General features: G+C 34.5%; 1 protein-coding gene across 6 annotated transcripts; it reads right to left on the bottom strand.

Moving 5' to 3' along the window:
• Nucleotides 1-19,534: 19,534 nt before the first annotated feature.
• LOC146998595 (uncharacterized) lies at nucleotides 19,535-92,878 on the bottom strand. Of its 6 annotated transcripts, none has more exons than XR_015039573.1 (5): nucleotides 90,355-92,878; nucleotides 85,588-85,742; nucleotides 47,858-48,045; nucleotides 41,152-41,272; nucleotides 19,535-21,130 (listed from the first exon to the last, which is right to left on the bottom strand). XR_015039573.1 is itself a non-coding variant. In XM_085811193.1 (4 exons), exons 1-4 carry the CDS (start codon nucleotides 90,364-90,366, stop codon nucleotides 21,126-21,128), a joined length of 192 nt encoding a protein of 63 aa, XP_085667319.1. In that variant the 5' UTR covers nucleotides 90,367-92,878; the 3' UTR covers nucleotides 20,861-21,125. The 6 variants fall into 6 exon arrangements, 1 of the variants encoding a protein (XP_085667319.1); XR_015039574.1 differs by lacking the exon at nucleotides 85,588-85,742 and adding an exon at nucleotides 24,741-24,828; XR_015039572.1 differs by lacking the exon at nucleotides 85,588-85,742.
• Nucleotides 92,879-141,187: the final 48,309 nt, after the last annotated feature.

The raw sequence follows: 141,187 nt of genomic DNA, 5'->3' as shown, positions 1-141,187 counted from the left end.
TTAAATTATGTTCAGCATTATTTAGCATTTGCAGTTTTATAACTAAATTAGATTTCAGTAGGTCTATTACACTAAGCACTTACAGTTATTCACTATTATTTTCTTAACATTTCAACAAAATGAACTTCCTTTCTAAGAATGCATAAACAATGAGAATTCCAAATATTATATATGCTTTATCAGAACTATAATGTCAGTTAATAGTGATTTTTTTAAATTGAATTTGATTAATTCAAGCAATTCACTTGAAGGTATGTTTCCTGGAAATAAAAGTATACTTATTCAATTCAGCGTTACACCTTAGAACAGGTAATGATACCTCATTGTTAGGCATTTTCGATAGTCTTGAAATATCATTACTGGTAGTATATCTTACTAAATTTTGTTCAGCATCATTTAGCATTTGCAGTTTTATAGCTAAATTAGATTTCAGTAGGTCTATTACACTAAGCACTTACAGTTATTCAGTATTATTTTCTTTACATTTCAGAAAAACAATGAACTTCCTTTCTACGATTCCAAATATGATATATGCTTTACCAGAACCATAATTTGTCAGTTAATAGTGATTTAATCTTCATAGATAAGCATATCCAACAGTCTTGAAATATCAGAGCTGGTAGCATATCTTAAATATATTCAGTTCTGATTAAATAACATGTTCATCATTTAACTTCAGTAGTTTCACAGCTAAATTACATTCCAATATGTTCATTAGAGTGGACACACTTTTTCATCTTTTATACTCTCAACATTCTAATAATGAAATGAAGTTTATTTCTAAGAAAGCATATTGAATCCTGTAAAGCATATTGATTTCTTAATCAAAGCACAATTAATGTTGTAAATATTCAGATAGATATATGTGAAATGTATTTTAAGGATTTCTTGACACACACTATGTCAATTCATTGCAATAGTTACTGGTGGCATTTTGATTCAAAATATTTACTGCATTAATTACTGACACAAAATAGCACTTGGATTCACTAACTTAACATTAACTTCACTTGGTTTAATTCCCGCAAGTACATTTTATATAGTAGATGATTTAAGTCATTATCACTTAAAAGTTTCTGATTATCAATATGCAGAATAATTTGTAAACCACACTTTACATGCATCTTCCAGCCATCAGTAACTTCTATCTGACTAGACCTAATTTTGTATTGGAACAATAGAATAATCCTTAATATTCCGAAACAAACATTAAATCGGTTATATACAAATATATACGCATATATATACACTTTTATTCCGAAAAACTAAATGTACATTCAAAAAACGCACTTCGTAGAATGTAAACAAACGTCAGAAATATGACGTCACTCATGTGGGCGGAGTTAATGAAACCCTCATCTGGACTGTCATTGGCCAAATTCAAGCCGTTGTCCTAACAGTGTACATTTTGCTTATATGCTGCCGCGACAAAACGTTTGGAGCAACAGTTCTGAGAAACGGCCTTTGGCGAAATAGGGTTACCATCTTCACTTGGTAAACAGGCTGAAAGCCAAACAAGAATCAGTTATCGCTCAGATTGGCGAAAGTGACGTTTCCTTTCAAGTGACATTCGCTTCTTCGTGTTGTTTTGTACCGCTCACATGCTTTTCGTTTTAAACTTTATTGTTAGTAATGGAAGATAATAGAAAGGTGATTGCTATCAAGTTAATCACTTTGATCTCCACTCTGGCACTTCATTTAACAGATAAACACACTTCTGGTTATAGCAATCAATTACATCAGTAATAGCCGAATTCTGTATACACTAAGAATAGTTTAAAAATATGTGCTGGATAAGTCTATTTATCACACATCGCTTATGTGTATTTTCTGTTGTCTGCATTTCAATGAAAATTTGATGGCTCACTGGAAAATTTGTGACCTGGTTAAAGCATTTTCTGACTAACTTTATGGCTCATAATTACTGTTCTGTCCATTCAAACAAACAGACAAAAAAAAAAAAAAAAAAAAAAAGACCTTCTATGACAAAAATCTATATGGCTGATATTTACCTCCTCACAGCCAGCAGATACTATTCAGCAAAATGAAGATCAAATAAAGCATATGAATACATGAGCAATCAAACATGTGCGAGTTGTTTACTGTTCCATAGAACACTCGGTTATATACCTAAAACACATTAATTATACCAACTCTAGAAATTAGGTCTTCACATCATCAATTTGTTTTATGGTTTGGTTTATTGAGATTACAGCAAAGCACACTAGGGCTATCTGCCTAAGGAAAGGGATGCCTTCGTGGAGGACTTTCTAAGGGAAACTGGCTCGTATACACGTTACACATGGAGAAAACCACGAAAGCGCCCATGCAGCCAGCCCGTTCGCGGGATTCGAACCTCGGACCGAAATACCAGTGTTCAGCGACTTTACCGCTCGGCCGTTGGTGGACTCAGTTTGTTTTATGTAATTACCGCAAAGCACCGAGGGATAAAAACAGGAGGGATCCCTTTGTAGAAGATTTTTTAAAACCGGCTCGTATACCACTTACAAATGGGGCAAACCAAGGAAACGTCATGTAGCCAGCCCGTTCGCGGCATTCTAACCTGAGACAGAACTACCAGTGTTCAACGACGCTTCGGCCACTAGTAGGGCCGTGCACTTAATTGGAAAGTGCAATTCATTATGTAAACAGACATGAAGGTGATAATCAGATGTGCACTGTTTTAAGTAATCAAATGTTATAAATGCACAGCTGTTACATTTCTTATTATTTATTAGTCATGTTTTTATTACGTATGATATAATTATGAATTTACCCAATAACAAAATGTGTACACTCTTTAGTACTCAAATACTCATCAATTACTTTTCAACTGATTATTACATACCCATAATAATTTGCAAAGAACTGATAACTATAGTTGCTGCCTATTACATAATCGTTATCTGAATTAAAAGCAACTTCAAATAAACTTCTTGGCAATGTTCATTTTTGTATTCATACATACATATATATATATACACATCTAATAAGTCATATATTTACATATAGATAGAGATGCGATGGTTTAGAAGTTGTTAATATATATTTATTAGTATTAATGTAATGAATAAGATTTATATTAATGAATGTATATACAAATGTTTTTCATCATGCATAATAATAAATCCATAAATTTCCAATGTTTCAATATGTAGCATTTACAATAAAAGTATAGTTTCTAATGTATTTATAATCCAAAAAGTATTTCGTTAATAACATGAAAATAATATACAAATTTAATGAGTATTCTCATTATTACATAAGCTATGCTTTTCTTTTTTATACATCTTTTATGCTGTTTAAAATGTGTCACTGATTATGCAATTAACAATTTCAAAGATAAGTAATTAGGAGAAAAGCCGCGCATATACAAACGGATTTTAAAAAACTATTCAACTTAAATTTAAGAAATAAAATTCTATTATATAACAGTGATAATACACGATCAGCACGAAATACGACAAATGTGGCGAACGTTTGGTGACGAACAATTTGTAAACAAATCCGAATTGCAAGAACGTCGTAAAATACTGTCAACTCTGAAATTTCCACGATTATATATTTAATGAATATATAAACATTTAAAAAATGACTCAGGCAGTTGTATTACAACAAAACAGCAATAATTAAATCGGCCTCTATTTCCACCGCCCATCACTTCACAGTGAGAGCCATCGCCATATTGGAAGTTATACCCGTGATCCTTCAGAAGCAGAACTTTCGTCTGATTGGTTGAACGTTCGAGGAACACGTCTCCAGCCGGAACATTTTCGGAAAAGTTTTAAAATATTGCTCGTAGCCGGGACATGTTCCTCCTAGTTAGACGAAACATTTCTCGGAAGCCTGCCGCTTAAAGCCGTACTACTAGAATCTCGTTTCTCGGAATTGTCCCGGGTAAGCGCGCGCGTCTATAGAAGTGATAGGGCCCTAAGATCAAACAAAGTTACCTAACTTGCAAATTTACCGTGACCAGATAAAAACTGAGAAACTTTAAAATGAATAACACCTGTTTCGTTTTAATCTAATCTAAGATCAAACAAAGTTACCTAACTTGCAAATTTACCGTGACCAGATAAAAACTGAGAAACTTGAATAGAGAGGAAAGATACGGAATGCAGTCTCTGAACGTGTCTGGCAATCCTTTGTTCGTCGGTGTTTGCTTTGCAATAACCTTCGTAGGCGCAACTCCGAACAATTCCTATACAGCTATCTCGTCATCTCCTTTCTGATGATGAACTGCTAAACATTGTAATCCTGCTTTACGTCAAATAAGTGTATATAATACTTAATATTGAACCTTTTTTGTTCATTCAGCTCCACACCTATTTTTGCGATTCTTCCCACTAAACGTATATATAAATTGCGTTTAATGTCTATGACAATTTTTCATCTCTTGATACCTATTATCCCCCCCCACTGAATCTGTCGGTCGAATTTCGGAAACACCTTGTATATTCTGTTTTATTGATTCACGAGCTTCAGTTAACAACAAATTAGATATGATACCTGTAAGGAACTGCGGCGTTTCTTTCAACTGTGTCCTTGTGTTAGAATGACTACCACATCAATCCAGCAAGATGAGTGATTCCTGGAAAAGAACAGTCGATTTTCGATAGAAAGAAATCGACCAAAAGAAGAAAGAAATCGATCATCTGTATAGTATTTACTGTTGTGATCTGTATTTATTAAATGTTTTAAATTGCATTCTTAACCTTAATTAAAAAAATATTTTTAAATGATTACTTTCGAAAATTTTAGAAAACTGCTTTTAATGAAACTGATTAAAGAATGCTGTGATTTCAAGCAAAAAAGTAATATTTTCAATATTGGCAAATGAAATGCATAAATAAATAGAGACATTTAATTGAATTTCCACTTTTTGTTAACCTAACAACTGTTTTATTGTAATCTCGGAAAGAAAATAGTTTTCGAATTCGTTTGATGGTTTATTAAGAGTACGACAAGGCATGATAGGGTTATCTGCCTAAGGGGAGGGATGCCTTTCTGGAGGACTTTCTACTGTAAAATGACTCTTATACAGGTTACACATGGAGAAAACCATGAAAACTCTATTGCAGCTTGCCCGTTTTCCTGGAATCGAAACCCATTTGAATCCAGATACATGCATGATAATAATGACGAATACAATATTACCGCTTAAAGAGTATAGCATGATTTTTCAAACGATTATTTTAAACTCAGTTGCGTTTTTATAACGTATTTCAGGAAGTAAAACAATGAATAAAGCATAAATGAGAAGTACTAAAGTTTAACGTAATGATGTGCTTGGGTTCCTACGCATTATAGCAAATACTTCAGTAGAAATAGCAAAATTATCGGAATGTTTGAATTCTGGCAACCATACCCATAGCAATCTTTTATCAAGTAACGTCGCCATTTTTGAATGCGTTCTTTCTGCTATATTCCAAATTCTAAAGATTTGTATTGAAAAATCGGGGTATTTTGTGCCTTAAATTCAATGTTAAAATACTTATTTTAGGAGTTTGTAAACAATGAAAGAAATAGCGAGCAGGAATTACAGAATATTGCTGCGGAATTCCTAAAGGAAACAAGAAGGAGATGCATTTGATAAGTAGCCTGTTAGCAATGCCGAAGTTGTGCGCGATGCGGAGTTTGTGCAATTCTCAGATTTTTTTAAAGTGAAAACAGAACCCTTTGTACACGGGAAAAGGAACACAGCAAAATATTGCAGAACGATTTCACGAAGAACGTAAGTGTTTATTTGTTTACTATTTTTTGCATCAAATAATCCTTATGTAATAACTAAAATGTGTGTGTTTTCTTTTGATATGTCGATAAAATTTGCAGACAAATATAGAAATAGTTTGTAAAGTTTCATAAAAAATTCGCGAAAAGACTCAACTTGCATCGGATAAGTAACTTTTACCTTTTCATCTCTAAAAATCGCCAGATTGCTCCAAGTTAATTGCGTTAATACGTAAGTACATTTCTTTGCTGCAGAGTAGGGAGCATCAGGTGTATCGATAAAACTTGAGAATTATCAACGAACATTGCTTTCTAAATAATTAGCATTACATTTCGCAAATGCATTCAAATATCACATTAAATAACTTGTAGAGTCATTAGGTTATTTTGAAGCAGATGGCATGAAAAATTTGCAGTGTACTCGCCGGTACTCGAAACCTGGACCTCTCGAATACGCGCAGAGTGTGCTGCGGTTACATCGCAAAGGAATACCAAAAGGAACGATAAAATATGTTATATACTCTCCCTTTTAAAGGGCGACTGGGGATTAGGGAACCCAATTGTCAAAGAATTATTTTCCACCACTTTTACTTCGTACGAAAATCGTAGAACCTTTTTTTTTTTTTTTTTTTTTGAAGCAGGACACATGAAAAATGCCCAGTGCCCTCGCCGGGAGCGTAATAGCAAACCACACATTGAGTTGATCAATGTTAACGAATTTCACTTACTGCGCATGCTCAGTAGTGTACCGTTGGCGTGGGTGGAAATACTAGCGACTAAGGGGGGGCATAAACAACCCTACACAAACTCTGTTTGTCATGTCTTATCGATTGTTTACAATTGCAATACAACCGAAAATTGTTTGTGCTTAATGCATTTGCTTCTTTTCATTTCATTTTCTTTATATAGTTCATAAACGTTATATTTAATATCAGTTATTTATAACAATTTCCTTGCTTTTAATTCAGCAATTTAAACTGGATTTTATTCTTTAATTTGTTAAGGTATATTCGAATGGAACTTATAGTAAATACGCAATTGCTTTTATTCTTCACAAGTATAATCAATAAAGATTCAGCGAATGTATCTTGTAATGTTTCCTGTTTTGTAATCATTTTCAAACGAAAATTTCCGTAATTTACAATCGATATTTATACTCTAAGTAATGAAGCAACTTACAACTTAACAAGTTTTAAAACCTCGAACTGTTTACGCCAGATTGATATTCTGTTGAATAGCAACAGATTGATGTTCTGTTGAATAGCCGTATTTGTCTACTTTTAAGACTGTACCAAAGCCATAATTGTGCCAAATTCTCTTCTAAGCATGCGCAGTATGCGAAATTCGTTTAACATTGATCAACTGCATGTGCAGTTTGCCATTACGCTCGCCGGGACTCGATCCATGGACATCTCGAATGCGTGCCGAGTGTGCTACCGTTACACCACGAAGGCGTGCGGAAAGGTGGGTTAAAGTACCTTACAAATTATTTGATAATAATTGTAACTTCTTACTCGTAACAATACTTTTTTCTCTTATATAGACTGGCCTTTCACACGGATAATTGTTGATAATGCGTTTTGCGAGAAAGAGTATTAAGCACCCTTTTAATGGTACACGAGTTAAATAAATTCTCAAATAAATACTAGTATAAGAAATTTGGAATTTTGTTTGTACCGTATATGACTCTGGTGAAGATGAGTACCATATTTCAAATTATCAATTCATAGATACCAAACAAAGTTAAGAAGTAAATTTCCTGCATAGAAAGCTGATGCTGGAAAGTAAACGTGAGCTATGATGGGACATATTAATATATAGAAGGCGTTTCAGCAAGTCGGCTACAAACTTTCAGGAGTGATAGAATACACCAAGGGGGTGGAAAAACATATACAAATGCATGGTCGGAAACGTTTTCCTGACGTAGTAGTTACGACACAAATCCCAAGAAAGGAAGGACTAGAACAGGATGAGGAAATATACTTATTATTCTTAGTATAGCAGAAACCAAGAAATAAGAACAAAAACAGACAACGATCATCATCCCAAAATGTGTTCGAAATGACGACCTCGGACAGTGATGCAGAAACCGTGCTTCATGCATGGAAGATGTTTCTTGTTATGCTACTTGTTTCAATCTTCAGTATTCCAATGGCTGTGATATTGAGCCCACGTGGGTTGACTTCTGTATACCGAGAAGATGGTCCATCTCTAAATGCAGAATTAATAAAAGAAGATCTTAAGCTAGCCCAGAAATTAGGTAATTGTTTTGTAAAACATGGCCCTAATGAAAAGCGTACTGGGAAGTTTAATTGTGAACTGAAGTTGTAGTCAGCCTCTTACAGTGAGTTGTATAACATCCTAACAAAACATGAGCACAATGATTAATCCTTTGAGGGGAACATTGAACATTTTTCAGTTTTAATGAAATTAATGTAAAATTAATTAATCCTCCACGCGCCGGAGATGTGAGGCCTAGGTCGTAATTTCGAACACTTTCTTTAATGACGATCGTTGTCTGTTTATTTTCTTATTTGGTGGCGTCTGCTATCGTCCATAAGTACTCTATCGCTCCTGAAAGTTTGTAACCGATTTGCTGAAACACTCTATATATTCAAGCTTACAGGCTGCATGTATTTACAAAAGTGTTAAAAGGTAACGAGATTATAGCTTCTCTTTCCGAAATTGCAACGTTCACCATGTAGATAAGTTATTTTAAGCAGGAGGTATGAAAAATGTGCAGTGAGGACCAGGACCCCTCGAAAACGTGTCGAGTATACCGTTACACCACGAAGGCATGCAGAAAGAAGGGGAAAACACTCCCCCTTTAAAAAAGCGAGTGTAGATTAGGGGACCCAATCGCCAAATCATGGTGGCGACGAATTAGTGTTCGCCACTTTTTAGTTCGTGCGCTACTGTAGAATCATTAGGATTTTTGAAGTAGGAAAAGCGAAAAATGAGCAATGTGCTCGCCGAGACTTGAACTTGAGGTCTCGAAATACGGGCCGAGTGTGCTACCGTTATACCACGAAGGCGTGCAGAAAGGAGGGAAAAATAACCTTATGACCGTATTATCCTAGATAATGGCAGTAATTTGATTTGAAGGCAGGAAAATGCAGTAGATTTAAAAGCGTGCAGAAAGGAGGGAAAAATTACCTTATGACCGTATTATCCTAAATAATGGCAGTAATTTGATTTGAAGGCAGGAAAATGCAGTGGATTTAAAGGCGTGCAGGAAGGAGGGAAAAATTACCTTATGACCATATTATCCTGAATAATGGCAGTAATTTGATTTGATCGCAGGAAAATGCAGTGGATTTAATTCTTAAGAAAAAGTGAAAATATACTATACTTTTATGACATGTTAATGAACTGCTTCATAAGGTAGTAATGTACGGAGCTTCTAAAAGTTTCGAAGAAGTTCTCGAAGCCCTGACTTACTTTGCTTACTTTGAGACTCTTACTGCGATACTGGGTCCTTCGGTATCGCAGTCAGCATCGCTAACCATTATCTTGTTTGGGCGGTTTCTAAATGGTTGACCTCTTGACCAAGAACCAACTTGGCATGGAAAACATGGATCTTAGCATGGAAAACAAAGAAAAAGAAGTCCGTTTTCCGCTTCCACTCCAAATACCTCATTGATCATTGAGGATACCTTTTGTGACTTTTCGTGACATTTTGAATAAAAGTTGCAGTTCCATACTTAAGTACCCCATTCTGTATATGAACTCCTAGGATACATGTTGTATTTCTCGCCAGTGTGGTTGGTCAAACTTAGAAAGCCTTGAATTTCTCTCTAAGTATCATGAGACATATGTTAATGAAAAAAGAAATATGTCAATGTTCTATTGTCCAATACTGCTGATCAAAAATTCATACCTTCCATTTTTCTGCAACCCAAAGCATTCACAAAATATCTTCCGTTTGCAAATTAGTTTCTCTAGTGGCATTTCACATTTATAAAAACATTTTACTGTTTTAGATAATGATTTCAATTCTAATCTGTCTTTAAAATAAACTTTTAAGGAAATTATTTCATAATTGGTTTCACCTTTTTCAATAGATGTCGCCGATTGCTTTGTTTCTTTTCTTAATTGGGAACTTTTCGAATTTTCTAGTCTATTATTATCGCCTGAACACAGACTTCATCATTTTCCCTCCTTTCCTTCCTACAGCGGAAGAAGAAGGTTCTATTCAAAACTTTGAAACTGAACCTGCCAATTTATGCAAACAATGAGTCTTACTAATTCAGAAGTCAAACAACAAAAATCAGCGTTATATTTACATGACTTCTGAATTGGTATTTATTCGGCGTGTTATTGTGTCTTAATTAATGAGTCTTTGCTCTGTTATCTCAATTATTGTACTAAATGGTTCAATATAACAGTCCTTTTAAGAAAATTGTCAATGAATGCTTATCGTGCTTATAGTTCCATTCTAAAATATTAATAATTGTAGACGTCCAATAGTAATGTTAATTATAGCGAAAGTAAACAGTAACACTCATTTCGCTCACGAGATGTGGGTATCATATGCGATAACATTACCAGATATATCTTACACAATTTTGAATAAAAAATATTAAGAAACAACAAATACGTGCTTCGGGCAGAGATGTGCTTCTTTTTTTTTTTTTTTTGATAGCAGAGACTTTGTAACTTATCTTTTATTCTTGATGTTATGTTGTGAATTTTAATTATAATAATGTTTGTTTTAAGTTATCATTATTCTAGTACTTTTTTTGTTTGTACCCATGTGTATTCTAATCTGGTAAAAGAGCTTTCTAAAGTTGTTAGGGCTTTATTTGGCTTCTTATTCTTGAGACTGTAGTGTAAACAAAGACAAGAAACGGTTGCAAGAGCCACCTGGTTTATGGCCTTTTACTGACAGTGGAAGCAGTTAGGGAGTTGTGTTGTCACTTTCTTCGCTGGTGACCTTTTTACTAATGGCATTGAAACGAAAATCGTCTTGCTTTTGCTTTGTTATAGTTGCAATTTTGTTTACTTCGAGACAGTGGGGATTGCTGTAAGCTTAGGTAATTGGATTCTCGTATAGCTTAGTTTCCGCTTGTTAGCTGGGGGGCCCACTTTACATCCTACGTTGAAAGTACAGATGGTCAGGACTGCTTTGTCCAGATTGCCTTCTTTTTGATTCGTTGTGGGGGTGTAATTTCCTCAGTTCAGATAACGTAAAATTCTGGGATTGGTGTGATTTAATTTTATGATTTTTGTTAAGCCTATGAAATTTTCGGGGGCAGAGAGACGAGTTTACTTAGGTGCTCACACCTTGTTAGAATTCATATGGACTGATTTTTTGAGCTAAAAGGAAAAAGAGAAAAAGAGCGGGGGCTTCACCCCTTGTGGGTCTTGCTCTCGCGAGCGACATGAACCAGCGGTTTGCGATTATGGTTGTAGCGGAGTTTGATTTAAGTGAATTTTGAGCAGCCGCGATGTGAAAGAGAAAGAAAGATCGAGGGGCATTTTGCCCTGCTGTAGGCATCCTGAGCAAGAAGGCTTGAGTTGCGTTTTCCCTCCTTGCTCTAGTGGATGCATTCTTTTCTTCAAGATGTTTCAAAGTTTTGTGTGATAGATGCAAGGAACATTTTCGTGCGAGATGTCTAGAGAAATATGCACTAGCTGCAAAGAGCATTTTACTGAGAGCTGATTACTACTTTAGTGCAAGATGTATGAGCTCCAAAGAGGATTTTACTGAGAGCTGATTACTACTTTAGTGCGAGATATAGAGCAAATCTACCAAGAAAATTTAGCACAGATCTTCTCTCTTCACCCGAATCGCCGGTTTATCTCCAAGAGCCTTTTTCCGAAACATTCAGCATAAAATGTTGATTCGCCGCTTCAATGATGCAAGTGATCGTGCTAAAAACTGGTGTATGTTCAGCTACCTGTTATTGAATTGAAATAAAGATCCTTCTAAATTGGACTATTGGTTCCCACCTAAAGGACAGATAAAGCGATTCCTGGTTGTTTGAAGAATTATTAGACTGTAGTTTCCACTCATGATTCCTAATAATTTTAGACGCTTCCGAAAGGGTTGTGACAAAAGGAAAAATGGGCTTGGCTCATTTCCCTGTGGATTGGACACTAAAGATCCCACTACATAGAAAACTGTCTTCCATCTGTGAGTGAAATTTTTTTAAAGATTATTTTCTTTCTTTCCTTAGTTTTCCCAATGCCGTGGTGGAACAGTTAATAATGATTTATCTACCTGTATATATTGTCATTACTTATATAAATTAAATATAGCTAGTTAGTAATATTGAGAAGTGATTTATAATTTCAAGTTAAGGCCAGTTTTAGAAGGATAAAAATTTGTTTCATCTACTGAATTTATGAGTTAGAAAAATGTAAATTTCTAATTAATGAGAACCATTTATTTGAGGATTAAAAATATGTTATACCTTCTTAATTTATGAAAAAAAATGTTTTAATTATTGAACATTAAAAATGTTTTAATTATTTGTGTGACATTATATGTTACTTTTCATGGTAATACATGTGGCAGGATTATTGATCAGTTATCTAAATGTTCAAAAATTCTCACCAAATTTGTTACCTCAAGAACTTACTCGGAAATAACTATCTATATCTCTTTAGTTATTTATGACTCTACAATAATTAAATAATTCCTTTACTCATATTCTCAAATGATGAAAACAAAAGTTACACTAACTCTCTAAAAAGAACAACATCATAGTATGTTGCCATTCTATGAAACATAAACTGTTACAAAACATAGATAATAATAATATGAATAGATAATAAATAAAAAAAAACCTATAGAGTAAAGATAACGATTACATCTGCTTGAAGCTTGTGCAATATTACTCAGAAGCTGCAGTTAGAAAAATATAAACAAAAATATTAGAGTCAAAATATTGTTCATCCTCCCACCTTGCAATATGAAATTCGGGATTGAGTATTGCAAAATAATAAAAAATTAAACATTGTTCTCACAAGTCCAATCGATGAGGAACTCTAATTGTCCTTCCTGATTTGGTTATCGTGGGCGATTTTAAATGGGTATGGATTATTCTATTTGTTTCTACAGGTGCATCCTCAACTGGAGTTTACTCTACCGAAATATTTTCGCATGGTTGACTTCCGCTGAATTTCGATGGAAGTTCCTCGGCAGTCGATAATTCCAAAGGATAAAGATTTTGTACAGCTCTTACGACTTCTCCATTTTGCACTTCTTATAAGAGGATGATCACTTGGCAAAATAGCAGGAGTTCTGAACTCAGATGTATCTTCTCTTTGAAATATTGCTGTTTTAGTTCTGATGATCCCACAATCAATGAATGGATTAAGACTTAAAATCTGTTTATCTTCTGTTCCATTAAAGGACTTCTTTTGTATTAAACGGATCAAGATATTCTCTGCTTCATTTAACTCAGATACAGTAAGTTCATCCTTTTTCTTGTTTTGATGTTTACAGTTGTAAACAAAACGACACATCCACGCTACCAGTCTGATTGTCTTACGATAACTTGAGAATCTAGTAGCAACTATTTCACTATCATTAAGATTTATTAAGGATGAAATAATCCTTTTCTTTTTCTCAAGAGCTATTTCTTCTTCATCAGCACTAAAATCTTCTTTTGGCCATTTTTCAGGTGATAACTATAGCCATTTAGGTCCTTGCCACCATCTGTATTTAATTAAATAAGAAGCAGAGCATCCTCTACTGGGCAAATCAGCAGGATTCAGTGATCCTGGTACGTGCCTCCAGGAATCTATAGAAGTCAGTTGCTTTATTTCCTTAATTCTGTTGTGAACAAATACGTCCCATACTTCATTTCTCTGTATCCAAGCTAGCACAGTAGACGAATCTGTCCAAAAATAAATATCATCAGCTTGAAATTCAGGTATTATGCTGGATGCTAAACGTGCACATATTGTAGCTCCAAGAAGTTCCAATCGAGCTATTGTTGCCTTTTTCCTTCCGCTGGGTGCAACTCTGGCCTTAGCTTGCACCAAATGAACTTGAACCGAATCTCTTGTTTGTACTCGAACAAAAGCCACAGCTGAATATGCAAGTTTGCTCGCATCATTGAAGAAATGAAGTGAGATATTTTCAATCTCACGATCACAGTTTAACCATCTTGGTATTCTCATTCTTTCCAGACACTGCAAATCATTCAACCATTTACAAAATTGTGATTTTGAATTTGAATCAACTTCTTGGTCCCAAGATAACTTAACTTCCCATAGGTGCTGAAGTAAAAGTTTCGGCACAAGAGTTACGGGGCAAGCTATTCCTAAAGGGTCGAATATTTTGTGTGTAGTAGCTAAAATCTTTCTTTTAGACAAAATTTCTGGTAGACTGTAGGTGATGTTAGTAATATTAAGGCAAAGGTAATCTCCACATCGTTCCCAAATCATTCCTAATACATTTGTGGTACTAGAGGAATTATCTGTTGGGTCACTATATTCCCAACCACGTAATTATAGCTTTCTTGGAGCTAAAGTATCTGAAGCAACTTGTATGAATTGTTGCAATTCTAAATCATTTTTCACACTCGCTAAACAATTAGCTACATAAAAGCTCTTCTTCAATTGCTCAATAATATCCACTTTATACTTTGGGTTTCCATTTAGTTGTTTCAAATTGTATTCTACAATAGAAGATGGTGAATTACAGAAACTAGCAAGAAAGGGCTGCTTGTAACTCCAAATACTACCCTACAATGCCTGTAATACTTCAGTTTTCCATCAGTTTTATACCATAAGAATCTTAGATAGTCTTTATCCTTAGCGTTGAGACTTATTTGTAAGAATGCTTTTCGTATATCTGCAGAAACTCCTATTCTGTTCATTCGGAATCTATGAAGAATTGAAGGAATCAGTTCGATAAGGTTCTGACCTTTTTCTAGACAATCATTGAGACTAGGGGATCCTTTTTGTTTGGCCGAGGCATCAAACACTGGCCTGATTCGTGCAGTACTGTTTTCTTTTACTACGTGTCGATGTGGTAGATAATGGCATTTACATCAATTTCGCTTTTTGGTACTTCTTCTATGATGCCTTCTTGTTCCCATTCACTAAAAACGTCTCCATAAGCATCATAAAGTTTCTCAGCTTTTAGTCGTTTTACTTTAGAAGCTAATCTCTTTACAGCTAAGTCATAGTTATCTTTTAACGGTAGATGGTTATCAAGCCATGGCAAGCTGACTTGAAAACGGCCCTCTTCGTTCACCTTTACAGTAGACAAGAAATGATCTCTTGCTTCTTCTTGAAGTTCCAGTTTACTTTTCTTCTCTGATGGATCTAGAATTCCAAGTGAATCTAGAGACCATAGATCGGATATCAATATTTCCTTATTCAACATGGATGTGACGAGCAGTGCGGAATTGTCCGAGATCTCACACATACTATTTTTCCCGAAAAGAGTCCAACCAAGTTTTGTTTCTATAGTAGCAAAGCCTGAAGTAAGCAATTTAAATCCTCCGGTGATCAACTTGCCTGCAATGTCAGCGCCAATAAGTATTTCTATTGGTCCATTATTCTCGTCGCATACGGATATATTGTTCTCTTTAAGCTCTTGAATCCACTCGCCATTAGCAACTGGTAGTATCTTCCACAAATAATATCTTGGCCAAGAGCTTTGAAGTTACAATGATAAGTGCCATCCGTTTTAGACAAGAACACTGTAAAAACATCGTGGTTTATGACATCAGTACATGACCCGCCAAATAATGAATGGCTCAATATTTCTTTAGATGTACTCTCAAATTTCATTTTATCTGCAGTGCTTTTTAAAATATAAGATCTCTGTGAAGCTGAATCAATAATAGCACGGACCTGGTGCTTTCTATCTCGCCCTTTCAATGTAACCGTTAAAGTTTGCAAAAACGCATTTGTTGTTCTCGCCAAATTGGCGAGGGTTTCATCTCGTTCAGGTACTGCATCCGCATTTTCATCCTTATTCATGTTAACAGGAACTGGAGATTTTGATTCAGCTTGGATATTTCTACATAAAAGTATGTGGTGTTTCTTCCCACAAATCACACACGATGTTCGTTTTTTACATTTAGCTATTACATGTTTTCTGTCTAAACATAAAAAGCAGCTGCGACTATTTAGAACTGCTTTTTGCCTTTCCTCAGACGTCATCTTTCTTGCTTTAACGCAATCACCAGATGCATGATTTCCAGCACAAAAAATACATCCAGTTGAATTTGGTTCAGATGTTGCTATTAAAATAGAAGCAGAAGGTGTTTCTCCACGGTTTTTGAAACCAAAGTGTTTAGCATTCCCAGGCTTAGGTGTCTGATGTTTAGTAAAGCACTGAGTAGCTATAGATACTCTCTCTTCACCTTCAATTTCATCGAGCAAAAATGAAAGCAAACCATCTAAATCCATGCGATGTGTTGACGCATTTTTCTCTTTTTGCTCACTACTTTCAGATTCTCTCTGACTGCGATTAATAACTCGGAATCTTTGCCATGCTCTTAATGTATCATTCGGCAGTGATGATTCGACTAGAGGATATAACATCGCCGCATATTTATCTCTAGCAACACCCAGAACTTCTAACGCTCTTAGTTTCGATTCTAAGTTATCATAGAGTTTTCATAATGAAAATTTCTGTTGAGAGTTTTTTAATAATACTAACGAAAGTAGATCTCTAACATAGACTTCTATAAGAATGTCTTCTTTCCCAAAACGCGATTGCAGTTGTTCTAAAGCTTTACTATAACTTTCGCCACCGGACGGAAAGCTTTTGATTAACTCTTCAGCAGATGACTCTTTTTCCATAGACTGCAATAAATATGCAAATTTATCATGATCATCTAAATTGGGATCATTATCGATCTTTTTAAACTGGCTCCAAAATCCTAACCAGCTTTTAATATTCCCATCGAAAATCGGAAGTTTAAGCTTAGGATAACGAATAGTAGCATTTTGAGTTAAGCTTTCATTAACAACAGAACCGTTTTCCTTTTCAGCTAAAAGCGAAACTAATTTACTTTCTACCATTCTCCACTTATCAATATAGCATTCCGACTCATCAAACTCGTTATTTATCACAGTTTCATCTTTTTCAATTTTAATCAATTCTTCTCTATAAGTCTGTTCTATTTCAATCATAGGTTTTGCTTTGTCCTCAACTAATTTAAGTTTCGAAATTTTTCCCTCTAAAGATAAATCATTTTCATTCTTCTCAAAATCATTTAAAGCTTTTGTAAACACCGACTCATCAAACTCGTTATTTATCACAGTTTCATCTTTTTCAATTTTAATCAATTCTTCTCTATAAGTCTGTTCTATTTCAATCATAGGTTTTGCTTTGTCCTCAACTAATTTAAGTTTCGAAATTTTTCCGTCTAAAGATAAATCATTTTCATTCTTCTCAAAATCATTTAAAGCTTTTGTAAACAATCTCCTAAATTGAGATCGTTTGCACTTCAAAACATCCATTATAAATAAACGAAAGAATTCTACTTACAGATAACAGTCCAGTCAGCGGACGCCAAATGTTCAAAAATTCTCACCAAATTTGTTACCTCAAGAACTATTTATTACTCGGAAATAACTATCTATATCTCTTTAGTTATTTATGACTCTACAATAATTAAATAATTCCTTTACTCATATTCTCAAATGATGAAAACAAAAGTTACACTAACTCTCCAAAAAGAACAACATCATAATATGTTGCCATTCTATGAAACATAAACTGTTACAAAACATAGATAATAATAATATGAATAGATAATAAATAAAAAAAACCTATAGAGTAAAGATAACGATTACGTCTGCTTGAAGCTTGTCCAATATTACTCAGAAGCTGCAGTTAGAAAATATAAACAAAAATATTAGAGTCAAAATATCGTTCACTAATATTTAGTAATATAATATTATTCTAGAAATCAATAAATGTGTATGTTTAAAATTTAATTGCATTTTTTTTTATCTTGTGTGTATATTTTTTGAGTGGTCTGTCATGTCCTTACATTTGCTTGAGCCTGGAGGCTTTTATTCAATTTGGTGTTATTGATTTTCCTTTTACTTAGGTTTTCTCACAACGCTAACCTAAAATTTGATTTGTACTACCACTATGCAATTGATCTTATGATATATTATGAATTTGATTTGTTTTGATTATTTTTAGTTAGTTTTGTCTGGCACCATGTGTTAAATTGAGTCAAAGTTAAAACTCATAAAAGTTTAAAACCCCTAATTTTCAGCTATTTAACAGATGTGAAATTCAGTTTTTGTGTTTTTTTAACTTTAATGCAGATTGGAACAGTACATATACCTAGCGTAGCTGTTGGGGTGGCGTCTGATTGGTCAGTTTTTAAAAATTTCGAGTCAGATGGGGCCGGAATTAATGCAAGTTTATAACAAAATATTCAGAAAATCGCACTGATACATGGCGGATGGGATAGCAGGAAAATATTCCAATGATTTTTATTTCCATTTGCTTCTACCATCAGTACCAAGTTCTTTTTTAAAAATAATACGAAAAGCTTGTCTTGTTTGTCTAATGTCAGTTTTCCATCAAATATTGGAGGACATCTAAGTAGTTTCTAAGATGTATTTATTTTTGTAAAGATTATATGGAACATAATTCTTTGACATGTATTAAGTAAAATTGAAAGTTAGCTTGCCTGCTAGTTGGTTTATGGTGGACTATAATCTGATAAATGTCACCAGTTTTTAAAATCAGGAGATCAAGGAATTAAATGATATTAACTTCTCTGTTAATTGTAAACAGTAAGTTAGGGGAGTATTCTGAGATAAATGAAAGTAGTGCTTTGAGTTCTGAATTCTGTTGGATAAATATATCATCAATATACCTCTTGCAGAAAGATGGATGTGTTTGACATTGACACTGCCATAAAGAGACCTTCCTTTATTTAGCTCTAAACATTGTAAAATTTAAAATAAAATAAAATAAAATAAAAAAAACACTTCGCATATATTGGTAGTAAATCTATTGTTGGAGATAGCATCAACACCAACATACTGCATTTTGCAAATTATCTGCTTATCCTTGCATAAAATACTACCTTGGAAATATTAAACTTGATTCAGATTACAGGACACCAAAACTTTTCATATAGATCAAAACCCATAGAGATCATCTAGCCACACTTTTGGTAAATAGTAGAATTTCACAGTCCAGCAAATTTGAGAAACATACTGCCAACATATCAGGTGTGCATTCTACAAGAGAATTTCAAGCAGAGATTGCAAAACTAATGGGTCCTGACATTGCCATGTTTGCACTGGATGTTAAATCTTAGTTTTTGCATATCCATTCGCATCCAAATTTATTACCATTATGAAGCCTTCCATTTCATTCGAGCGAACTAGCAAACCTACAAGCAGAAAGGTCTCTTTGTGAGAGTGTCAATGCCACCCACTTTGGTTGAAATTTAAACGTAAAATTAAGAAAAATACTGTTTTCATGAAGTTCTCCCTAAATATCTCTTTAAGGGGAGGGAGGTGTGTGGGTATCCTTGTCCTGTGGAAACATTTAGAACACAAATTCAAACTTCTCTAACCATCAGTTTATGATTAGCAGAAAAAATAATAATAGTATTCACTTGTTTGATTTCCTGATTTTAAAAACTTGCAACAGATATAGTCTACCATAAACCAACTGGCAATTCAGTCAACTTTCGGTTTTACTTAAAATGGGTAAAAGATTTCTAATCTACTTCCAGAGTTTTACAACATGCCTTCACATTTTGTTGAAAAATTTATCAGTTTTGCAGTTATTTCTGAAAAAGTAAAGTTGCTATCGACAAAGAATGCAATCATCAAATGGAAAAATTATTTGGAACATTCCTTTTATTATCTCATCACCCCACATGTCAATTACATTTTCAAGACTTGGTTTTAAAATCACAGCTTTGGCATCATCTATTTGAAAATTTCTAAGAACAGATATATTACATGACACAAAAACAGATATTCAGGTGTGTATAACCCCAAAATATGTAATCATAGAATGTGGGAGGGGTTTTTACATTGCATGGTGACATCATTTAAGAGGAACTTCAACCTGACTTTAATTCAGTTTGCAATACAATTTTGATGTAAAATACATTTTTATTTAATTCAATATTCTAAATTTTTATGTTCTCTGTCTAATTTCATTAAGTTTTCTTGCACTTCTATATTGAGAAAAATCCTGAGTAGCTTTATTTATCAAAGTACTTTTAAGTATGATGAGAAAGTTAATAATTAAATATTTTTTGGATAAACTTAGTATTGCATCACATATTGAAGTAAATAAAATTCATACAATATTAAGTGATTAAACATTGCTTGAATCTTTACATAAAAATCTACAAATGCCTGTAGTGGATTAAGACAACTCTGATCAAGTAAAATTAAGTAAGATCAATAAAATGTAAATAGAATATACTATTCAGATGAAGTGCAATTTATTAAGAAAAATTATTCTGAAACTCATCAGAAGTGGCAGGAATGGAATTCAAAAAATTTCACTTAATGCTGGGAGGCATTTTTGTTAGTTAATTAAGGCTAAAAATTAAAAACTGGGAGATTGGGTGATCTGCGGTAGCTGGCAACTATGGTATACCATCAAGATCCACAGTAAAGACATAGAAAACATATTTGTCAGTCATTTATCTGGAAAATTATAACTGATATAATTATAAAGAAGACATCTGAAAATTCTTTGCCATCAACAAAAAAGAACATCTCTGGTTAAATACATGCCTTAGCATCCCACCACTAAACTTTATTGTAAAAGAGACATTCTTTTCAATTTACCTTACATCTGGACAATGAGAAATACAGGAACTCAACATAAAACAATAAAAGTGAGGAACTCTATCCAGGCGTTCATTCCAGCTCTGGCTGAACTTTCCTTCCACTCTTAATTTTTTTTCCATCACTTAATGGACATGGTCCAAAAATTTCATTGCTTTCTGAAGAATTCGCTAGAGAGCTGAAAACAGGTGAACTTTTGTTACAGACAAAAATGCTCATTTTAATAGATTATATTTTTAAAAACCTGTCTTTAAAAATATCTAACCTAATAAAACTCTTTTTCCTACAGCTTGCTTGCAGTTTGTTATGGAAGGATTGAAAGAATTGCTGAACTTTCTGAAAAAGACAATTTGCAGCAGTCCCCCTTTCTGCCTTCATAATCAAGTTCTTTTTTATATATGCATACTTTATGAGTTAGAATTCAACAGCACATAAAATACATTTAATATTTCAATTCCATTCATATAAAAATGTTTGCATGTTATACATAAAAAGATTGAATAAAAATGTTTGATTCGTATAAAAATCTGCATGCTGGTCTTACAACCAGCGCATTTCACATTCCATAAAAGTGCTTTTTGCAATGATGATGAATTTTCCCCACACAGGAACTGCAAATATCATCCTAAAATAAAAAGAAATGTATACAAAGAAATGTTCATAACAATAATACACTCAAAAAATTACAATCTTTCCAAATTCCCATTACACTAAAACAACATTTTGTGTAAAAAAAAATGAAAATCCTATGTGAAAACACACATTTATGGTATGATAACAAATAACACCTATATTCATCTTGAAAGACAACATCTCAAAATAAGTTGGATGCATGAGTAATTTAACTATTTTCCTCTCAGTCTAACACCTCAAACAGTCCCAGTGGCAGCATCGTGCCTATGCAAAGCTGCTTCAGAAAGATTAGTTAAGGTTATTTTTTATTATAGTAAAGCAGAAGAGGGCTATTTTCCTAAGGAAATGGATACCTCTGGATATGACTTTCTAATGGAAACTAGTTCATATTCAGATTACACACAGTTAAAACCAGATATTGCAATGACGCATTCACCTGGATCAAACTACCAGTATTCAATGGTCTTAATTACTCAGTTATTTGTGGAGCAGTAAAAAAAAACGTTAATTGATGTGGAGGGGGGAATTTCTGTGTTGTACAATGAAATTAAATTTATATCTGTTATAATTAAGAGGTGTTATTGCTTTAAAATTAATCTGTTTGTTAATCAGGAGCAGAATGATTAAATTTTAATTTATCATTACAGGTCTTACGTTTTGCACAGGAACAAAGTACTGCTTTTAAATAGCTTAATTCATTAAGGATCTCACTATCATTCAAATGGCAACATCAGCTGAAAAATAACATCCTTCTTACTGAAAACTCTGCAGCTCATAACATAAATGTTACTTTAAAATATACTGAAATTCATATTTGTTAGCAAATATCACAACCATGTGCTCAAAGGATTATTAGAAATTATTATTAGAACAATGAAAGAACATTATCACCTTGAAATGAATGAGGAATAAAAACTAGCGCATCATTTAATAAACTTTTTGAAGAAGATGATGAAATCCATGAATTTAATATAAATGATGAGATGAAGGATGCTGTATAAATATTAAGATCAGCAGTACAGTATCAATCAAATATAATATAAATATATTATAAACAGGAAATGTTCATTAATTAACTTTTCTATATCAATTGCAGACAAAAAACTAGTAATGAGGTTTCCCCTAACTAAAACGCAGTTAAAGTAAGCATTTATATGATTCTAATTATATTTATATTAAACTAGCTGCTACGCTTAAATGCACTAGAAAAATCCCTAAAGGGAACACCAAACATTAAATTTAAAAAACTGCACAGAATTTTACTTTGCAGAACAACTTTATACATATATATATATAGTGGGGGCCAAAATTGTGGACACTTTTGGAAATTTTTATGTTTTTGAACTTTGTATGCTTATAGAAAATGTTACGTTTCGCAAAATGCAAACTTGTATATATCATTTTAAAGAGAATTTATTACTGAATTCAATACAAAACACAAAATTCAATTATTTGCAATAAAAAAAAGTTCTATGTACTTTAATATAAATAAAAAAACACAGTTATGAAGTGGTTTGTAATGTATAACTTTCCTGGCCAATCACTGTTCTTGTTCTGAGAACCAATCAAACATTAGTAACTGCCAGTAGAAGCTGACATCATGTTTACACTTGAAACAATTCATTATTTTGCTTTGTTCTGTAGAAGGAGGACCTGTTTCTTATACACTGCAATTACAAGTAGGAATTTTTGTAAAAATTTTTAATATTTAGTCAAGAAGCAATGACATCAAATAAAAGAGTAGATTGGACACCTAGAAAGAGATGTAATATTATTGTGTTACGAGAAAGTGGTCTTTCCTATGCTGAAATTGCAAGACAGGTGGGTGGTTCAGTGACTACATCTGGAGTCCGAAAGTTTTGTTTATGATATCAGGAGACAAATTTAATAAAAAACAAAGAAGGAAAAAGCCGAAAAAGGTGCACCACATCTATTGATGACAGAAGAATAAAAAGACTATGTCTCCACGATAGAAAAATGTCATCAGCGGCCATCAGAAGTTATCTGAATGATGCTGGTGTTTCTGTCAGTTCAAGAACAACCAGAAGATTAACAGATGTTGGACTGAGAGGTAGAATTCCCCGAAAAAAACCTTATCTTAATTTTCAGCAACGAAAAAAAAGACTACAGTGGGCAAAGAAACACATTAATTGGACAGATGATCAGTGGTCACAAGTTATATGGAGTGATGAAATTAATATCGTTATTCGGTAGTGATGGTCGAAAATATGTAAGACGTAGAATAGGAGAAGAGCTACATCCTGACTGCATTAAACAACTGTGAAGAACCCAGTAAGTGTTATGATTTGGTCATGCATGTTAGCAGATGGTATTGGTCGCCTTCATGTCATCGATGAGACACTGAATGCCAGAAAATACATTGACACTATTCTAAAACCAAAACTTCTACCTTCCATCAGAGATCTCTTTCCCTACAATGCTTTGTTTATTTTCAGCAGGATTCTGCTCCTTGCCACACGGCCAAAATACCGAAAGAGTGGTTTCGTACAAAGAGCATTAAGTTGTTGTCATGGCCAGGAAACAGTCCTGACCTCAATCCTATCGAAAATTTGTGGCACTGTTTGAAAACTCTTGTCTGAATGAGGCGCCCATCAAATAAAAGGGAACTAATTGAGGCTATAATTGTTTTTTGGCATCATGTAATAACGAAAGAAGAGCTTAAAACTCTTGTCAGCTCAATGAAACGTCGATGTGAAGCTGTAATAAAAAATAAAGGGTGCCCTACTAAGTACTGATAACTCACTGCAATCATCACTATCTAATGTATATCGATAACTATTATCGTTTAACTTTTTTTGTATTGCAAATAACTGAATTTTTTGTTTTGTATTGAATTCAGTAATAAATTCTCTTTAAAATGATATATAAAAGTTTGCATTTTGTGAAACGTAACGTTTTCTATAAGCATACAAAGTTCAACCAAGATGTAGCAGTACAGGAGCAAAGTGCTTCTTTTTCTCTCTCCAGCACACTTCTACCTCCACGAGAGAAAATTTCTTTCAGGTTTCTACTCTGTCAGGCCCCACATGGGATCACATCAGGAACTGGCAAGAGCAGGACTTTAATTTCCTGCTGAAAGCCAGTATAACCGAAAAGTTCCAAAGTAAGCAATATCCCTTAATACAAATATTAATTATCCTAATAAATAAACTAAGCAACTTCCCGCCGCCTTCTCTCAACAAACGCCCAGTATCCAAGAGAAACATTACATTTAAAATCTGCACATAATTATCACCCTCATTTTCCCAAATGGCAACAACAATGGCTGCGTGCCATTATTGATGATATAATGAGAGAGAATTATCAATTTGATGCGATTCACAAAATAAAAAGTCTTTCGAATTTTGAAAAAAATCACTTCAAGGTGCACTGGCTTTTATATAGATGCACCCTATGTACACATTTTGTAGCCTGGGTCCATTAGCTTACGCGCAGCATGAACGAAAGATAGACAGACTCTTCCTCTTATTATGTAAAGATTAGTTAAATTCTATGGCTATTTTGAAGGATATATTTAATGCCATTATTTGATTAATATTATAAACATAGTCATGGACAAATGAAATCACATTAAGCAGTACCTATTGAATGCAGATACGCCTATGCATACCATGTGTAATCAGTAATTTTCCTAGCTCAGATTGGATGTAAAAGGATAAAACAGTTGATCTGAAAATACGAATAAAAATTAGCAAATGTAAAAAACATAAATGAAACTTGAGTAACAAAAAGAACACACTGAAGAACAACAAGTGACAAATAAACAATAAGAATCAGTGTAATTTTCAAGGCCAAACAGAACCTTCTCCAGCGGCTACAGGTACGACATGCTTAAGTGAAACAGGGTTCGTACACATTTCTGCACACGGAAATTAAGGACTTTTAAGGACCATTAATGAAAAGAATTAAGGACCTATGAGCAAATGAGAACTGAATACCATGGAGACATTTTTCATTTTGTCACATATTTCTCGAATCTTCTAGAATCGTGGGTCTATAAATCTTGCCTTCAAATCCTTCTAAACTTTCCATGCTGCAATGTGAAAAATACTAAAGAAAAATTATCCCAACCAATTCTGTAACAGCAAAAAGCCAGAAGTATTTTGAAAAAAAAAGGGAAGGAAAAAGTGTAAAATTAATTTTATAGAGAAAACTGATGCATATTCTGAGAATTTTGAATAATCTGAGACAATTACATGGGAAAAACGCTTACTATGAAAAAATTAAAAAAGACATTTTAATTAATTACACAGCTAATTTTGCTTTTACTAAGAGCTGTTTCGTAAATTATGCTTTATAGCTATATACCTTGTTTATTTTTCAGATTTAAAATATTGTATAAGTTGCCAAAATGAAACTTTATAATATGACAGCGAAAAATAAAAATGTTTTATTTTAATGTTATTTTTTAAATATAATTCTAATATATTACCATTATTTTAATGAAATTTATCAATGTAAAAATCGCCGAAAAATTCTCAGATCTCGGAATTAAAAATTTTCTATAGAAACTGATCTTAAAATCGCCAAAATGTTGACAAGTTGTCAAATTTAGAAACATTTAATAAAAGAATTCACAACCCCAAAAGTGATAAGTTGTTTAAGAGCTCTTTATTAGAAAGAATCTGATGTGTACACCACATGACTTCCTTGTACGGAATATTAAATTATACGCATTTTTTCTTGCATTTTGTTTAAACCTATTGGATTTAATTATATATACTTCGCCGACAGCGCATAAACCAAAATAGAATACGTGCATTCTTTAAAATTCACTCTATTTGTTTACCATAGCGACACTCTGGCGCTAGATTCACTTAACAGTATTATATTTCGTTCATATTATAACTCAGAATGCACAAAATTTGTATCATTTAAAGAATTATCTAATCGTTCCCACACGTTCTATTCAAGTACTATAATAAAGCTAGAACGATGTATAAAAGAAATTAAGCAAACAAAACAAAAAAGCAACAGTTTTTCACAGAGGATTGAGTATTTCTCATTCAATTAATTCAGTTCTCACTTCGCGACAAGGCAAAAATACATAAAAACTCAAATAAAAATTAAATTACTAATTATTAAAAATTAAGTAAATCTTAAACACTTATTTCCTCGAAAAAATTCCAGAAAGGATTAAGCATGATTTAAATCTCAATAATAAATGAAGGCCTTTATCTTTGTTGTTGCGAAGCTACGTTTCTCTACACTGGCAACAAATTCACTACTCAGCTGTTTCAAATGTAAACAAGCAATGGCCGCCATCAAAATAGGCTTAGCGGCACTTAAACAACTTTTAAATTGTTGATAATTTTAAAAATATTGCATACAGATTTACTAAAGGCATGAAACCCTTAACTGGAAGATTAAAAACAACATAAATCAATCATTTTTAAAGAAAAAAATGTACAATTTACAAACATATAAGAGTAAAGAAACTGAGATCACTGAGCCGGGTAACAGAGTGGATATATTTATAAATATATTTATATACATTTGGCGCGGCCGATTGAAACCAAAATACGAGGTGCACATCTACATGTTATAGTAGTCCTATATACAAAATTTCAACGTTCTGAGGCTACTCGTTTTTGAGTTATGCGAGATACGTATATACGTTCGTACAGACGCCACAAAAAATTCTCTTCAGAATTCATTTTAAAGCCGTTTTTTAGTTTTTTTGGAGGAAAAGAGTCTTTTATTCTGTCCTTACGTATAGATATCACGCAAAAACATCGTTAAATTGCATTCTAAAGCGGTCAAAGTGGATATTTTCGTTGAAATATGCTGCCTGAAGCTTTTCGCGAATACAATACTTCCTTTTTACTTCGTACAAGGAAGTAAAAAAATGAATTTCGAAATGCTTATCTTTCACTTCTTGCTTAGAAACTCGAGTATCCCATCATTTATATTAGAAAGAGAAACAAATTATAACCATATTATTATTATTATAGGAACCAATTCAAAAGATACATTATTATATATATAGGAACCAATTCAAAAGATAACCATACATGTCAGTGAATTGCCAAAAATATTCCTCCAAAATGCTAATTCACACTCAAAATGGCAGTCGTAAAAACACAGAGAAATTTCAAATGATTAAAATTAAGGACCTTCTACTGATTTTGGCCAAAATTAAGGACTTTTAAGGACCAAAAATCGATTTCAAAAAATTTAAGGACTTTGGAACGAACCCTGGTGAAAACATCAGAGAAATATTTGAGAATGTTTTAAATGATTTAAAAAAAAAAAAAAAAAAAAAAAAAAAGCCACTGGTGCCATCTGTTGACTGTAAAAGCAGCCAAAAAAGATTCTTGAAATGAAAGATAAAAGAGTAGAATTGCCATTGTTAACCAAATGATTTCTATAGAGATGTAAAACTTATTATTTTCCACGAAATATACTCCAATGGAAGACATTTTTTTAACAACTTTAGGTGAGAAGAAATGAGGGAAGAGAAGTTTTGGAATAGAAATTCATAAACGCTGATGTTTCACGAGTTCCGAAATTTTGAAGTTGATCACGGCAAAAGAATAAAGTTGTAAGGATCTTAAGTTTTACTAACGTTTATTTTATTTTAAATCTTTACTATCACTTCTTATTTTCTACTTCCGGCCAGAATTAAAAGCTTTAACTTATTTATGCAAATTTGTCTTGCGAACGCCAAGTACTTAAGTTGTGGCTTTTTGCCAAGCAAGAGAGAGGAAGGAGCTATTAGAAGCAGGCCGCTTGCCATAGTAGTTTTACTCGGTTGCTGGTTGCCTTCAAGGCCAGAGGTTTAATCCTCCCGATAATTATAAACGTATCGTAGTGTTAGCAGTTCTCTGTACTACATACGGCTATTTGCTAATATACGGCCAATCTTGGAGTAGGCACTTGTTTGATTAATCCAAAGTTAAGTTTAGTTAGAGTTTAGTTAATATTTTTATATTCTTACGTTCAGACCACAAGTGGTTGGTCTCTGTATTCCGAAGTCCGGAAATCATTGTAAAGAGAGAAAAATAAAGGGTTTCGTATACCCTTCCTGTGTGTATTGTCTACTTCCCAAATTTATTGAACATAGCTTTAGTAAGCTCCCTGTTCCGAGTCAGGACATTTAATGTTCCCAAAGCAAGTAAGGAGGAACACAGAAGAACCTGATAGTGGCGCCCGACGAAGAAGAATAACCATGGCCGAGTTTCAAGAAGAACCTGTGCTGCCTGCAGAAGCGGCTCAGAATCCAGGAATGCCAGATGCCGCCCTGGAAGGATTTGGTTACATCGTCCAGACCATGCGCGCATCGATGAAACCAGAAGCAACATTTAATGGAAACTGACCGGTAAACAGTTTTTTGGAAAAATTGGATGACCACTTTATGCTGTATCCAGTGCATGAGTTCCAGAAAGTCACCTTAGCTACCAGCGCTTTGAGGAGCCAAGCGCTTAATTGGTTCAAATGTATAGGCAGAAGCCTCTTGGGTTAAGCGGGAAGTCCCACCTATACTTACGAAAATTTTAAGACCGCCTTAGTAAAAGCCTTCCCTGTCGTAAGAGATCGTGCAAGATTAGAAGCGGAACTTTTCAGCATATACCAGAAACGAATTGAAAATCTCTCAAGCTTTATTTTAAGAAAAATTCACGTCTTCAAACTCTTGTATGGAAACCATCCGGATCCTGAGATAATTCAAGTGATTTTGCCGAGGTTACTTCCCCAAGTACAAGACTTTATTGAATTAAGGAATCCGACTACACTGGAAAAGTTATTTGAGCTAGCAATCCAGTTTGAAAGTAGAAGAACGGCGGACATTGAAAGAAGACGCCAGTATGAGCAACGAAGCCAATTTGGTGCGCCAAGACCACAGCAAAGTCAAGAACACGGCTACGGAAGCAAAGCGAATCAGTGGGCAAGGAAACCCGAGTATCCAAAAACAACCGGCGAACGTCGACAGTTCAATAGTAAGCCAGGAAAAAAGTCTGAAGGCCAGTGGAAAAAGAAGGAAGGCATGGAAAGGAAGAAACAAGATTTAAACTAAAACGGATTTCTGCTGACGGGAGGGTGCGGAAATCCGAAGGCCAAGAAAACCCCTCTTCCTTCAAGTTAAAAACAGTGATGGTGAAAAATTTGACTCTTCCAAAGATTGAAGTGTTGGTGAATAACATACCAGCCACCGCACTCCTGGATACAGGCGCGCAGTGTTCCTGTGTGGCAGAAGATTTTTTTAGGAAGTATTTCCGTAAATACCGCATATATAATTCGGATAATACGACAGTGTTAGCTGCGCAGGGAGAAAGATGCAAGTGCATAGGTAAATTACCGTTATACATTCGTATCAAGGACGAGCAAGTAAAGATTATGTTTTTTATCGTAAATAATTTGCAAGCACATGTCATCTTAGGGATAGACTTTCTTTCAGAGGCAGAAGCAACGCTGGATTTTAACGAAGCGTCCCTTAAGCAGAGGATGAAACCAGTTCGAGAAGAAAAAAACAGAACCACCAACGTTAAACCTCGACCACCTGCCTAAGGAAGAACAACAAAAAATTCGACAAGTGGTAAGTGAATTTGCTTCGTTATTTAGTGATAATCCAGGATTTACTCAAGTTACTAACCATAGTATCGACACCGGAGATTCACTGCCAGTTCGCCACAAACCATACCGATATGATAAGAATAAAGAAAAAATTATAGAGTGGCACATTAGAGATATGTTACGTAAAAAGATCATAACGCCCATCTCAAGTAGTTATGCTAGCCCGGTTGTGTTATGTAAGAAAAATAATGACTATCCGGTAACACATCCAAAAAGGTGGCGTTTTGCAATTGACTATCGTAAATTAAACTCCATGACTAAATATCCGGTATATCCGTTACCTATTATCGAAGAAATTCTAAGAAACATAACTTCTACCAAATACATGACTTCTTTAGACTTAACGACTGGTTATTTTCAAATAGGGATTAGACCGGAAGATGTGCCTAAGATTGCTTTTATAACCAAGTCTGGCACTTATGCTTTCCTGCGTATGCCGTTTGGCCTTTCAGGGGCACCGGCTGTGGTGATCCACGGTTTGAAAATGGTTTCTGAATCAGAAGAGATTCGTGCACTAACCTAGTGCTTCGCATTAGAGAGTAAAGAACATCTATGATATAAAAATATACTTTTATTTACACAGCGAAAACGCGCAGCAACATTGTTAACGAAAGCTCATTCTCCTAATAACATAGTTCTTTTTTCACTCCGCTTGCGCATGCGCATTGACAATTACCAAAGAAGCTTGGCAGATACTGCCATCTGTTGGATAAACTATTCGCTACATATTCCTCCCACCTGAATTTACTGGGAGGTAAATTCACATATCTGTTAAGTATAATATATGCATAATAGTACAGTATACAATATTGAAGTATAAAATTATGCCTACCAAGATGTTCTAATTAAATTGAAATACAAATTTACCTGGAGCTGCAGCATTCCATAATTTTCTAGACATATTAACAGATAATACTAAACCTAGAAAAATAAAAATAAATCAAATTATTACAAAGTATTCAAACAAGTACAAAACATTTCACAGACGTATCACTGGTTTCACAGTTCTACCACTGCTGGTAGTCATATGAATATTTTCAGTCATATCCTTTTGGACTGGGTTATCCAGCTCAAGTCTGTACAGTCTTTGCACTGGTCTCAGAAACTCAGAAGTCTCTGTTTTTATGAGAGCAAGTCTTATTTGTCCATCACGACCAGGTAGCAGCTTTATGACACGCGCCAGGTTCCAAAAAGCACGTTTTTGTTGTTAACTTCAAGTAGAACAATTTCACCCACCTGGAGAGGTTTAGCTATAGAGTTTTTAATGGACTGCTGACGTAACTGTCCTAGATATTCCACGCGGAATCTTGCTCTAAGTTGTTCTCTCACCTTTTGTAGATACTTAGCTCGTTTACTCAGTTTTTCCTTATCCACTGTATCGATATCAGGTACTCCTGATTTGGAAATCTCCCGCAGGAACATTTCTGGAGTTAATGGGGATGAATCTTCAACGTCTTCCGACACGTAGGTAAGTGGCCTAGTATTGATTACTCTCTCACAGTCGCATAGTACTGTAAGCAACTCCTCGTAATCCAGGGCAGCACGACCTAGAACTTTTCTCAGAATCTGTTTCACCATTTGAACTAAACGTTCCCACCAACCGCCCCACCAAGGTGCGGAAGGAGGAATAAATTTCCACTGAATTCTTTACTCAGCGGCCTTTGATCGCAGACTCTCCCAATCAATTGTATGCAGAAGGCTCTCCGCTCCTTTAAAATTACTGCCATTGTCTGAGTATATTATAGATGGTCTTCCGCGACGAGAAATGAAACGTCTCAATGACTGGAAAAAAGCTTCAGTTGTCAAGGATGTTACTGACTCCAGATGAATGGCCCTATAGACCGCACATGTGTAAAGAACAATATAAGCTTTTCGACCATCTTTAAGGTAGAGGGGTCCTGCCAGATCGACACCCACTATCTCAAAAACATTTGCATCACGTACTCTTATCTTTCGGCAAAATTCCTGGAGTTACATCACAACTTTTGGATTTAAATCTTTGACATTTAACACATTTTCTAATGCAGTTTCGTACTGTCTTACGAGTTTTGAGGATCCAATACTTTTCCCGCAAATGAGACATCACCACAGAAGTACCAGCATGCAGCAGCTCATTATGTGCATTCATTATTAGTAATTTTACTACTGCATGATCAGATGGCAAAATAACAATAAACTTAAAGTCATCAGTATCGTCGCGATAAGAAATATTGGTTTTAGCTCTGATCAAACCATCACGATCAACTATAGGTCTGAGGTCTTTAATTTTATCATCGTTCACACTCTTAAATGATTCTCTTTGAACCAATAACATAAGAGTTATCTCAGCTCTTTCAATTTCCGAAACTAACAAAATTTTGGAGGTTTCGTTTGTAATTCTTCGTAATTTAAAGTAAAACCTAAGAATCCAACCTAACATGCGTACAATTTTCTTTATGGATGAAAAGTACCTGTAATACCAATTGTCAGGTTTAGAATCTTTGTTAAGAGTTGTCAATACTGATTTACGCCTTTCTGAATTTATGATCTCTTCGTCCGGCAAATCGGTGCCTCTTGACCATGACGATTCTGGTTCTAACAGCCATGATGGGCCCTCCCACCATTTCGACAGCAAAAACTGTTTAACTGAACAGCCTCTAGAAGGGAGATCGGCGGCATTCAGCTCCAAAGGGATGTAATGCCAATCTTCTATTTTTGTAAGTGTTCTGATTTCTTGGACACGATTCCAAACGAAAGTTCCCCACCGTACGTCTCGCTGGATCCAGCACAAAGCGGTTGTTGAGTCAGTCCAGAAGAATGTTCTTAAATTTGGCATGTTCAAATCTGAAAAGACCATACGTCCCAAGCGTGCTCCGATTAAGCAGGATAATAATTCCAAACGAGGAATGGATATACTCTTTAAAGGCGCAACTCTAGTGCGTGCTTGCACAAAATTTAAATAAACCTTATTTTCGGTCTTCACTCTTAAGAAAATACAGGTAGCATAGGCATGCTTGCTGGCATCGCTGAAAACATGAAGACTTACATCTCCGTTAACCGATCTGTCAATATTAAGCCATCTAGGAATTTTGACATCAGACAGCAGTTTCATTTCCTTTACCCATTGTATGGACTTCTTTTCTAAATGTTCTGGCAAATTTTGATCCCAATTTAATCGTAATTTCCAACACTCTTGCAATATCACCTTTGGGAACAGGGTAACGGGAGAAAGGAAGCCTACTGGGTCAAATAACTTATGCACGCAAGAAAGGAGTGTTCGTTTACTCGCGACAATCTCCTCTTTCTTTAGTGACTCAATTTTACAGGAAAGAGTATCATCCTTCAAATCCCAGTTTAACCCTAAAACGCAAACGAATGTATCTAATTTAGAGTTGGGAATTATTTCGGTTTCACAATTCGACTGCTATCCTCTAAGATTAAACTTTCCCAGTGACAATAACATTCTCGATTCTAGTACAAATCTATTCAATTCTTCAACATTCTTAAAACTAGTCAGGCAATTATCAACATAGAAGGACTCCTTCAAAATGTTGGCTGTAACTGCAAACTGATCTGGGGCACGATTTAAATGATAGTTCAACGTAGCGGCTAACAAAAATGGACTACAGTTAAGCCCAAAAACCACGCGACAATGTCTGTAAATTTTAGTATTCTCTTCTTCTGCACCTTTCCAAAAGAAACGAAAATAATATCTATCCTTCTCTCTTATACCGATCTGCAAGAAGGCTTTCTCAATGTCTGAAATTACTGCAAGAGGATATTTCCGAAAACGATTCGACAATGTTGGAATTATTTCTATTAGGTTGGGACCTTTCTCAAGACAATCATTTAAGGAAAGTTCTCCTTTGGCGTGTGCCGAAGCATCAAAAACTGGCCTTACTCGCGTAGTTTCGCTAGATTCTTTAAAAACCGGCCTATGAGGCAAATAGTGCTCTCTATCTACTTCGCCTTCATTTACCTCTTCAATAATTCGTTCCTTCAACCAAGTATCAAATACTTCCTGATAAACTTTAATTTGATTCGAATCTAATAATTTCCTTCGCGTATTAGTCAGGCGTTTTTCTGCCAACGTTTTATTATTAGACAAGCGAGAGGGGTCCAGTACCCAAGGTAATGCAGTTTCATATCTCCCGTCTGAATCCAAATTCAAATTTTCCTCAAAATATTGCATGGTCTCCTCATGAATTTCAGCTTTCTTTTTAGACTCAACTGGGTCATTTATACCAATAACGTCTAACTTCCACAAGTTTTCTGCTGATCTTTCGTTTAGCAATAAAGAAACACATGCAAGAGAATCATTTATACCCGAAGATTCCTTCGCTGGAATTTTACCCATTAAAATCCATCCCAAACTTGTTTCCATCGCGACCGGACCACTTTGTAAACATTTAATATTTCCGGTGAATAATTTTCAAGCGATATCAGAACCTATCAATAATTTAATGTCACTTTCGTTTTCGGGAGCATTACCCTCTACATCTGACACTTGAATATTTGATTTACGAAGTTCTTTCAACCAAGGACCTTTAGGTATTTTCTTAACATCAGAAGAGATAACAGATTCACTTAAACAATGCACACCACATACATATTTATTATCAAGGCTACTCAAATTAACTATATATTTAGAATGCAATTTTTCTTTTGTTTCTACACCTCCGAATAATTTATTAACTAATTTCACTTCACCAACACTGTTACATTTCAAAGAATCTGTAATATCTTTCGTTAAATAACTTCTCTCGCAACTCGTATCTATAATCCCTCTGACTATCCTTTCCCTGTTGCCATTTTTTACCCTTACGATTAATGTTTGTAGCAACACATCGGAGCTCGCGGATCTGCTAGCCAAAACATTGACCTCATTTTTCGCCACAGGCTCTACTTGTTTAGTCTCTTTCAATTGAGAAGGAACTTGTTGACACATTACTGCCAAATGCCTTTTCTGGCAAATTAAACACTTAACCTTGGACTTTCAGTTACGAGAAATATGGTTTTTCTTCAAGCATAATAGACATAAACCCTTCTTAAATATTAAATCTTTTTTATCCTGATATGTAAGCGTACTAGCTTTAAAACATTTTTCTGTTAAATGTGGCTTATCACAAAATAAACACGATTCCTCAACTTTCTTAATAGGAGCATTTTCTTTAAATTTGTCTCCTGTATACAAATCATTACAAGTAGGAATATTAGACTCATCATTAATGTAATTCAAGATCGCTCTTACCTTGTTGTGACGAGCTCTCCCGTTCCCTCTCCCACACGCGTAAGAAGTCAGGGGGCAGGCAAGATTCAACTAACGGAAAAATAACACTAGCGTATTTATCTTCAGTCACACCGAGAGATTCCAGAGCACGCAGTTTTGTTTCTAAACTGTCGTACAACGATGATAGCGCAAAGTCCTTTTTGGTTGCATTATTATTTATCAACATAAGATTCAATAAATCCCGAACGTACACTTGTATAAGAATATCTTCACGTCCAAAACGATTCTTTAAATGTTCGATGACTTTCGGATAATTTTCTTTAGTTGTCGGGAAACTCTGCACTATTTCCCGTGCTTTCGATTTGGCAGCAGTAGCCTGGATCAGATATACGAATTTCAAATGATCATCTAGCACTGGATCTTCGTGTATCTTACTAAAGGTATTCCAGAAATTCAACCATTGTCGTGGATCACTTGTAAATTCAATCAAATTTATTTTCGGAAGCTTCAAATTCGTTGCCGCTGTTCTTGAATCAACAGTTCTGGTTTCATTTACCGATACATGAGTCAGCAAATTTTTCTCTAGTTTCACAGTGATTTGCTTCACTTTCATCCTGGCTGCTATTAATTTCTCCTTGTAAGTCTCACATGACTCAAATTCTTTATTATATTCTTCTTGCGAGACTTCTTTCGATTTTAATAGGAGATCCAATATTTCTTCATCCAACTGTTGTAGTCGAATTCCTTTATCTTCCAGAATTTCCAGGGACAATAATAGAACATCACTGTTCAATTCTGACTCATTCAAATGTCCATGTAGGCTATTATATGCTTTCGTGAAGGCTGCACGCAGTGGTATTCTTCTTACTTTCAAGTTGGGTAAAGTGTCCTTTACCCAACTAATGCGTCCTGTCGCGGACGCCACTTTTTATTGCGGTGATCCACGGTTTGAAAATGGTTTCTGAATCAGAAGAGATTCGTGCACTAACCTAGTGCTTCGCATTAGAGAGTAAAGAACATCTATGATATAAAAATATACTTTTATTTACACAGCGAAAACGCGCAGCAACATTGTTAACGAAAGCTCATTCTCCTAATAACATAGTTCTTTTTTCACTCCGCTTGCGCATGCGCATTGACAATTACCAAAGAAGCTTGGCAGATACTGCCATCTGTTGGATAAACTATTCGCTACACCGGCAACATTTCAGCGATGTATGGACACTGTGCTAAGGCCTGTTCTTGGAAAGTCCACATTTATCTATTTAGACGATATCATTATTACTAGTGATAATCTGGACCAACATGTACAGGATTTAAGACAGGTGTTTTCATTATTAAATGAGGCCGGTCTAAAAGTTAATGTCGAAAAGTGCAAATTTTCAGCCCCTGAATTAAAATACTTAGGTTACAAAATATCTCAGAAAGGAATCGAGACAGACGAATCAAAAATAATCGCAGTGTAAAAGTATCCGCCGCCAAATACGGCGAAGAAGCTCTCTTCTTTTCTAGGACTTTGTTCATATTATAGCTCCTTTATAAAAGATTTTGCAGCTATTGCTGAACCATTGTTAAAATTAAAAAGGAAAAAGGCAAGATTCTCGTGGACGGCCGAAGCCAATAGTGCTTTCGAAAAATTAAAACAAGCATTAACGCAAGCCCCTGTTTTGAAATTTCCTGAAAATGATGAGAATTTAGAAATTTCAGCGGATGCTTCGGATTATGCGGTAGGAGCGGTACTTTCGCAAAATCAGCAGCCCGTGGCATTTTTTAGTCGAACTTTAAATCAAACACAAAGAAATTATTCCGCGACTGAGAGAGAGGCACTTGCAGTTCTGTTAGCAGTGCAAAAGTTCCGAGTCTATTTTGGAAGGGCGCCAATAACAGTGTATTCTGATCATGTGGCGGTAACTAGATTGTACTCAGGGAAAAACTTATCCCCAAGGTTAATAAGATGGGCACTCAAGTTACAAGAGTATAATCTGGTAATCAAGCACACCCCCGGAAAGGAAAATATCGCAGCAGATGCCCTATCCAGAATAAAAATAGATGAAGAAGGTAATACTGTAAAGGTGGCAATGCTGACAGCATGTACGATAAATTCCCGAGAAACTGCAATAACCGAACTGGGTAAGGATCCAGAATTTAAAAACATTTATGAGTATTTAAAGGATCCTGAAAATTTTAGCCACCAAGATATTGTGGCGATAAGAAATAGGGCGGCCCATTACGAACTAATAGATGGTCTATTATTTTATACAAAAACTACAAATTCCAACAACGAATTTCGACCTGTTATCCCAGCTAGTCTTAGATTAAATATACTGCAGGAGTTACACGACTGCCCTTTAGCTTCTCATGCTGGTATTCGAAAAACCATCCAACGCGTACGCGAAGCAGTTTATTTTCCTGAACTGCAAAAGTTAACAAGGGCGTATGTCCAGTCCTGCCCAACATGTCAAGCAGTTAATTATATTAATTTCCGCCCGGCCGGGTTTCTAAATAGCATTAAATCCGAATTTCCAAATGAAATAATTGGCATCGATTTATTGGGCCCTTTCCCAAAAAGTCAGTTAAATAAAAGTCGGTATCTCCTTGTTATGGTTGATCATTTTAGTAAGTGGACCGAAATTGTTCCCTTAAAACGAGCCTCCGCGAAATTAGTTACTGATTCTATTTTAAATAAATATATTTTAAAATACGGGGCGCCCCTAAAAGTTATATCGGATAATGGTCCTCAATTTGTAAGTAATATATTTGAAGACATGTGCCAAAAACTGGGCATACGTCATTTAAAAATGGTCCCGTATCGACCGCAATAAAATATAGCGGAACGGGTCAATAGAAATATAGTGAAAATTATCCGTAGTTATGTTAAAAATTTTCATAAAAGCTGGGATAACTATGTCAATGAATTAGCTTTCCCCCTTACGACAGCAAAACATGATACAACGGGCAAAACTCCTGAGTTATATTTAGGCAGAAAGATTATAACGCCGTTAGATAAATTATTTTATGTTCAACAAAGAGCCCCAGAATTTAAAATGGGCGATATAGATAAATTAATTAAAGAAGCAAAAAAGGACACTGAAGTAGCACAGAGAAAACAGAAACTTTATTATGATATGAAGCGACGGGGAGTAACTTATAAAGTAGGAGATGAAGTGTTAAAAATTAAGCATTCACTTTCTTCAGCACCAGAAGATAAAACTGCCAAAATTTTCCACGATTTAAGGACCATATATAACGCCGTTAGATAAATTATTTTATGTTCAACAAAGAGCCCCAGAATTTAAAATGGGCGATATAGATAAATTAATTAAAGAAGCAAAAAAGGACACTGAAGTAGCACAGAGAAAACAGAAACTTTATTATGATATGAAGCGACGGGGAGTAACTTATAAAGTAGGAGATGAAGTGTTAAAAATTAAGCATTCACTTTCTTCAGCACCAGAAGATAAAACTGCCAAAATTTTCCACGATTTAAGGACCATATGTCATAGAAGGACCATATGTCATAGAAAAAATAACTCAGGCTGTAGTGGTGTTAAAAGCCAGGAATGGTGAAACATGCTCCGCAAACATTGACCAGATAAAACCATTCTATAATCGTAATAAAATGCAAATATTTAAAGATCTTTTGCTGGATCCGGCACGGCAGGCACTGCAGGCACAAGCTCCAGAGGTGGAACAACGACAATCACAAGGGCAAGCTATTAGGAGGCAGGAGCAATTGAAAAGAAAGTTTCCCCGTTGGAAAATTGAAGGTAACAAGAAAAAGAAGCCGTTCCACCGACCAGAAAAGAGAGATCACGACCACCCCCAGAATGAAGAAGGGAGAAGTACGACGAATGCAAAGAGAGCCAGGAGAAATGACGGCAACTATAATCCGGCTCCAAAACGGAAGATCTACCCATCGGACAGGAGTCTACGCAGCAAATGTCGACGAATTGATGAAGGAACGCCAGCTGCGGAGGCAAAGAAACAAGGCAAATTTGAACAGCCAGCAACGAGATCCAAGCAGGAACGAGAGAGAGTTGTCCCGGTTCCGCCAAGACCAGCTGCCATCAAACGGCCGAGACCACAGGCAGAGGCTAAAAAGAAGGTCTTCAAGGGTGACCAAACTGAAAGGAAAAGAAAGCTCATGGAGGAAGGAACTGAAGGGCGAACCCGCACAAGAAGGAAGATAAACCAACCCGTAATCTTCGCTACCTTCCAGGACTGGGCAGAGAAAAGAATGTTCGAATATCACAAAGATAAGTAAAACTTTATGTTACTTTGAAACCTTAAGTTAATCTTTCATTCTTACTGCAAGTGGCAGAATTCAAGCCGTTTTACCTCATGTGAGGTCTACCTTTGTCGCCAAAAAGGCGAGAAATGAGTTGTTACCTATTTTGGTATTATGTTTTTCAATTACTCGCGAGTAAAACTAAAATTAATGTATAATAGGAATGTGTTAATACTTGAATATTGTAAAAGTTATTGTATAAAATTTTATTTAAAAGATTCTGGCAAGAAAGAAGTTTTAGTCTGAAAGACTTTTGAAATGTAGTATTTCAATGTAGAAGAATTGGCACTTGCTTGGAAAAGAATAGAAGTTAACAATGTACTACTAATGTATGTTTTAAAATGCGTAAAATTAACGGCATGTTAATATGTCCTTATATACAATGTGAACTGTTATTTTAAACGTTAAGAAATACTGTGATATGTTAAAAGTGAAAGTAATGCCAAAAATTTTAACTTATTCGTGTGACTGTAAAAAGAGCAAATTATTGTGAATATGTGTTAAAGGTTGAATGAATGTAGTTAGGCTCTCTGACGCTACACTTCAGAGTTAGCCACTTTCAGAATAGTACCTCAGGGTTTAGAGATGAATATAAGGTGTGTTATGAGGTCTTGTTATGTTGAATTTTAACACGTTAGTGTTTTGATTGCAGGCGGTAGTGTTGAACACTTGTACATAAACACGTTCGTGTTTGGTGTTTTCCTTTACAACACATGTCAGAGAGCACGGGGAGATAATTAAATAACGTCATGAATGAAATAAGAATGTTAAGAGAAATATAAGCATTCATGTTACTTGCCATTTAATTGTGTAACATTTCATTAAACTAGTTTTCCTTCCAGATCTCTGGGAGGAACCAGATTTCAACTAAGAACTCCTGTTTAGATGCAGTACATATAAAAATGTAATTGTCCATGGAGTTGATAATGTAAAAAGGACTTTTTTTTTAAAAATTTCTAGTTTCTAGTGAGAAATGTTTGTAAAAGATTGGCCTCGCGTTAGATTCTAGAGCTAAACGTTTTCAACAAGATCGTTTTAGACCTCAGTTTCAAACTAATTAACTCTGGCGGGAAGTATGTAAGGATCTTAAATTTTACTAACGTTTATTTTATTTTAAATCTTTACTATCACTTCTTATTTTCTACTTCCGGCCAGAATTAAAAGCTTTAACTTATTTATGCAAATTTGTCTTGCGAACGCCAAGTACTTAAGTTGTGGCTTTTTGCCAAGCAAGAGAGAGGAAGGAGCTATTAGAGCAGGCCGCTTGCCATAGTAGTTTTACTCGGTTGCTGGTTGCCTTCAAGGCCAGAGGTTTAATCCTCTTGATAATTTTAAACGTATCGTAGCGTTAGCAGTTCTCTGTACTACATACGGCTTTTTGCTAATATACGGCCAATCTTGGAGTAGGCACTTGTTTGATTAATAAGTTAAGTTAAGTTTAGTTAGAGTTTAGTTAATATTTTTATATTCTTACGTTCAGACCATAAGTGGTTGGTCTCTGTATTCCGAAGTCCGGAAATCATTGTAAAGAGAGAAAAATAAAGGGTTTCGTATACCCTTCCTGTGTGTATTGTCTACTTCCCAAATTTATTGAACATAGCTTTAGTAAGCTTCCTGTTCCGAGTCAGGACATTTAATGTTCCCAAAGCAAGTAAGGAGAAACACAGAAGAACCTGATAAAGTTACAGCATTTATTATCATTTTTCATTATGTTTTTATTTATTTTAATTCTGAAAGCATAAGTTCCGTTATATTTACCTTCCTCATAAAGAGAATAGCACAGTACAATACAGTACAGTATACCAGAGCGAACACCTTCCAGACCCGGGCAAAAGTAGCCCCTACATAGTTAAAACAGTCAGAGAATAGCACAGTAACTTTTTAAATATTAGTTACAAATTTCTTCATAAAATAAAATACATACTTGGAATACTATGTTTGGCATAAGCTGCATACTGTAATATCATCTTTGAGATTTCTTTCTTACGAATTGTTGGTTGCAGTTCCATGATGGCTCTGGTACCGAAGATAATACAACCTTCATCCTATAATCAAAGATTCATATTAATTCATGAATACACATAATAATTTTAACAACTTATCAGGTTATAAATGTCTAATTATGTAATTTATTTCAAATTATACTAATTTTTATCCAATGAGGTTAAATAATTTGTTTACCAAATAAATAACAAGAATTAAAACACTACATCTTGAAGAAGAATAAAATGAAACAATAACTAGCAAACAAAACAGAGATCAGTCTTATTGGCAAAATTCAAGATGCAGGATTTTTATCAGAAGAAAGGCAATTCTTATATAAAAGATGCAGCTAAATTAAAAGAAACAAGCTTATTTTAAAATGATTCTTAATTGCATTAGTACCGTCATTTAAAAAAAAATGGAATTTGTTTTCAAGTATTAAAAATTTAACTAGTATGCTGCTTTGCTATCACATTATTTAATCATCATTGATAGTTTTCTTGGGGTGATTTAATCTTCTTAGAAAATACGAAATTTGTTTTAAAACATTTCTTATTTCCAATTCTGTTTTTGTTTGAATTTGGTTTGGGACTTCGATTCATTCAAAATTTTTAATATGTTTCCAGTCATTCAATAGTAATTGTAAAGTTTTTCATCTCCATGTAAACTTTTAAGGTGCAAAATATTTTCAAGAATATTTCAAACTTGCTGTATAAACATCAAACTATTCTGAAAATCTCTTTTACTTTAATAAAATAAGTCTCTGTGGTGCGGTATTCAATGACTGGTACATTTGAAATCTGCATCGCTGGTTTAATATATATTAAATAATAAATATGAATAATTAGGGGTATTTCAGTTGGAATTAACTACTAGGAGTGCAGCTGGAATTAAATATTAGGAGGAATATTAGGACTGGAATGAAATGTTAGGATTTAGGAATATTAGGAGGGAATATCAGTTGGATTAAATATTAGGCGCATTTCAGTTAGAAAGATGCAAAAATGATCATTTCTAATATCACTTTCCATAACTATTTAAATTATTTTCAAATATAAAGTCTATAAAAAATTTTGATAATGTTTGCAATTTGTCTAAGCACCATAATAAATTGACTTTCACACTAATTGGTCATTATTATTTTACACATAATAATATTAACAAAAAGAGTGCAAATAATTTTAGATAAAGCTTTTTCATTTGTCAATTTGTTTTTAATCTGATATTTGTTTTAAGGAAAAGAATACATATAGCATGGAATGATCTAAAATTATTTTCAACATACAGGGTGTTTATAAAGTCCTGGACCCGTTCTGATGTTTAATAACTCATAAAATAATGTAGATTTAAACAAATTTATGGCATTTATTGATGGAATAACTTATATATTTTCCTTTTCAGGTTTGAATATCTTTACTTTTGTAAATATCGTGTGCGTGTGTGGTTAATTTCACAGAATTTCATTTTCCAGTCTAAATATCTATACTTTTCTAAATATCGTCTATTATTATAAATATTAATTGCATTTTTCTCTCTTTTGTTTTTGGCAACTATTGCAATGTTATGTTTACTTTTGATGCGCATATGGAGATCTGAAAACCCCCATGAATACTGTGACGCACAAAGGGATTCCCCAAAGGTTAATGTGTGGTGTGGACTAATGCACGACCGAGTCATTGGGCCTTTCTTTTTTACAGAAAAGACGGTCTTATCAGTCGTATACTTAGACATGTTAGAAAACTTCGTATTTCCACAACTAGAAGAGCTTCAGCCACATGTCTTTTTGCAACAAGATGTGGTGCACCACCTCATTGGGGTACCATCGTTCGTAGTTCTTTGAATGACCATTTTACAGGAAGATGGATTGTGCGAGGAGGTCCAATTCCTTGGCCACACAAATCACCTGATATAATACTGCTGGACTTTTTCCTTTGAGGATTTGTAAAGGACAACGTTTACAGGAGGAGAGTGTCGAACATTCATGACCTAAAAGTCAGAATTGCAACTGCAATAACCTCTGTGGGTGCCGACATGCTTGCCGGTACCTGGCGTGAAAATGAATATGGACGAATTCTCGTACACGAATTCTCGTAGATTCTCGGACGTAGAATAACCAAAGAATATGTATTGTTAAGAAGGAAAGCTTCGCTGCAGCAGGAGTGGCTCCATCCGAACGAAAAGGGTCACAACTGCGCATGCGTGAAATATCTGTCGCCAAAAAGCGCCAAAGCTCGAAGCTGATGTCGAAGTTCGAACAGGTTCGACGGTCACGTTTATCAAGAGTTTAAAGCTGTGTGACTCCATGTTTTTTTTCCTACATATTGACAGATATAAAATCAGACATCAAACTGCAATATGGATAATACAAATTCAACTAGTAAAGCAAAAAAGCACGAAAATTCGAGTTTAAATTATCGCGAAAAGTCAAAGAGCGACTCATCTTAACCCGTCTTCCTCAATTTCCTGTACACGTGGCGGAGGTAGAAAATCTCGGCCTGGTACATCTCAAAAGGGAAATTCTCGCCAACAGGTTCCGTCGCCAAATCCCTTGGCGAATTGTCCCTCTCCTTTCCGTCGCCAAATCCCTTGGCGTAGAAGACAAACTGGTTTACATTACGTCTATGACGCCTTTCATTCTTTACATAGACTTTCTTTGGAATAACCATCTAGCTGGCGTGAAATTGAATATCGACTTGATATTCTACGTGCGACGAAGGGGGCACACGTGGAAGTTCATTGACAAGGGTCATGAAACTTTTTGAGTCTATCTAACCATTTATGTTACTAATTTTAATCTATCTTTATTATTTTATGAGTTATTAAACATCAAAATCGGTCCGGGAGTTTATAAACACCCTGCATATCAGTACTAGAAGACACCACTTAATATTATCAATCAGATACTGATATCGAATTGTTTAAGTCCTATTTGCTTTTATATGAAAACAGGAAAATACATTTCTATTGTGATCAATAATTAAATTAATCTTATCATTATCGAATAATTGGAATGATTTTTTTAAACTGATGTAAAGTCATCAAATAAAAGATAAAACTGAACATGTTCAGCATCGGTCAAATAATTTCCATAGATATTACGAACAGTTAAAAAAGCTTTTGCATTATTTCATTTATATTACAATTTTATATTACCATTCAGCTGCTTATTACGTTCAAATTTCCAGGAATAAAAACAAATACATACTAATTTAGGTTAAAATAACAGACTAAACATATATCAATTTAGAAGTCAAACAACAAAAATCAGCACTCTATTTGCAAATTTGAAACTTTAAACTTCCAGGTATGGTTCTGCTATGTACACAATACTTTTACCCTGTTTGATAGTAATAAAAATTATTTAAATACAGTTCTTTCAATAATGAATTCTATTAACCCTGCTATTCAGTTCACTTCTGAACTTGAGACTTGCAATTCTCTTCCGTTTCTCGACATTCTGGTCACACGTAACACTTTCAACTTCAGTACTACGGTTTACCGTAAACCTTCACCGGTTTGCCTTCCACCACACTTCAAATCATGTCATCTGATTAAGCAAAAGTTAGCTTCATTTTATTCCTTTGTTTTTGTGCACTTCAAGTTTCCTCCTCCAAACTGGCTCTTGATCAGGAACTAAATTATTTAAAAGAAATAGCCATTGACAGGGGCTTTTCATCCAACATGATTAACCAAGCAGTTAAAAAATTCTCATTTCAACACACCAGAACACAAACTCTTGTTTTAGAATATTATAAGAATTCTGCTGTTAGCTTTTCTTTATGGCAATTAGCTATAAAATTGCATGTATTTTACCAAAAATTTTAATTTTGGGGTCATTTATTCTCCTATCAATAAAAATTCCGAATTCCATCCTTAAAGACCCCATTCTGGATATGAATTCTTGGAGTATCTACGGGATTCCTTGCCAGTGTGGTTTAATTTATATTGGTCAAACTTAGAGAGCCTTAAAATTTTGCATTAAAGTATATGAGGCATATGTTAGGAAAAAAGAAACATAGAAGTTGTCTGTTGCCCAGCATTGTTGGCCCGAAAATCACACTTTCCATTTTTCTGCAGCTGAAATTATTCAAAAAATATCTTTCATTGGTCCATTAGATTTTCTAGATGTTTTATTTAAAATAAAAATTTATTCTAGTTTAACAATCCTAATTCCAATCCATCTTTAGCTTCAGTCTCTAAGAATATTATGTTTTAGTTTACTTGTTTCATCAATATATCAAGCCAGTAGCTTAATTCCTATCTTGTCCAGCTATTCTTATCTTGTTCATTTGCACTTTGGCAGTTGAGGATGATGGTTCGGTAAAACCATCGATACTGTTTTCAGGGTTCCTTCTCCACGCTGGACTTAAAACCATCGATACTGTTTTCAGGGTTCCTTCTCCACGCTGGACTTCAAAGGGGCAGAATTTCCTCACCTTAGGATTAGCAAAAAGGATCCTAAATAGGCACTGTAAATGAGGTGAGGGTTCCTTCTCGATTACCAAGTCATAAGAGATGGAAGTGCAATTGGTGTGTCCCATCTTTTAACCTTTCTACATTCAAAATCTTCCCTTTAAGACAGATACAATGTGTTCAGAGAGAATTACAAAGAAATATTAATGAAATCATTCTCAGCATTACCATACATTAACAGTCTTTGAATGGAAAGGAAGCAATTACTGTAGGCTGAAGAGGATACTTAGAAAGCATTGGTCACGAAGTGGCAAATTAACTAAAACTGACAATCCCTACCTAAGGACAATCTTTCTGCTAGCTAGAAGTACTGAAATTTAAATAAATCACTGGAAGAACCAATTTTGTTGTCTGCTTTACTTGCAGCTTGTCAGAAATTCCAAGTGAAAAGACTTAAAACCTGAAAAAAAAAAAAAAAAAAAAAAAAAAAAAAAGAAAGAAAGCAAGAAAGGGGGGGATAAACTGTTAAAAGATATTGACTTTCTTGGTAATCCCAGCCAGAGAAAACCTACATTGAAACTAAAAGCTTCCCATACAGCATTGTTCAGTTTGGAATTACAATTAATAAAGCATTAACAAAAAAATTTTTTTTTAAATCTGAAATGTTTCAGATTTTAAATTACATCCAAAGGGGCACTTTTTGAACATTTTGTCTGTTACCTTTATTTATTAAATATCACATACTTCGCACTTAAACCATACAATTCAGTTCAAGAGCAATATGGCAAAATAGTTTTAAATTGAGCATATCTTTAGAATTTCTAATACAAAGATTCACACGCTGGAGATAAATATGTTTTTTCTGTACAATGTTGCCATTGCTCGCTTTGAAATCTTTGGTTTGTTAATCAAAATTCATTAAAGTTTTACAAAATAGGAAATCGATAATAAAACAAATTCTAAATTTCAAATTTGGTCTTCCACATTCCCATATTCGTAGGAGGATTACGTCATTCAAAATTCGATGGCTCTATGAACCGTTCTTTTATTCCAATGTGAGAAATATACATACACTTATGCAGATTTTTCATTATTTAATTTATTTAAATATAACACAGGGCGATAATACTTTGTGGCAACAGTTTGAAAAGTGATTTGCCATTTGTAGTGAATCAACGCAAAAGCAAAATCGCAAAACGAAAACAATAGTCCTTCAGGGACAAAGCCCCTATGGACTTGAAATAAATAAATAAAAAATGTTAACTGACAGTTGGATCACAAGTTAAAGAAAGAAAATCCAAGATCATTTGTCGATATTGCATGGTGAGAAAAAAGAGGCAGATCTTCATGCAGCTGCTAATTGGATGAAAGACTTGCTTAAGCTGCTAAATGCATACAAACCACATGAAATTTTTAATGCAGACAAAAACGGAACAGTATTACAGTATATTACAAGAACACATATTAACATTTAAAGCTAAACACCAGACGGTTTAAGAAAGTGAAGAAATCAGTTACTGTGTTGCTTAACATGCAATTAATATAATGTATTATTAAAGAGTCAACAATTAAAAAGATATCATTAGTTATTGACAAAAGCAGAAAACCTGAATTTTGAAAGCACTCAATAATTTATTTCTAACTTGTCCCAGAAACAAGAGCTCATAGATGGATTTTTTCCTGATTTTCTTTTGAAATTCAACAGCAAACTGAAAAATGAAAAAATAGGAAGGGGAGTTTACTATTTAGGTAATTCAGCAGACCTTCAGATAGTTACAAGGCCTAAGCATGAAAACATGACATCGCAGCAGAACGCTTGCTCATGGCTCTGCTTATCATTCAGCCCTAGCTTTCCTTGTTAATTGACTTAGCTCTTGCTTTTCTGCTCTTGCAAAACTTCTGCACATGGAAATTAAGTACTTTTAAGAACCAACAATGAAAAATTTAAGGATGTATCAAGGAATAGGAATTGAACAAACTGAAGCAATTATCTTTTTGTAATCAGTACAAATGAAATATAGCCGTAACTAGGGTGTGTAATTATTAAACATAATGCAATATTTAACTTAATTATAAAAAAATTCAAATATAAAATTAACTTCATAAATTCTTTCAAGTACTTAGCATTAAATTATAAAATTTCTTGAAACATTTATATTTTACACTTATATCAGTCCCACATATTTTAAAGAAGAAGATTAGTGGGTTTTTATTTACATTTTACTAACAGTTACCTTTGTAGTGATTCTTTTAGACCTTATTTCATCACGCACACGCCAGTCCCACCCACAGGATTAATGAATGGAGGTTGTAGAGACATCATTAGGCTTTTTTTTAAAGTAGTAGTGCCCTCGCCAGGAATCGAACCACGGACCTCTGGAATACGCGCCCAGCGTGCTGACCACTACACTACGAAGGTATGCTAAGAAGGCAGGAAAAATACCTTATAAGGTCACCTTAACATGTAGAGATCACTTCTAAGGATAAGCAGTTAGTTACAAACATTAAATTATGTAGTTAGATACCCTTAGTTATAATAGATTTAGTCACAAGTTTTTTTTATTTCTTAAAAACATCCATTAAAAAAGCACCAAGAACACTTAACAGCAGTTGTAATTTACGATATTAATTCAAAGATAATATTAGAATAACTATACATTAAAAGCTACAAAGCAAAAATTTTCTCTCTCGTTAAAAATCAGTTTCTTTTTTAATGAATTTTCTCTTCATTTTATAACTTTCAGATTTAACGTTTCTGTTATTTTAAAGAACTGCTTGTACTTAAAATGTATAGAAGAAACTGTTAATTTTATTTCTTTAATAATATGAGCATTCAGAATAAATAGGAAATGCTATAAGGTGAAGGCCAGAATCAGTGTAGCAAAATTGTTAAACTTCGAAGAAACACCGAGCAGCAAAATTTAGGGCAGGCACTGAGGTATATATATTTATATGGTGACTTATACAGTGAATATTATAATAATCGTCAAGAATTCAAATTATCCTGGTTCAAGAAACACTAATTCAAATCACACAAATCATCAAGGTAAATGAACATTACGAATCAGGTTTCAAAACTGCCAAGTTTATTCACATCTAACACACATTCAACTGGAACTGACAGAAGTAGTAAGCCACCGTACTCAGGAGCTCAAAGGATGCCGCCACGACGTAACAGAACAATAGATTACGTAAGAAAACTATATATAACGCAACAGGGGTGTGTGTCTTTAATATGCCGCCACCGCCGTCTTGAACGTGTCGCCACGTGACAACCGAAAGTGACGATATCAGCGCCATCTTGGATTTCTCTGAAAGGGACACATTGGAATGACGTCATAATAGTTCCGTTGTTATTCTGTGGCAACGACCCTATTTTTGAAAGTTTTTATTTTTTCGTAGCAGCGACAATACTTGTTTATGTTTATGGCAACGAACTCTTGAACCACGTGTTTGGAATGACACCACATTTAATTTATTATTTTTAATTATTTGACACGTGATTAATTATTTAATACGTCATTAATTTTTAATTATTTACTCTTTTTTAATAAGTATCTTAATTATTTAGTACGTCATTATTTTAATTATTACCTTTAATTAAATTTTTATTGAATTTAATATAATCTTCCCTGACTTTTAAAAATAACTCGACGAGAGGGATTCGAACCCGCCATCGCTGGGATGGGAGTCTAGCGCTTTACCGCTCGACTAAGCCCTTTACATTATCAAACTTGTTATTTTTCTGTTTGGAGCGAAACTCACCATGACGTCAATAGGCTGGGGGAAACAGGCAAACGTCATCTCTTTCACGTTGCAGCATGCCAAGACCGCTTCACGCTTTTTACATCTGCCCTGGCGAACGTATACAATCTTAACAACCAATCAGCATTTCGCTAACAATAACTATCTTATTTCAGCCAATGTTTTCATTTTTCATCTTATTCTTACTATTTTTTTAAGTTATTAGTTAATTTATTAATTTTTGATTTAATATGTTTTTCCTTACCCAAACATAAATTTTATTTTTAACTTTCGCAAATTGACGTTTATTTCTACAAAAGTTAATTTACACTTTCTTTTTACTTTGCAAAAGTTTTTTTTTTTTTTTTTTTTTCAAATTTATTCTTTATCGTATTTTTACTTTATTTTTTTTATATTTAATTTTCTTTTTGGTTTTACAATAATATTTATTTTACGAATTGAATTTTTCGTTTTCACTTTTTTATTTTGCAAAAGTTTTTTTCCCAAATTTTTTTCCTTTTCGTATTTTTACTTTATTTTATTTTAATTTTTAACTTTCTTTTTGGTTTTACAAAAGTAATATTTTTATTTACGAATTGAATTTTTCCTTTTCACTTTTTTATTTTGCAAATTTTTTTTTCAATATTTATTCCTTTTTATATTTTTACTTTACTTTACTTTAATTTTTTTGTTTAAACTGTTTTTTGGTTTTACAAAAGTAACATTTATTTTTAAAAATTTAATTTTTCCGTTCCGCTTTTTATTTAAAAAAAAAAGGTGTTACTACATTTTTAACTTAATTTTTTTACAAAAGTAATATTTAGTTTCATAATTTTAATTTTTTTTGAGTTTTTTGTTTACACAAATGCAGTTTTTTGTTTTTTCCCTTATGTATTTTACTTCCTAAAGTAAATTTCATTTTTTTCCCCTTTCCTTTAAATTTTTTGTTACATTTTTATTTTACCCTTAACTTTTTTCCCTTGTTTTAAATACAATATAATGTTACATTTCCATTTCTCCAAAAGTAAACTTACCTACATTTCTCTGTCTTTGAAATTTTAAGCTGGAATTTACATGCATATAACTTCACTAGATAATATTTTCTGTAACTTTAAGCCAATATACACAATGCTCATTCTATATAGTTTAACTGGAATACTACATTTCTTACTTTTTTACTACTAAGTTGGAGATACTCAGAACTTTTCCTTCTAATGCATTGTACTAACTATTAATGACTGTATTAACTTTTTGGCTAACTATACAAAACTTTGTTGATTCCCTTTTACACGTCTTACTTTTATTCAAAGGATTCACCAAACTGTGTCTGACAAATGTAATTTTTACACTTTCCATTTACACATTTACCCTTATATTTAACTTATAAAACATATTCATGCTGTATTTCTGATTCCTTTTTCCCATAATAAATACATACTTACACATGTTTCTTTATTGTAAGACTGACTTTAAACAAATCTTATAAGGAGCAATAAATTTTCATGATATGAAGCCCACTCAAACCAATGCATGGAGCATTTCTACCCAGTTAAGTTTAGATACCAATAGTACTTCATTTCTTCTTATTTTACTCTACAGACATTTATACATATATATTCAGAACACTCCCTTTTATTCAGTAAGATTAATTTATACTACTAACACAAATTTTGCTAACTCTTTGAAATATTTTACAAAAATATCTTGTATTTTCTTGCACATATCCTACTTAAATCAACAAACATACACTGAACCTTGATTTTTCCTTCATGTGAAAACGTCACTCGGATTCTTAATATGATTCCACCATTTACCGCAGAACTTTATAAACACTACTCTATTTGAACTTATCACAGCCTAACTCTCTTAACAAGGTACAGAAGATTGAATTATATTTTAACTACAGAGAAGAATATCCACATTGTAACGTATTATTTTAAATTTGAATTATAGTCACATTTTGTGAAAGAGAACTTAAAGTCTATAATACACATGGAATTAATATTCAGCCATGGAAATAAAACTTTATCGCCTTTTTCCCAATTTGGAATATAAAAATTTGTTAACTTGGAATATTTTTAACGTATTCATTGTAACTTAACTGAAAAATACTCATATTTCACATTGTCAATAATTTATTTAGCACTGAACTCTTACAGCCTTTTGAGAACGAAATTTAATTTATCATACCTGACAAATGACTCCGACATATTTATGATACATTACACGAAATATTGAGTAGAGTTCCAAATAATGATCTAACATAGTAATTAACATAAAAGACCTAACACAAATAATTTTAAGATAGAAATTTCAAACTGGCATTGCTTAATAATGAACTTTTACAGCTTTTTTGACATTTAATTTCTCATAGATAATAAATAAAATTACACACAAATAATTATACAAAATAGGTAATAATGACAGAAAGTCCATATAATGATCTACTATAATCACCAACTTTAAAAATTTTAACGCATTTTTAATATGTCATAAGAAAGACCACACTTTTTTTAAAAGCATTATTTTAATTAAACATTGGAACCACGCACCTGCGCACATGTTTTTATTTATCATGAGCATGACACATAATAAGTATAAATCTGAATGATAATTATGCGTTGAAACGCCCACTTAGAGTTTCAGGAGACTGCTGGCATGTTTCCTCCGCAGGAACCACTTTTTATGAAAAACTGCCTTATAACTAGTTTTGCATAATTATCGTTCAGATTTTGCAGAGTAATTGATTTTCATTATATCTCTTTTTATTAAATTTACACTTTATATGCTATGTAATTCCGAAAATAAGCTTCGAATAGGATGAATATTTGCACATTCTACTGAATTGCCTAGATATGAAGAATTTCTCTACTTCCAGATTTTTACCTTATGTCTGCATAACCTGCATGTATTCCATTCGTCTTCCTACTACCAATAGGAAAAATTACAGTTACGTGAGGGATTTGGAATACTGAAGTTCATATGAATGTTGCCTAAAAAGAGGACAAATCAGACATTCTGTCATAATTGACTAATACTCTGAATAATAAAATTTTAAGAAAACATCAGTTTCATTCACGTGAATAAAATAAAATACATTTTCCAAAAAAAATTTAATCCAGGAAAGCTATCACAAGTGTCAACATAGACGATCTACAAATATATTTTTAAGTATTTAAATATTTCATAAGTTGAAGATAAACCAAGAAAGTATCGAGAATTCATAGGCATATACCAACAAAGATAAAATAGTTTCCAATAGCAAAGAGAAAACAGTTCCAAAATGTCTTAAAAGACTACCGAGAGCACACTCTGAAAACGTTTGCGAAAAAAAGATGACATCACAAATACAAAAATTTTACGGAACATAACATTAGTTAAAAATTTTCGTTCGAAATTTTAGTTCTGATATAGGAAAATACACATTAAATAATTAAATGTGGATATTCGTGTAAATGTTTGTAAAAAACAAATATATAAATTTTTAGGAAAACATTGCATGTTTTCTATTTTGGTAATGATACTGGTAAGTTAGGAAAATTTTCTGTACTGAACATATGTGTCTACGAAATTCTTTGGAAAAAGCGGAAAGTAAATAATCATTTCGATACTTCACTAGAAATCAAGTGTTATAGTTGAACAACGATTTAAAAATTAACCAAGAGCACAACGAAGTACATATATAAATTATTTTGCTAATCGGTTATGAACTTTTAAGTAGGATATATCCAGAATCTTCAAAATTAGTAATGAAACGTTCAATTTAACACTTGAGATTTTACTAAAGAAGTCTCTGTAATAGTAAAATGTTGGTTAAAATTGTGCTAACAGAAGGAAAAAATATGCTTTTTTTTTTTTAAATATTCGCATGATATGTGATAAAAATGAAAGCATGGCCCCGGTTCAGCAATGCAATACAAGGTTTTAAGTAGAAAAGTTTCTAAACTGAGTTTTTTTTTTTTTTTTTTTTTTTTTTTTTTGTTCCGTACGAAAATTAGCAATATATTAGCAGTGGACTAGGAAAAAAATTTTCAAAGATAATATTGTGGCATGAAAATTAATCAAAAAAGTATAACATTTTTCTTCGCAATAAGTTATGAATGATTTCGTTTCAGTAGAATGAAGTCATAAAGTACAAATTTGGTAAAGAAACAAGCGCTGATTTTCTTATGAATGTGAGATGTTTTCTTAGATATATTTCTAATGAAATTAGTATATAAACTTCTTTTAAGAAAGAAATAGACTTTATGAGAAAAATCTATGAAAATGCAATTTTTGGTGACTTAGGAAAAATATTCAAAGTCTGTATGATCTGTGTTAAAAGTCTCCATTATCTACTACATTCGAATACATGAGAGAAAATTTATCTATTCCTGTAGCATACTAAGATAAAAAATTCCATTTCTTTTCTTAATTTCTGATTCAGTGCGGTAGTGTTGTTGAAGCTAAATCTTCCAAACGTGTAAAAAGTTATTAAATCATACAATACGACTATTTAATAAAAATTTGTTCCCAAATCTTTACAAGGACTTGTAAAAAATAAATAAGAAAATATTTGAAAATTCAATGATTTGCAGTGGCCGTAATATTCAAAGTGTTCAAAAGGTTATCGATAAGGTACTTCACAAAAAACACTATATGAAAACACGAACACGTCACAACCATCGGTAAATAACTTTCGTCCAAACTGAAAATTTTTTACTCCAAATTTACTTCGGATGCAGGAAAAGAAACATTAAAGGATTCAAAATGAAGATACTCATGTAAACTTTCCGAAATGAAATGTACAGTATTTCAGGAAATATTCACTTAACTTCTAACTCGTTTGTAATTTTGTTAAATCATATGTAATGAGCGTATGTGAGACACGAAATGCATTCGTATGCGAAAAAATAACAAACATTTAACTATCTGACAATCAATCAAATTTCATTGGAAATGTAATGGCATGAAATGGAAAATCTGTATGGAAAATCTTAATGATAATTTCCGGTGCGTTTTTTTTTTTTTCGAATAAAAAAAATAGTTAAAGGCTCCTGGGTTAGTAATGAACTACTAAATTCGGTCAATTTTCCTCAAAAATGGCGTAAGAAGTTCTCCGTACTGGTAAAATATTACTTAAATTCTCTAGCTTTGTGACTTAACTCAGACATTGGCAAGACCAACGGCTGTCTGGTCAATACAAGATAACTATATGTTTAATAGGTTACTTCAAAGCTATGAAAGAAATAACAGTTGGGTAAAATTATGGACATTTTCAAGAAACAAATGTTCTCTTATGTCCTTTTGGTATTATATTTATAAACAAAATGAAAAAATTTAGTAAATACGTAGATAAATCTCAGGAAAAAATGGTAAATTAACATGAAATCTTTACTGAAAGTCTATGTAAAGTTGGTGATCGTAATACATTTGAAAAATAGTTCATATACAGTGCATTAAAATTTTGCATCCCATCTATGAATTCATGAAATTCAACCCAAAAAGTCATTTATCACGTTCGCTTGCTTGCAGTATATTCTCTTGTCGTTTTAATCTTTTTGCTTTTGAGTTGTATTATTTCTGAAATTGTAGTATTTCTGAATCTGAAGCTTTAAAACACAAAATCACTCTGATTTATCAACTTATGTCTAAATGTACAGTCAACCAAATGGAAGATTTTAGCATAAGTAAATGTACTACAGACAAAATAAAATTAAAAATTCATCATTATTTTTCATGCTCTGTTCATGAAACTAGTCCTGACTTAAACCATTCGGAACATTTTCAGAAAAAATATTCGTTTCTTGTTCATGTTTTTGCATACTCAGATACTAATTTTGTTTGAAATATGGGATTTTCTTATTCCATTTATATTTCACTGTTAAAGTCTGGCTTGGGAAAATTGTTTTCCATGGATATGTCATACTTCTCTTATATACGTATCTGTCACTGTTCTAACAAATTACATTACTAACAAGTGTGAATAAAATCCTTAGCTATACAGGAAGTGTCTTGAATGTTTGCTTAATCTGAAACGAAAAATGCAACCCATGTGCAAAAATAGAGCAACTTTATCTTAAAAAGTTCTGCACGAATACATTTTTGTTTCTCGGTCCTTACATGCTTTTCTGTATTTATCACTCAAGTTCATTGTATACCTTTCTTTCATCTAATTTGTGAAGTATTCCTCTTTGAATACTAACATTTGAATTTGTTTAACTGATTTTAAAGTACATGTATATTTTGGTCAATTCGTGGGGAAATGAGGAACTGTGGCCCTGAGTGATCTAAGCATTCCATACTGCATTTTTCTTAAGCGTACAGTTCAGTTAAAAGAGAAATGTGTTTCCTACTTTGTGAAAATTTTATTTACTTATTATGTGTCATGCTCATGATAAATAAAAACATGTGCGCAGGACTGCGTGGTTCCAATGTTTAATTAAAATAATGCTTTTCAAAAAAGTGTTGTCTTTCTTATGACATATTAAAAATGCGCTAAAATTTTTAAAGTTGGTGACTATAGTAGATCATTATATGGACTTTCTGTCATTATTACCTATTTTGTATAATTATTTGTGTGTAATTTTATTTATTATCTATGAGAAATTAAATGTCAAAAAAGCTGTAAAAGTTCATTATTAAGCAATGCCAGTTTGAAATTTCTATCTTAAAATTATTTGTGTTAGGTCTTTTATGTTAATTACTATGTTAGATCATTATTTGGAACTCTACTCAATATTTCGTGTAATGTATCATAAATATGTCGGAGTCATTTGTCAGGTATGATAAATTAAATTTCGTTCTCAAAAGGCTGTAAGAGTTCAGTGCTAAATAAATTATTGACAATGTGAAATATGAGTATTTTTCAGTTAAGTTACAATGAATACGTTAAAAATATTCCAAGTTAACAAATTTTTATATTCCAAATTGGGAAAAAGGCGATAAAGTTTCATTTCCATGGCTGAATATTAATTCCATGTGTATTATAGACTTTAAGTTCTCTTTCACAAAATGTGACTATAATTCAAATTTAAAATAATACGTTACAATGTGGATATTCTTCTCTGTAGTTAAAATATAATTCAATCTTCTGTACCTTGTTAAGAGAGTTAGGCTGTGATAAGTTCAAATAGAGTAGTGTTTATAAAGTTCTGCGGTAAATGGTGGAATCATATTAAGAATCCGAGTGACGTTTTCACATGAAGGAAAAATCAAGGTTCAGTGTATGTTTGTTGATTTAAGTAGGATATGTGCAAGAAAATACAAGATATTTTTGTAAAATATTTCAAAGAGTTAGCAAAATTTGTGTTAGTAGTATAAATGAATCTTACTGAATAAAAGGGAGTGTTCTGAATATATATGTATAAATGTCTGTAGAGTAAAATAAGAAGAAATGAAGTACTATTGGTATCTAAACTTAACTGGGTAGAAATGCTCCATGCATTGGTTTGAGTGGGCTTCATATCATGAAAATTTATTGCTCCTTATAAGATTTGTTTAAAGTCAGTCTTACAATAAAGAAACATGTGTAAGTATGTATTTATTATGGGAAAAAGGAATCAGAAATACAGCATGAATATGTTTTATAAGTTAAATATAAGGGTAAATGTGTAAATGGAAAGTGTAAAAATTACATTTGTCAGACACAGTTTGGTGAATCCTTTGAATAAAAGTAAGACGTGTAAAAGGGAATCAACAAAGTTTTGTATAGTTGGCCAAAAAGTTAATACAGTCATTAATAGTTAGTACAATGTATTAGAAGGAAAAGTTCTGAGTATCTCCAACTTAGTAGTAAAAAAGTAAGAAATGTAGTATTCCAGTTAAACTATATAGAATGAGCATTGTGTATATTGGCTTAAAGTTACAGAAAATATTATCTAGTGAAGTTATATGCATGTAAATTCCAGCTTAAAATTTCAAAGACAGAGAAATGTAGGTAAGTTTATTTTTGGAGAAATGGAAATGTAACATTATATTGTATTTAAAACAAGGGAAAAAAGTTAAGGGTAAAATAAAAATGTAACAAAAAATTTAAAGGAAAGGGGGAAAAAATGAAATTTACTTTAGGAAGGTTGGTGTGTTGGTGTATTTAATTATGGCAAAGCACACGAGGGCTATCTGCCTAATGGGAGGGATGCCTTTTGTGGAGGACTTTCTAAGGGAAACTGGCTCGTATACACGTTAGACATGGGGAAAACCACGAAAACGCCCATGCAGCCAGCCCGTTCGCGGGATTCGAACCTCAGACCGAACTACCAGTGTTCAGCGTCTTTACCGCTCGGCTGCTGGTGGGCGTTACTTTAGGAAGTAAAATACATAAGAGGAAAAAAAAAAAACTGCATTTGTGTAAACAAAAAAAACTCAAAAAAATTAAAATTATGAAACTAAATATTACTTTTGTAAAAAATCAAGTTAAAAATGTAGTAACACCTTTTTTTTTAAATAAAAAGCGGAACGGAAAAATTAAATTTTTAAAAATAAATATTACTTTTGTAAAACCAAAAAAACAGTTTAAACAAAAAATTAAAGTAAAGTAAAGTAAAAATATAAAAAGGAATAAATATTGAAAAAAAATTTGCAAAATAAAAAAGTGAAAAGGAAAAATTCAATTCGTAAATAAAAATATTACTTTTGTAAAACCAAAAAGAAAGTTAAACAGAAAATTAAAATTAAATAAAGTAAAAATACGAAAAGGAAAAAAATTTGGGAAAAAAACTTTTGCAAAATAAAAAAGTGAAAACGAAAAATTCAATTCGTAAAAATAAATATTACTTTTGTAAAACCAAAAAGAAAATTAAATATAAAAAAAATAAAGTAAAAATACAATAAGGAATAAATTTGGAAAAAAAAAAAAAGAAAAAGAAAAGAAAAAACTTTTGCAAAGTAAAAAGAAAATGTAAATTCACTCTTGTAGAAATAAACGTCAATTTGCGAAAGTTAAAAATAAAATTTATGTTTGGGAAAGGAAAAACATATTAAATCAAAAATTAATAAATTAACTAATAACTTAAAAAAAATAGTAAGAATAAGATGAAAAATGAAAACATTGGCTGAAATAAGATAGTTATTGTTAGCGAAATGCTGATTGGTTGTTAAGATTGTATACGTTCGCCAGGGCAGATGTAAAAAGCGTGAAGCGGTCTCGACATGCTGCAACGTGAAAGAGATGACGTTTGCCTGTTTCCTCCAGCCTATTGACGTCAGAGTTTCGCTCCAAACAGAAAAATAACTTGTTTGATAACGTAAAGGGCTTAGTCGAGCGGTAAAGCGCTAGACTCCCATCCCAGAGATGGCGGGTTAGAATCCCTCTCGTCGAGTTATTTTCAAAAGTCAGGGAAGATTATATTAAATTCAATAAAAATTTAATTAAAGGTAATAATTAAAATAATGAGGTACTAAATAATTAAGATACTTATTAAAAAAGAGTAAATAATTAAAAATTAATGACGTATTAAATAATTAATCACGTGTCAAATAATTAAAAATAATAAATTAAATGTGGTGTCATTCCAAACACGTGGTTCAAGAATTCGTTGCCATAAACATAAACAAGTATTGTCGCTGCTACGAAAAAATAAAAACTTTCAAAAATAGGGTCGTTGCCACAGAATAACAACGGAACTATTATGACGTCATTCCAATGTGTCTCTTTCGGAGAAATCTAAGATGGCGCTGATATCGTCACTTTCGGTTGTCACGTGGCGACACGTTCAAGACGGCGGTGGCGGCATATTAAAGACACACCCCCTGTTGCGTTATATATAGTTTTCTTATGTAATCTATTGTTCTATTACATCATGGCGGAATTCTTTGAGCTCCTGAGTACGGTAGCTTACTACTGACAGATCCAATAACATCATGAAAGATTTACGCCTTCTTTGGCGATTAAAATATAATTCCACATAAAATTTCTTACACACTGGGCCCGGCTGAACAGAATAATCAAGATCATCAGTGTTACGTAAACATTTTCAAAAATTATTATGCATTTCAATACAAATTCAAGTTTTTGTAATCACGAAATGTCACATAAATATCAAGAACATGTAAACTTACCATATGTTTCAAGAATATCAAGTAAATTTCATCAAGAATTATTGTCATAACATTCCTGTTCAAGCATCAGGATTTAAATCAAGAATTTATATGACTCAAGGTAATATTAAACAAATGACATTTCAAAATCAAGATTATCTTAATTCAACAAAAATACTAGAATTATTACAAGAAATCTGTCTTTTTTTTTCAGAATTAAATTAAAATTTTAAATACACTTATACATTTCTACAACCTTAAATTTTTCTAATATATACATTTCTTTAAATATACAATATACAATACTTTAAATACTACTTTAATACTTTAAAAATATAGCATTAAGATTACATTTTCAGTAAGAAATATATTATCACACAATATTAATACAGTCAAAAGTCGTTAATTCGGACACCCATAATCCGGAATGATCTATAATCCGGACCTCAATGCTAAAATCTTTCTACGCATGCGCCCCGTTGACGCATGCTCATACGCGTTTTACGCGTGCGCGCAAGACATTTACGACTGCGCATATGCGTCTGCGCAAGCGCAGAATACGTTTTTGCGTGCGCGTTTAATGCATAACGGACGGTATAAGCTAAAATTATCTAATTATCTATTTCAGTTAATGTGTATGATTGCGTTGTTCCTTAATCTTCGAATTGGATCCGGCTTATGATTTTTTGCAGACCGTAAGAGCAAATTTATGAAAGTAAGCTTGAACTTTCGATTATGTCAAATAGAATTTCCGATGCTGGAGCTTCCAAAGGATCTAGAAAACGAAAGTATGTTTCGATGTCCATCAAACAAAAAACGAATTGCTACAAAAATGTATAAAGGTATCCTTTGTTTATCTAACCGTTCCGAAATCTGTTTATCAATTTCACGCTGCTCTGCGCGGGGGGGGGGACGTCGCGGCGCGCAATGACCTGGAAGCTGATCTGTCGCACTATCTTCAGGGCAGATATTTTTATTTTAGTCGGCTTATAATTCCTTACTAAATGTAGTATTTAATCTCGATGTACTCCGTCTTTGATATAATTTAAATCAAATTCCTCGTCATTATAAATATCACGAATACAAATCAAATAGTTTTCTGGTTGCAATTTTCTAATTTCGGCTATGCGTAAGGTATGCTTTACGCATGCGCGAGTTGAAAGAAATGTTTAATAAAGTAAACAAATAAATATTAAGCTTCTTTTTTTGTAAATTTTGATACCCTTTAGATCATAATTGCTCATTATTTTATAAATTACGGTTCAATATTTTTAATTTTATAATTTCTGCATGCCATCTTACCAGATTTAAACTGATGATTTATAATCCGGAAAAAATCGATAATCCGGAATCGCCGAAGTCCCGACGAGTCCGGATTAAAGACTTTATCTTAGAATTCTAACTAATACCTGTAAAGGTCTCTTTATAATGCCGTTTTCAGTCTTTATTTCACAACTGCAAATTAGTCCCTCTCTACCAGTAAATATTTTGAGAACCTTTCCTAATCTCCACATGTTACGTGGTAAATGTTCATCATGTATTACAGGGTTCATAGCCACATTTTAGTTTAAAAAAATAAGCACTTTTCAAGCACATTTTAAGGAAAAAAATAAGCACCTGTCTAATTACGTAGGTAAGTTGAAAAATAAGTATCCCCTGTCGACTGTGGTCAGAGTTGTGTATGAAAGTCAAAAAATAGAATGAGACATTAAAGATATCACATACCTTTATTTTTCCACATAGGTACCAAGTACATTGAGACATTTGTCATATCGCTTGATAAGCTTCAAAAAGCCCTCCAGGAAAAAATCAGGGCTTTGCATATGGAAGAAGCGTTGAACGGCTATGGGCAAAAGGCGACACAGCAGGAAAACGCGCAAGTCACCGATACACCATTGGGTAGAGGTCGTTGCAAATCAAGCAGATGGCGCTGTTGCAGTGCCTGCGCAAAGCGGAGACCAGCCTCTCATTTGAGCCCCGGTAGGTATGGAGAGAAGGTGCGTTTTGAATTCGTGGTCAAAGGAGGAAGTGAGAGCGGTTATCCGCTATGAATGGGTACGTGGAGTATCAGGAACGAGAAATTCATAACCGCCTCGTGGAAGTCTATGGGCCAGGTGTGATGTCGAAGCAAATGGTGCGGAGATGGTGTCGCACATTCAGTGATGGACGTCAGCAAGTGGAGGACATACCGAGAGCTGGACGGACGCGCAAGGCCACTACAGATGCAAATGTCAGGAAGGTGGATGACATGATTAGAGCGAACCGGCGTATCACCATCGATGAAGTAGCGGAAGAACATGGAATCTCACATGAGCGAGCTCAAAACATCATCCACGACATTCTTCGATACAGAAAAGTGTCAGTACGATGGGTGCCCCGACAATTGACCTCGACACACAAGGAACAGCGCATGGGGGTCAGGATGGAACATCTCGTGCGTTACCATGAACATGGCAATGACTTTCTGTCTCGGATTGTGACGGGGGATGAAACCTGGGTCCACCATTTCACGCCAGAATCGAAGGCCGCATCTATGGAGTGGAAACATCCGTCATCACCTGTCCGAAAGAAGTTCAAGACAACTCCCTCTGCAGGTAAAGTGCTCCTCACAGTTTTCTGGGACGGCCAAGGAGTTTTGTTGCTGGACTTTTTGGAGGTTGGAACCATCAATGCTACGCGCTACTGTGACACCCTGTCGAAATTCAAAGAGGCGATTCGGAAAAAGCGGCCGGGCCTTCTCACATCTGGCGTTCTGCTGTTGGATGACAATGCCAGACCACATTCGGCGACGGCAACGCAAAACCATATTGCAACTCTTCGTTGGAAGCGCCTACACCATCCACCATACAGTCCTGATCTTGCACCAAGCGACTTCCATCTGTTTCCGGCTTTGAAGAAAAATCTCGGGGGAAGGCGCTTTGGAAGCAATACTGAAGTGAAACAAGCCGTTCAACGCTTCTTCCATATGCAAAGCCCTGATTTTTTCCTGGAGGGCTTTTTGAAGCTTATCAAGCGCTATGACAAATGTCTCAATGTACTTGGTACCTATGTGGAAAAATAAAGGTATGTCATATCTTTAATGTCTCATTCTATTTTTTGACTTTCATACACAACTCTGACAACAGTCGACAGGGGAAACTTATTTTCCAACTTACCCTCGTACATTATACACAACTGCATAACCTTAAAAATTAGACTTGTAATTTAAAATATGAGAAATGCAGTATTTATTAAGAGAGAATAAGCATTACCTCAACCATGGAAAATAATTACTTTTTTTAAAATTTTAAATAACAGTTCAATTTAAAGAACTAGTTTACAGTGAGAGAAAAAAAAACTATGCAGAACTAAACTATATTACAAGATTTAATGATGAAATTTCAGTTCAAAATAGAGAAAATAAATAATAATAAGGAATATTTATTGTATTCGCTTGGAACATAATAATAAATACAATTTATTTTTCCACTCGTACTGATATTTAAATAATTTAAATCTAAATTCTGAACATTTTCTAAATTTTCATTGTATATCAGTTTTCCTTTAAAAGATATTGCAAGCAAAGTAATTTAAGTAAAAAAGAGGAACATTTCTGAAATCAGAAGACAGAAATTTGCTTCATGCAGTAAATTAACAGTAAAAGCTTAACTAACCCGCATACTTGGAAATTGGCGAATATTCGGACAGTCGAGCGTAACTTGAAAGAGAGGAGCGGAAGAGAGGGGTAGATTGTAGCCGCTCTTTAGATTTTTCCGCTAAATAAATGCTTTTGACATTTTGATATGTGCATCATATAAAAATAAAAAAATGGAACTGAAAAATATTCTGCTTAGCAAGCACAGTAAAAAGTGTTCATAAACAAATCTCAGACAGAACATCAAAATTAATTATCTCTGCAAAATATTGCAAACGTTATTGCGCAATACGTGCGCCGTAATTCTTCCCTACGTGATATTACGCAATCGGAATCAACAGCTGCCGGTATTGGGAGAATAAAGAACTAAATAACTGGGGTGTTTTTCATTCTAATTTTCAACAGACGGCGTTAAATTTCCGGAATAGAATCATTCTTCGCTTGGGTTGGTAGATCGCAGAACTTTTAGTCCTATTCAATCCAGATTGGAAAGTGACAAAAAAAAAAAAAAAAAAAAAAAAAATCCGTTGCTTGTTTTGCAACGAACTGTAACAGTTTCAATATTCGAGATTTTGCGGAGAAAGGGGAGAACCTCCCAATCTTCGTACTGTATAATGTATTCGCCAAAAAAATTAAATTATTTTGACTATTCGATTAGTTTCCCTTTATTTAAGCCATTCCGAATATTATTCATTAGAGAGCTAATCTGTGTTAAAACACAACCATTTTTGGAAGTTTACTATACTTCAGCAGTTACTGCAACTATGTTATTATAAACATTCATACATATGCTCATAATATAAGCATAATGATCATAATAAACACGAATATGAACTGACCAAGCAGAACGAGAATGCAAATTATTAAGATCTTGATAGAAATTCAAACGTGTGCAGTATTTGGGTGGGAGGAAAAGAATGCCGAATGTACTGGAATTTTCTACTGCTTTCGCAATTCTTTGACCAATAGAACGACGGGTACCTGTCTGTACTTTTCGTGCACTCCAAAGGTTATGTTAATGCAGAGAAAGGGGGGAAAGCTATTTCCGGGATTATGATTCACCATCTGACGTTGCATATAAGGAAGAAAAGTTGTTTATTTAGTTTCGGCTTAGTTACGGGGAAAAAATGCGCATTCATTAAAAACAAAGGATTAAAAAAAAAGCACTAAAAGCAAAAAATAAGCACTAAAAACAAAAAAATAAGGGCTTTAAAGAAAAAAGTAAGCACCTATAAGGGCCTTTATATTTCATTTTTAAATATAAGGACTTATAAGCACTTGTAAGGACCGCTACGAACCCTGTATTATCACGATATCATTCACACTCAAGTCGTGCTTTGCACTGTGATTGTTCACACAATTTGCAGATTTCAGATTCAACAAATAATCTTTTTAAAAGATTTTCCAAAAGTTACTTAATAATTATTCACGATATAGATGCGCTTTTAAAAGAATTTCTTTAGTACTGCACACTTCATGAGTGTATTTGATAGGAGGCAAATTAGCAAGTTTCTGCCCTAGCAGAAAATGAGCAGGTGACAAAACTTGGGGCTCATTATCTTGGACGTAAGTCAAGGGTCGACGATTTATCACCGCCTAAATTTCAGTCAGTACAGTTTCCAATTCTTCAGGTAGCAGTGATGTTCTACCAAGAATTTTTCTTAATATTGTTTTGATGGATCTCACAAGTCTCTCGTAAAATCCGCCCCACCAGGCTCCCCTTTCAATGATATACCTCCATTGAATGCCATTTGCTGCATAATAATTCTTTACATCGGGATGGCTTAATACCTGCCACATCTTTCTGAGCTCTGCATCAGCTGCCTTGAATGTACGTGCGTTACCTGAGTATATTAAAGAACACAACCCTCTTCTTGATATGAATCGACGAAAAGCAAGTAGGAAAGATTTAGTTGTGAGATCTTTTGTTAATTTAAGATGAATGCCTCTACTTACTGCGCAGGTAAATAATAGGATATAATACTTCGTATCTTCATTTTTCACGAAAAGTGGACTTGCATAATCCAGTCCTATAACATCAAAAGGATTTGCTTTTTCAATTCTAGATGAAGGTAATGGTGCTATGACTTGTCGCATCGGTTGGGACTTATAACGCTGACACAGTACACAGTTTCTTATAACACGTTTCACATTTTGTCTGGTTCTAATTATCCAATACTTTTTACGGAGCAACATGAGAGTACTAGCCACCCCTGTATGAAGAATTCGTACATGTGCATCACGTACCAGGAGATCTGTAAAATGAAGTTTTGAAGGAATAATTATAGAATGCTTTTCATGAAAATTTAAAGTTGATTTTTGTATTCTTCCCCCTAATAACAAAACTCTTTTCTCACTTAGAAAAAGATTTACAGTGGTGGCCAAAATTGTGGACACTATTGGAAATTTCTATGTTTTTGAACTTTGTATGCGTATAGAAAACGTTACGTTTCACAAAATGCAAACTAGTATATATCATTTTAAAGAGAATTTATTACTGAATTCAACACAAAACACAAAATTCAATTATTTGCAATACAAAAAAAGTTAAACAATAATAGTTATCGATATACATTAGATAGTGATGATTGCAGTGAGTTATCAGTACTTAGTAAGGTAAACTATTCGAGGGAGACCCAATCCGCCTTGTCCCAGCGGGACCATATGATTAAAAATAGGTCAACCCTCCTCCAAACTTAGTAGGGTACCCTTTATTTTTTATTACAGCTTCACATCGACGTTTCATCGAGCTGACAAGAGTTTTAAGCTCTTCTTTTGTTATTACATAATGCCAGGAAACAATTATAGCCTCAATTAGTTCCCTTTTATTTGATGGGCGCCTCATTCGGACAAGAGTTTTCAAACGGTGCCACAAATTTTCGATAGGATTGAGGTCAGGACTGTTTCCTAGCCATGACAACAATTTAATGCTCTTTGTACGAAACCACTCTTTCGGTATTTTGGCCATGTGGCAAGGAGCAGAATCCTGCTGAAAAATAAACGAAGCATTGTTCGGAAAGAGATCTCTGATGGAAAGTAGAAGTTTTGGTTCTAGAATAGTGTCAATGTATTTTCTGGCATTCAGTGTCCCATCAATGACATGAAGGCGACCAATACCATCTGCTGACATGCATGACCAAATCAACACTAACTGGGTTCTTCACAGTTGCTTGAATGCAGTCAGGATGTAGCTCTTCTCCTTTTCTACGTCTTACATATTTTCGACCATCACTACCGAATAACGATATTAGTTTCATCACTCCATATAACTTGTGACCACTGATCATCTGTCCAATTAATGTGTTCCTTTGCTTACTGTAGTCTTTTTTTTTTTTTTTTTTTCGTTGCTGAAAATTAAGATAAGGCTTTTTTCGTGGAATTCTACCTCTGAGTCCAACATCTGTTAATCTTCTCCTGATTGTTCTTGAACTGACAGAAACACCAGCATCATTCAGATAACTTCTGATGGCCGCTGATGACATTTTTCTATCTTGGAGACATAGTCTTTTTATTCTTCTGTCATCAATAGATGTAGTGCACCTTTTTCGGCCTTTTCCTTCTTTGTTTTTTATTGAATTTGTCTCTTGATATCGTAAACAAAACTTTCAGACTCCAGATGTAGTCACTGAACCACCCACCTGTCTTGCAATTTCAGCATAGACCACTTTCTCCTAACACAATAATATTACATCTCTTTCTAGGTGTCCAATCTACTCTTTTATTTGATGTCACTGCTTCTTAACTAAATATTAAAAACTTTTACAAAAATTCCTATTTGTAATTGCAGTGTATAAGAAACAGATCCTCCTTCTATAGAACAAAGCAAAATAATGAATTGTTTCAAGTGTAAACATGATGTCAGCTTCTACTGGCAGTAACGAACATTTGATTGGTTCTCAGAACAAGAACAGTGATTGGCCAGGAAAGTTAGACATTACAAACCACTTCATAACTGTGTTTTTTATTTACATTAAAGTACATAGAACTTTTTTGTATTGCAAATAATTGAATTTTGTGTTTTGTATTGAATTCAGTAATAAATTCTCTTTAAAATGATATATACAAGTTTGCATTTTGCGAAACGTAACATTTTCTATAAGCATACAAAGTTCAAAAACATAAAAATTATCAAAACAGTTCACAATTTTGGCCACCACTGTAGTTCATAAATGTTTTATTTTTTTTTAAATCAACTGTCCAGACTTTAAACTATTAATTTCATCAGAAAAATATTCATATTGAACTTCTTTTATCAAATATAATTCTGCAGCAAAGAGTTCTTCTGCTAACAAGGGTCCTGTTTTTTTTGTCTTTTTTATTTTTCAGATTGTGAAGAAATCTAAATATCCATGCAGTCACTCTAATAGCTTTAATTAATTTACTATAATTTTCAAGATTCAACAGAGAATTAGATTTTTCTGCAATAGACGGTAGTATTGTGCTATTATTTATACATTTTTACCGCTCTAATTCAGCATCAGAAAACTCCGTTGTCGCAATAAATTTACTAGGCCAAGCACTCACTGATTCAACTAACCTGTCTGGCCCAGACTGCCATAATCTTGAAGACAACAAATATTCGGCTGAACAACCTCGAGATAAAATGTCCGCTGGATTGGACTTCCCATTACAATGTTTCCAGTTATTTGGGCAAGTTAATGATTGTATTTCAGATACTCGATTTTTTACAAACATTTTCCATCGTTCAGGAACACTATGAATCCAGTGAACCACTATCATACTATCAGTCCACAGATAGATATTTTCTTCATGAATTGAAAATAGCTCTTTTAAGTTTTTAGCAAGTCTTGCCGATGTTAATGCTCCTAGCAACTCTAACCTTAGAAGTGTGAGTTTTTGTTTTATTGGTTCTCTAGATTTTGTCATAATGAATGCTACCTGCCCTTCTTCAACCGATCTAAAATATGCAACTGAACCGTACGCTTTAATAGATGCATCACAAAATAAATGAAGTTCAATATCTTTATTTTGATTCAATTTGCCAGGGAAATATTCTCGAGAAATTTCAAATTTCTTTAACTTTTCGATTTCGCCGCTCTACACGGACAACAGCTGCTTACAATCAGTTGGAACTTCGTCGTCGAATTCTAAACCCAACTACCAAAGGTTTTGCACTATCAATTTTGCACGTAATACAAATAGCACCAAGAAACCTATTGGATCGAAAATAGTAGCAGTCACCTTTAATATATTTCTTTTTGTGGTTTTTCTACAGCTATTTAATGTTTTGCACAAGTTGTCTATATTCAAGGAAATTACAACTTTACTCCTACACCAGTTAAGCCCTAATACTTTTAAGGAGCTATTTATTTTATTTCCAGACTTAATTATTCCACAATCATTACAAAGTTTTTTTTTGAGTTTCTCTGAATTTGTATTAAACTGACGCAAATTCACTCTGGCATCTTTAAGCACGCAATAGGCTCCAGTTTTTAACATAAAAACCTGTTCTACGGAATCTGCCCCATAGAAAACATCATCTACATAGATCGAACAGTTCAACATCTAAAAAATATCTGGATTTCCTAACTCTATTTTCTTTATATGCTTTTTTACAGTGCACGCCAGAATGAAAGGGCTACATGACACACCGAAAGGAGAGGAATGAGAGTCATTCTACAACGTTTCAAATTGTAATTATTAAGTATAAAAACCGTAATACATCTCTATCAATTTCAGAGATTCCAATCTGGAGAAAAGCCTTTTCAATGTCTGCTGAGAACGCATGTTTGTATTGTCTGAACCGCAATATCAAGTCCAAAACAGAAGGATTCAAATTTGGGCCAGGCATCAAACAATTGTTCAGAGATACCCCATTACACTTCGAAGATGCGTGAAACACAATACAGACTTTAGTTTTTTATACATTTTTTCTTACCACTGGAGAATGTGGCATGTAATACATTTTACTACTGTCCCAACTTTCAATTCCGCACTTTTCAATTATTTCATTTTTCAACTGTTTGTTTATTATGCTATCATAATTCGCCCTAAGCCATTCATCATTTTTTAGTTTATTAACCATAGATACTAGACGTCGTTTGGCATTTTCTAAATTATTACCCAAGTTTTCATGATGTGATTTCCATAACAAACGAGTTACATACCTACCATTAGTAAAATGCAATTCTTTTTCAAATTTCTCAATGATTGATTTATCATCAGGATTCTCCTTCTCCTCTAAACCCAAATGGTCCAAAGTCCAAAACCTTCGCAAACAGTCATTAACTGAATTATTATCTTCCTTCAAGCAATGAGAAGTACTAGTTGTTAAAATACAGGCACTAGACTGATCATCTTCCAAAGATCCAACCAAGGACCAACCAAATATAGATAACACCGCAAATAATTTATTACTTACTCTTTTCTTTTCGCTTGTTTGCACTTCCCAACATGAATCAGATCCTAACAATATTTTTATTTCAGCTGCTTCACCATTATCGGCTAAATTTAAATTTTCTGATTTTAATATTTCTAAAATGTTTTTGGAGGGAATTTTTATGATCGCGCCAGAAATTGTATCTGTAACAAGAGCTTCAACAGTGATTGATTCATTAGAGCAATGTATACTTTTCAGGGTAATTTGAACAACATTATATTTCATTAGTCTACCCCGGATGTACCCAAAGGAATAAATATATAACCTTTCTTTCCTTAAAGTCCTTAATTTTAGTTTTTTTAGCCAAATCAGATCTAATAAATGACCTCTGTGATCCACCATCAATTAAGATTTTTACGATTTGGCTTCTAGTATTATCTGTATCTGAAGCGTACACAGTGCAAGTTTGTAAATATACACCTTCATCAGCAGTTTCAGAAACAGTCTTAGAGTTAAACGACAGGGATGCAACTACATTCTGTTTAGAATCTGATACTGTTACTACTTTCTGCTTAACATCTGAAACTGCTTCCACTTCAGGAACAATATTTTTACAAAATAGCTTATTATGATTTAAACCATTACACAACTCACAAGGCTGAAGTCTCATTTTACATCTAGAAGATACATGGCCTCTCTTAAGACATCTGTAACAACGTCCATGGCACAAAATTTATTAATTTACTCTTGAATACAAATACAGCAAAATTAAATAAAATTGACAGTACATGATGCTTTGAAGTGAATAAGGTAAAATTAAACAAGATCTGATACATATTTTTTACTTTGTCAGCATTTTCAGGCAGTGGTTGCAAATATTTATAGAAACCAAGGATTGTTTTTTTTTAAATTATCATAAATACAAATTTATGACAATATTAATAATTCATAAAATTCAGAGCATAGACTTTTCTGAGTGTAATGATAAAATTCCTTTGCAAAATATTATGCTACTCCACTAATTTAATGCTTTAATTTAGATATCAGAATAAATTAGAGTATGACACTATATTATTATTGTGGAATAATTTGAAATGGCATTCTATATTTCTTTTCAAAATCTTTTATTTTTGTTTGAGTAGAAAACATAGATGAGAACTATATTTGGGGTTTTTTATTGTAAAACACATAATCTTTTGTAACACAATACTTTTGCACACTTGTAAATCATTTTTGAATCAAAATCTCTGATAAAATTTTGAAAATTAGCCATAAATTTTAACCTTGTGTCTAAAGTAATTTTGTACTTTTATATACATGACAATACTTTAAGCAGAATGAAAACGAATATATACATGCATAAATAATATATATGTATTAAAGTAAACAACTTAGATTATTTGTTACTTGCATTGAAAAGTTCACTTCACATTTTATTTCAAATATCTGTGAAACAATATTATATCTATCTTATCCATTATATAACTACACACACACACACATATTTATATATTTAGAGAGAAAAGGTGAGAAATGGATAATGGGGTTTATTGATACTTAAATAAAATTAATTTAATAAATTTGCTTCAAATATTTTCTTTTTGTTTGGATTCATTGCAATACGCAACTGCGTGATGCATTCTAATTTTTAAATATTTAAATATCACTGCTTTAAATTTAATCAGATGGTTTTCATATAGCTCATCATCATAAATATGGTCTTAAAGAAAAAGATATATATGTGTTCCTATGCTCTTTAAAACTTTTAGAGCCATGAAATCAATAATATTTTTTTAATTCAATTCAAACTCCTTTTTAATTTGCCTAAAATTTACTTCTGCATTTTTGCAGATCATTTGAACATCAGTGAAACGAGAAATCAAACCTTTAGATTTATAATTTTTTAAACCTAGCAAACCATCATATGGTTCTGTTGAAACTAAAACTGAAAAACAGGTATAACATTTCATTTTATAAGCTAAGTTTTTGACAATAAAACCAGCTACATATGATGTTACATTAGCTGCATAAAAAAGTTAAACTGGAAAGATTAATAGCATCATCACCATGATCATTTGTTTCTTCCTCTTCAAAACTTTTTTCTTGGATAGTCAAAATCTTTATAGAGACATCATCAGTGCAGTTAAAACGATCTTTTAATCTGAATGTTCATTAACAGCTTTTTGTAAGCACACTCAAACTGTCATACTGTAGGATTGTTGTTTGAACTTCCTTTTGTTCTAACTGAGATAAGAAACATTATATTTCAAAAAGGTATATCTCAATTTAGAACTGGATTTTACTAATGTATCAGACGGTCCATACACATTATTAATTTTAGGAAACCAGTTCTCCTACTCGACAAAATGTCATTGCCACTAGATTCCTTTAGGCTCACTAAATACTCCGATGAAACTGCAAAACATTTTAGTTTATTTCATTTTTAAATTGAAAGGGATATTTCATTATCTTTGCTAACATATTTCTTGACTTTAAGAAGTCAAATATATCATTTATATATTTTTAAAATGTTGCTGTTGGTTCACAGGCCTTAAATTCAGGTAATTTGAGCTCATTTCTTTAGGAGAGCTGCGGCAACGCTACTGCTGTTTCAGCAACTAATTTCACTTTCATAATCAAGAGGCTGGCATCCAAATCTTGTGACAGCATGAAAACCTTCCTTTTCTTGAAAATTTGCTATGCCTTTTAAAAATGATCAGGAAACTTTCCCTACAGTGTTGTCATGCATCACCATACTTGCAACAGAGTTACGAATTAATTTTAACAAGTGCGAAGGATCATGAAAAACATAAGCGTGCTTCTCTGTAACGAGATGTAGAAACCATGTTTTCATTAGTGTAAGATGCATTAACTTATATCCTATGTATTCCACCATTGCTATGTTGCATGATGTTCCGTCAAAAGTAATACATGCATACATGTATGCTAGTAGAATGCAAATATTCCAAGCACATGTTAAATTTGCTCTTTCTTTCCCATTTAAACTATTTACGCAGAGATACACTAGCAGGGATTTTCTATCTTTCATTCACGCAGTTAACTAAAAAAACTAATGCAAACTTGGCTTCAGGGAGGCTATCATCATTTGCATCATTTGTATCATTTGTAACGCGCATTGCAGCTCTTCCTGCGCGAAATTCATTCTAACCCGGATATTATCATTTCAAAAGCCGACAAAGGTGGCCAGATAGTCGTCATGGATAAGAACACTTACATCGATGGTGTCACTAAACTCTTAAACGAAGGACCATATAATCCGATCCCTAAAGATCCTTCACCTTCGGACTTGTCAAAAATAAAAACTGCGATCAAATCTTCACAAATCATTTCACATTAAAACATTCGCTTATCCCATCTGTTGCGAATTGTGCCAGATTATATGCTCTTCTGAAAATTCATAAAAATGGTATTCCTTTCCGCCCTATTGTATCAAATTTAGGTACTGCCTCGTATCCCTTAGCTAAATATTTAATTTCTAGATTTTCAACTCTATTAGACAATAACATTTACACCATAAAAGATTCAATAGAGTTTGTAAAAAAGGTTAAAAAAACATTTCTCCTAGAAATTTACGCATGGTTTCTTTTGATGGAAAATCATTATTCACCAATGTTTCAGTGGAGGGAGCATTAAGATGTCTAGAAACCAGACTTCGCGAATTTCATTTTTCTTGCATCGAAATTGATGAGCTAATTTCTCTCACTCAACTCTGTTTGAAACAAACACATTTTGTTTTCCAAAATAAATATTACAAGCAAACTGAGGGATTAGCCATAGGAAGCCTCTCAGTCCCATCCTGGCTGATATCTACATGCATTATTATGAATCAAAGCTGTTTGAAACTTTAAACTTCCCGGCATGGTTCCGCCACGTGGACGATACTTTTACCCTGTTTGAAGGTAATAAAGATGATTTAAATAAAGTTCTTTCAACAATGAATTCTATTGATCCTGCTATTCAGTTCACTTTTGAACTTGAGACTTGCAATTCTCTTCCGTTTCTCGACATTCTGGTCACACGTAACACTTCCAACTTCAGTACTACGGTTTACCGTAAACCTTCATCGGTTTGCCTTCCACCACACTTTAAATCATGTCATCCGACTAAACAAAAGTTAGCTTCATTTTATTCCTATGTTTTCCGTGCTCTTCAAGTTTGCTCCTCCAAACTAGCCCTTGATGAAGAACTAAATTATTTAAAAGCAATAGCTATTGACAGGGGCTTTTCACCCAACATTATTAATCAAGCAGTTAAAAAATTCTCATCTCAACACACTAAAAGCCACACTCTTATTTTAGGAGATTATAAAAATTCTGTTGTCATTCCCTTCTTTCCATCAATTAGCTATAAAGTTGCACATATTTTGCAGAAATTTAACTTTCGGGTTGTTTATTCTCCCATCAATAAAATTCGGACTTCTATACTCAAGGACCCCATTCCGGATATGAATTCCTGGGGTATTTATAGGATTCCTTGCCAGTGTGGTTTAATTTACATTAGCCAAACTAAGAGAGCCTTAAAATTTCGCGTCAAAGAACATGAGGCATATGTTAGAAAAAAGGAAACACAGAAGTCTTCTGTTGCTCAACATTGTTGGTCCGAAAATCACACTTTCAATTTTTCTGCTGCTAAAATTATTCAAAAAAATCTTCCATTGGAGAACTGGATTTTCTAGAGGCATTTCACATTCATAAAAATCTTTCTGTTCTAGTTAACGATCCTAATTCCAAACCAAATTTGCCTTCGGCTTTTAGAGAAATTATGTTTTAGTTCTGTTTTCGCCAACAGATGGCGCCACTTGCTTATTCTTGTCCAGGCTTTCTTATCTTATCTAATCATTATTTCCTATCTTGTTCATTTGCGGTTTTGCAGCTGAAGATGGTGGTTCGGTAAAACCATCGAAACTAGTCCTGTGAAAATTTTGTAAATATAACGCTGATTTTTGTTGTTTGACTTCTGAATTAGTATTTATTCGGTGTGTTATTGTGTCTTAATTGCATAAATAGTTTACTTTTAGTACTAATTTTTAATTATTACTTTAAGATTAGTTGTTAGTTATTACTTTACTTGAGCAGTTAAAAATTGGCATCACAATTTGCAAAACACAAATCACTGTGCATTAACCTGGGGGAAAGCGCGTGGGGTGTATCATACCCCAACCCTACATAAAAGTGGAATGTTCCTAACTTGTGAAACTGAAATTCGGTGCTGCTTTCAGTAGCTGAGTTTCTAGTTGTGGATGATGTTCAGAACCGCTTTTTCTTTGCCTGCGTGTTTCAGAAAAAGATTTATCGGTATTTTGTTGGAACTGGGGTACGACACACCCCACGCGCCTGTCCGCGTAAGTGTTTTTCTGACTGAATATTTAGCTCAGAAATTTATTTCTAGAGTGTAAGAATAAATATTTCTACTCGCAAGTTATTTTAAAGTACTTGACATTAAATTCTTAAAAATTTCTAACTGCATTATGGTAAAAAGAATGACTCCCTATGAATTAGAGATGCAACACTTGTGAGATTTATTAGAAATATTTGAAAGCGATGAAGATTGCATTTCGGAAACTAAAGATGAAGCTAGGAATATTTTCTACACTGTTTTGGTTTCGAAAAAGATAAAACATTAATTCCTGATGTTCCTAAAAAAGGAAAAACTGTTCTTATGCTTTCAACATTATATAACGATCATATTATAGATGATACTATTGGAGAAAATAAAACGTCAGGAATTATATGTTTTTATAATACGAATAAAGGAGCAGTGGATATGGGGGATGAAAAATGTCAGCTAATTATTCAATTGCCAGAATAACAAGGAGGTGGCCAATGGTAATTTTCTTTCCATGACTGAATGCTGCTGTAATAAATGCTTGAATTATATTACATTCAACTGCTAATCCACCGACCAGAAACAGAATTCTGTTTTTGAAGGACTTAGCATTACAATTAATGAAAAAAAAGTCTTGAACAAAGATCAGAGATTAATACTTTACCAAGAAACTGACGTACTGCATGCAAAACAAAAGCAGAAGTTTCAACGAAGAATTAAAATGAATACACGAAATTCGAAACAACTAAGTATGAAAGACGTGATAAATTTTTTGCCTTTGCGTCAAGGACAGAAGAACGTGAATGCAATGTTTAAAATGTGAAAACATTCTGTGCCAAGAACACACGAATGTATTTCGCTCAAAGTGTCAAGAAATAAAATAAGCATTATGTATTAGAGATGCAATGAAACTTAGAGGCATGATGTTTATTTTTTTTATTATTTTCATTTATCTTAATTTTAACTCTAAAATTATTTTGAAAATTAATTTTTTGAAACCCAATTATTATTCACGTATTTATAATACACGAGTACAAGAAAAAACCTTTAAAACTAAATAAAACTATTTTTTTATCGTATTTTAAATATTGGGTTATGTGATACCCCACGCGCCCGCTCTAGTAACTTTTCTTGGTGCGACTTCCGCTGGGTTAAATTAAGCCACTTTATAAATTCAAATGTGTTTCGAAAGGAAATTATTTTAATAAACTTTAATGTACTGTATTTAAATTTCATTGCTGTTTTGAAGACTATTTTTCCTCATCCTTTAATATCATCAAACAAATCATGGATAAACGTGATCACATTGAGCAGTTCCTATTGTAATAGCAACTGGTAATTATGTAAAAAAACTCAAATACATATTTTCTTTATATAATTGTACCCTGTGCTTGCAGTTCCCAACAAAGTCCTTTGAAGTTTTAAAATGCATGCCAAGTGATAAACTGCAAAAATGCCAAATGTGAAATACAGCCACTGGTACAAGCTAAGCACTATGCTCCTACAGTAATCATGACTACATGCACACCCTTTCTCTGACAGATGAAACTTGATAGTGGGGAGGATGGAAGTGGTCATCTTCGGTGATGGTAATCTCAGGTTCCTCAGAACTGCACTTTTCTTACTTGATCCATAGTACAAAAATATCATTCGGGAAACATGACTATCAGTGATCAAAATATCCAACTCCTCCCCCTCCCTCACGAACAAAGATTTTCCAGCTAAATTTCTCTCGGCTTTGCTTTTAACAATCTCTGTGTTCTCAATACAGATATTCTATCACAGCTGCCACACTCAGACTTTTTAGTCCAAATGGGCTTTGTCCCTGAAGGACTATTGTTTTCGTTTTGCGATTTTGTGTTGAATCACTATAAATGGTGAATCACTTCTCAAACTGTTGCCACCAAAATCTGCATAAATGTATGCATATTTCTTGCACTGTGATAAAAGAACGGTTCGTAGAGCCACCCAACTTTGAATGACGTAATCCTCCTACAAATATGGGCATGTGGAAGACTAAATTTGAAATTTGTTTCATTATCGATTTCATATTTTGTAAAACTTTAACGAATTTTTGAGTAACAAACACAAGGATTTCAAAGCGAGCAATGAGCAATGGCAACACTATACGGGGGAGGGGGGGATAAATTATTTTTTATCTCCAGCGTGAGAAACTGTGTATCGGAAATTCTAAAGATATGCTCATTTTAAAATTATTTTGCGATATTGCTGTTGAACTGAATTTTATAGTTTGAGTGTGAAGTACATGATATTTAATAAATAAAAGTAACAGACAAAATGTTAAAAAAAAAAAAAAAAGCCCCATTGGACGTAATTTAAAATCTGAAATCATTTGGTGGTTTTTTATTTATTTATTTTTATTTTATTTTATTTATTTACATTACAAAAGTTAAAAAAATCATGGAAAGTTTCCATCTTATTTCCAGCGGTTCTTAAGAAGAAATGCAAGATGTAGGTACGGAACACCAGCACATCTAGCAGATGCTAAACATTATCTATGGCACTGCCCATTACTTACAATTATTAGAACAAACATTTACCAGGATTTGTAACAAAAATTCCAACAAAAGATTTATTCTGCAATACAAAGTGTGTGTCTGCACAAATTATCTGTTGAGACTTATCTCGCTTATCTGGCAGTAACATCAGCACAAGCCCAAGAAATTCATTGTGGCCATGAGTGGAAGATTGTGCCTGTCATTGGCAGGAGCCTTGAACACTATACAGGTGACAGTATGATTTCACTCACTTCTGCTTCCAATTTCGATGGAAAGCACCGGGGAGAAGAGGGATGAGAGTCTCCCATCCCTCTTTCCCTACCACCAACCACTCGTGAAAACTTTTGGCATGCCGCATTTTAGTGCCCCAATGCTGAACAGACACTACATTGGTTTACATACCTCCATGCCTTATCCAGGATTTGAACTCGAGCCTTTCAGTACAGCAGTCAACACCACTAACCACTATGGTAACTACTTTTAGTGATGCATTATCTCCAACATCTGTGTCTTCAATGAGCTTCCGAAATTAGAAGATTGTCATGAATTCTCGGTAGGGTGGTGCAAATTTTGGGCTGGTCCAAAAAAGAAATTCTCCTAGGAAAACTTTCATCTAAACTCTTTACTGTAATATCGTACCTTCCATGTTCTAGAGCAGAAAGAGTTCCACCACCAAATAAATTTAGTGACAGCACTTCTGTACCCATAGGAGAAAGCTTTAGTTCATTTATTAAATTCTTTTCAATGTATGATCGATGTAAGCCATAGTCCAACAGAGCGTGTACTGTAACTTGGCTTCTTTTGTGGAAAATTTTAATCAAGGCTGTCTTTAGGGGTCCGTGACACTTAGCCGAAAACCACTTGGCCAACGGGACACATAACCGACAGGACATTTAGCCGACACGGACACTTAGCCAACAGGGACAGTTAGCCGACAGGACATTTAGCCGACAAGGACAGTTAGCCGACAGGACATTTAGCCGACAAGGACAGTTAGCCGACAGGACATTTAGCCGACACACAGAATTTGCCGTCAGGGCATTTAGCTACAGGACAGTTAACTGTCAAGACATTTTGTCAACAGGACAATAAGCCGACAGTGATGTTTAGCTGACGCGTACCCAATAATTATTTAAATTTACAATCAATTACAAAATATCTCGACTTCTCTATAAGTTCAATATCTAAGTTATTTTTTCACCTATCAGTAAAATTCAGTTTTAGATTCTTGAAGATCCCACACGTGCTTTTAATTTTTTATTGTGTTAATTTAGCATTGTTTGATATGTATCGTGCTGCTTGGTGTATATTGGCCAAATTGAAAAAGCGCTGAAATTTCTCGTCAGGGAATATGAATTAAATTTCGAAAGGAAAAAGAATTTTTTTAGATAAGTACAGCGGTCATTTAATTACATTTTAATATGGGATCTTCAAAAATCATCCGTAAAGCTTCTGTTATTTAATCAACTTTCACATCATTAATAATTTTTCTTGTTTACTTAATGATATTAATTTTCCAATCTCACTCTTCCAAATTTCTAATATCTTTACATTACATTACTATTTTGCTGATCACATCGTGTTACATACCTTCACTTAAAAAATCGTTTGGCTCCTCCCACTAATAAAATTTCCTTTCCCTGTCATGAAAAATCTGAATAATGCAATAAAAATTACTGTCATTCTTGAATTATACTTTTTTATACAAACATATGGCAGTGAGGGTTAGTTTAGCAAATATATTTAATTTTTTATTAAAAACAATTTTAAAAAATGAATTTTTAAGACCAGCAAATGTATAAATTATTTGCGACCTCTATAATTAACAGTTCATGCCACCATCCTCAAAACTCATAAATTTTGTGCATTCTGAGTTATAATACGTCGAATTGTTGTTGCTGTTGACGATAAGAGAAATTGTTCTTTATGTCAACAGCGTTGCTTTATTCCTGCGATTTTGTGAAGGGAAAAAGACATTGCTCTCACTGCTGAAGCTGATCCTGAGTTGCTGTCGTCTCTTCTTGATGTTCATGATAAGTATGTTTTCATTATTCTTATTGCCATTAGGTTAAAAGTTAGGATTCATGCATATCATGGACAAGGAGGCGATCGAAAACCGTATCAAATCTGTGTGTAATCACAGAAATCTGGAAGTTACCAGCGATAACTTAGAAAAACTTAAGCAACTTATGCTTTCTGAGTTTCATGCTTATCGAAATTCATTTAATCCAAATAATGCGACTGAAGTTCACTTAGCTCACGTCAATGCTATAGAAAAGGATATACAAATCTTAGAGTTATACATTAATAAAATGAAACAAAAGAAACCCTAAATAATCCAACACAGGAAACAAGTCAACCTGATATTACTGCTAGTCAAAAATCTAGAATCAAAAAGAAAACCACAATAGATAAAGAAGGATACATAACCCCTAGAATAACTCATAAGAGAACTCTATCAAATTCCGAAATAGAAAAACCAGCTCAAAAAAAGTAAATTCGAGGAACTAAACCCTGAAGACAATATGGAAGCAGAGGAAAGGGAATTTATTACACACAACAAAAAAGCAAGACACATTCCCCCTATAGTGTTAGCAGACTTCACGGGGGATTGGGATAAGATGAAAGAAGATTTTGAAGAGCAATTAAATATCAAGAAATATCGTGGAAACTTAAGTGGAGGTACACTGACCATAAGAGTTTGACTCAGACCACTACCGCACAGTTACTGAATACCTAACTAAACTACATATCGTTTTTCATAACAATAACTTTTATTGCATTGTTCAGATTTTTGAGAACGGTCTACTCCTACTACTCTGAAGACAGCAGCCAGTTCAGTCTAGCCTACGGTGTCTCTCCAGTAACTGCGCTTCGTAACGCGAAATGAATGATCCCACCTCACTGCGAATTCTCACACTATATTCCTACAAGCAAGTTACGCCTATACAGTATCCGCCAAATCACTATAATTGCTCCCTACGAATATAATTGCTCATCACCTCCTACTTCGATAAAATGGTATCTGAATGCTTCGCATTCAAATCTCCTGAACTTAGTGCTAGCACAGAAAAAGGTTATGCTCAGTAATTTCACTTGCTATATACAGGGTAAGGCAATGGCTGGATACCTATATGTGCGACTGCTTCGCTTCATCGTTAATTAGGAAAAGTTAATTTCATTAGTGGGAGGAGCCAAACGATTTTGTAAGGGAAAGAAGGTAACATGATGTGATGAATAAAATATTAATGAAATGTAAAGATATTAAAAATTTGAAAGCATCTGGAAGAGAAAGATTGGAAAATTATTATCATTAAGTAAACAAGGGAAATTATTAATCATGTGAAAGTGTTCAAAAGAGCCCATTTGATTAAATGAAGAAGCATTACGGATAATTTTTGAAGATTCCATGTTAAAATGTAATTAAGTGACCGCCGTATACTTAGCTAAAAAAATTCTTCCTTTCGAAATTTAATTCATATTCTCTGAAGAGAAATTTCAGCGCTTTTTCAATTTGGCCAATATACACCAAACAGCACGATACATATCAAACAATACTAAATTAATGCAATAATTAAAAGCACATATGAGATCTTCAAGAATCGAAAACTGAATTTTACTGATAGGTGAAAAAAATAACTTAGATATTGAACTTATGGAGAAGTCGAGAAATTTCGTAATTGATTGTAAATTTAAATAATTATTGGGTACACGTCAGCTAAACATCACTGTCGGCTTATTGTCCTGTTGACAAAATGTCTTGACAGTTAACTGTCCTGTAGCTAAATGCCCTGACGGCGAATTCTGTGTGTCGGCTAAATGTCCTGTCGGCTAATTGTCCGTGTCGGCTAAATGTCCTGTCGGCTAACTGTCCGTGTCGGCTAAATGTCCTGTCAGCTAACTGTCCGTGTCGGCTAAATGTCCTGTCGGCTAACTGTCTGTGTTGGCTAACTGTCCTTGTTGGCTAAATGTCCTGTCGGCTAAGTGTACGCGTCGGCTAACTGTCCGTGTCGGCTAAATGTTCTGTCGGCTAACTGTACTTGCCGGCTAACTGTACTTGCCGGCTAACTGTCTGTGTTGGCTAAATGTCCTGTCGGCTAAGTGTCCGCGTCGGCTAAATATCCTGTCGGTTAAGTGTCCCATCGGCTAAGTGTCCGCGACCGTGTCTTTAGATAGATCTCCTATAAAGAGGATTCTCCTGTAAACAATGTAGGGCACTCGCTTGCTGTACAATTTGATTGAAAAGTGGATTCATTAGACCCTTTCCTCTAATGTGAACAAAGCAGAGCATAATGTCGTCGTCCACATATTGCACACCAAATGTTACTTCTACATGTTTTTGCTGTGAATCCTGCAGGCAAGATCTTTTGCATATAACTTTCTTTCCTATATGTTTTGTTTAGTGAAGAAAAGTATTTTGACATTAATTATGTTCTTAAGCATTAATGCCATTTCAGCTACTTTTTGGATTTGAACTATTGTATCTTTAAAAAAGAAGAGAAACCCACCAAAAAAACATAAAATTAGCAAAACAAGCATCTTGTGTTTACCATAGATTTAGTCGAGAACTCTATTGATTTCAATGGGCAATACTTCCTGATGAAGAGGTACAAGTTTCTCTTCATCAGGAGCAAGGAAATCTGCAAAGCCAGTGGTCATTTTTATACCCTATTAGTGTACAACAAACGAGAAGAACATGTCATCTGTCGGCCGAAATTGTAACGAAAATTGGAAAATTAGGGTAAAAGTATATTTTAGGGTACGTCTTGGCGAAACTTAGTGGTACATGTATACCTAGTTTGTGCAATTCATTGATGTATTATTTTGGCGTGCATAACGGCAATTTTTGCGCCAAAAATCAACGCTTCACAAAGCCAAACTAACAAGACAAAGAATTGCACAAACTCAGTATCCATGTACACATCAATCTATTTCACTATTAGAAAAAATCCCCAAAGTGGACAAAAATGGCATTGCGCACTACCTTGACTTTATCCATGTACACGTCGACCTATTTTCCCTTTAAAAAAAATCCAAGAATTGCACAAACTTGCATTGTGCACTCCCTTCACTTTGTCCATGTACATATCGATATATTTTTTCTCTTAAAAAGTCAAAGGAGCACACAATTCTACAATACAGGCAAACAAAAATACATAATCGCAATAAACTACATTTGAAACCAAACAATAAAATAACATAAAAAAAGGAAAAACATGTTATACATTTAAACACCACAAAAAGCAAATATCCACTTACCCTATTTAGAAGTTCTTTCGTCTTTAGTCTGTGGCACACAAAATTCCTTAACAGCATAAAAAAACTTCCTAAACGTATCTGAACTCGAATCCGTACATCAGCGTCGCCACATCTGAACCTTTCTTTCTACAAACCCATTCAAATCCATCTAAACAGTTTTTACGTTCGACTAGACGCAATGTCCTTCCTACATACAGGATACTTATAATGACTACTAAGTAAACCTTCATTTACAGACCAGTCAATTAACGCTCTTTTCCCCTTTCGTTCCAAATTGTACAGAAATTTCAAATTAATCTTACTGCATTCAGCCATTCTACCGTCTAAACAATAAAGCCAACACACACTACAAAAGCGCTTACAAAACATCCCATGATTCAAAATTTCCCCCAAAACAACTTCATCATAATACAAGGGGTATCTTAAAGTTAGCCAACACACACCACAAAAGCACTTACAAAACATCCATTATTCAGAATTTCCCAAAAACAATTTCACCATAATACAAGGGCTATCTTAAAGTTTACTCTAACCAAAATTAGGTTACGAGAATTTTAAAAACATTTGCAAGGACTGGATTGGAATTAAAGTCATTAAATAAATACGATAAATCTTTATGGATGTCTTCTTTATGAATGAAGCTTAAACAAATTTAATTCACCAATGAAAGATGTCCTTGGATAATTTTTGCAGATCTAACGTCAAAATTGCAGTAAATTTCCAACTACGATTAACTATCAAAGATCTGCTAATTTCATCTTTCTGCACATCAGATTCTTGTTCCTTTATGTGAAACATTAATGTTCTTTTAATTTGGTAATGTTCTTTTAATTTTTTAATATCTCAAAGCACACTGGCATGATATGCTTCAAATTCCCCAAGAATTAGTCAGAAGGGGAACCTATGTATCAAACCAATGATTTTACTAATAGGCGAGAAAATGGCTTTGAAACTAAGCTTCTGGAGAATCTGGGTAATTATGTAACTGACGGAAGGATGAAATGGAAGCACGACAAGGCTATTAATGTTATTTCTAACAATGAAATGTCTTCTTTGATGAAATTTTTAAAGGCTTTATTAAAGACCATGGAAGAAAATCCTTGGTCAGTGGCAACTGATCTCAAATAATACAGTTTATTAGCAAGCAAAGGTTAAGAGAAACAAACTATGAGAATGCTAAATACATAATAGTAAAAAGAGGCCATAATTTGCTTAGCCAGGTGATATAACTTAGACAACAAACAAAGGGAAAAGTGTTTATGATAAACAGTAGTGCTAAAATCAGATACATTAGGGACTATAAAATATCAAGGAAAGGAAGAGTTCAGTTTCCAAGCTGAATTGGATGGCTAGATGAATTTAATTTATAATAGATAAAATCTGGAATATCTTTATTAAAATGAAAAAGTACATGCATAAGTGTCTTCTACGTAGTGAAGTGGAGATGAAAAGATAGGCTCTCATTGCTGAAATTTATACATACTATTTTGAGGTTAAATTATTTGAGAAACTATTAAAATGAAAAGATTAATGTACTTGTCTTCTGCAGCACCTTTGGCAGCATGCTGATTTGCAAGAAACAAACAATTACCACTGTGCAAAAACGAGGTTTTTCATTGCAAAATACTCATTATACTTATTATTATACTCATTATGCTTAGGTTCAAACGAAATCATAAGATTTAAAGCATTTTTTACAGTATACAAATTTGCTAGCAATTTATTAAAAAATAACATATATACTGGAAAATTAATTTTTACAAACTGTTTATGGTGGCCACAGTTAAACAACTGCTGCTAAATATTCCTTAAACACAATATATTGGATTACTTGGTGCCTGAACATGAACTCTGTAAACACTTGACTGCTCAACACAAGATAACTTGTATTAGCGCTCTTCTTCAGGATGCCGAATAGGAGTTATCTCGTAGTTTCTTGACTTGCCACTTTTGCGCCACTACGAGTTACTCGCTTAGCACTTGTTTTAGCTGTACCGAGGTGACAAGTTGAAGCATGTCTGTATGAATCAACTCGTAGTGGCTCTGCGAAGAGCTTTGTCTAACAAAAGCCAACTACGAGATAATTCGTAGGACCCTTTTTCCCACAAAAAAAAAAAAAAAAAAAAAAAAAAAAAAAAAAATTATCTTGTAAACTTTTTAATAATTATTACAAATTATAATTAGTTTTTTTAATAATATAATATGATTAAATCGATTTGGCTTCTCAGACTGGAATCCGAAAAGTGCGTGGCAATCGACGTGCTAAATAGGATTCCAGCTAATGGTGGGGCCATACCTTTGTGTTCTTTGTTTTGCCATTTTATTTATCTCCACAGGACGGAAGAAAAGCATAAGAAAGGATATTTGTGATATAATAACCTTTTCTTCTCTTTTCTAGAAGTGCACACTGTATAACCAAACGGATGTTTTCCCACCTTACACGGGGATCACTCTGAAATTTTTAAAATACGCGCAGATGATAAGTGGCAAAAAAAAAAAAAAAATTAACAGTTAGATTTGAAAGTGTGAACTATTTTAGCCTAGATGATGATTTTTTATTGGCCATTTTTAAGTAGTTTAGCTGAATAAATTTTAGGAAGAAAAAAAAAAAAAAAAAAAAAAATGGAATTGACATGAGAACATTACAACACTATGATTTTAAAGTGGAATTAAGTCAAGAAAATGTCATCAATATCTACAATTAGCATTTGGAAATGAAGGTCCATCTCGTACGACTGTATTCAGATGGTTTATAGAATTTCAAAGACGTTGCAACTCTCTTCAGGATGAAGAACACACAGGAAGGATATTGTAAGCAATAATCCAGGATAATGTGTCTGCCATATGGAAAATGTTAATCGATGATAATCACTGCACCTACCAAATGATACAGAAGGAACTTAATATTGGATCTGCTACCATATGTAAAATAATTCTTTAAGAACTGCATATGAAAAAAACTAGTTTACCATTGGGTTCCCCATAATTTAACCGAATACCAAAAAGAAGAACGTGTCAGAATCAGTGAAGACACACTTAAATTACTTAAAGATGGTGGCCACGGCATTATTTCTACAATTGTAACTACTGATGAAACGTACATACCATTTTTTAACGTTCATACACGTCAAAAGGGTAAAGTATTTTTCTTTGAAGATGATTCCAAGCCCGCAATGGTGAAAAGACAACGTGCCATGAAAAAAGTAATGTATGCAGTTTTCTTTAGAAGTATAGGACTGCTCAAATCTGGAATCATCATGCTGGAAGAAAAGAAGAGAGTCATAGCTAACTGATACACCACGAAGTGTCATCCATTTAGTTTCTTGAACAAAAACATATCAAAGTGATAGAACATCCACCCTACTCATCCAATCTAGCTATATGTGACTTTTAAGTTTAATGTTTAATCTAATAAAGTTTATGTTTTATCTAAAATATGTTTAATTTAAAAAAGTTTATGTTTTAATATGTTTGGTACAACTCTAATATACGCCCTAATTTCACCAAATGTGGCGATATGTGTTCTGCACTGGTTTTTGGCACGACTGCGTGGTCTATGGCAACCCTGTTGACGTTGAAAAATCTTTCGCTGGAGCTCGTTGATTCACCTCTGTGTCTGAGAAGATGGGAGGGAAAGATAAAATGGTAGTTGTTGAATTGAAGTTCGGCAAAAGGAAATATCATTGTGGCTATCCTGTTGAGGGGTAGTGGGTATTTGGAAGTGTGGAAAGAGGGTCTGAGAGATTATTTTTAATGGCAGTGCATGATAGAAGTAGGGATTTGTAATTTTATTTATTTGTGAACCATAGTATAAATTTTCTGGATAGTGTGTCTAGCTGTCATGTAAATACGATAGTGATTACGTGGCGGCATGTTAAAGGCAGTATGAAATTTATATTTCTGCTATTCGAAAACGCATTAATTCATGGTAAGTGCATTTTATTTTATCCTTGTTCTTATTTTGTAGAATGTTATGTTCATTGGTTCTTTAGTATGAATTTCTGTCGTTATTGTTGTTTTTTTAAATTGTTTGAAATTTATTTTAGTTTATTTTGTTGTTTAGTGTCTAGACTGTGCAATTCGTAGATGTTTTTTAAAGTTGAAACAGAACGCTGTGTACATGGTATTATTTGAAATTTATTGTTGTTATGTTATTTTATTAAAGCGAGGAGTGCGTAGATCGTAGATTCCTTCCTTGCCTAAATTGTGCAATTTGTAGAATTTTTTTTAAGTTTAAACAGGATGCTGTGTACATGGTATTCTTTGAAATTTATTGTTGTTATGTTAATTTATTAAAGCAAGGTGTGCGTAGTTTGTAGATTCGTTCGTTGCCTACATTGTGCCATTCGTAGATTTTTTTTAAGTTAAAACATGTTGCTGTGTACATGGATTCTTGTCAAATATTTTTGGTTAGAAACTTTACGTTTTTGCTATCTAAATTTTTTGTTTTTGTTTCGGATTTTTAGCTAAATTGTATGTTGAAAATGTAGTTTTTGCATGTGCGAAAACCGCGTTTTTGGAGACATTTTAGGCTAAAAGTTCGAAATGTAGACAAAAAATTTAGATAGTAATATGGCAGCGTGAAGTTTCTCACCAAAAATATTCGTCGCGAAATTTGGCGACTTCAGGCGCATATCAGAGTAGTTCCATATGTTTTAATCTAAAAAAGAACTTATGTTGACATTGTTTTCATTCTGAAGAAGAGATGAGGCTTTTTTGCATTTTTCATCAATTCCAAGAAATGAATGGCTTGAAGCATTTAATCTTTGAAAAATCTGCCTACAGAAATGCATTGATCCTGGATGATACTACTTTGAACACTCCTCCAATTTCCTAAGAATAACCTTAAAAACCTATGAGTATCTCAAATATTTCAGAGTGACTTTCGTATTTACAAATTATGCCAATTATCACAAATTCTTTCTTTTCGTAAAACGCTTTTTTCTTGTAAAAAACTATAAGCTTTCTTTTCAGTTGACAGCAGACTAAAAAAAACAATCATGATAAATATCTGCAATAAAACCACTACAATTTAAAAGCAAAAACCTTTGCTAGCTGTTGAAATGTGAACTAAGAGAACGCACAAAAAACTGTTCTACTTTTAAATCAAAGGTCGAAGTAATGCATATGCACAGATCGGTAACCAATGAAAAATCACTTATTTTAAAAGCCAAAAAATGGCTAATCTTTAGAATATGGTAACAGGTAGTTTGGCGACATTTTGGTAAGGCGATAAAGGTTACTAGCTAGGACTTTAGCAATCATCTAAGAAGTAAACAGTTCGAATCACAGATTATTTTGTCTCAGAGAAATGAGAGATCATGAGACATGTAATGTGACATTTTCCGGAAAATCCTGATCGTGATTTTGGTTAATCTTTGGAATATGGTAGCTTGGCGATTTTTTGGCGACCAACCCTGCTACAGCAACCTGCTAGTTTTTGTTTGGATGCCATTTTGTTTTCACGAAGTAAAGGCTTTTTTTTTTTTTTTTACTCAACATTTTTTTCCAACAATCTGCTAGCTGAATTACGCGTATGCTAGAACTTTTATGGAACAAAAGTGCTTAATCATGACGAAGATCAGGTGCGAAATTGGGAGAAAGTACAGAATCGCCCACTGCTTGCCGCGTTTTTAAGAATTGCACATACACGGTATCATCCATGTACATGTCGACCTATTTTCTCTTAAAAAAACATCCCAGAATTGCACAAAAATGGCATTGCGCACACTCTTGACTTTATCCATGTACACTGCTAAAGTCCTAGCTAGTAACCTTTATTGCCTTACCAAAATGTCGCCAAACTACCTGTTACCATATTCCAAAGATTAGCTGTGATTTTAGCTAATAAGTACTTAGAAACAATTTCGCTGCTAAAGTGCAGAATAACCCACTTATTTGTTTGCCACTTTTTACACGAGTAAGAAGAATTGGATTTTTGTCGATTTTCTTTGACTTTTTAAGTGAAAATAGATCGATGTGTACATACATAAAGTCAAGAGTGTGCACAATGCCATTTTTGTGCAATTCTGGGATGTTTTTTTAAGTGAAAATAGGTTGACGTGCACATGGATACCGTGTATGTGCAATTCTTAAAAACGCGATAAGCAGTTTGCAATTCTGCACTTTCTCCCAGTTTCGCACCTAATCTTCGTCATGATTAAGCATTTTTGTTCCATAAAAGTTCTAGTATAAGCGTAATTCGACTAGCAGATTGTTGGAAAAAATGTTGAGTAAAAAAAAACAAAAAAACATGCCTTTACTTCGTGAAAACAAAATGGCATCCAAAGCAAAACTAGCAGGTTGCTGTAGCAGGCTGGTTGCCAAATTCCCCCCCCCCAAATCACCAAGTTACCATAATTTAAAGATTCAACGCAAAAAAACTTTACTAGTAAAGAAGCTCGAACCACGAGCACAAACCAAAAATTATTAGATTTTAAAAATGACACTTGAAGAAATAAATGCATATGTGCAGATTGGTAACCATAAGCATCTGTTTTTCACTAATGCACAAATGTGCCAAATCAACATTCTCGTCAAGCATGCTGCAGAAAGTAAATACCCATATTAAAATATACTAATGTGCTAATCTTTGGAATATGGTAACAAGTAGTTTGGCGACATTTTGGTAAGGCAATAAAGGTTACTAGCTAAGACTTTAGCAGTGTACATGGATAAAGTTAAGAGTGTGCGCAATGCCATTTTTGTGCAATTCTGGGATGTTTTTTTAAGTGAAAATAGGTCGACGTGTACATGGATGATGCCGTGTATGTGCAATTCTTAAAAACGCGGCAAGCAGTGGGCGATTCTGTACTTTCTCCCAATTTCGCACCTGATCTTCATCATGATTAAGCATTTTTGTTCCATAAAAGTTCTAGTATAAGCGTAATTCGACTAGCAGATTGTTGGAAAAAATGTTGAGTAAAAAAAAAACAAAAAACATGCCTTTACTTCGTGAAAACAAAATGGCATCCAAAGCAAAACTAGCAGGTTGCTGTAGCAGGGTTGGTTGCCAAATTCCCCCCCCCAAATCGCCAAGTTACCATAATCTAAAGATTCAACGCAAAAAATTTTTACTAGCAAAGAAGCTCGAACCACGAGCACAAACCAAAAATTATTAGATTTTAAAAATGACACTTGAAGAAATAAATGCATATGTGCAGACTGGTAACCATAAGCATCTGTTTTTCACTAATGCACAAATGTGCCAAATCAACATTCTCGTCAAGCATGCTGCAGAAAGTAAATACCCATATTAAAATATACTAATGTGCTAATCTTTGGAATATGGTAACAAGTAGTTTGGCGACATTTTGGTAAGGCGATAAAGGTTACTAGCTAAGACTTTAGCAGTGTACATGGATAAAGTCAAGAGTGTGCGCAATGCCATTTTTGTGCAATTCTGGGATGTTTTTTTAAGTGAAAATAGGTCAACGTGTACATGGATGATGCCGTGTATGTGCAATTCTTAAAAACGCAGCAAGCAGTTTGCGATTCTGCAATTTCTCCCAATTTCGCACCTAATCTTCGTCATGATTAAGCACTTTTGTTCCATAAAAGTTCTAGTATAAGAGTAATTTGGCTAGCAGATTGTTGGAAATAATGTAGAGTTAAAAAAAAAAAAAGAAAACATGCCTTTACTTCGTGAAAACAAAATGGCGTCCAAAACAAAACTAGCAGGTTGCTGTAGCAGGGTTGGTCGCCAAATTTTCGTCAAAAAATCGCTAAGTTATCATAATTCAAAGATTAACCATACTAATGTTACTTCAATGAATCACAAAGAAGAGAAAATTAAAATAATACAATATTTTTTTCTCTAATGGTAAAAAAAAGAGTTCATTATTTATTTTGATCAAAGTACAATTTACATACCTCACAGAACATGAGCAGAAGGCTTTTCACAACCTGGCATAATGTCCACAAAACCTAACAGTGGGTACTTCTATAATTTCTTATAAATTCTGCCATTTGGTATGTTTGATTCAGTCTTGACTTCACATAATGAGCTTTTGCAGCATTGCACAAGTCCTTACTGCTACAATAGGCTGTTATTAATTTACCATCTCTTTAAAAAAATATTAAGTTTTTTAACTGTAGATACATAATTTTTTCTAAATTTTTGTTCTGTCCAAATGACTCGATACCTACCTAACTCAGGATATTTCTCTCCTATGCAGATATGATTATTTAAATCCATTCAGTAATCAGTCACTGTATTCAGTATTCGCAACTTTCAATATTTTGCACACCTTACATAGAAAGTTCCTCTGCTGTGTGAAGATGCAAATGCTTCTTTAAACAATTCTTTCAACTAAATGACTTCTTACATACTTAACACACATCACGTTTCTCTCTTCTATGAATAAGCACATGCTTATTTAAGTGATCCTTTCAATTAAACGACTTCAGTACTTTACATCTATGAATATTCTCTGGAGTATAAATATGCATATGCTAATTTAAATGGCATTTTTGAAATAATTTTTTACAAACTTCACACATGAGGCTTGTGTCATGTGTGAATGTGCATATGCTTATTTAATTGACACTTTTCACTAAAACACTTCTTACATACTTCACACCCATAAGGTTTGTTCCCAGTATGAATAAGCATATGCTTTTTTACACTACACTTTAGACTAAATGACTTCTTACATACTTCACACATATGAGGCTTCTCACCTGTGTGAACACGCAGATGCTTATTTAAACACCCCTTTCCACGAAATGACTTCTTACATACATCACACACATGGGGTTTCTCTCCTGAGTGAATGAGCATATGCTGGTTTAAATTATACTTTAGATTAAATGATTTCTTACATACTTCACACATATGACGTTTCTCTCCAGTGTGAGTACGCATATGCTCTTTTAAAACGCGTTTTTCTTTAAATGACTTCTTACATACTTCACATGCATGAAGTTTGTCTCGCGTATGAATGAGAATATGCCGGTTTAACTTATACTTTAGATTAAACGACTTCCCACATATTTCACACATATGCTGCTTCTCTTCTGTATGAATTAGCATATGCTTATTTAAATAACGCTTTCGATTAAATGACTTCATACATATTTCACACATGTGAAGCTCTCCTTCTAAGTGAACAAGCATATGGTTATTTAAATTACGCTCTCGACTAAATGACCTTTTACATATTTCACACATGTGATGTTTCTCTCCTGTATGAATAAGCATATGATATTTTAAAGTACCTTTTTCGATAAATGATTCCTTACATACCTTGCACACATAAGGTTTCTCACCTGCATGAATAAGCATATGCTGATTTAATCGATATTTTTCAGTAAATGACTTCTTACATACTTCACACATATGAGGTTTCTTCCCTGTGTGAATATGCATATGCCTATATAAGCCACTCTTTTGACTAAATGACTTCCTACACACTTCACATACATGAGGTTTCTCCCCTGTGTGAATAAGCACATGCTTGAATAAATTAGCCTTTTGAGTGAATGACTTCTTGCATATTTCACATGTGTGTAATTTCTTTCCTGTCTGAATGAGCATAAGCTTATTCAGATGATCCCTAGGAGGATTTGAATAAGCACATGACAGACTACATTCCTCAGACACGTGAGGTTTTCGTTCTGTATGAATATCCATTAACTCTTCTAATATTTTGCTTCTTCCAAATGATTGGTGGCTCACTAGCAGCTGAGTGGTAAAGTCGTTGAACACTGATAGTTCGGTCTGATGTTCAAATCCTCCAAATGGGCTACATTTGTGGTTTTCATAAACCAAACCAAGCCAACCAAATAATTGATTACCTACACTGGAATGTAAAGTTTCTTCGCTATACAGTTAAGGTTTGATATGATACAACTTGCTACATCCTAAGGATGATGTATATGCTCTACATGGATATTAAATGGTTTGGTGAACTGAAATTTTACCCAAAGTAGTTCTTAGATATTTCACAGTAGTTTTTATTGCCTTGTGCAAATATAGACGTGATCACCTTGATGAAAATATTTACCCATATTATGCATGACTTATATAATGTGCTACATAAGCATGACTTGATTTCCAAGCTTCAATAAAAATAAATTTATTACATTTCGCATAAATACAGTTTTTACCTCAATATATAAGTACTTATTTATAAGTTTAGGTCATTATGTCGTATATTCTACACTTGAGTTTTTGATTCTTCTACATTTGCTAGCTAGCGCTTTAGAAGTTCGAAGTTACTAATTTAAGAGTGCTAAACAGTTTTCACATTTTACCGTACACAGTTTGCGAAGTATTAGAATAGAAAGAGAGCTGCCCATGGGAGTGGAAAAGAGGAAAAAGTGGGAAGAAATGTACAAGCGTCTAGACCCTCAGACCCTAGTTTCCTCCTGGTTCTTCCCTGAACATCTGCGCAGATTACTGCGCATGTCGTCATTTTCCTGAAGGCGCCTCGTATCAAAGAAGCTATAGTGAGAAGAAGTCAAGCTTCGACTGCACAGCAACGCCACGGAGAAAAACTGAGTCTAAAATGTGTCTTTTTTGACAACTTTACAGGCGTAAATTCAGGTTCTCTGAAATTCATTCACGCATGCGCGCTAGAGCCAGAGAGTTTGTCAACAACATCGTAGAAGTCGTCATAGCGCGCCATATTGAACGCTAAGCACGAGGATTTCAGCAATTTTGAACATTTGGAAATGGAAAAAAATAATGAATCACGCTCTAGTGATCCTGCGTGTGAAAGGTACGTAAAAATATTTAATTCTTATACCTTTTCATAGTAGAATTATTTTTTAATTACCAGAGTTATGTTCAAATCCATTCCATAACATGGGATGGTAATCAAATATCATGTAATGAACGATTATTAATTAAGTTGGCATTAAAAAGTTAAAAGTTTCATTGGAACATTTTATTGAAAAATTATAATTCCTACTGTTAAAGAAATCAGAAGTATTTCGAAAAATCTCTATCAAAGCTTCTTACGCAAAATTAGTATATTTGTATATAATTGCGAGGATAAAATCAAGCAATCATGGATGATTTACTATGATTGCTAATGAAAATTATTTCAGTTCTTCATATCCGATCTTTCCTGCAGTTATATGTAATGTATATTGCAACTTCTTCTATTTTCGTTTAACCAGGTATCAATTTTTTAGTTCATGATATTTTCTAATTCTATACATTGAGCATTATTTATAATCAAAGAATCTTTATAATAAACTATTCACAGATATCATTTTTTTGCTACTAAGAACTGCAATATTATCCCAATTTTTAATTATTTTTTAAATTAATTTTTTAATAATTTTTCCAGTTTTAAAAATAAAATTATTAAAGTAAATTAGCTGCATAATTCTGGTGTCATGATATTCATTGGCTCTTTTTTATTTTATTTCAACCTTGAAACTTAAATGTATTCTGTAAATTAATTATTAAATATCCATATTTTATTTTTATATTCAATTTTTATATATTCTGTACTGATGTGATTTAAATCTTTGTAATAATAATTCATTTAGGTTAAATGATCCTTCACCAAAGGCTTATGTGCGTTGTGTGGTGTGTAATGCCAATTCTTGGTATTTTCCTGAAAGAAAATTCTTTCGGTTTCCTAAAAATCCAGAGAGGTAAAAATTTAATTTTTATTTTAAGTTATAAGTATTTAAAATGCATGAAAATAAGTACAGTATGACAGATGAAGAAATTTTTTTAACTTTCTGTTATTTAAAAAAATTATTCCTTTTCAAATGAAAACGTTATATTCATTAACATACTTTGTGTGATATTCAATGTTGCCTTATCTGTTTAGCCTAATTATATATACAATAGTAATAAAATATTTATGTAAATATTACAAAATCGTAGAAGCATTAGTTGAATATATGCATCAGCTAAAATGAATTTTTTCATAAGCAGAATGCTTAAAAATTTAACGTTAGTTTGAGTAAAATGCATAAATATTAATTTTTTTTGTACATAAATTAGTACTTAAATGTTATCTACATGTCAAATTTCTGGAAAAACTAAAATATGTATTTGTTTTGCACAGTAATAAGTTACATTTTAAATGAATGCTTAAAACTAGTGTTCCTGTGTAAAGTAGGTGTAAATTTCATGTTGTTTTAACTTTTATAGATCAGCACAATGGCTTGAAGCATGTAGAATTTACTTGATTGGACGTGACAAGGAAATATTAAAGAAGCCACCTTCTCTTTTATAACGAAGTCGTCTTTGTTCCGCACATTTTGAAGACAATGCATATTCCACAACTAAGAAGCATTTCTTGCATTCGAGTGCTAAATCAACAAAATTTGGTGAAACAGGTATGCATTAATTTCAAGTTTATATATTTCAAAAATTTTTAAAAATTTAACCTCTTATATATTGTACTGATCAACAACTTACTATGTTATCTTAGAAAGAGAGTAGTCTGCTGTTTTTAAAAAGAGTGATAAATCTTTTTCTGAAGGATAATTTAGTTTAATCTCCCACAGAAATTTCATTTGTTTACATAAATAATATAACTTATTTATTATGAAAGGACTCTTCTGCTGTTTCTTACATAGTCAATTTTGGTATGAGAGAATGTAAAGTAACCCTTTTTTAAAATCCATTAAATTTTCCTTAGTAAGTCCTTTATGGATATAGCAGAATGTTCTTAGAATATGATGTAGCAGAATATATTTACGCAAAGTATAATTTTAGGCTTTGAATCAGATTTACAAACTCAGGATAAATGAAATTAACAATAATTAAAAATAAAATTAAAACTTCGGCTAATCTTTGGAATATGGTAACTGGTAGTTTGGCGACATTTTGGTAAGGCGATAAAGTTTACTAGCTAGGACTTTAGCAGTGTAAATGGATAAAGTCAAGAGTGTACGCAATGCCATTTTTGTGCAATTCTGTGATGTTTTTTTAAGTCAAAATAGATCGACGTATACATGGATGATACCATGTATGTGCAATTCTTAACGCTGCAAGCAGTGGGCGATTCTGCACTTTCTCCCAATTTCGCACCTAATCTTCGTGATGATTAAGCACTTTTGTTCCATAAAAGTTCTAGCATAAGCGTAATTCGGCTAGCAAATAGTTGGAAAAAAATGTTGAGTAGTTAAAAAAAAAAAAAAAAAACCTTTACTTTGTCAAAACAAAATGGCGTCCAAAAAAAAAAAAATACAACTAGCAGGGTTGGTCGCCAAAAAATCGCCAAGTTACCATAATCCGAAGATTAACCAAAACTTCTTTTCTTAAAACTAAATGTCAAACCGTGTTAAAGGTTAGTTAAATATTTATTTGTTTAGAGATGAAATATTCATAAAATAATTAATTGATAATGATTATATTATGAATTATTATGCATTAGTCTTGTTATATATATATAAATTTTCTTTTTCCTTCCTAGCTGATGAGCTGTCCAGAAACGACAGAGTTGTAAATGTTCATCAGCTGTCTATGAAATTGTGCTCGAAATTGCAGCAGCATGCAATCAGTATCGATGATAATTCAAGTCCTTTGGCAGAAACAGATTCTGGCACTTCACAAACAGATTCTGGCTCTCTAGAACTTGGTTCACACCAGCACTCCATAGAACTAAATAATATCACCGAGACACCAAAAAGATTAAAATGCAACAAAAATTTAACACCAAAATCTTTAAAAATAAGGCAGTTAAGTCATAAGCTGGCATATTTAAAACGAAAACATTCAGCAAAAAGGAAAGCAAACAAAGCTGGAGTCGAAAAGGCACTCCAGCTGATTAGTTCATTAGTTAGTTCTGTAGTTTTCACTTTTATAAAATCACAAATAAAAGCATCAAATGTGTCAAAATACGGACGAAGATGGTCACTGATGGATAAAAATTTGTGCCTTCAGATCTATCTTAGTAGTCCAAAATCATATAATACACTGAAGGCTTTTTTGCATTTGCCCAGCAAGCCTACATTATTGAAAGCTGTATCTGGTATAAAAATGGAACCTGGATTTTCAGTTGCTGTGCTCAATGCCATAAAATTAGTTGCTGGCAAACTGAAAATCCATGACAGGTATTGCATCTTATCCTTCGATGAAATCACTTATTCAAAGCTTATCTTATGATAAGAAAAGTGATTACATTGTTGGATTTGAAAATTATGGTTCCTACACTGAACTAAAAATGTTTTCCGAATATGCAACTCATGGTCTTGTTTTTATGGTCCGTGGGCTGTGTAAAAAGTGGAAACAGGTCACTGGCTATTTTTTTTTCTTCTCACACTACTCCAGGTTTTATGTTGTGTACTTTGGTCATGGAAGCCCTATCAAAATTATTTGATTGTGGTTTGATACCTGTGGCTGTTGTTTGTGATGGTGGTGCAAACAATGTAGTTTGTTACAAAAAATTTATGAAAGTCACAGAAGAAAGACCATATATTATATGTCAAGACAAAAAGGTATTCACACTTTTTGATGTGCCTCACCTTTTGAAGTGCTTGCGAAATAATTTTAGAAAGTATGATGTTAAATTTCAGGGTGGCAAAATTGCTAGTTGGAACCACATTGTATCTTTGTGGGAATTTGATCGTAAAATGCCTCACAGATGTGTTCCGAAATTAACAGACCGCCATGTAAATGTGGATTACCTTAGTGCTATGAGTGTAAAATTAGCAGCTCAGGTCTTCAGTCATTCTGTGGCTTCAGGCCTGTGTTACCTTAGTGCACTAAATGGCTTACCCGCATCGGCTAGTCTTACAGCAGATTTCTGTTCAAACATAAATATTTTATTTGACAGTTTGAACAGTAGAACACTTAAGCACTCTAATCCTTTTCTTGCAGGAGTTACCAAGTCGTCGATTCACTTAAAAACCTGGAAGGAAAAGATGGATTTCATCAAAGGCGTTGAATTTCAAACAGAAAAAAAAAGTATCTTTCCCAAGTATATTTGGCTGGAAATTAACACTATCAGCAGTTCAGCAGTTAATTCCAGTTCTGTTGGAAGATGTACCATTTGTATTAATGTGTCATTTCACCCAAGATGCCTTGGAAAATTTTTTCTCTGTTGTTAGACGCAGAGGTGGAAATAATGACCATCCAACTGCATATGATTTTCAACAGAGGATGAGAATACTAATGGCACAGAATATCATAAGCACAAGTAAGCTATCCAACTGTGAACCTGATAACGATACAGTTTTGATACCTACAGAGTTGCTGACAGTTATCGATAACACTGAGCCTGGAAATGGCAGTGATGTAAATGATATGGAAATTGACTTTGATGATCCCTTATTGGTAGCAAATGAAAATTCTGATACTAGTGCTTGTATTGCAAGTACATCATATGATGTATTTTCACAAAATTCAGCAGCTTATGTTGCTGGATATATTGCTGGAAGGGCATTGAAGCAATTTCCTTGCACTTTATGTAAGAATATTCTTCTTGTTGATAAATCTTTGGGTGAACACACTTACTTTTTGTATTTTAAAGAATTTGATGTAGTGAAAAATGGATTGTGTTACCCCTCACAACAGTTTACATTTACTGTTTGTGAGATGGGTGAAAAATTTGTAACTTTGTTTGATAAAATATGTAGCCAAAAAGATGTGAAATCCAAAATTATATCCCAACTGAAACTAATTGATCATGAATGGCTTACATGCCATTATCATGCAGTAAAAATGTGGGAATATATTGTCAGTTCATATGCTCAGCTTATGATATATTATAAGCTGAAAAGTATAAATAACAGCTTGAAAAACAGACGTAGAGGAAAGAAAAAAATTATTAAATTACACTAAAAAGTCTTATTTGTATATATTATATGTATTATTTGTAAGAAAAATATATTAATGTAAAGAGTATGTGTGAGAAGTTTTTGATTTTGTATTTTTGCTATATTACTATTTGTTGGATTTTAATGTTTTTGTAATGTAATGTAATTTGTTGAATTTTACAAAAGTTCATGTAATTTAATTCTCTCTCTCTCTGTATATATATGAAATTTCTATTTATGTATATATATGAAATTTGGATTTATGTGTGTATCTTCAAATGTAACTTCAGTATCTAAATTGTCTGTAAGTACAGTGAAACCTCAGTTAACGAATATAGTTTGTTCCTAGAGGTCATCTGAAATCTTTGTAAACCAAACCTAATTCTCCTTTAGGAACTTCTGTAAAATATATTATTGATTCATTCCTTCGCCTCAGATGATTGCAGATTTTAAACTTTTGCATTGGTAACATTTGCACCAGTTTACAATTGAAAAACCAGTGCAAATCATTAAATCTAAACTAGAAAGAAACTAGTTCAGTAGTAGAGAAATATACATGTATTAAAAAGAGTTGGTGATATAATTACAAGATAATGAGAAATGAAAAGGGAAGAAATATTGTTATTAATCTTTAAAATGAAATAGAAATAAATCTTGCTGATAGAAAAAAGGGTTACTTTTCCATTATACTCCCGCAAACTTAACAAATATCCTGAATTAATAGAAAATTACGAATTTAAAAAAAAAAAAAAAAATGTATGTAAGAATTGCATTATATATAATTTTTTAACATTATTTTACAAGGTAAATCGTCAGAAAAATTTAAAATATAAACATTTATGTAATTTTTCTGTAGCAGTGAAAATATAAGTACCTACATAATAAGGACGTTTGGCTAAATGAGTAAAAAAACTCAGTAAAATAAGGATTAAAAAAATAATCAGTGTTTTTGTTGTTAAATTTCAAAGAAAAAAAAAATTTGTGACACTGTTCAAAGCATGTTTTGTCTTTTTGGTACATGCATAGACTCACATTCCATGTTTCACACATGTATCTTCTATGAGGTTTCTTCCTTGTGCTACAAAGTATACACTGCCTGGATCTAAATTTCACTGGTATATGTCCAGTGTTATTTAGTTTCTTTTCATCAGATGACGTTTGTGGTTTTTTATGTTAATGGGGAGGGCTTGGTCTTTTTGGCTTTGGTACGGATCATTCGTTTCCCATTCATACTTATTTTATTCATATTTCATCCCAAAATATTCAGAAAATATTTTTAATTTAAATAAAACTTTAAGCGATTTCAATTTTTATTATAGCAAAGTATATTTACATTAAATTTAAACCACAGGAAATAATTTATAAAATCACAATACTAGCTTGGGGAGCAAGTGTGTTGAGGTCAGAGAAAACTCTCTGGTAAAAAATCAGTAATAAATCAATTTTCATTCAAAAATTTCGGAAAGAAGAAAAAAAAAATTCCAAAATTGGTGGTTTCAGGGCACGACCACCGCGCGTCAAAGGATTTAGGCATTATATAGAAACAGAAAAATCCTTAACTGTCAACTTCTTCAAAATCTCTGGTAATAATTTCTTCTAGATTGAATTCATTGGTTATGTATTACAAGGCTTTGTCCATGAAAATTGAATAATAGAGAATATTAAAACTGCTCATTTTTGTTAGAAGTGACCTCAAAACATGTAGGAAATTCATTTATTGATAGCTTGTATGTTTGTCTTTCGAGACAGTTCTTTTTTTTGGTTAGGAAATTTGTTCATCGTGAAACATATTTGTAACCTGAGGTTCCACTATGCATTGAGCTGTGTTATGCTAATAAATTTTGACAATAACAATGTTTATTTTTTTTTTAAATTTACATGTGAAAAAAATTCTGAATGCTGTATTTGCTAACATTGCATCCTGCTCTGTATTTTCTTCTCAAGTTTTTTTTTCAACGTCTTTAGACATGCAATTTATAGCTATATACAAAGTATAGAGAGATAAAAAAGTGCATTATGTAACTTAAAAGAATACAGTAGACGCTGCTTATTGTGGTCATGGTTAATGTTATTAATTGGATATTGTCATCGATGTGGTGAAGTCTCACTCATTTGTATATGAAAACTTGGAAAATACTTTGTTTATCGTGATCAACAATTCAGTTAATATTGTTTATTGTGATCAACAATTTAGTTAATATGTCCAGATTCATACAGAATGGATTTTTAAAATTTAACATTGCCAAATTAGATTAAAATAGATTTTAAAAAATTGTCAGGTGACACGGAAATGTTGCGAAGTGTGAGATTAGGTTTCCAAACACCTTGATTTCAACTTTAGTCATTTATTTAAAATCAGGTTTAAAAAAACAACAACTTTAGTTTGACGTATCCTATGAGGAACTCTATTGATTTTAAGAACAATCACACATAAGTCCTTTCTTTTTCAGAAGCCACCCCCCCCCCAAAAAAAAATCCTGAAAACACTGATGGCAAATAATGGTTGCATTTTTGCTTAATTTTACACTGGCAGTCTTCAAACAAAAGATGCATTTTTAATTTTAAGATTACGTGTACAGAAGCAGTAAAATAATATCCAGGAACATTATGAGCAGTTCACAAACACATTTTTGCATTTTCTAATTAAAATGCTGTGAAAATACTTGTGTTCTTGATATTTTTTAATTAAATTAGTTAAATTCCATTTTCATTCTGAAGTGCTTTTTTAAAATTAATGTTATTATTCTGCTAATATTATGAAATTAGATATGAAAAAACATGATCACATTAAGTGGCACCTACTATGCAGTGATTTGAAAGTAATATTCGTATGTCTTCTTTGGAAATGTAGTATTTTAATTATTGTTACACCGCTTCATGTGTTCTTTTAAAACTGCTAAATTAATCACTGAATAAATTATAAATAACCATTTGCTTATTACCTTATAAAGTTAGAATTATCTTAAGCAATATTTCTCACAAATTCTAAAGCATGATGAACAGGAAAGTCTTTGAACTAATATAAAAATGTGCAGAGGTTTTCAGATAGTTTTTAAGTTACATTTTAGGATTGGTAAACAAAGAATAATCTTATCACATATCTTACTTCTTTTCCTTTCAATATGAAATACTTTGTGAAGTGCATAATAGGAAATTTATTGCTACAGTATCTCATTCTATACAAAAAGATTCCATTATTTGAGATTTTATAATAAAAATTTCCTTCTTTTACTAGTTATGCAAATCATTTGAAAATTATCTTAATACAAAATGCATACCAAGCCATTTTTTATGGATAATATATTAAGATATTGTTTTCCATGTAGATGCTTTTATTTGTGATTTGATGAATGGAAATGCATTATACTGCTCAGACCCCTCAGTTGATGATTTTTCTCATACTCTTACAAATGTGCAGTTTTAAGATTCCTGCATTCAGCACGTTAAAAGATATATTTATTGACATTTTTATGAAAATTTGCAGCATTGCTGTAAGCATTGAATAATGGTGCTTTAACATCATGCATTATTATCATTGGTATAGAATGATTTAGTTTGCTTTTCTTTTTGTAAAATATATTTTCTTAATTAAAACACAATAACACGTCGAATAAATACTGATTCAGAAGTCAAACAACAAAAATCAGCGTTAATTCACAAAATTTTCACAGGACTAGTTTCGATGGTTTTACCGAACCATCATCTTCAGCTGCAAAACCGCAAATGAACAAGATAGGAAATAATTATTGCCTATCTTGTTCATTTGCGGTTTTGCAGCTGAAGATGATGGTTCGGTAAAACCATCGAAACTAGTCCTGTGAAAATTTTGTGAATTAACGCTGATTTTTGTTGTTTGACTTCTGAATCATATATTTTCTTTTCAAATTTGCCACCCCCTCCTTTTTTGGGGGGAAAGCAAACAATGAATTTAATATGGAAAATAATCCCAAAATTTTCACATTCTCTCAAAACTGTTTTTAGTAGCCATAAGTGACAAATTCAGATTGTTTCCAAAACAATATTGACTGAATCTAAAATTTTCAGTCAGATATTGAATGTTTCTTAAAGAACTAACATAGATTGTTTGTTATTATATAGAAGTTATTTTTTAACTATTATCTCTTAATCTCTAATATGTGCTCCTAAACATTGGGTATTACAGAATTTATTATTTTATGAAAATTACTAATTTACAGAAATATGACCTGTGTGAGATCTAAGTATTTAAATTTCAGAATAATTTGATTTCTAAAAGATATATTATTGTTGTAGTTTCTGCCATTAAAGCTATGCTAAGAATGTATGTTAGTATACATTCTTAGCATAGCTTTAATGGTTTCTCTCCTTTTTTTGTCTTTGCTATTTTTTCTGTATGATAAATCTAAAATTTTATATATCTCTAAAACAAAAATTTATGAATATTTTACCAATTTTTTTGTTTAAATAGTAGAAAAAAGAATTTCTAATAAAACACATAAATTACAATAAAATTTTAAAATGTATTATTCTTAAAAAACACGAAAATAATGTCATCTAATTATTGTTATACTGTGTTAATTGATATATCTTTAAAAGTTAGCTCAGAGAAAACTTATTTGAAACAAAAGAGGGAAAAAGATTTTATCAGCGATTGTATGAAAAATCATACATTTGCTTGTTATATATTATGTCATAGTGATTTGATAATTGTGTATCTTAGTATGAAATTTTGTGTAAATAAATTTTTTAATATCTTAATTTATATGTGTTGTCTTTATTTCTTTCAAGCTGAATAAGCAAAAATCTTTAATAAAATTGTATTGAAGAGTGCATCATTTATTTTAAAATTGCTAACGGTTGATATGTATTTCAGACTATTAAATATATAGCCTTTGTGTGCTTTGCCATATCTCAGTAATTCTGTCATGTGCAATAACAAACGTTACATTTATTAAATTGCATACATACGTACTACATGGCATTTAAAATTAAATCATATTTTAAAGCCGTAATTAAACGAAGTATTAAACTAATAGTAACCATTTATGAAATATTTAAGTATTAATATGAATAATTATGAAACGAAAAAAGTGGATGTAAAATAAAAAAATCATATACTGCAAAGCAAAATTTTCAAAAAAAAATAGTAAAAGCTAATTATCAAATAAAAGATTTACGCTTTCTGCTTCACGAGCGTTTAAAGTAAGATCGATTTTCCGCCTCGACTACACCCTGCGTGTTTGCTTCACCGCATACTGACTTGGATTCGAAATTTGCCTGAGGGCGAGCCAACTGGTTTACATTGTGTCTACGAGAGCTTGCCTTCTTTTCCCCTAGAGATTCTTTGCCTCGTATTTACTATTTACTCTGCTCTTTGACTGCTGTGGTAGCGTGTATTCGGTGATGCAGTTCTCTTTTTTTATTTTGCTTCGATTATTATATCTTTTGCACAAAATCAAGTAAAACTGCCCATTTCAGGGCCAAGTACTTCTGTTTCCTCAGAAGGTATTTTTGATTCTAAATCGAATCAAAATCAGGAAGGAGTAACCGTGTGCGATAATTCCAATTGTGGTATGTGTGATAATTATGATTGTGTTGTGAGTGACATGGTTCATTGTGCAAATGATTTTAGTATAGCTGAGAGTGATTTTGTTTGCCGTGATTGCTTAAAACTTTCAACTATAGATACAATTTGAAACGCCATGCATATAAATTTCATTACAATAATACTACATTAATTGAGTCTCTGAAAACTAAGTTCTAATAGTATGGTTGATTGTGCAAATAATTTTAGTGTGGCTGAGAGTAAATTTGTATGCTGTGATTGCTTAAAAACGTACCAAAATAAATGCAGTTTGAAACGCCATACCAACACATTACACTCTAATAATACTACATTATTGATTCTTTAAAAAGTGGTCGATCACCAAGCTACAAATGTGAGGACTGTTATCTGAAATTTAGTGACCTAAAAAACTGGAAATATCATCAAAATAAAATTCATACTTCTAACAGGTAATTATGTGTGTCCTGTATGTTATGCTAATTTTAAAATGCGAGAAATAATATTTCATTTCAATAATGTTCATGATGTTGATTTGAATCATACTGAGCTAGAATTTAATTCATTTGATGATTTTTTGGCATGGAAGGCAGAAATTGAAAATAATGCAAAGTCAAAATTTCTTATGGAGTAAGCATATTTAATATACATGGTGTAATGCCACTGTTCAGGAAATTTTATATCAGAAAGTAAAGGTTTGCTTCACTTAAAAATCCTTGATAGCAATAAAATAAATGCATATTGCCCAGCTGCATTAAAAGTAACAGAACATACAGATGGCAAATGTGTAGTGTCATATCAGAAAAATAGGGCCCACCAGTGGCCGAGCGGTAAAGTCGCTGAACACTGGTAGTTCGAATCCCGCGAACGGACTGGCTGCATGGGCGTTTTCGTGGTTTTCCCCATGTGTAATGTGTATACGAGCCAGTTTCCCTTAGAAAGTGCGGTAAAATCCTAGTATACGGTGCAGTCTTGGCGCGACTTGGAGAAAATTATCGCCAACACCAAAAATGATCTAAGGAACGTCTATATATATATATACTATACACACATAGTATATATACTATATACATAGTATCTACTATGTTTGACTGTATATTTTCTTGGAATGATCCATTAACTACTCATCGTATATGTCCCGTTTTTACTGCTCATCATAAAGTAGCCAAATCCCGTGTGCACCGGATACTAAGATTAAACCGAAAGTGCTCCACGAAGGCATCCCTTCCCTTAGGCAGATAGCCCTCGAGGCTTTGCCATAATCTCACACACACACACATATCAGAAAATATATATTGGGCATCGGAATGATTTAGGTCACTTATTTTTAACAACAGATGAAATAAAAAGTATTGCATCAAAGATAGCAGCAAAAATTTCTCTGGATAATATTTTAGATGAAATTAGAAATTCTCTATGAGATGCTTGGATTGAGAGGGTTCATTTACTTACAAAACAAGATTTACATAACATCAAAAAATCTTTTAATTTGTCTTCTAATTCTGTTAAACATGAAAATGATTGGGTTTGTGTAGATAGGTGGGTACCTGAAATGCAAAATTCCGAACATCCATGCATTTCATTTTATAAAACCCAGGGATCAACATAGCATGAGTGAATATTGTACACAATATTCATTTCTAAAAGGAAATGATTTTGTTTTGATAATGATGACAGAACACAAATAGAGATACTGAAAAAATTTAGTTCTGATGTATATGTATGAAATTTAGTTCTCATGTATATGTATTGATGGTACACATGGGGTGAATGCATACAGATTTGAACTCATAACTTTACATACAATAGATGATTTGTGCCTAGGATTCCCATGTGCATTTTTAATTTCTAATCCATGTGATCAGCCAGTGCTATCATTTTTTTTCGTGTATTAAAGAAAATGTTGGGTAAATACAACCACAAATATTTATGTCTGAAATGGGTTTACTACAGAAACGTCTTTTTTTTGTGCATGGCATATTGATAGAGCCTGAACAAACAATTAAAAAAAAAAAATCAATGGTGTTGAAAAACAGGCAAAAACATATAAAATTATTAGATTTCTCTTAGAAGAACAAGACATTTATACTTTTCATACACTGACAGAAGCGGCCCACCAGCGGCCGAGCGGTAAAGTCGCTGAACACTGGTAGTTCGGTCCGAGGTTCGAATCCCGCGAACGGGCTGGCTGCATAAGCGTTTTCGTGGTTTTCCCCATGTGTAACGTGTATACGAGCCAGTTTCCCTTAGAAAGTCCTCCACGAAAGGCATCCCTCCCCTTAGGCAGATAGCCCTAGTGTGCTTTGCCATAATTAAATACACCAACACCAACAACACTGACAGAAGCAGCAATAAAATTACTTAAAGAAGATCCTGACACTATTGAATTTGCAAATTACTTTGAAACATATTATTTACAAAATACATCTAGCTGGGCATACTGTTATAGACTTCACAGTGGTGTTAACGCAAACATGCACATCGAATGATATCACTGAACGTTAAAATATATTTATCTTCATGGAAAAAATGTTAAGAGATTGGATAACACTATACATGGTATTATGAGATTTGTAAGAGATAAAATGATTAACTGCTTAATTACAGCAAATAAAGTTAAATTAACAAGTAAGATTTGGGTTTTAAGAATCAGACATAAAACAAATGAAACACTATGTTTATAAGTAATAGAGAATGAGAATGGGTGGTCTGTTTCATCAACACATACAGAAATATACACTATACATGAAAGTAACAAAACTTGTACATGTCACATACAGTGCACTGTGTGTAATCTATGCATTCATTGATATATATGCAGCTGTATTGATTCATCAGTTTGTAGAGACATTAGGTATTTTTTTGGAAGCAGGCAAGATGAAAAATATGCAACGCCTTCGCCGGGAATCAAACCGCGGACCTCTGGATACACATCACACCATGAAGGCATGCCAAGAAGGTGGGAGAAATACTTTATATACTCCTCCTTTTAAAGGGCGACTGGGGTTTTTAGGGAACCTAATTGCCAAATCCTGGGTGTGGAGAACAATCATCTAACACCCTTTTAGTTCGGGCGCTACTGTACAGACATTAGAATTTTACATTGGAAGCAAGACGGATTGAAAAATTAGCAATGCCTTCGGCGGGAATCGAACTGCGGACCTCTGGAATATGCGCCCAGTGTGCAGACCACCACACCACGAAGGCGGGAGAAATACCTTATAAGTTAGGTGGAGTATGTGCAAACACACTAAAAATACTGCTACTTATTAAATACATTACTTGCATCAGCACACTAGAAATACTGCTACTTATTAGATACATTACTTACATCAGCACACTAGAGATACTGCTACTTATTAAATACATTACTTACATCAGCACACTAGAAATACTGCTACTTATACTACAACTACAATACATAATGAATTATCCACTTATTATAGATGATGAAAATGAATTTTGAATTAAGTAGCCGAAAAAAAATCACAGACTCTCTCACTGGAACACAGAAAGAATGAACTAAAACAAACATGTTTAGAATTAGTAGATTCATTAAAAGCTGACAAACAATGTCATGTGTTAAACAAGATTCTAAAGTCAGCACCACTACAACTAGAAGCTGCTGATATGTTAAATACATTTCCCAACTGCTAATAAAGATATTCCACCTAATAAAAATATAATACCCAAAAGATTCTCAAATACAAAACAAAAAGAAAACTGACAAAATTAGTAACTTCACAGAATACAATTCTAAAAATTATTTTGGATCACAAATAAATTTTACACATAATACCACAGAAGAAATTTAACACATCTAGTGAAAAATATATATTTTAACAAGTCATTAGTACCTATTCACAATTCCTTTTGTCCATTTTTATCATCTAAAACTTCTTTCAACTGCCTGTAAGTGTTTTATATGTGTCAGATGATATTTTTTTCTTATTTATATAATATCTCTCTCATTCTTCAGAACTTCTCTTTAATAATAAGATAATTCCCACTTTGATCCTTAAAATGATCAGGAACAGATGTAGAAGTTCAGAACAGGGTTTTAAACCTTTATCTCAGGTCCTCGTGATAGGCTGATGTATTCTGTGATTAATGAGTAAGTCTATTTTTGTTCATCCTCCTTGCATTACTGTCTTCCTTCCTCCCCCCCCCAAGTCCAACAGTACCAAATATTGTCCATACAATCAATCATTCATTGACTTTTATACTGTTCAGTCAATAGATTACCAAACATTTTAATGTTGATAAATATATTTTGGTGAAACTGAGTCAATCCCAAATTTGAACAGTAAGCAATATTTTCTACTATTTAATATTTGTCAAGATTTTTATTTTCTAATTATTCAACCCCATGTACATTCACATGTTGTGCACTGGCCATTTTATTATGCGTAGAATTGTTTAAAACTAACTGAACATTGTAACAATCTCATCACAGTTTTGTGAATTGCTACATTTTTATTTTGGGGTTTTAATTATTAATAACATTAAATAGTAGAAACCTTATTTTTTTTTAATGCTAACTAGCTTTACATACCTGGTATTCCTGTACCTTGAATAAGGCTTACTTGTACATTATGTAAACTTGTATTTTATGCCAATCAGTCCCCCTCCCCACACATTTTGATGTCAGCATTTATTCGTATTCCTTACATTTTACAGCAATAATTCATAAGTTTGTCTTATGGATATCTGAGATATGAAGGAATATGTAAAGAACACGTTCCCCCCCCCTTCGGGGCCGAATTTTGAAAACATTTGAAATTGGTTTTTACGTATTCATATTCCATACATTTTAAAGCAAGAATTTTATGTACATCTCTTTCTTCTTTATATGAAAACATAAAAACACGTTTTGCCCGTGAAATCTTAAAAAATTGCTTCTTAAGTAACATCTTCGGTACAAAAGGAATAAGCTCCTAAGTTTTGATATCTCTAAACGCTTTGACCGATGATCTGTAGGTGAATAAATCAGGAATTCTTCCTTTATGTATAGATTTATAATAAAACATCTGAACAAATGAATATGTATACCAATTAAAACGAAAACTATTTCAGAAAAACTAATAAAAGAGATTAATTTACACTCAGTAATGCGCACCAAGTTCGCAACGTTTTAAAAAAATCGGCTTTGACCACGCCGAGCTTTCTGGAGTAAACACGCTGCGCGTGAATCTGCGCAAATGATCAGGGAGGAAACTAGCATGAGACGCTTGACGCGACGTTAAATACACTTATTCCGTGCTTTTCCTCATCATAACAGTTCACTTGCGCATGCGCAGAAATATGGGGTTACTTTAAATGTGTCATATTTGGCGCTTTATCTCGAAGAAAATACGTTTCAGTTTATTTAGGAAAAATGAGCAAAGCATTGCCGAGAGAATGAATGATCTATACTAAGTTTATATAGCTTTTTTTAATTTATGTTATTTATTTTCATTTTTAGAGCCTTTAATCCAAAAAATTGTTTGAAAATTTCAGGCTGTTTATGTCATAGAACATAAAATTTCGTTTCGGAAAGAAAAATAGAGAAAATTAACAAACTTTTGAAGATACTTATTATTAATTTATGGTAACCATTAATTAATAATAAGCATCTTCAAAAGTTTGTTAATTTTCTAATTTTAATTAATAAACTCATATGCGAATAAAGTGAATTTTTTTAAAAAAGGAATCGTTTGCCTAAAGAAAAAAATTACTCATGTATTTAGTAGTAAACTTGAGAAACTTTATTTTCAATCAAAATTTTATGTCAGTATGAATGTAAAAGTAAACCAAACAGAAAACGTAAAATACATTCAGGAAGTAAATATGCATGATTTGTATGTATAAATCAAAATATATTATCTATATTTCAGGGGCGTAGCTAGAGTTTCCAGCGCCCGGGGACAACTGAAGAATTTGTGCCCCTTTCTGTGTGCCAAGAATGGAAAACATTTCATTAAAAAAATTCGCAGCATCAATTAGGTGCCCCTTGGATGTTGCGCCCAGGGACAGATGTTCCCCTTGCCCCACCCTAGCTACGCCACTACTATATTTTGTATATATACATTTCTGAATGTGATCCCAATAACAGAAGAGCACAACTCTGATTTCTATAAACACTGGAAATGTAGAACTCAAATTCAATATTAATTTTCCTCAGTTGAGCTTTACATTACTCTAATTTTTTAAACACTGTTTAGTTTCAGTTCATGAAAAACTGTATTTTTCTGTACAATTAAGCTTTTGATTGTAGATAATTTTGTCGTTTACTCTGATTCCCCCCCCCTACAGAGAAATAAATATAAGTAGCCACACATATTTCCATAAGATTTCATTCTTTATATTTATATATTGCATAACATCTGAAAGTACTAAGAATAAGCTGTGTAAAGCAGAGTACTTTTTAAAAAATTTATAGTTTAAATTAAGGATTCCCAGGCTTTTTCTTCATTAACCCTCTTATATTTTTCTCTATAACATATAGCATACAACATATCAATACAAATAATTGTGCATACATAGCTTAAGTATTATTGAAGTAGATTAAGAATACGCATAACAGATTTGGAAAAAAAAAATGATTTTTTAGATCTATGCTTTATTATTATTTTGAACTTTAGAGATATAAACAAGATGCAAAATAAACTTGCAAAAGATCCAAAATCATAGATTATAATTGCCCCAGAATTTGATTTTAATGAATGCAATGGCTGCACTTGATGTATTGAAATAATTTTTTTTAATATTTGGCATAAAATTGCTTAATTCTTAAATCAGCTCGTTTAGAAATATTAAGGTTGTTTCTTGCTTTCCGTAGTAAGTTGTTGACTTAACTAAAACTTCTTTCCAGTAAGTAAGAGGAAGAAATATTCTATAATATTGGTTTGGTAATGTCTTTAATTTTGGGATATTTCTCTCTGATGATTTACCAAACTTAATGCACTCGTATGTTTTGAATATAACTTGATTTATTTGTATAATAAGGTTTTATATCAGTGTACAATTACTTATTTTTTTTTATGAATCCTTTTTTTGACAGTCAGTGGAATCTTAATTGTGCTGATCAATTGTCATTGCATATTTGGGTATCGAGTTGTTGACCATCATAGAGACCCTTTAAAAATTTATCAAGCCAAATGACTTGGTCTAAAGTCTAACTAATAAAAATTATTTTAAAACGTTTTTAATATTAGAATTAATTTTAAATTGCTAAAGGTTTGCATAATATCTCTTCATAAATCATTTTTATAAAAACCTTTTAGTAATTATTTTATTTAAGATCAGATTGGATTGGATTGGATTATGGTAAAGCACTTAAAATTCCTACTGAGAATAAAAGTATTTGTGGAAGACCCCTCAGGGGGCTCACTTTTGTGAGTACGGGTGTGGCAATCCCGAGGTACCCTAGCCCTTCAGGGGATCATCTTCTTGGTGAGACGGGTGTCACGATCCTGGAGCCCCAGTGATCTATCCTCTTTTCCGTCTCCTCTCCTCTTGGCTGGAACTTTTTCCCTTCCCTTCTCCCTTGTGGTTTCTCTCTGCGGAGTTTGGGGCTCGTCACGAGAGGCTGGAACAGACCTTGTTTCTAGTTCTCGAGTGGCGAGAAAACTGCCCACGTGTTTGCCGTGCGTGGAGACCCGTGTCGCTGGAAAGGAGGGTCCTGGTAGTTGAGGGGCGAGGTACTGTCCCCAACACACTGCTTTGGCCTCTGCTTCAGCTAAACGGGAGGCACCTTAGTCGTCCTCACGGGTGTCAATCGGTTGGTCACTAGTCCTTGTGTCAGTGGCTTGGGGTCAAGCTCTCGGGAGTACCTGCTTTCGGGAAAGCCGACTGTGGGGCTTCAGTTTGCGTATAGGTCCGGCTAGCCCTAACACAGGAATCTGTGTTCCCTTGTTGGGCTCCGTGGTGGGCGGGGCCGTCGGACCCGAATCTTTCTTCTCTTCAATATGGCTTCTTCACACATATATTTAATTGAAGATTTCGAGGTCACTCCAGTTACTCAAGTCACTCCAGTCTCTCAACCTAGTTCTGAAATGTCTATTACTAAACCAGTCACTCAACCTGGTTCTGAAACATCTACTAATAAACCAATCATTCAACCTAGTTCTGAAGTGTCTACTACTAAACCAGTCACTCAACCTGTCACTCAACCTAGTTCTGAAAATTCTGCAAAAAAATTACGGACAGATGCAAATAAAAAAAATCATCACAATAGTCCCCGTTTCCTAGTCATCTCTAGTCCTTCTGGCGAAATGCATAAGATGTCTCCTTTCGTAATAAATAAATACATCCAGTCTTGTATTGGTGTGCCGAGAAACATAAAGCGTCTCCGCTCCCAAGACTTACTTATTGATACAAACTCAGCCACCCAGTCTGCTTCTTTACTTCAGATTACTAAACTTGGGCAAGCGAATGACACTGTAACAGCACATAAGACACTGAATTATTGTCGTGGCGTAATATCGGAATTCGACCTTCTGTACGTTCCTGAAGAAGAGATCGCTTCCGAGCTATCCGACCAAAATGTCTGCGGTGCTAGGCGGATCAAGATGCGTAAGGAAGGTAAGTTGATCGATACGAAACACGTGATCCTTACCTTCAACACGCCTGATCTGCCTAAGAATATTAAGGCCGGATATTTAAATTGTCCTGTAAGACCTTATATTCCCAACCCTATGCGATGCTTCCAATGCCAGCGTTTCGGCCATTCTAAGACGTCTTGTCGTGGCAGCCTCACATGCGCCCGATGCTCATAGATTGGCCACGATTCTGAAAATTGTACCGCTGCGCCTTCGTGTATAAATTGCAAGGGTCAGCACCCAGCATTTTCACGCCTCTGCCCAAAATGGAAATCCAAAAAAGAAGTACAGACTCTTAAAGTTACCAGGAACATCTCGTATGCTGAAGCCAGAAAACTAGTTCAAAGCACACAGCTCCAATCAAACAAATCTTATGCCAGTGCAGTTAAAACAACACGTAGCATTGCCACCCAAACATCAATAGGCACGCAGACTAAACCAAATAAAACCCAACCGACTACATCCACCAAGAAAACAGAAAAGTCAACTCATTTAATACAAAATAAAGAAACAGTCATTCAAAGTAAACCCAAAACTGCCACTAAAAAAGTATCAAATAAAAATAGAAGTTCCAGCAACAGCTCTTTTGACGAAATGATTTCTGAATCTGCGGATTCAGACACTATGGAAGTAGAGGAGGGTCTAGAATTTCCCAGGCATCTACTTCCACGAAAAACCAAACAAGAGCACAGAAAGAACAAAAACCACCCATAATGGCCACCCTCGTCTCATGGAACTGTCGCGGTTTCCACCGAAATTTGCTCGACATCAAAGCCATAATTAATGCTTATGATCCTGTATGCTTCGCAATACAGGAAACAAATCTAAAACCAGAACAACAGGCAAAACTTCGGAGGTTTTCCTTCGTCAGGAAAGATAACCTTGCAGGTGAGCGTGCCAGTGGAGGTGTAGGTCTCCTCACCTCACTGGATTATCCCTCAAATGTGCTTTCTTTGACGACATCCCTCCAAGTTGTCGCTATTCAAACAAATTTTGATATTGTTGTTACAGTCGTTTCTCTGTATTTGCCTCCAAATGAGCATATTGATCAGCAATATTTAAATGGTCTTTTAGAGCAGCTGCCTGAGCCTTTCATCATAATAGGTGATTTTAACGGCCATAGTCCGCTCTGGGGTAGTAAAGATACAAATTGCCGAGGAAGACAAATAGAGCAGATGATCGAAGATCATATCCTTTGTCTCCTAAATAATGGGCAAGATACGTACTTCCATGAGCCTTCAAGGACATTCCACGCTCTCGATCTTGCCATCTGTTCACCATTTCTGTTGCCAGTTTGCACTTTTAGTGTCGGAAATGACCTGTACAACAGCGATCATTATCCTATTTTTGTGTCTCTTGCACGAAGAGGAGCAAACCCCGTGTCGAGTGTCCCTCGTTTTATCCTGGACAGGGCAGACTGGGAACTCTTCTCTTCCGTTGCAGAGCTGACAGAGGAAATGGTAGAAGGTGTGCATATCGATGACGCTGTTGAAGCTGTTACTAATACTATTATTCAGGCAGCTATGCTTTCGATTCCTAGAACATCAGGAAAAACACTAAAATATTCGAAACCGTGGTGGAATCGCGACTGTCATGAAGCACTGAAAAAACAGAAAAAAGCATGGGGTATTTTTCGTAGATATATTTTTCGAAACCTCATAGCTTTTAAAAGAGCCAAAGCAAATGCACGGAAAGTAAGAAGGCAGAGCCAGAGGGATTCCTGTATTTCATATGTGTCCTCAATAACATCCTCTACGCCTAGTAAGCGGGTTTGGGAAAGAGTTCGAAAAGCATGCGGAATGTACAAAGACCACTCACTTTCCTTTCTGGAAAAAGATGGCCGAGTGATTAGCTCCATAGAAGAAATTGCAAATACAATTGGTGAGACATTTGCTGCCGTTTCTTCCAGCCGAAATTACTCACCTGCATTTCTTTCTATCAAGCAACGCTCTGAGAAAAATCCCATCGCTTTCAACTCTTCCAACTTTGAGCCGTACAATAGAGTTTACTATGGTTGAACTAAAGAGAGCTTTGTTGCAGACACATAGGTCTTGTCCGGGTCTGGATGGCGTGTATTATGAAATGCTAAAGCATCTGTCCTGTAAGTCACTGAGTGCCCTTCTCATACTTTACAATAAAGTGTGGAAGGAGCGTACATTTCCCAGTGCATGGAGGAGAGCTGTTGTCATTCCTAATGCGAAGCCAGGCAAAGACCCGAGGAATCCCTGGAACTATCGGCCAATTGCCCTTACCAGCTGTGTTTGCAAACTGTTTGAAAAGATGGTAAACAGCCGCCTAGTCTACTTCTTGGAAAAGAATAATATTATATCGCCTTATCAAAGTGGTTTTCGAAAGGGGAGAACAACCGTAGATAATATGCTCCTCTTAGAGACATCCATTCGAAAAGCTTTTGTAAGAAGAAATCACCTTGTCTCAATTTTCTTCGATATAGAGAAAGCCTATGATAAGGCATGGAGATACGGTATAATTCGCGATCTTCACGAGAGTGGCTTGCGCGGCAACCTACCAATTTTCATTCAGAATTTCCTGAACGCTAGAACTTTTCAAGTAAGGATAGGCTCTGTTTTGTCTGATGTTTTTGAACAAGAAGAGGGTGTGGCTCAAGGCTGTGTGCTCAGTGTAACTCTTTTCAGCCTAAAAATAAATACTGTATTAAAACAACTTCCTCCCACCATTTCAGGTTCTTTATATGTTGATGATCTACAAATTAGCTGTAGAGGTGTGGATATGAGACATGTAGAGAGACAGCTCCAGATCGCTTTGAACAGGATCCAGGAATGGGCAAAAAGACAAGGATTTACGTTTTCGAAACAGAAGACTGTGTGCGTGCATTTTTGTAAAAAGCGAGGTCTTCATCCTGAGCCGGAATTATACCTCAATGGGTCTGTAATTCCAGTTGCACCTCAAGTAAAATTTTTAGGGGTGATGTTCGACCGAAAATTGACTTTCCTTCCTCATGTCTTAAACTTGAGAAAAAAGTGTACCAAAGTTCTAAATATCTTAAAAGTCCTGGCGAACACCTCCTGGGGTGCAGAGCGTTGCTCCATGCTTCGCATTTACAGAGCTCTAATTCGCTCTAAACTGGACTACGGCTCAGTTGTTTACGGATCTGCCCGGTCTTCAGTGTTATTAAAACTAGATCCTGTTCATCATCAGGCTCTGCGGATTTGTTCTGGAGCCTTCAGGACATCTCCTGTGCAGAGCCTTTATGTTGATTGTCACGAGCCATCACTCCGTTTGAGGCGTGAGGAGTTGTCTCTTTTACGCTATTTTAATATTTTATCTCAACCTGACCATCCTTATAACTTGTGTATATGTGAAAATAGCTGTGACCTTTTATTTGAGGCACGTCCATCCTGTGTGCCTTCTTTTCCTGTTAGAGTTCGTCCCCTCATTGAAGAATTCTCCCTGTTTGATATTTCCCCACAGGCAGTACAGCATTTTGAAATTGCACCTTGGGAAAATGCACAAATCCACCTTCTTGACATTTTCCACAATTACGGAAAAACAACTACTGATGAGAGCATCTACAGACAAATTTTTGCTGATCACAGGCAGAGTTACAGGAGTTATGTTCCCATATATACGGGTGGCTGTAAGTCAGCTTGCCATGTTGGCATGTCATGTATAATTGGTGACCACATGGAAGGCAGACGTTTACACGACGCTTCCTCTGTCTTAACCTCCGAACTGACTGCCATATATTATGCGCTTTTGTACATCTCAACGCTGCACCATCGAAAATTCATTGTATATACGGACTCCTACAGTGCATTGAAAGCTTTAGAATCCTTTTCTAGCACTGAGAATCCTGTGATAGTGGATGTTCTCAAGTTGAATATTAAATTAACATGTCGTGGATTTGAACTTCTGTACTGATGGGTCCCCGGACATACAGGAATAAAGGGCAATGAGCTGGCGGACATCGCAGCGAAATCTGCTGTTGAAATGTCCGGCCGCCTCATCCCTTTTAAAGATATCCGTTGTGTCATAAAAGAGAAGATCCGAAAGAAATGGCAGCAACTTTGGGACCTTCAACTTCATAACAAGTTGAGAAGGGTGAAGCCTAAAATAGAGCATTGGGATACTACTAGCAATCGCAGGGAGGAAGTTCTTTTGACTCGCCTTAGAATTGGTCACAGTAGAGTGACACATAACTACCTTCTGAAAGCTGAGAACGAGCCTATTTGTGCAACTTGTAATGTTTGTCTTTCAGTTTATCACATTTTAATTGAATGTTCATATTTTAATAATCTTCGTGAGAAGTATTTTAATAGCTGCGATCTGCCTCTCGACCGTTTAATCGGAAGAGAGGTCAATAATAATTTGTTTCACTACCTCAAGGAAACAGGTTTCTATTATTTAATTTGATTTTTGTCCTGAGATTTTATGTTGGAATTTTAATTAATCAGATGTTTTAGGATTTTATATCTATACTGCATCTCTCATTATCAAAGTTATAATCAGCATTTTCATCCCATCATTTAAATATCTTTTTACTTGCCTCGATTTTAAAAGTGTGCTGTTGTCTTTATATTTTTTGTTCCTTTAGTTTGTATGTTAAAAAAAGAATCCTGTGTTTGGCGCATATGGCCTATTGAGCTTTGCGCCATAAAACTACTACTACTACTACTATTTGTGGAAGACTTTTTAAGTACAATGTAAAAAGGACAAAATTGAGCCAGCCTATTTATTTGCCAGAAATATAATTAATGCTGAACTACCAATATTTCAAAACTTGAACTATTCTACCATTTAAATTTACATCAGCAAATATTGCTAAAGATAAAATTTAAAATAATTGCTCAACCTACTATACTTATCTCAGTATAAAATATGAAGAATGTATAATGAATTAAATTATTTACAGATTTGGATATTGTATTCTTCAAAGAATGAAACCAGTCTATACTGTTTATATGACAATTAATGCTTATATATTTTTTAATTATATCCAAAGAATTCATTTTTTTCTGCGGGATATTCATCAATGTTTTGAGGCGATATCAATATTGCATGGCACACTTAGATAAGAACTGAATTCAGTTTGGGCAATCCCTAGAATTAGAATTTGTGCCTTCTGGATTGATTTTTCATTCCTGAAATTATGTCTGATTCTTAATCCTATAATTACTGAATGACCTCTGGCATTAAATTCACAAGCCTGGAGTTTTTTGTCATTGAATTTTCTTTGAATCTTCAATCTTACCTTCAGTTCTAGTATGGGCAGAGACCTGTTGCAGTTACAGGATTTCTTCAATTAACAAATGATGTCAGATATTACTTTACTTCATAGGCTGCTTTAGAAAGCTGAATGTTATTATATATTTCCTTTATTGAAATGTGTTAGATAGAGATTTGAATAAGTTAACAGATGTAGATTGAGGCAATGTACAGTGCATCAGTTTTCTTATGTATTATTTTTACTTCCTTGTATGAAGTAAAGAAAGTACTGTAATCACAAAAAATGTCAGGTATAATATTTCAATAGAAATATCATTTTAGATAATTTTTTACATATGGACAGAATAAAGGATTTTTCTCCTCCAAAACAGAAGGGAATGTTTCATGACATCTGTATGCACATACAGTCGGTCACAAAAGTATTCGAACACCGGTACCCTATCAGAAAATGACAAGATGGCGTTTTTTTTTTCTCTTTCTCTCTGTGTGTCGTGTTATTCCATCCTAGGTTTTCTTCCCCCCCCATCTTGGAAAAAATTGGTTACGATCTCTTTTTGAATGGGGAGATGCCATTTTGAGAAAAAGCTGACGACCCTATCTTGGAGAATAAACATGACCGCTCTACACACCCTTTCTCTCTCTCTCTCTCTCTCTTTGAATTGGGAAGCCATTTTGGGGAAAAGCAGACGACCCTATCTTGGAGAATGGAAATGAACGCCTCTCCCTCTCTCTTTGAAATGGAAAGCCATTTTGGGACCCTCTATTCTTGGGGAGGGAGAAAACTGAAGTCTGCACTTCGCTGTCTCTGAAAAGCGGACCCTCTTCTTCTGATCTTGAAGAACTGAAAATGAACGCTCTACACGATCTCTCATTGAATTCAGAAGGTATTTTGGGACCTTCTAATGTTGGAAAACTGAAATGAACGCTCTACGCATTTTCTCTCTCTCTCTCTCTCTCTCTTTGAGATGAGTAGCCATTTTGGAGGATTCTCCACCACCACCCTAACCTTGGAAAACTGAAATGAACGCTCTACACCTTCTCTCTCTCTCTCTCTTTCTCTGAAATGGGTAGTCATTTGAAAACTCCCTAACTTTGGAAAAAAACAGAAATGAACGCTCTACACCATCTCTCTTTGAAAATGGGGGGTGTCATTTTGAGACCTCCCTCCCCTAAACTTGAAAAAAAAACTGAAATGAACGCTCTACACTTTCTCTCTTTGGACATGGGTAGCCCTTTGGGGACCCTCTCCTCTTGGTAGGGAAAAAAAAGAACTGAAGTGAAGGCTCTACACAATCTCTCTTGGAATGGGATCCACATTTCGGGAAACGTGGATCACCTCATGCTGGAAAACTGAAGTGAACCACCAAGATTGGACTCTATATAATATTTGTTTTAATTGACATCATGACCCTCCTCCAATTTGTTATTAAAAATTTTTTTTTTTGTTTTGGTTTTTATCCCATTTCCGATGTGATTTCAGAAATGCAATTCCATAACAGTTCAATTTCATTCGAGGTTAAATGATCTAAACAGTCTTTGACCCACCCATCCGTATGATTATTTTCTTCTCCTTCCTGTTGCACCAAATTTTGTAAGTCCATATAATCATTCCATACGGGAAGGGCTGAATCCTCACAAGGCTGTCTTGAAACACTTGGAGTCTCTTTGGGATGAGTGGAGGGATCTAGGATGTCTGGACCCGGCTGCAATTCTACCTCCATGATTTCTGGACCCGTTGGAACTTGTTTACCCGGCTGAAATTCTACCTCTACGATTTCTGAACCCGTTGGAACTTGTGAACGCGGCTGTGATTCTGCCTCCATGATTTCTGGACCCGTTGGAACTTGTGAACCCGGCTGACATTCTACCTCTACGATGTCGGGACTTTTTGAAGCTTGTGGACCCGTCTGACATTCTACCTCTACGATGTCGGGACAGGTTAGAGAAGAAGAAGAAGAAGAGGATACTGGAAGAGGTTCTGTCTGTGAGGAGTCCGAAAGAGGTTGCCTGTTTGAACAAGTCGGGGAAGAAGAAGAAGAAGCTTCTGGATTCTAAAGCGGATCTTGCACGCCAGGTAGGTTCCGGTAAGTCGACCGTTTTTTAAGAGGTAATTTTTTTCTTCCTCCTCATCTTCAATCGTGATGACAACAATTTCATTCCGTTGCCGGGTCGATTTTGTTTCGGGCCATGACGACGGTTTGGTCCAGCTCCTCTTATCATCTAAGGAAGGGATGGGTAAAGGTGGCGGAGGGTTCTCCTCTTCTTTTTCTTGAAACATCATCGGCGATTGGAAAGAAATCTCCTCTTTCAATTGTTTCCAAAGCGAGTACGAGCACCGATCGACGAGAAAGAGAATCTTCTGGGTCGTGACGATGAGATATTGCGTTTTCGGGGGAACGACATAGTTTTGAAAAGGTCTTAGAATATATTTCTTATATTTCATCCTGTCGCTGACTTTAAAACGTCTTTCCTTCAGATTGGGGGACGATGATTCGTAATAGGCGAGAGGAGCGGCTGTGGTTTGAACAATATGAACTTCGTCCTCAGCCGTCGTTCTCACTCCAAACGTAAAATATCGTTTCGTGAGAAAAATATTCTTCCACCGAAAACTCGTGCGCGGATCTGTATATCGCCGGTCTGTTTGAATGGGCCGTCTCAAAGTTCGATCCATCCGATTCCAAGAGAAGGGAGATTCCTCTTTCGTTTGTTGCGATTCGAATAAATTTCTGTATATATTCTGAACGAGCAGGTTGGAGGATTCGACATCTTGGTTGAAAGAAACGATCGCTTGATGAGGTGGTAAATGCGGAATAAATGTCGCACAATGACACGCCAAAAAATTTTCAAGTTGGAGATTTGCTTTAGCGTCTTCAAATCCTCCCCGTTGGAAATCCGTTGAGTTGGAAAAACGTCTAACAGCCACATGGCTCCCAATGGAAAAGAAATGATCTCGCCCAGTACTCTCGTCTTTTTATATATCTATATAGACACACACAGACACACATAGAGGCTCTATGACGGCCGTTTTATTTATTTTTTTTTGTTTCTCTCTCTCTTCTTTCCAAGAAATCTTATCTCCATGACCTCTTTTTCTTTTCTTAAAAGATGAATGTGTGTGGGAATGAGGAAGTGAAAGTAATAATTTAATAAACAAAAAATTATCCAACCATGACCTTCTTTTTTTTTCAAAGTCACCCTTTCCAATTCAAGGACGTCCAGAGATAGAGGAAGCAGGGGGAGAGGAGGAGGGAAGGGAAGGTCACACTCTCTTTCTCTCTATAAATAAAAGGGGAGAGCCCCAAAGTCGTATTTTTGTGCAAGTGGATCATGAGGAGGCATCCCCAGCTCACTACGTGTATTCCTTTCAAATATAAATATGTTGATCTTTCCTTTTATATCATCCAAGGAGTCGTTTACTTGAAAGCCTCCGATTTTTCAAAATGTGCGGGTTATCATACCGTGGGGTGTTATCAAAAGATGCGGGACGAATTTTTATCCGACGAAAACGTGTTGATGGCTCGTGACATTCCACCTTTGGATGCACAAATTTTGTTAATGAAACGAGCCAAATATTTTTACACGTCCCACTTTCTAACCGTCTCGCAAATGAATAGGATTATGGATCGTCTTGAGAAGACAAAAGAGATTCTCGTTCATTTTAGTGAATGGTTGCACAAATGTTTGCACGAACCTCTCTCGATCGAGAAGACTGGGAAGAATACCTATTATATTCTTCTCGAGGACTCTCCTCCTTCGTCTCATCTTAAAGAGGCCACGACTTTTGAAAAAATCCTCGAGCAAGAAAAAATAGAATGGTGGAACAACTACCCCATCCCTCTCCCCGAGCATCAAAAGGAGCCTGTTCAGAAGAAAAAGAAAAAACCTTTCCAAAAGCCTATCCTCATCCTCCTCGATAATGATGGGGATGAGGAGAAACCTGTTCAGATTCCTCTCAGTTTGTCAAAACCAGTCGAGGATGAAAAACCTCTCCCTTTCTCAAGACCCCTTGAGGAAGAGAGACCCCTCGAGAAGGAGAGATCTCTCCCATTGTCAAACCTCCTCGAAGATGAAAAACCTCTCCCTTTCTCAAGACCCCTCGAGAAGAAGGGACCTCTTCCTTTATCAAACCCCCTTGAAGATGAAAAACCTCTCCATTTATCAAGACCCCTCGAAAATGAGGGACCTCTCGATTTGTCAAAACCCCTCGAGGATAAGGGAACCAAAACTTCTCTCTCTTTCGAAGAGGAGGGACCTCTCAATTTGTCAAGACCCCTCAAGAATAAGGGAACCGAAAATCCTCTCCCTTTCTCAAGACTTCTCGAGGAGGAGGAGGAGGAGAGACCGCTCCATGTCTCAAGACAGGACCCCCCTCTATCTCTTGAGGATCCGAGGGAAAGATTCCTATTGAAAAACCATCTATCGACGATCCCCAGAAAAGGTCTTCGGAGGAGATTAGACTTCCATGTAGAAAACGAATCTGCCACAATCATCATCATCATCATCATCATCATCATCATCATAATAATAATAATAATAATAATAATATACCCCCTTCTCAACAACAGAATCCTACAACATTTGCAGATAAATGTATTCAAACCAATCCCTTTATAGTAACCCTTTTGATTGGAGAACCCATGCATTAACCTCGAAAAAAAATGAGATTGTAGACTGTTTCTATGACCAGAATGTTAAGCCAATAGATAGGTCTAGCTCAGAATTTTTCTTTTTAAAAGAAAATAAATAAATAATCCAAAGACTATTCCTAAATATAAATGGTAAAGTCTTGAGTCGGCTGGAAAAAAATTTTCAGAGCTGAGAAAAATTCTCCAACTCAAAAAAAAAAAAAAAAAAACTTTTTGTTAATTTTTATCATGTCTTAGACATGATAAAAATTAACGACCCCCCTTCCCTTTACGTCTGGGAATGTTGTCTCACTCTTTTGAAAAACAAATCGTGATTCATTCATGGAATGATTAGCGAAAGGATGAGTCATGGTCTATTTTTAGAAAGGGTGAGACATCCTTCCCAGACAAAAAGGGAGGGTCATTAATTTTTATCATGTCTAAGACATGATAAAAATTAACCAAAAGTTTGAGTCAGAGCTGAGAAAAATTCTCCAACTCAAAAAAAAAAAAAAAAAAAAAAAACTTTTTGTTAATTTTTATCATGTCTTAGACATGATAAAAATTAACGACCCCCCTTCCCTTTTCGTCTGGGAATGTTGTCTCACTCTTTTGAAAAACAAATCGTGATTCATTCATGGAATGATTAGCGAAAGGATGAGTCATGGTCTATTTTTAGAAAGGGTGAGACATCCTTCCCAGACAAAAAGGGAGGGTCATTAATTTTTATCATGTCTAAGACATGATAAAAATTAACCAAAAGTTTTTTTTTTTTTTTCATTAGAGAATTTTTATCTCAGCTCTGAGAAATTTTTTTTCTCCCAGCCGATTCGAGACTTTACCATTTGTTTTTAAGAATGATTTCTCCTTGATCTATTATTTCAAAATTCCAAGTTTCGCTTCAGAACCATCTGTGCTGTTGAAGAAGTAACGTGATATATTTATATTTTTTAATGAGTTCTGTCAAGATTGAATTGTGCAGGATCGACCTTGCGAATTTCTTCTCTGTGTCTTTAAATAATAATGATACCGAACCGCTTTTTGTAGAGCGCAATGGAAAAAACCTTTTGTATGGTTAGGACAATTCATGTGTTCGATCCCATTGTATTTGAGAATCTCTTGCGTCGATCCCGAAATGCAATAAATGGATCTTTGCAACCATTTCTCTAAAAACCGCCGTTTCATTTCTCCTCGCACCCAAATCATGGAAAAAGGTTCCGTCAACATCGTTAACACCCATGGAAAATAACTGTACGGAATTTCTCCTTCGTACCACGACAAGCCGTGATAATAATCACTCGCCCACACAGCGGTTCGTTTTTCTTTTTCAGTGAGCATTTGCCATGGAAACGGGGGTTTAAAAACAAATACCCCTCGAGAAGTACCGTCCAATGTGACGTAAGCCAATTCTTTCACAATAAAGGCTCCTTGAGAATCGTAGAAACCTTCAAAGTCGAGCACGAGTTCCATGTTTTTTATTTCTTTTTCTTTCCAAGGTGACCTTTATTATTATTATTATTATTATTATTATCATTATGATGGATGTGTATTGAGATACGCACGATATTATTCAAAAAACAAATATATATACGAATGTGACCTTTCCCAGAATTCATACGACCTGTCACGTGCAACCTTCTCTCTCTATATATAAAAGAGGAGACGGCGAGAGAACGCTATCCATTTTTATCTTCAGGACACACAGCGAGAGAGAGAGAGAATTTTGTTTTCTTTTTTTCCTCAATTGAAGAAGATGGACATTTTGAGTGCCAAACCTCTCAAAGATTCCTACATTGTTCTGGACATGGAATACTTTCACTGTTATGATCCAAAGACGGGAGTTATATGTTTCATCTTGAAAGAACTGGGCTACATCACTTGCGATTTAACCTTATGCGGATCCATGATTTTTCTCCCTCCTGTCCATTACGATGACTTATCGTCCCGCAATCAAGCTGTGGTCAACCAGACTACAAATAACCGACACGGCCTGCAATGGACCGAGGGTCGTCTTTCCTACGAGCATCTTCCTACAATCCTGAAAATGCTGACCGAAAATGTGGAGGTGATCTACGTCAATGGATACGATAAAGCCGAATTTTTCAGCAAGCTCTGCCAGCGATCCGTTTACGAGTTTTACATCCCAGGGAAAACCGAGTGGCGGAACAAGTCGAAATGCACGCCACACCAATATTTCCAAAAGATGATTTATTGTGCCGAGAACAAGGTGAGAAATTTTCGATACCATTTGATGGAGGGTAGTTACGTTTTCCGGAAATTACATTGTTACCCCTCCAAGAGCAAAGCTGTCGAAGACGAAGAGGAGGCGGAAGAATCTCCCCAGGAGAACTCGTGCGACGATGAGGAGGAGGAGGAGGATGAACTTTCTAATAATAATAATAAATGTCTAAGTTGGGATGCTTTAGAGACCCAAGAATATTGGTCTCAACCCTTATCTCACCTAGACCTGAAAGAGGATCCTCAAGTGTACTCTTTGTGGTCCTCTTCTAAAATTTGGTCTTGGAGAGAACCCTTGAATGTTCATGAATGAAATGGTATGTAAATCCCTAGAGAAAAAAGTAGAAAAAAAAAGTTCCTTTTTTTTGTAATGTGTTGATTTCTTTCCAATCCCATTTCTTTTCCATAACTCCAGCCCAATCGACGAGAAGAAGAAGAATTTTCCAAGTTACACAAGACGAATCTTCCAAGTTACGCAAGACGTAGAAAGATTTCACAAGGATTTATAAATCACACGCTGCCACATGATATATGTATAGAGAGAAAAAGACCCTCTGTTCTCTAGCCAATACGTCAAGACTTCCCTAAACTAAGAGAGATCATGAGTACCGAGGAAACCTTAGCACAGCAAGTGGAAAGACTTTCAAAGAGATTAGAAGAGTTAAGACGGGATAGATTTACAGTTCCGCCGACTAAAGAGGAAACTATCATCGATTTCAACAAACCGCTGTACTTTCATCCTCTACCCCAAAGAATGAGACGAGTGGACTCGCCGTTGAACAGTTCCAATGAGAAACAAAATGTCACTTATTTGAATATTCAATTTCAACACATGAATATTTCATAAGTATTTTTTTGTTTTTTTCTCTAAAGCGTAGGGAGATCGCATCAGTAGTTTTTCCCTTTTCATCGTCGAAAAAGATTGGGAGGAAAAATCTTTCTCAGCTCTCTCAGAAAAATTTTTAAACCTAAAAAAAAAAAAAAAAAAAAAAAAAAAAAAAAAAAAAAAAAAATTTGTTAATTTTTATCATGTCTTAGACATGATAAAAATTAACTCTACCCCCCCTTTTTGTCTGGGAATGTTGTCTCACACTTTCTAAAAATAGACCATCACTCCTCCTTTGTTAAAGAATAGAATTCCAAGAATGGGATCTGGTCTATTTTTAGAAACGGTGAGACCCTATTCCCAGACAAAAGGCGGGTAGAGTTAATTTTTATCATGTCTAAAGTTCAGGGTTCATCCATCTTCTTATGTGAAACGGTGACCCTGACGAGATCGAGATAAACAAGTCCTGTGAGTTGTTTTGTAATCTTGACGCGATCCAAGAAAGACTTTTTATTTTTTTTTTGAAATAGGCGGGGGGAGAGAGAAAATGTTCTCACGACCCTCAGTTATCTTTTCATAAATATATTTTTTATCAAAGTGTTTCTTTCATTCCGATCCTTTTAAGAGGTTGGAATGACCCTGACATTTAGATGGGGTCGCGATCCCGACAGATGTCGCGCGAGTATAAAAATGTGTGTCCTCCGCGAGATTTCTTCAGAGAACAGAAGAAGACGTGAACTGAGCTGGTAAGCCCCTTTGGTCCTATGAATATGGTTATCTATAAACTCGATTTGATTCTTTGTTTTTTTTTAATAATCATAATAATCATAACTTCATTTAAAAAGACCTTTGAAACTTTGAAACTTCTTAACCCTTTGAAAAGAAAAATGTCTCTTTCAAGACGACGACTCTAAGACGTTTTATTGTTTTTTCCCCCTTTCTAGATCTTCCCTGTTATACATATATACCTTTTCGATTCTCTTTTTTGCTCCTGTTTGTGGGAGACATCACCGTATTCATCGCCATGGCGTGTTCAGAAAACTTTATCGTGCTCGATCTAGAGGGTTTCCAGTCCTACAACCACAAGAAGGGTGAATTTACCTACGTTTTAAAAGAATTGGGCTATGCGACAAAAGATTTTTTGACCGTGGGATCGTTGACGTTTGCTCCTCCTCACCCCTTCCACCAACTGAGTGAAAAAAACCAAAAGACGAATGCCTGGCTGACGAGAAACCGGCACGGACTTCGTTGGAACGAGGGTCATATTCCCTACAACCATTTAGGACGCATTCTCCAATCGCTCACTCACAGCTTCTCCACGATTTATGTGGTGGGATGCCAGAAAGCTAAATTCTTTGCTAAAGCCTTGGACTATCAAAAACCCGTGACGGAAATTTATGTGCCAGATGGAATCATTTGGAAGTATCGGGAAAAATGTGCCCGACATCATCAAAGGAGGAAATATTTCCATTGTGCCGAAAACAAAGTGCGCAACTATCGATGGCATATTATGGAAGGAGATTTTCATATCAATCACGTCTATCCAGACGGAACGGAGAAAGAGGAGAGGATTCAGGAGGAAGCAGACAATCCTCTGCAAGCTTTTGATAATGCCTACGATCAGTTAGAGAAGGATCCGTCCCCAAAAGCGTACGATAACCTCATCCAGAAATGGGATAATCTGTCCTGTTTCCAAGTGATGGAACATCCGGATGAGCATACGCCTTTCCACTTGATGGGCTCTTCTACTTCTTCTTTGTCGTCAACTTCCTCCAATAACTCGAGGAAGACGGAGGGTTGGGGAGACATACCTGAAAATATTCCCCATTACGATCCAGCAGCCTGTTGGGACGAACCTTCCAAAGAATCTCATGAGACCCCCAAAATATCTTCAGAGGATCCAAAGACAAAATTCACTGAGTGTTGGGACGATGAACGGACAACTCATGCTCCAAAATCTACTGAGACTATGTCCACTGAGTGTTGGGACAATGAACGGACGACCCATGCTCCAAAATCTACTGAGACTATGTCCACTGAGTGTTGGGACAATGAACGGACGACCCATGCTCCAAAATCTACTGAGACTATGTCCACTGAGTGTTGGGACGATGAAACCGAAAAGACGACAGAGAATTGGGATGACCGTTCTCAAAAGTCTTTGAATTGATATATACATAAACTCAGGAGGAAAAAAAAAGATTTTTAGAAATAAGTAGGGAAAGGTTCTCCGCTTTCCCTATATTTATGGAAATGGACTAAGAAGAGAGAGAGAGACGAATAAGGAGACCAAAAAAAATGGGTCTTGGAAGGAATGAGTGCAAATGCATTCGATTCCTTCCAAGACCTATTTTTTTTGGGTCCCTCTCTCATCCAATCTTGGAAAAGAACTTTGTCCTATTTTTCTAGGTCCATTCAAAAAGAAATGAATCTATCCATAAATTTTCTTAAAAGAAAAAAAAACAAAAAGATCCTTTACCTCTTGACGGTCCAAAGTCGAGAATCTTGTAAAAAGTCATCCACTCTCCATCCAGTCAAGCTTCTCTGTAGAAAATCTAGTAGGTACATTTGCATTCTTGAACACTCGGCAGTTATTATTGGACGCGAAACGTCTAATGCTGAAATAGTTAACAGTGAGCCCATTCTTAAAGAAACGGGGATGTTTTATTCATCCAGTCAAGTGCGGAAAAATTTCTGAGAGCCGGAGAAAAATTTCTCTGGCTGAAAAAAAAAAAAAATCTGAAAGAATTCAGATTTTGGATTACGTCCAAAGGGGCATTGTCCCCGAAGGACTTTGATTGTGATTAATGATATGATAATTGTTTTTCAATACAAATGATTTTTACAATAGTTTTTTTTACTAAGATCTGTTTCAAAGATTTCCTCTTACTGCGGTTGCTTGACTACCGTTTTATTGAGAATGATTACTATTCTATTGTTTCATACAACGGGAAATGGTAACTATATGGAAATGGAGGACAAGAGAGAGGAGGATGAGAGAGTGTGGATGAGTAGAGAGAGGAGGAGGATTAGAGAGTGGAGGAGGATGGGAAAGCGAGGAGGATGGGAGAGCGAGGAGGATGAGAGAGTGGAGGAGGAAGGGAGAGCGAGGACGATAAGAGAGAGGAGGAGGATAAGACAGCGAGGAGGAAGATAAGACAGCGAGGAGGAGGAGAGAGTGGTTAAGGATAAGAGAGCCAGGAGGAGGTGAAAGTGGATCTGGGTAAGTGCGTTATTTTGAAAAGTGAATCGGACATTCTACGGTTGTCGACGCAAAACGCCCAAACGAAACTAATAGTCCTTCGGGGACAATGCCCCTTTGGACTAAAAAAAAAACTTTTTGTTAATTTTTATCATGTCTTAAGACATGATAAAAATTAACTCTCTCTTCTTTTTATCTGGGAAGGATGTCTCACCGTTTGAGAAAAACAAATCATAACTCATCCTTTCTCATGGCAATCATTGCAAGAATGAGTCACGGTTTGTTTTTCGAAACGGTGAGACATCCTTCCCAGCCAAAAAGAAGAGAGAGTTAATTTTTATCATGTCTTAAAGACATGATAAAAATTAACAAAAAGTTTTTTTTTTAATAGCTCTCAGAAATTTTTTCCAGCCGACTCGATTCACAAGACATTTCAAGATGACGTCATCGTTTCAAGAATTGTGTATATCAGTGGATAACTTTCGCACTTCTTGTGAGTTGAGTTCCTAGCTGAGCTAAGGGAATCACCATTTCTCAATCTACAGATATTTGTTTCGTTTTTTTTTTCTCTTTACAACAGAACACATGGAGAGGAAACTGGTCGTTCCATAAATTCAATTCTTAACCGGACAATATCGAGAAATTTTCGAGCTTCCCGACTTAGGCGAATGTCGATCGGGGACAATGAATTTCTTGGTACAATGATACCTTCTTCTTCTTCGGTTTCGACCGTTTCGGCCGAAAAGCATATTTTATGTCGAGCCAAAGTTAGAGCCAATTGAAAGAGTTTCAGATTGCCGTACATGATTTCTGGATCCGTGGAACGATTCTGATGATAAAATTCCAGCCATGATTGAACCAGGTAAGGTAGATGAGCATAGGGTTTAGCAAGTGGAACTGGTTTTTCTTCTTCGATTTTGGTCAGACACCATAAATCATGAGGAATGGAAGCATATCGAACTCGGTGAATACGATTGTCATGCTGACAATCGTATTCGTAACTCTCGAGAAACGTCAATTCGCTCACATCTGTGACGGGATGGAACAGACACGCCGTGTTTCTATTAGCAGGTTGTTTCGGATGAGATTCGAGCATGACATAACTTAAACATAAGAAAGCCTTTTTGTATTCAAACCCGATGACCGTCGAACAGAGTACGACCGGTTGAAGTGGATACGTGGTTTCTGGTTCGTAAAGAATAGGAATCCAGTGCACGGTCGTGGGGATGGCTTGATATTCCATGTACCGCTGATACAGTGATCGAACGTATAAAATCGTTTCCGGTTCAGAACCGTTGACGACGAGTCCAATGCATTTCCCGTTATAATTCGATCGAGTAGCATTTTCGAACCCGATTTGAAACGGGTATTCGATCAAGAGTCCGACCTTCTCAAGCGAATTTCTCTGATCGTACGTATTCAAAATATCTTGGACAATATATTCAGGATGGTGCTGATACGTCCATTGTTTTTGAATGAGCGCTGTACTCTTATTGTACTCAATGGGAAACGGGATAGGTTTCTCAGGATTCACGGACGGTAAAAATTCAATAAAGGAAGACGGAAAAGCCGTTCGCGTTTTCAGAGGATCGTAATAAACGTCCGGTCGATCTTTCCATTCGTTGATGAAATTATGGACGAGGTTATTCTCGTGATGGACCTGGTTGGACAAAAAACAAAGACGATACCTTTTCCCTCCGTCATCTTCTGGTAAATGTAATCTGGGCCCGTTATCATCATCAAAGTAATGTCCTCCTGGATACGGTATATCCCATTCGTCTAAATAGAGAATTGTATGATTATTTTGGGAGCGGTACACGTTTTCGAACACGGGATTTTGTAAATACCGTTCGATCGTTTTAGGATCTTTCACAAAAAATGGTGTGGCGAAAAGTTTGAAAAGATTGTGGGAGGATTCCGATGAATTCGGGATCGTGGGGAAAATGACCCGTTCGTTTTCTAAAAGAAGGATCCATGATGCACTGCGTTGAAGAAAAACGGTACACGATAAGTCCGACATTTTACAATAGGCGGCTAGGGCGAGAACGAGTGGTTTCTGACTCGGGACGACTTTATCGAAATGAACGAGTTTTCGAATCACAGAAGGTTGAAGCCGCATATGGGCTAAGGGGAAAAAAATCGTATCTTGAATCACATTGAATCCTTCTAAATGCAAGCCATGAAATTGGCTGTAAAGTGTAGCGTATTTATGAATATTCATTATCCTTTGTTTTTGAGAGGGTCGGATTAAAAAAAGAAGAAAATAGACATCTGAGAAAGTATCCGCAAGTGGAAAAGCTTACGATGAGCCGATTTTATAGTTGGCGTAGTATCCGAACTGACATTCGCTAAGGGGTCTAATAAAATCTAAAATCCATGGCTAGAGAATAGATGGGAAAGTCTTTTATGCTTCTGATAAAAACCGCTCGTTGTAAATCCAGAATCCATTGGTTAGAACAGATGCGGGAAATGTATTTGGAATTCTAATAAACAGACCAAACTGCCTCGAGTATCTGCAAGTAAAAAAATCTTACGATGAGTCAATTTTATAGTTGAAGTAGAATCTTGGATCCATTAAGGATATTGATAGAACTTGTATGTAAATAGAGAGAAAGGAATGAACAAGATAAAATGAGATATGAATCATTTCTCCGATCCGTTTTTGGATCTAATTATAAGACATTTATGCCTTTTATTCATACTATTCAGCTTTACTGTTTATTTGTCATTACATTAGTAATTTGTCTGACCATCTACATGATTTATGAAACACAGCAAGATAAATATTAGGAAAACTATGTTCCCCCTTCATGGTATTTGTTTTTCAGACATATATATTATGGATTAAGTTATTTCTTTATCAATAGCGTCAGATCCTGGCACCCATTCAAAAAATCATTAATAATAATTTAATATCATTAATAAAATTTTGAAACCTTCTAGTATAAACCTTTTTCTTAAATTTTTGTAAAATAACAAAAATAACTAAAGTTCTAACCCTTCTATCATAACCCCATTACTTGATCAAGGTGCCTTGTTCGAGAAATGGGGTAATAATAGAGGGGTTAGAACTTTATTATGCTTTGTATTTTACGGTTAAAGGATATTTAAAAGGTTTATAGAACCCCTATATTTTTTTAATCAATTTAATTTTTAGATACCAAAAAAAGGATTAGATTAAAAATATATAAGACGGAATCAAAAATAACATATATAATAATTAATATGAAGGGATTGAATCAAGATGAATAATGAGGAATCTACAATTTTATCTGAAAGGAAAAGGAAGAAAAAGGCCTATATGAAACATTATTGGTCATTGGAAAGAGTAAAAGAAGCAAATCGATGGAGATTACGAGAGAGGAGAAGAGATCCAAACGTTCGATTCAAAGAGAGGGAATACCAACGAATGAGACGATGGAAATGTTGGGAAAACTCTCTTCCTAAACATAGACACAAGCATGACAATACAGTATTCATACCATGTCCGTCAATGGAGGAATGTCAAAATATTATTAAACGGATGAATATTTCGGAAGCAACACGAACTAATTATGAATTTTATTTTAATGAATTCTATGACTGGTATCGAAAACATGGTGATGGTATAAAATATCATTATAAGAGAGCACTACAGAAATATGAAGAGTATCTGACTGAGGAAAAAAAGAAATCGCGTAATCAAGTGAAGAATAAACTATGGTTTTTATATCGTTTATTAAGTGTTAAATGGGAGCGTCGAAGCAAACTAATATTAAAAGGTGTCGAGGCCCTCTTCTTACATTAGATGACCTAAAGAAACTGAAAGAAATAGTTATAAAGTGCTATGAATATGAAGAAATGGCATTATTTATTCTCATCATTCTTGAAACTGATTTAAAAGCAAAAGAAATTTTAAAAATTCTGAACGAAACAGATCTTCGACGGCATTATGCACAAAAAAAAAATTGGTATCGTCCAATATATGGGATCAACGTAGTCGGTTTTTGTATGAATTTCTGGCTTGGGTTATTGCCGGCCCACTTTTAACTCGAAGATTAGATAGTTGTTCAAGAAAGTTAAAACGATTCTTTCGAAAATATTTTCCGTATCGACCTTTTAATCCTTCCTATACTATCATTAAACGTTCCATGAAAATTGTAGGTTATCGTAAACATATGCTAGAAGAAGCAAAAAAAGAGATGGAATCAAAAACGTAACAGCTTATTTTTTAAAAATATAGTAACTGTTAACGTTTATAGATTGAGTCGAAATGCTTAGATAGAGTTAAAAAAAATGGGAGTGAAGAAATATGTCTGAGAATCAGAGTTATGAAAGAATATTCCATGAAGGAGTTGGTCAGAGAAAATTTCTTTCAAACAAAATGAAAAATAGGTAAAAAGCAAAAGATTTCCTACCTTTACTGAAGTCTTTGTCATAATACATATGTAAGCCAATTTGGAAGATGTTACCTCCTTCAACAGCACAGGCGATTTTGAAGCGAAAGTCAGATTACTTAAATAGATAAGAGAGAGTTTATTCTAGAAAGAATTTTGAAATGTTTTGTTGAATGAATAAACTAAAAAAATTGTCTGGGAATAATGTCTCACCTTTTCTAAAAATAGATTTGTGAGAAAAGATTGATTATACCTTTCTTGGAAATCTGTTCTTGAAACATGTTGAGACCTGATCGAAACAAAAAAGGGGAGGTAGAGTTAATTTTTATCATGTCTAAAGACATGATAAAAATTAACCAAAAGTTTTTTTTTTTTTCACCCAACTTAATTGACTTGATCCTAACAGTTCATTATGGTTCCCTATAAAACCGAGCTATATTCCTATGTACACATTGAGGTTTTCCTTGAATTATAGCCTTTACTTGTGGAAATTGACACATGCATTCGTGCTGATTGAACCCCCTATAGATAAATGTACCATTTTGACAAACATCTTTCGCCAATTCTCCACAATCTGGTCCATTGTAAAAAGCTGGATCCGTGCAGTAACACGACCACTGATAAAATCCATTTTTTTCCGTAAGAATAATCATTCCCCCCTTTTCAGTTTGACACGGGTAAGGGTTCAGTTTGGGCATACAGAGTCCTCGAACACATTGCATTTCTTCCCCGTTTGTGCAAAGAAAATCACATGTATCCACACACCAGACTTTTTCTCGTCGGCAATCTTTAAGCGGTATCGATTCGTTCATGGGGATGGAATCCGATTCCATAACAGAAGTAGGAAAGAAAAATAGAAAGAGACCAAACATCATCAAGAATATATATATTTCAGCCATCGTTTTTCTTTGGACAAAAAACAAAGGATAAGGATATGGAAAGACGAGTTGATCAACACGAAGAACGTCGATCTTGTCGTCGAACGGCTCTTCAGTCTAAAATTAATACTTGGCGAGATGCTTTTACGGCATGCTTTAAAATCATGGATGATTGGGCCACGACCGATTTTAAAAAATTCCATTTCATATTTGAACGATGGGTCTCGATTCTCAATCGTATCTTGGAAAATCCAATTCGTCGATTGGACCGTTACGAAATGTCCATGTATTATTGTGAAGAGCCAGGAGGACCCAAAGAGATTATTCAGTTATATATTAATGAAACCGAAACCGAGGAAGGAAAAATTCCCGTCTACGTTATTTTTAATCTTTTCGAGTTTATTAAAATTCATCGCAATTACTGCTTAAACTATTCCACTTCGAACAAGATGCTGGTAGATCAAAACAGGGGTACGATCAATATGAACACCTATTATGCTAATCAGGTCAATGTAGATCAAACTCGATTTTATCGTAATGAAACGACATGGCAATTATTATTCATTTTTACTTTACATGCCTTGGCTCATTTAGATGTGTTTGATTTATACGATCACGCTTACTATGATACACACCAGCACGTTCGAGATTCAGTTTTCTTCCGATTATATTTCTATGGACAAGTCATTTGGGATATATAAAGCAAAAAAAAAATGTCTTATCCTTCCAAAGTTCCTATTGAGTATGTTCAAAAAGTGTTAGAAGAGGAATTAAATCGAAACGTGCGTCGTTCGGAATTAACAGGGACATGTTCGTTGGGGCACGTTTTATTCGACTTGTCTCATTTACAAAAATTTTTTCCCCGCTATAGTCCAGAAGAGTTTATAAAGTTTCGAGACGATAAATTTATAATCATTCCGGGAAATTACTGGTATGACGCTATGAGTGAAGAACCTCGTGTCCAAGACTATGTAAAACGTTTCTTAAACCGTAATAAAGTAGAAATAAATCCAAATATGCGGCGTCGATCTCAACGTCAACGTTCTAGAAGTCGATCGAGAAGTCGATCTCAAAGTCCAACGAGAGTCCGAACACGATCTCAAAGTCCAACAAGAGTCCGAAGTCGATCTCCAAGTCCAACAAGAGTCCGAAATCGATCCCGAAGTCGCTCTTCGAGTATAGATATACCCATTCGGCATTACTTGGCTCCTCTACCCAAAAAAAGAGGGAGAAAGAGAAAGTCCAAACTCAAAGCTCGTGTTGGCTACGATCAAAAGTTTATAAAAGCCCTTGAGACAAACGAATCAGGTCTGATTCTAAAACCGACTCGAGGAATGGATCGAGATTTAAATTTGCCGGGATCTATTTGTCGGGGTATTCGCCAAGTCTGTCGCTACAAGGATCCTCAAACGAAACGTTACATCAATTTTGTTCGTGACGGGAGTGAAGACGATGAGTATGTGCTGCAACTGGAATATTAATGAATGATGGGATTTTCTAACGGGTTAAAGGCCAGCGGGACAAGAGCTTTCCAGTGATCCGAATAATGTAAATTATAAGGATCGTAATCGTATATATAAGACGGTAAAATGGCTTTATTGGTATGATTCTTCCAAGCATAATCATCTCGAAGAGACAATAATACTGATTTAGAAGTGCATGGTGATAATAAACCTTGAATCATGCGTGTTTCCAGTAAAAGAGATGAACGCGGTCCAAAATATTCGGGATCCATAGCTTGATGAGTGATCTTGGCCGTTTCATAGTTATACACCCACAGTCGTATGGACTGAGGTAAATATCGAGTACTTTCGTCGTGAGTTAAGTTCAAAAATTCTCGAATGGCAGGAATATTACTATTCAGGTACATTATGAAATTATAAATTTGTTCTTCGAACATCTTGTATTTAAACATATCAAATTCAGCAAGATGGTGGCTGGACAGTTTAACACGAAAACATTTTTCCGGATATTGATTTATAATAAAATGTTTAGGATCGATTTGTCGTCGAATAACCAATTTACTACTATCATCCGAAGTGATAAATTCCAGTTTATACGGATTGGGTTCTTCTAAATATCTTTGATTCAGCTCGAAACATGGAGAGTCGAATCGTTTTACTTTCCCGTCTGATTTATAAACCATTTTATAATAAATATCCATAACTACATAATCCACTAAAATGGGATATTTTTTCTGTTTCAATAAATCAAGGACGAGTTCTTTATAATCCATTTTCTTGTTTATCTCACAGAAAGCCACGTTCGAATGAGTTGACGAATAGGCTCATGGGGCATGAGTTCTTGAAAAGTATCTAAAACCTCGGCCAGACAGCGTTGTCGACTTTTACAAATCAGTTGATGCGTTACATCGTTGAAGACGACTTTCTCGGAGAGAATGCATTGACCACGACATTTCTTCTTAAAATAATCCGGATGCATGAGTTTTACGTACCGAATAATGTCTCGAGTCGTTCGTCGTTTCAAGAACCGATGCCATTTCTTCTCGTTTAAAAATTCTCGATGACCGATGCGTTCTCTCTTTTCCACATTCAGAGCTCCAATATCCACGAGCACGGGATGATGGTCCGTGTACACAAAAGAACATAATTTTAAAACGGGAGCCGTTCCTCCGAGTCGATAACAAATACTACACAAGAAAACAATGAACGTGTAAAACGTTTCTGCTAAATATTCCGGTTGAAGAATGCGAGCACTATAAAGTCCAGGATTCATTTCAAAGAGACCTATTGTATATCCCGAACGTTCTCGGAAATGCGTCGCAAAAGGCAACACATACTCCGAACTCAATTGTCGATGAAGAAGGATCAAATCGAAAAAATGTTCGGGGAAGTCACAAGAGCTGCTGGCACTGTAAGATCTCCATTGCATCGAGTGGGAAGTAAACAGGCAGTGGAATCGTCTTTGATTGAAATTATTTAAAATGAGGAAATAGGCATAATCAAAATGCCAAGGACATTTGGAAGGAGCATAATAAACAATTTCTTTCACGTGTTCAATAATAGTATGAGTGGTGGATCGACTCATTTTCTTCTTTCTTTAAAAAAGAAAGATGGTGGTGGTCTGTGTCTTAGATATGGATGAGACGCTTGGATACTTTGAAGGAGAAACATTTCAAATTCGACCCAAAACCAATTTCCTCATCCAGTTTTTACGTCTTTGCAATATCGATATCATTTTGTGGAGTAAAGGTTCGGATGATTATGTCGAGCGAGTGATCAACAGTTCATTGCACGATATTGCACGATATGCGTATCGGATATTTGGCCGCACACAATGTGAAAAGTCGTGCCGAAAGTATAATATTTCAAAATGTTCGGAACATATCAGAGTCTTGTACGATTACGACATTCTTTTAATTGGGGTCGATGATAACGTCAATGAAAATATGGATGAGCGCTATGATTTAAGAATTCACGTGAAGCCGTACAAGAAGATTGATCCCCGTGATCAAGAACTGTATAAAGTCGTGGAAAAAATTACCCAATTTTGTATAGATCATCAACGAGAGTTGTAGATGAAGCGAGATAGGGTTTTTGCTATGTCAGCTGGGAACCCCATTCCGTATAGAGAAGTGAGTACGAGAAAGTTATGTGTATATAGTTCTTGAAGCAATGACGTCATTTTTAAACAAACTAATAGCGAGCCAGTTTTAAAAAATGATGATTGGGAAAAGGTCGGTTGAAAATCTGGCTGGAAAAAAATCTGTCAGGAAAAATTTACAACTTAAAAAAAAAAAAAAAAAAAAAAAAAAAAAAAAAAAAAAACTTTTTGTTAATTTTTATCATGTCTTCTAGACATGATAAAAATTAATGACCCCCGTTTTTTGTTTTCAATGATGTCTCAGCATCATGTTTCTAAAATACACCATGACTCACCATTTCTAAAAATAAAATTCCAAGAAAAGAATGAGTCATAGTTTATTTTTAGAAATGGTAAGACATCATTCAGAGACAAAAGGGTGGTAGTGTATTGGAATATACTGAAAACGGGCGTTCGAGTCGGTTTTCAGTATATTCCAATACAAATGGAGCTCTATCCAAGAAAAAAATGATGTCTTTTTTTATGTTGTGGACAATCAATTTTGTATTGGAATATACTGAAAACGGGCGTTCGAGTCCTTTTTCCGACTATTTCTACACACATTCCACTATATTAAAATGACGTTATGGTTGAGTCCAAACAGAGTCGTCCGCGGACAGAGTCGTCTCCGGACAAAGTCGTCCCCTCTTTTCTTTGAATTCTATTCTTTAAAAGGATGAGTCATGGTCTATTTTTAGAAAGTGGGAGACAACATTCCCAGACAAAACGGGGGGTGAGTTAATTTTTATCATGTCTAGAAGTAACAAAATGTTTTTTTTTTTTTTTTTTTTTTTTTTTTTAACATCTGAGAATTTTTTTCTGAGCTCTGAGAAATTTTTCCTAGCCGATCCCATTTCGTTTTTCGAATTTCACTTCCAACTCTTCACTTTTGCTATCCACTGTCGTTGGAATTGTGTTCACTGGAGGCTATTTCTTTTTTTGCAATCTCGCTTTTAGTTTTCTCTGAGATTCTATAGAAATGGCTATACAAATTTCACCATCTATATAGAAATGATGTCCAAACAAAGTCGTCCCCGGACCATCTTGATGACCGAATATGTATAGAAATAGTCTGAAAATGGGCTTGAGGGCCGGTTTCTGGAGGATTCATCTACAAATTCGGCCGCATCCAGAAAAACAAAAATACATAGTTTCTTTTTGGGTGGACAGGAGATGATAAATTTCTTTTCTCTCTCTTTCCCAATATTGGAGGAGAGAGTGGCCCAAAAAAATGGGTCTCGGAAGGAATCGAATGCATTTTGAAATGCACTCATTCCTTCCAAGACCCATTTTTTTGGTCTCCTGATTCAACTCTCCAGTCTATGGAATAGGGAAAGCGGAGAACGTTTCCCCTTCTTTAAGCGACTGGAGACCATATCGCATCATCATCATCATCATCATCATCATCACCACTATCCTCTTTCTGATACTTTTCAACGAAGGCTTGATGTCTCTGGATGATTTTGGGGAGATGATGGATCCCGAATTGAGTGATGAAAAAGAGAGGACTCTTTTTCCTTTCTTGTTCGTCTTGCACAGTCTCTCGGAGGGTGATATACGTTTCCCCGTCCTCCTCAATTTTCGTCAGAGGTCTCATGAATATTTTACACATCCAAGGGAAGAGCGACGTGTTATGCAGGGATTTCGAAGCGACGAAGGCCGCTTCATTCGAAGTGAGGACAATCTGGTTCGGTTGACCCCATTCTTTGAAGTAGTTGTCCAAATCGCCTAGTCGAAGAAAATGGTGTCGATTAGGAAAAAAGACTTGGAGAACACTCGTCGTATGCGAGACGTTCGTAGGTAAGAGAGTCAAGATATCTTTGGCATTCCAGTACAGGAATCCTAGATCCACATACGCGTGCACGTAATAGTCATCGTTATATTCCAGTTTGAGCAGCATGGCTTTTGTATTTTTTTTCCGTTCTCAAGGCGAAACACTCGTCTGATATGAACAAGAGCTCGCTGGCGATCCGTTTATATAGACTCCTCAGAGAGAGAGAGAGGGAGAGGGGAGGAGGAACAAGATTGATGAATTCTAAAATAAAAAAAAAATGATAACGAAATGAGTGTTTGTGAAGGTCATAGAGAGATGATTATAAAGTTGTTTTATTTTTTATTTTCTCAAAAGAAAAAACCAAAAGGGTCCCATTCGATACGACATGGCCTTTGAGAAGGTGACGGGGTCATGTGTCTACAAAGTTGATAAACTCTAGAATAAAAAAAAAAGCTTTCATCACGTAGCTCTCGAGAAGAAAATGACAGGGGTCTCTAGGAGAAGGGCATAGGTAGTATACAAAGGATGGTTGTTTTTTTTTTCTTTCGTTCCTCTCAATCCCATGACCTTTGAAAAGGTGACGGGGTGTCCTTTAGGAAAAAATAGAAGGTCATAGAGAGAGAGAGGTAGACAAAGTTGATTTTTTTTTCTAGAAGTCAACCGTCACGTCGCCCATCACGTGGTCTTCTCGTATATATAGAGAGGCGAGTGGAAGATAGACTCTATTTCCCAGAGAGAGAGACTGCTGTGCGTATCCATATTTCTACTCAAGATGATGATCCGCGTCTTATATAATGAGTTTGTGAGCATTCGCTGTTATGTGGATGACGGAAGATTGTTTTGGAACGCTACGGACATTTTGCCTCTGATTCATACTTCCAGTAAAAGAACCTGGGACATTCTCTCCGTGTTTTTCGACGAACACCACGTCTTCAGGAAAATAAAAGATCTTGAGAGTCTCGGCAGTTCTCAAGAGGGATATGTCCTCTCCAGCGAAGAAATGTTACATCTGGCCGAAAATAATCCTAAAAATAATCAGCTTCTGGCCTGGGTGTATAGCATTTTAACTCAGCCGCTGGTTCGAGTTGTACCCAATCAACCCGTTTACCGACTGCTCTATCCGGGGGAGAGATTTCCCTTCATCACCCTCTTTAATCTGGGAGTGCGCTACATACCGCCTCATCCAGGCATGACGGACTCTTCTACTTACTCTAAACAATATGCCAGCGCTTATTGCCAGACAAACCCCCGTCAAGAAAAGCTCGTCGAGACTCAAACGGATCCTCTGGTGGTCTCTTTAAATGTCACTAAAGTTATCACCTTCTAAAAAAAAACAACCACCACCACCCAAAAAAAAATTTGCTCCTCCTCCAATTTTTTTTTATTTTCTCGAAAGAAAAAAAAAGAAACTTTTCCATCTAGCCTCTTTCTTTCAATCCCTCTTAAGAGAGAGAGGGAGGAGAAAAGAAAGAGAGTTCTGAGGAGGCAAAAGAAATGGGTCTGGAAGGAAACGGGTGCATTGCGAGGAAAAGAGGGTCCTCTTTTCTTTTCTCGAAATGCACTCTTTTCCTTCCAGACCCATTTTTTTTGATCACTTCTTCAAGCCAATCTTGGAAAGGGAGGGGGGGATACAATAAATTGTACGTAAAGTCCATTTATCCGATCAAGACTGGATTTTTTTTGAAAAGAAAACATAATGTTATATATAGATAGCTAAATCTTTATCATGATATTCTTTAAGAATTTCTTAGCCATTTGTCAAAGAAGGGGACTATAATTGAAAAATTTATGAATTTCGGAACATGTCACCCATGGCAAATCTAAAATCTTGGAAGTGGATACTGGAAAGCCCCGCTCTGATTATAATTCTGAGTTCTAACATGGGACATTTTTTAGATCAAGAAGCTAAACTATTTTTCTAGTCTCATATTCTCTCGTGACTAGGGTTTCAGATTTGGGTAGAGAGAGACACTGTTCTGAACAGAAACGTGGAATGCTTTTATAGAAAAGTGAAGAGTTGAAAGTGAAAGTCGAAAAACGAAATGGGATCGGCTAGGAAAAATTTCTCAGAGCTCAGAAAAAAATTCTGAGATTAAAAAAAAATCCCTTTTGTCTGGGA

The sequence above is a fragment of the Stegodyphus dumicola genome, chromosome 2 (assembly GCF_044657685.1).
Source record: "Stegodyphus dumicola isolate Sdum_Otavi_A_Nest chromosome 2, ASM4465768v1".
Classification (NCBI taxonomy): Eukaryota; Metazoa; Arthropoda; class Arachnida; order Araneae; family Eresidae; genus Stegodyphus; species Stegodyphus dumicola.
Note: the sequence above shows the minus strand (reverse complement) of the source record. Positions and strands in the feature narration are given on the sequence as shown.

Coding starts and splice junctions, on each gene's coding strand:
- LOC146998595 (XM_085811193.1), bottom strand. Junction 30,652..41,151: donor TGCCAAACATAGTATTCCAA/GTATGTATTTTA, acceptor TTATTTTTCTAG/GTTTAGTATTATCTGTTAAT.